The sequence below is a fragment of the Lepidochelys kempii genome, chromosome 1 (assembly GCF_965140265.1).
Source record: "Lepidochelys kempii isolate rLepKem1 chromosome 1, rLepKem1.hap2, whole genome shotgun sequence".
Classification (NCBI taxonomy): Eukaryota; Metazoa; Chordata; order Testudines; family Cheloniidae; genus Lepidochelys; species Lepidochelys kempii.
In genome coordinates this window covers 81,762,783-81,906,961 of record NC_133256.1, presented here as the reverse complement: position 1 = coordinate 81,906,961, position 144,179 = coordinate 81,762,783, and the positions used below count along the sequence as shown (strand labels likewise).

The following is a 144,179-nucleotide window of genomic DNA, read 5'->3' as shown; positions in this document are numbered from 1 at the left end:
GACACAGCTTACACTGGCAATTTTGTTCGTTTGCTGGTATAGCTTATTTCAGTTCCCTGAATGAAACAAGTTATACTGTCAAAAGGCTTTTTTTTTTGCTAGTATAACTGTGTCGACTCTGGGGCTCTTGGCAGTGCAGAAAGGCCGCCAAAAATAATCCCCCACAACCAACATTGTTATACCAACAAAAACCTCTAATGTAGACCTGGCACTAGTGTGTGGATAGGAAGACATTGTAAAGAGAAGGGTGGTTCTAAACATAGTGGAGCCAGGCTGCTGGTCCAGAACACTGACAACTTTTAGGGGGAATACTAAGACTAAGACCTGGGGAAAAGCTGACAGGTGCTGAGGAGCACACAGGTCAGACAAAGACATCTGCTAGAGATGTTGATAATACAAAGCTATCTGGTAGTAAAGGGTATGATAGAAATGACAACTGAACAGAAGGAGGGAAAGACTGAGATTACAGTGGTGCAGTCCAGAAAAGCAGCAGGAAGCAAAGCACAAATAGGCAAATGAGCAAAAATAAAAACTATGCATGTCTGTAACATACTGTGAGAAGCATAAAGCAATACACCAGGGTACTAGAATGCCCAGCAATGGAAGAGAATGGTGCCATAATCAACACTTCTGAAACACAGTGGAATGGTTAAAATGAAAGTAATAGTGTACTGCATTGAAAAAGTGTCAGTCAAGCCTGGATGTTTTGCTAAAAGATGTGCTCTAGCTCATTTAGAGACCATGGGCCTGGTGCAAGAACAAATTGGTGATGTTCTATGGCCTGTGTTACACAGCCAGTCAGCGGGAAGGATCATAATCACCTGAAAAATCTATGAATAACCCAGGTATAAATTATTCTGAAAGGATAGATTTGCTCATACAGATGAGGAAGTAGCCGTTTACCTAAAAGATTCCACAGAATCTAATGCTTTCCCAAATTTGCCTGTCAGTTTATTCAACTTTATTATAACATATTGCAACACCACCTAGTGTTAAATTTACTTATATGAGCAACTCAGAAAATATTAGAATAAGTAAAAAAAACCACCACTGGAGTCTTTGTGCAATATATTTATGCTCTAATACAAGATGTACAGAACCCTTCCAGTTAATTGCATGTTTGATCATCAATTTCCTGTCTTTCGCAAGTAAATACTCCCACACAGGAAACACAAATATAGTACTTTTGAGTATAGAAGATTTCAACCACTTTTAGTTTATTTTGTGGTCATTCTACATTCTAGTGTTAGTCTCTCTTCTCATAACAGGCCCTTAAACCAATCATGTTAATGAGCTTTAATGAAAGGCAATAAACAGTGCTAACAATATAAATTGAAAGTAAACACATAATACGAGATTTATAATACTGTTCACCGCTCTATCAAGAGCAACAATTGATTAGATTTCTGTTTACAAATTATCAATTCCTACAGTACATGTGAGTGCATAGTACATTACCAAATTTCCAGATTTCTACAGAAGTGGCTGAGGCCTATTTCATAGTGTTCTGCAAAGCATGCTATTGAGCGAGGGTCTGATCCAACTCCAATACAATTCAATAGCAAAACTCCCATTGACTTCCGTGGTGAAGGATTGAGCTCCTGAAGCTCCTGAAGATGAGTTAGATACTTAACAAAGGCTCCCTGCCTCCTCAAAAGTGTTAGAAATTTCCCGCTTAAGCAGTTTTGTCAGAACCCATCTTAATTGGATTCAATAAAAAATGGACAATAACTTGGACACAACAGAACCTCAGATATCTAGATCTTAAGCAGGAAAATTCTATAATCTATATATATGATTGGATATTTAATTTCAGGGATTTTTGCTCACAGTAATACGGTAGAATAAAATAACACCTGGGGCAGTAAGAAATTTCCCCCTGCTTGTCACAGGTCATATTGGGAGGGATTTTGGCTTCACCGAGATCACTATGACCAGGTAAGTATAAATCAGATAATTACTATGACTGCAGAGACTAGGCACCAGGGAAGCTCAAATCTACCCATGTACTGTACGTTCCAAATCAATGTTACATAAGACTCTTCAGTCACAAACAATGAATATTGGCAATCTCAAGAGCCTGTGCAATTTGGAGTCAAGCACTGACAACATTTGAAATCAAGGACAAAAATACAGCCAGTGTCCAGATTCCAAACAAAGCATGCCACAATCACAGATGGTTGTATAGGGCTCAGTTGCAGGGCTACAGGAACGTATACACATACACACACTGTTGTAGTAGCCAGGCAAGGTACTAACAAACTTCAACAGGACTTTATTTTTTAAAGTGGAAACCTCTTTTCCAAGCTGCTGCTGCACCCTCAGTACCTCTCCCTCAGCCTCTTCAACTCCTCCCCCCTCCTTCCTGTTTCCTGTCCTTTCAGACTCCCAACAGCCCGTGCTCCCAGTTCTAATAATAACAAGCAACATCTAAACACCACAACAATGAATACAATCCTTTGGTTTCATGGAAATAGCAACTGATCCACTTCAACTCATTTCCTCAAATTTCTTATAAAAATATTTTACATTCTTTCTAAATGATTTATATTATAGAGCTGGCACCAAGGAATACTACAGTTTGCACCTCAAAGGGCCTGGCTCACCAATGCATTACTCCAGTTTTATGCCATGTAACTCCACTGAATAATAAGTAACACAGTGGTGATTCAGACTTCCATTATAACCCCCATTTTCACTCACTCAGTTTTGTGAAGAATTCTCTTTTGGGGCTTAGTCTGTGACCTCTGCCCACAAGTGAATTTTTGTTTACTGCGCATGACTTGTCCATGACTTTTACTAAAAAAAACCATGACTTAAACATAGCCCTACCCATAAGTGCATGCAGGAGTTACTGACACCCATGAAAGCCCTTCTTTGAATTAGGAGATGGGAAGGTCTGAATGGAAAGTCCAACTGAACAACCAGTTGGAAAGGGCACCTCTTGAGATACCCAGACGGTTGATAGATGGCTGTGGACCTGACCCTCAAAAGACAACAAAGATGAGGATGAGGGAACAAGGGATAAAGAGGGTGCTGAGGGAAAGCAGAAATAAGGGAGATCTCATCAGAAAAAATGTGTTCTCATAAATTTTTCACCCTTTTGGTTCACATGCTAGACCTGCATTTGAAACTGGCCCACTGTCAGGATTCAGATAAAAATTAACCCTACTGAATTCTTATTTTAGTAGCACCTGGTTCCAGACATCAGCCTATCTCTGCTCTTTCAATTGAACAAAAAGGATGGAGTTTTCAAGAATGCTTAGAATTGACCTGCCTTTGCTCCTCTTGAAGTCAATGGGAGCTAAACCATTCACTTCTAAAGGACCAGAATTAGGCCAAAGCCAAGTGCTTTTGAAAACCCTGCCCAAAGACGTCTATAGTATTCACTTCTGATACACATCTTGCAGATACACATATTGTCACACCCAGTTATGTTTATTCTTGCTTTCTGAAATAATGTTGCTGAATATATTATAAACAATCCATTCTAAGTACCCTGGAGCAAATTTTGGGAAAATACTTACATCAGTACTCCTACACTAGAATCCCCTGTCAGTTCTTAACATTTACCAATACTATAAACCATCTTTTCTTTTGGAAACAGAGAATGCCAAGGAATGACCAACCAACTGAATTACACAACCGTTGCTGTTCAGAAAAGCAATGTCCTGGAAAGAGGATCGTAAACTAGATTGTCCTTGCTGGGATGGAATGTGCATGTGCATTTTCCCCTCAATTTTCTTTGTTTAAAACTATTCAAGAAAGATGAATATGTTGGTTGTTTTACAATATATTGGCGTGAAGGGGTTCACCAATGGTGGTGATATATAGATCTTTAAGTTTATTTTAGTGTGCTGTGTTCAGTTTTGGAAGGAATCCTCTAGTGTTGATAGTTTTGATGATGAAGAATCTTCTGGGGAGCTGTTGCAAGCCAGCAAGATAGTCTGCTCTCTGCCTTTCTCTCTCTAACAAGACTCAGTTCTTCCTGGGAACCAGGCATGGTATCTGGCTCTGAGTTATGAAAGGGAGGATTTGCCTGCATTCCCTTTTGGGGCCACCTGTGTTCCAGGACTGTTGTATATTTGTAAATAAAACAACTTATGCTAAGCAAAGACCCAGACTCTGTACCCCTGATTGCTCCTTGAATGGGAAGCCAACTTGCAGTGCCTTGCTACCATTCAGCAGATGGGTGACAATATTAATAAGTTCTCTTAATGCTCTCTTTTTTCCTATTTGTGTTCTTAACTTGGGCAAAACTAGAGCTGTTTGACTCAGCCTCATATCAATGGCCACACATTTTATGTACCTACCTTTCAGAGACTTTTGAGGCTTAATTACTGCTTTTGCACTGCTTTGAAAATGTAAGATGCTATGTCACTGCTAAGTATTATAATTAGGCTCTGAATTCAGTCTAACTGCAAGAGAATGAACAGTTTTGCAGGAATTCTTCACACTGAGCCACTGGTTCAACCAAGACATACAGGGTTTAAAGGGCCTGATCCCAAACCCACTGATCAGGCCTAAAGTGAATTGAGTTTTGGTGGATCACAGACTTAGGAAACATTTGTCCAATCTGAGGCAAGGCTCAAAGGGCAGCGCATGCCGCACTCGGGAGAGGAGGGGGAGGGTAGCAGAACTCCTTAAGAGCCCCAGAAGGATGGTGGTTGAGTCAATCAGCACACTTCTTGGGGCCCTTTCTGGCGAGTAGTTCCCTCTGCACTCCCTTAACTTAACTTACTGAAGAACTGCACCTTAAAGAAATAGTCCAGCCCTGGGGAAGGATTTGAGAGTCTGGCTCTGTGGAAATATGAGAAAGTTTAAAAAAATGCAGTCAAAATAAGGAGCAGACACAAATGTGTGATAAAAAAATATAAATAAATGTAAAATGAACAAAGAACAGATCTTCTAAGAAACTTGAAGCACAAAGAAATGAAGTCAGCAGAGTCTTTCACAGGGGAAGTCCTTCACTTCCCCAATCAGTTGGAACATGCACAGAAAGCAAAACAATTCCACAAGACCTACGTATATGGGTTTCTAATCCAGTGAAAGTAATACATGCTCTGTTTTCAAATCCAGAGTCAACAGTGTTTTCCCTTAACAGACACAGCACAGTTAAACTATTTGTCTAACACTGATAAGGTTATCACCCAGGAATTTTTTTCAGAAAGAGTCATGTTTCCTTTGCAGAATTAAAACGCATGTTTAAAAAAAAAACAGTATGTTGAATTGGGTTCTCTCTCTTTCAACTTAATTTACAGGATACAGTGTAGATGACACTTAACGTTAATATGCTGGCAGCCCTGAGGGACAACAAATATGATGACCCTAAATTATATCAAAAATCCTATCTGCTTTGGAATCATTGGTCACTGTAAATTACCGGAAGACAACAAGGCACATTTGCAAAACTTCCTTTATTCACTGCAGTGAAATACTAGCAGGAGCTGTATTAATTGCTAGGAACAGTTCTTGTTTTTCAGCCAATCTCTTACAAAACAAGATATACAGGATCAGACTTTCTGGATTGTCATAATTCTTCTAACAGCTCCAACCTCTTAGAAAGTATGTGGGAAATAAAAATTAATGAGCCATTGATCGTAAGCCAGAGGGCCCAGAGAAATAAATAAATAAAGCGGAAAGCTGATCTTCCCATTTGTTATAACTTCAGGTCAAGAATGAAATGATACATGCCTAGAGCCAATTTTACATTTTTTGGATGCAGGAGTATACCTGTTTGTTTTTGACAGCTGCAAATGCAGGCATATGCTGAGGAGGAGAAGAGAAAGGAGACAGGAACTACGATTCCTAATTGAACCAAAGCTGATTTTACAGCAATTGCTTTAGATGAGGGGTGTAAAGCTCATTCAGTGGAAGGAGTGGCATTCCATTTTTAATTATGGTCAGTGGCCAGTACGCATGCAGGATTGCATAGTATCTTCAATGCAAAGCTGAGCCCCCACTGGCAACAATGGGAGGTTTACACAAATATCAAGTGTTGAATCTGGCCTTTAACTAAATGTTCAATTTTTATTGTTTACACTGTACTTCATTGTCATATGATACCTTGCTGAGAAGATATGCTGACCTTTAAGACCAGCACTACTTCTGCCCTTTGTTCTGTTCCTTCCCCATCCTTCTTTGTCTGTTTCTGTCCAATTCTATGCAACTCAACACGGTCCCCTCTCAGTCCCCATTCAGCAGCTCCTGCCAACTGCAGTGGTCAGTGATTACTCAGTGCTTAATGTGCTTGCAAGAGATCTGCTTTACTCTGTTTCTGGTTTCAAGTTGCTGGCTGGGCATAACAAGTGCTTCACAGCGTCCTGCCCAAACTCTCAATCTGGGAAGCTCTGTCCTTAAAGGCACACTCCCGAATACCAGGCCCAGTACTCGGTTTGTCTGTCTACCTATTTCTAGTAACAGCAATTGCACTGGAATCTCAGCACTGTTATGCTATCTAGGCCTGCTATCTATCTCCCTCTGAGCATTCAAGAAGAAAGCCACTGATCCCATCTGACCTTCTTTCTCCTTTCTGGCCCCCAGCCCTCCCCAAGTGACTCCTGAGGCCCTGCTGGAATCCTCCAGAGCCTGGACCTTTTCCTGGTGCAGCAGCAGTGGAGAGACCCTGTGAGGGTCCCCAAATTATTATCTCATGCGCCAGATTGGAGTGAGAGCTGCTTCACATTCTATGTGCAGGGTAGAGAGTTTCGCCTGTGGTGGACGTGAGGATAGCATACTGGAATGGGAGAGGGTGAAAGCTGAATGAGTGTGGAGAATAATTCAGTTCTCAGTGTAGGTGGAAAACACCACACACAAACATACCAGAGTTTTGTAACTTGCCCCAGGAGCCACATGAGAAATGATACGTATGGCATTCTCTCCCACCCCACACACATACACCTCACTGTACATTTTACTACCTGACATAATATACAGTCCGAAAAACTACCGGAAGGAAACTCAGCAAGTATTCTTTTCTTCAGAAAGGATGTGCACATTTCTTTAAGTGGAAAAAGAAAAAGGGATCTAAGTCTCTTTTCACAGTTAGCTTCTGAAGGGTTAACATCAATGCTTTTTTAAAAAAAAAAACTAAACTAAAAGCTCTCAGCTCCCGAGATATTATCAGTCTGCTAAACATAGGTAAGACTATGAGAGAGAAAGAGAAAGGAACAGATATATATGTAAGGAAAATTAAAACTCAGCATGTTGGGTGTGGGGGGAATGTGCTTTGAAGTACAAAAGATCTATTGTTAATGTGGGACAAAACCTCCCCAGTATGGGACAGAGATAAAAAGGAGGGAGTTTCTAGCAGATCAAGGTCAACCAAGATATATGAATAACATAAATGCTATTAATCTCGTGCAGCATGAATCAGAGAATTGCAACAGGGTAGAGTTGTGTGGTGGGGTTCATGGCATGAGTGTTCTATGCCACTTTGTATTAGATAATGAATGTATTCATCACAGACTCCTACATACCATCCAAACTGGCAGAGAAGTAGCTTTAAGGAGCTTGAGAGAACAAATCAAAGAGCTGGCTCAAAAGCTCAGAAAGGTAATAGGGATGTTCAAAAACACTGCTCTATGTTTAGATATTTGCGGCTATCCATACAATCTCACTCTGCAGGAAATCGCGTGAGAAAGGAGTTCTGAGTTGGACAGCTTGAAGCTTATTATGCCTGATGCCGCCTCTGTCATTATAGCTATTTTAACAGTTAGAAAAGATGCAGAGTAATGCATGAAAAGACTGTACACTGGAAAATGTCACTTTTTTCTTCTCATGACTAATTCAAAGTACAAAACGAACCATTGCAGAGGGCTACATCTAAACATTGCAGAGCAGCAAGAGACTGAGTCAAAACGTTCATAACCAAATGTAATACTGAAATCCCAGATACAACTAATTCCCTCCCTCTAAAGTTTCCAAGGGTTTCTCAAAGTGAACCTAGATTTGTATTCAAATCTGTATTTCAGTGCTGTGCAATTAGTGGAATAGGGCACCCTCCACAATGGGCTGAACTCCCCAGCTAGGAGTACATCCACATTTTTAAAATTAGGGTTTTTCAATCTCTAGATCTTGCAGCCTGGGCTCATCTCTAAATTATTCTTTATTATTTGTATTACAGTAGCACCTAGAGGTTATGACAGATGTGGAGCTGCTCTGAAAGTGAATACCTCATATTGACCTGGTTATAGGGCTGTTTTACTATATGAATATATTGATTTAGTTTAAGGTGGGAGGGTGGTCAAGAAAAACAAGCAAGAAAGAAATAATAGCTCAAAATAAGCCACCCTCAGCAAACACTTGAGGGATGTTAAGGGACAATACCAGGACTATTAACTTTGGAGATTTTGCCTCCTGTGCAGCTAACCTACAAAACTGGTTTGAACCAGGACATGAAGAGGGCCACACTCACAGGAAATTTTAAAAAACCATGGCAGGCTTAAAAAGGAACACTCACTCCAGGGGTGGGGGGAGGGGGAGTGTTTGGGGAAAACTAGACAGACGCAGAGACCTGACATGGGTGACGGCAGAAGTTGGGATTGCCAATGTTATATCGCCAACTTCAAGATAAAAAATCATGAGTTGAAGGCCCCAAAATCATGAGATTAATAAAAACATGATTTTTTTTTTGCCAAAGACTGTATTTTTATTAGTATTTTTGAACTCCTCCGTGTGCGTGGGGGGAGGAGAGAGACTTATGCCCACTCTCCCAAATGTATTGGGTAGGGTTATTTTGGTTCCCTGCTGAAGGAGTTCTCAACCCCGCACATCTACCCATCCCCTGCTCAGCAATTAATTCTGCCTCCATCCAACCTCTGCCTCCTCCATTTAGCCCCTCATCAATTTAATCCTCCAGCAGCCCCAATTTGACCCCAACCCAGCACCCATCAGTTCAGCCCCCAAGCCTCCCCCTCTGCTCTTGCTGAGGTTCTTCAGCCTCCTTTAAGCCTGGAGTGGCTACAGCAGAATCCTTTCTTCTCCTCCCCAGGCTGGAGGAGGCACCTCCAAGGGCTCTTTGCACCTGGCTCTGCCCCTTCCCCAGACTGGATGCTGCAGGGAGTGGGGGAAGAGCAGAATCATCTTGTCCCCATTACTCCCATGAAGGGAAGGGAAGGAGGGAGTGGAAACACCTTGAGCTGCTCGGTGTCTTTAACTCTCTCCTCCCCTCCTGTGAGAATGACTGCAGGTCGCTTGCTGAGAGGTCGGAAGTGGGGAAAGAGAGCCTGGTCTCTAAGCAGCTCTGATTGGTTGCTCAGCCTAGGAGGCTGCTTAATGGGGAAGACAGCCATTCACTGGAGGGCTGGAGCTTCTTGGGTCATCCTAAGACTGGGCTCAGCCAAAATTATGTCATTTGTGAAAACAATATTGTAGCGGTCAACACTCAGGTTATCAGCAGAGAAGGACAAGCCATTAGTTAAGACAGATGTGTTTACTGTTGTTTTAAAATCCTTTTTCTCGAAATGCTTTGTTCCTACTGTTAAATAAACAAATACTTTGGTTTGAGAAGGCTGTCTGATCACTATACACACCACTGGCCACACTCCACAAAAGGGAAGAGATGCAGGTGCCTGCACTCAGTCCAATCTGCTGGGTAAGCAAGATTGATATACTTGAAGGATACTGTAGTCCAGGGATCGGTCTAGGAGTGAGAGAATTCCACATCAAGAGAGGTAAAGGCACGAGGCCTGACACCTGAGAGGATCCATTCAAAGAGACCACAAAGAAAACTTAGGCACAGCTGCCTTGTAACTGTGACAGAGGGCCCAACCAAGATCTGGGTACCATTGTTCTACAGAAGCCTAGCAAAAGGCACACCTTGCCTCAAATTACTCACAATCTAAATAGACAGGACAGAAAAAGAAAAAGATGAAGTGACTTGCCCATAATCAGACAGCAGGTTAGTGGTAGACCCAGGAATAAAACCCAGGTATTCTACTCCCAGGTGTCTTATCCACTGGTCCACACAGCCTCTCCCCAGATGAAAAGTAAAATATTGATAATATCCTAAATATAGAAAGTCAGGTTCCACAACCATTTGAGGGCTGCAGAACGAATTATTTGTGTTCATATTTTCCTGTGGCTTATGTGCAGCTTATTTCTAAATTACTCTCAATGTTTCCATACCTGTACCATAAGATGGGCCCCCAAATCAAACCTAGAGATGGTGATGCCACTATAGAAGATCTGAAAAAAAAAAATCTAATGGAGGTGTGGCCTAAGGGAAAGAGGAAGGCATGATGGGAAAACACAAGTTCTATGCAATATTTGATACCCTCTATGAAACCAACCATAATATACTATACTACAAGTTCACAAATTAAGATCACCTTAAGCACTAGCTTGCCATAGGCTACCAATGTAAGCCAAGGGTGGCCCCAATAACAGTACTACCTCCCCACAGAGAAGTTAAGAATAGAAAAGACTGTTTCTTACCTCTCTGTGCTGCAAAGAACCAGTTCAACCTACTGCTATGGGCCTTTTCTGAGTTACTTCTTAGGCATAGAGTATTGGGTTAATAGGTACCTCCAAGAATGCTTCACTTAATGGTATGGAATCCTGGGGACAATGTAGGCAGAGGCTCCACAGAGTAGGCTGAAGTTCTCCTCTGTATGTTTTGACCTCAGTTTATCTTCTTTCTGACTCATTCTGGGAAAACCTGTTTTCAGATGCAATGGAGAAAGAATATGCTTCTGAACAAAGTGGAGAAAGCACTGTAGAAAACAAGTGTGAGCAGGGAGATCTTACAGCCCTTGACACCAAACTATTAGTTGTGTCCTTGTGCCTGTCATGTGGTGAGGGAAAACTATATGGTCAAATAGCTCTCAGTAAAACAGAAAAGAAAAGAACTCAGAAGCTCTTCAGGAGCAGGTGAAAGGAAAATATCTGTACTATCCATCTCACTAATAACTTCACATAGTTAGATTACTATTTACTGCTGGATTCCCAACATTTATTACTCATTAAAGAAAAATGGAAAGAGTGGCCTACAGAGAGAAATACTCATCCCTGCTCTGACCCCTTTACATGAAGTAGAAGTGCCATGTTTTAATTCAAAGAGAACAGCTTTCCAGCAGAGAACAGCAGACAGCAGCTTCCGGTGATTAAGACACTGCTTTAGTAAGACTTGGGATAAAATTTTCAAAGGCACCTTCAAAAGTGTTACTCTCACATCTCATTTACTATAACATCCTTTTTTCTGGGCTTGACAAATGCAGTCTTGACCCACTTATATCCATTCAAAATACTGCTGCAAAGATCATTTTCCAAGCCCATCACTTTGACCACATCACCCCTCTCTTTGCATCCCTCCACTAGCTCCCTCTTCTCTAATGTATCAAACATAAGCTACTTTTCTTCACTTTCAAGCACATAAGAACAGCCATACCGGGTCAGACCAAAGCTCCATCTAGCCCAGTATCCTGTCTTCCGACAGTGGCCAATGCCAGGTGCCCCACAGGGAATGAACAGAACAGGTAATCACCAAGTGATCCATCCCCTGTTCCCCATTCCCAGCTTCTGGCAAACAGAAGTTTCATGACCTAACCCCACCTTACCTATCATCTACCATTCAGTATTGAAAGGTCAGCTCCTGCCTCCAATCAGCCCATGATATCAGATTATATTGTCCACTTGATACATTTTCAAATAAACACCTTCCTGCTTTCTTCTATGCTGCCTCTCACACCTGGGACAAGCTTCCCACAAAACTAACTCATTATCGTCCTTCTAAACCCTGCTTTGCCATGAAACCTACAAAAACACTGACAATGGCTAAACTGCTGGTATGCTGAGACCACATCCTACCATGCTGACCACATTTTCCATTTTTCCCCCTTGTACTACCCTGTTTGTCTATATCCATATGTTGTCTCTTATCTTATACTTAGGTTGGAAGCTCTTTGGGGCAAGGACAGCACCCAGCACAATGGAGTCCTAGTCCACAACTAAGGTCTTATATGCTATGCAAATAATAATAATATCCATTTGTAGTTCAATGTAACCAAACTATATACAGTCAGATGAGCTTCTTCACTGCTGCAAAGTCACTGCAGCTCTGGGTCAGCCATAGGACTGCTCCTACCCTGAATAATTCCATTCAGAGCTGTGCAGAGAATGGAAGTTCTCTTTTGAGAAGGATTCTGAGATTGAGATTTCAAAATTTGGGTTCATTCTGAACTGGATCAAAACCCTAACATTTCTAAGTTCTCTGTGAAAAAACATTTCAAACAAATTTTCATTTTGACTTTTTTATTTTGTGTTTTAATACAAACTTTAAAAAACTCAAAACACAGTCATTTAAAAAGAAACAATTAAAACATTCCCATTAAAAAAAATGTCAAAGTGAGACAATGTCAGAGGTTTCCCTACCCAGTTTTCTTCTGAAATGAAATTCCAGCAAAATCGTTCTGATTTAATGTAGTGTTTTGATTTTAACGGACTCAGGCATTCAATGGAATGTGGATCCATTGAAGTTTCTCCAGTAAGCGCTACTTACAATAAACAAACTCTCCTTTCCCCACTGTAAGAAACCACAAAGACCAAACACAGTTGTGCAACAATGCAATCTCCCTCAGTCCTCTATGGAACACTCACTGCATTGGACTTGTAACTTAAGCAGCCTTTATTCAGATAGAAAAGAATTCATAAGTGAAGGCAAACTGCAGCCTATTTGTATCACTGGCGGTGGTTAGGTAACCAGCATACAGGGAGCTATAATGATGAATTCCTATAGATCTTGGTGGGCAACCTGTGGCCCATCAGGGTAATCTGCTGGTGGGCCGCCAGACAGTTTGTTTACATTTGCACGGCCGGCCAGAGCTCCCAGTGGCTGTAGTTCGCTGTTCCCAGCCAATGGGAGCTGTGGGAAGCGGCCCACGGGTTGCCCAGCACTGCTATAGATCAGTGTTTTTCAAACCATGGGTTGCAACCCACTACTGGGTCGTGGCTTGTAAGGCTCTGGGTCACCTTGCTCTGGTCAGCACTACTGACTGGGATGTTAAAAGTCCCGTCAGCGGTGCTGCCCAGCTAAGGCAGGCTAGTGCCTCCCTTTTCCGACACTGCACTGCATCCTGGAAGTGGATAGCAGGAGGTCCAGCTTTTAGGCAGGTGGGTCATGGGGCTCCACGTGCTGCCCTCGCCCCGAGCACCGGCTCCCCACTCCCATTGGCTGGCTGGCTGCCGGCTGACGGGAACTGGCAGGGTGGTGCTTGTGTGCCTCTGCCAAGAAGCCAAACCCACTGCTGGCCACTTCAGGGGTGCAGCGTGGTCTGCGGTGCACCCCAGCTGCGCCACAGACCAGGAGCCGCTGTAAGTCCACACCCCCTCCCATACCCCAACCCCTTGCCACAGCCCAGCACCCCTCCCACACCCTGAACCCCTCACCCCAACCCTCTGCCCAAGCCCTGAGCCCCTCCCACACCTGAAACCCCTCATCCCCAGCTCCGTTGGGTTGAGGGCATCAACAATTTTCTTCAACTGGGTCCCCAGAAAAACAGTTTGAAAATTACCGCTATAGATAGCCTATCCCCAGACAAAATATGCAGCATGTATGATTACCTACCTTATGGGTGGGTGGCATGTGTGTGCATTCATTGTAAGGAGCTGCTGGCCCTCAGACTGCATACGGGCTTTGGAGACCAGAGTGGCTGAACTGGAGGATCTAAGGGTGACAGAAATACACATAGATAAGACTTTCCGGGACACAGCAGAACGGTCCCACCCTCCACCCGCATCTGACAGCTTCTGTGCTGTTGAGGAGGATGAAAGTCTCAGGGAAGAACAACATCAAACCGGAGCAGAGGGAAATGATCCCCTAACTGGGACCCTCCTTCCAGATGATGTCATGGTATCCTCTCACTCTAAGGATACATCTCTGGGGGAGGAAATTCCAGTTATTAGGAAGACAGGTGATAGGAATGGTAATAGTAATGGTGGATTTGATCATTAGAAACATAGATAGCTGGGTTTGCAATGACCAGAAAAACCACATGGTGACTTGCCTGCTGGGTGCGAAGGTTGCGGATATCTTGAGACATCTAGACAGACTTATGTGTAGTGCTGGGGAGGAGCCAGTGTTGTGGTACATGTAGGTTTATTAGGAACTGGGAAACCTTTTGGGAAAGGGGGAGCCTATATAGGAAGGATGGGATCCACTTACACCAACTGGATTGCTGGCACATAAAATTAAAACAGTCATAGAGCAGTTTTTAAATGAAGGGCTGGGGGAAAGCTGACAGGAGCAGAAGAGCACACGGTTCCGACAGAAACATCCCTTAGGGGAGAATCTATTAATGGAGTTTCTCTATATCCTAGTAAGGAGGAAAGGATGGAAGATGATAAAATACAGGTAGGATCTGTTGAGAAACAGTCAAATGAAAGAGTCCCATTCAGTTACATCACATAATGTCAAACAACTAAAAAATGACATTTTTAAGTGCGAAAATACAAATGGTTGAAGTCTAAATACTAAGATGGGTGAACTAGAGTGCCTCATATTAAATGAGGATATTCATATGTAAGCAGAGTCAGAATGAGCTCTACCCTGACATCTGGTGGTGAGCTGTGGAAAAGGACTTCAAGGGCTGATCTCGTTTGCATGAGCACACCCACCCCACCTAGCATGATGGGATTGCTTGCCAAAATGGTCACTTTGGCTGCTGTGGGATCCTCAGTCTCTTTGTTATTGGGGCAGGAGTAATAAAGTGTCATCCTGGTTATGTGAATCAAGGACAGTAGAACTGGATCTGGCATTTTATGACAGGGGACTTGCCCTCAACGAAGTAGCACTTGCTAGGCAAGGGACATGGGTTCTAGAACCCAGTGAGTTGAGAGAAGTTGGGGACAGGTATGTGTATCTGGTGGTGTTTAGGGCCCTAAACACCAATTTCACCCTCTCCACTGTGTAATATCAGAGCTAATTTTGATTCCATTAGGAGTCTGGTTACAGGCTGCTGAGCTGAATTCACTTTGGGCCAATATTGCATCAGTACTGAGACTCCCCTACTATAAGCTGAAGTCACTGAGTCCTGATAAGTAGTGGAAGGGGCTGAAGATATATTGGTGAGCGACTACCGGGATGTCTGCTGGAGATGAGCGGCTCTTGGGATGGCTGCCGGAGCAGCTCGCGATGAAGGCTGCAGCAGACCCCTGTGGAAAGGCTGGGCATTCAGCCATCAACACAAGCAGTGGAGCACGTAAGGTACCCCAATACCTCCCCCCTTTTCCACCCAGGCTGGGAGGTAAACTCTGCAGATGAACTTTTGAACTCTGGGGCTGCGCTGGACTTTTGGGACTTTGTGACTTTTGGGTTGCTGGACTCAAGAACCAAAGGGAAAGGATATAGCCCAATCTGTTTGGGGGTGGGTCTTCTGGTTCATGGTTTGTGTTTATGAACCCTAGTTGTGGTGTTTCCCTAACATAATGCCGCATTGTTTCCCTCCTTTATTAAAAGGGGTTTTTTGCTACACTCAGACTCTGTGCTTGCGAAAGGGGAAGTATTGCCTCTTAGAGGCGCCCAGGGGGGTGGTATGTAATTGACCCAGGTAACTGGGTGGGGGCTCGAGCCTGTTTTGCGTTGTGTTATTGAAACAGAACCCCTAGATACTGAACCTGGCTGCTAACTATGACGGGCAGAAGGGTTACACATATAATAAGCATCACAGAAACTTGACAGAAAGAAGATAATCAATGGGACACAGTAATACCAGGTACAAAATATATTGGAAGGACAGAATGGGATGTACTGGTGGGGGGGTGGCACTATATGTGAAAGAAAGCGTACTCAACTGAAGTAAAAATCTTAAATAAACCAAGCTGCACCATAGAATATCTATGTGTAGTAATTCCATACTTGAATAATAAGAATATAGCAGTAGGGATATACTACCATCCACCTGCCCAGGATGGTGATAGTGACTGTGAAATGCTCAGGGAGATTAGAGAGGCTATAAAAATAATAATAATGGGGGATTTTAACTCTCCACATACTGACTGGGTATGTCACCCCAGGACAGGATGCAGAGACAAAGTTTCTTGACACCTTAAATGACAGCTTCTTGGAGCAGCTAGTCCTGGAACCACAAGAGGAGATGCAATTCTTGATTTAGTCCCAAGTGGAGCGTACGATCTGGTCCAAGAGGTGAATACCACCTGGTAATAGCGATCATAACATAATAAAATTTAACATCCCTGCGGGGGACAGGACACCAAAGCAGCCCACCATGGTAACATTTAATTTCAGAAAGGGGAACTATACAAAAATGAGGGAGTTAGTTAAACAGAAATTAAAAGTTGCAGTGCCAAAAAGTGAAATCCCTACAAGCTACATGGAAACTTTTTAAAGGCACCACAGCAGAGACTCAATTTAAATGTATACACCAAATTAAAAAAACATAGTAAGAGAACCAAAAAAGTGCCATCACGGCTAAACAACAAAGTAAAAGAAGCAGTTACAGGCAAAAAGGCATCCTTTAAAAAGTGGAAGTTAAATCCTAGTGAGGAAAATAGAAAGGAGCATAAACTCTAGCAAGTGAAGTGTAAACATAAAATTTTGAAGGTCAAAAAAGAATTTGAAGAACTACTCAAAGACTTAAAAAGTAACAGATTTTTTTTTAAAGTACATCAAAACCAGGAAGCCTGCTACACAACCAGTGCAATGGACGACTGAGATGCTAAAGGAGCCCTCAAGGACAATATGGCCATTATGGAGAAACTAAATGAATTCTTTGCATCAGTCTTCATGCCTGAACATGTGAGGGAGATTTCCAAACCTGAGCCACCCTTTTTAGGTGACAAATCTGAGGAACTGTCCCAGATTGAGGTGTCATTAGAGGAAGTTTTGGAACAAACTGATAAATTAAAGAGTTATAAGTCACCAGGACCAGATGGTATTTACCCTAGAATTCTAAAGGAACTCAAATGTGAATTTGCAGAACTAATAATTGTGGTATCATTTAAATCAGCTTCTGTACCAGCTGACTGGAGGATAGCTAATGTAATGCCAATTTTTAAAAAAGTCTCTGGAAGTGATCCTGGCAATTACAGGCTGGTAAACCTAACTTAAGTACCAGTCAAATTGGTTGAAACTATAATAAAGAACAGAATTATCAGACACATATAGATTAACATGATTGTTGGGGAAGAGTCAACATGGTTTTTGTAAAGGGAAATCATGCCTCACCAAAACTACTAGAATTCTTTGAGGTGGTCAACAAGCATGTGGACAAGGGGGATCCAGTGGATATAGTGTACTTAGATTTTCAGAAAGCTTTTGACAAGGTCCCTCACCAAAGGCTCTTAAGCAAAGTTAGCTGTCATGGGATAAGAGGGAAGGTCCTCCCATGGATCAATAACTGGTTAAAAGATAGGAAACAAAGGGTAGGAATTAATGGTCAGTTTTCAAAATGGAGAGAGGTAAATAGTGATGTCCCCCAGGAATCTGTACTGGGACCAGTACGGTTCAGCGTATTCATAAATGATCTGGAAAAAGGGGTAAAACAGTGAGATAGTAAAATTTTCAGTAGTAAAAAAATACTCAATATTTAAGTCCAAAGCAGACTGTGAAGAGTTACAAAGGGATCTCACAAAACAGGGTAAGTGGGCAACAAAATGGCAGATGAATTCAGTGTTGATAAATGCAAAGTAATGCACACTGGAAAACATAATCCCAATTATACATATAAAATGATGGGGTCTAAATTAGTGGTTACCACTCAAGAAAGATATTGGAGTCACTGTGGATAGCTCTCTGAAAACATCCACTCAATGTGCTATGAATCCTTACCCAAATATATCTGTATGTCAATCTAAATAGACAAGATGGACACAAAGGGTGTGGGAAGGGGTCAAACGTACAAGCAGAGTGTTCAATGTGATGGCAGCAAACATATTTGTTCCACAATTTCTAGGTTGGGGTGGGGAGGCTAGTTAGGAAGGGATATGCTAAATGAAAAGAATAGAGAGGGGAAGGGGCTGAGCAGGGCAGGGCAGCGCAGAAAAGGGCAAAGGGGCAGGTGTGGAGTAAAGCTGAGAAGACATTGTGGCACAGAAGGGGGGCTAGAGCAAAACAGTCAATCAGCAAAAGGCAGAGAGGGTCCAGTCAAAACTGTAGAAAGTGCTCAGACTGTCAGAGGTCTCTTCTTTGGCTGCATCTGGTCCTACTGGCTGGGTCATTGCTGAAGTTTTACTCCAAGACCACATGGCTGAGGGAGGGGAGGCACCACCTGAGTCCTACTTTCCTCAGATCATGGAAGATCATCATGTCTGCATGGTAAATTTTGATCTCCATCTTGAGACAAATATTATGCTTCATCCATGCTCATTTCTTTTGTCTGATGAAAAAGACTTTTTAGCATAAACAACCAACTTCCTGGCCCGTTGTTACATGACTGGATAATTTGTTCCTGAGAAGTTCAGATACTACACTGTGGAGAGCCAAGTAAAATTGTAGATTAGACAGATACACACTGGAATCATGAGTAAGTTTGTTTATAGTAATTATTAAGTCCACTGGTGCTGGTTGGTGCAACATTTCAGTCTTCTTCTCTAAGTCCGCATCATTTTGTTGAGGCTTCAAAGTGGTGTATGCTTACTTAACTTGTGGCAGATGTAGACCAAATGAGAGCCCAGTTGTTGGCAAACAGGAGTTCTACTCAAGGCTTCGTGCATTCCATGAGTCCCCAGAATTCACCCTTTGCTGCAGAACTATGCTCCAGAACCTCAGATTACATTGAAAACAACATTATTTTTCTAGCCTTTCTGGTGCCAGAGATAAGCTTGAAAACATGAACTTGGTGCAAAAGTGCTGCAGTGATGTCTGCCCGTGTCTGCAGACAGCCTAAAACAATAGCTCTTAGACGACATATGAACTGTTCCACTCAGCTCCTTCAGGGTCACATTGGGTCTGTGATTCTACAACCACGACACTTGGCATTTTTCCAAGACCTCAAGGAATTCACCAATTTGCTGCAGCCCAGTTCACAATATTTAATTTTCAATCTCCCTTTCTCATGGAGAAATGCCTGAAGCCGCCTCTCACTCTCCAGCTTCCCCACAAGGGATTACACTGTGTGCTCACTGCATTGTTCCATGGAGCCAGGCAGTAGGGGTCTGGGGAACCAAAGCTACTCTCGTCTCCAGTTCGTAACCAGTGCGTGGAGGAAGCCAGAAGTGTAGGCTGGCCTGCTGAGGTCCAGGATGCTGGGAAGATGAGCTGCTGAAGCCAACTACAAGCTCCCTGACATGAAGGGAAAAGAGCATCTGAGCTGTTCTGTCTGGACTACATTACTGCTCCCTCCTGGGGAGTCAGAGCCACTGGAGAATGGGGGGCAGCTGGGGGGGGGTGTGGTGGGGAACCATCCACAATAGAAAGCATTGTTGCAAAAAGTCATCAAGGAATTTTATGTCCCATGAGTGTTTTCAGCTATAAGCCATATCTGTGAATGCTTCTGTGGGAGGGAGGATGGTTACAAAAAATAGGTCAAGGTGATGAACTAATGTTGTTGTATAATTTAGGAGTTCCTGCAGCGGAACGTGGTCCCATCATGTCATACAGTGCACAGGCCCCTGATCATGGTAAGTTTTGCTCTGACTTTTTGAGCCTGGAAAGTTGCCATCAGTTCTCACTTGACAAAAAGCCTCATTTTACCTTTTCCATTTATTATAAGCTGTTTTCAAGTTACATTGGATCAAAATACGGACAGGGAGCAACAGTTAATTTCTCCAGCCAGCTAATGCTAACAACATATGGAAGAAGGGTCTGCCGGGCCAGCTCTATAAACCTAGCTCTGTCCCCTCAATTTTCTCACTGAACCTCCGTTCTATTACCTCATGTTCCTGCAGAGAACTTCACAAAGGCTTTTGACAGCAAAGCTCCAGAAGACCTTACCGGAGTCCAAATACATGCACACAGCAGGACAGAAAGGGACGGAAAAGGCTGAGTCTCTCCCCCTCTAATCCCCAGATGATTGATAAACCGCATCTTGCTTTGCAGTTTCATATAAACATTTATAAAGTTGTTGAGGTTTTCTTTATTTTGTTTTTTGTTTTTTATTTGTGGGTGCAGAATTTCTTGTTCATGGAAGTAAGGGACTATTGGTACTGGCTAGAGCCAGAAACGCTGTGGGGAGGTATTGTGCAAGCTTCCTCACAGCTCTGCCAATTGACCTCGATTCTTGACCTGCAAAATCTCAGCTATTCATGACCGGTGCCAAATTATGCAGTGGTTTTGAGAGGCACACAACTAAACCAGCAAACTCTTTCTGACATGTGACCGAACTACTATTTGAACTCAAGTTTCAAGGTGACAGCTACGCAAACCCCAGCATTACATAGTGACCAAAACGTTGGCGTTTTGGGGCCAAACTTTCAAAAACAATCTAATTTTGTCTCTGAAGTCAACTGCTGAAGGAATATTCAGACACAATCAACTGTGCGTGCAAATCATCATTTCATACGCCCAGAGTAAATATTTTTATATCGTATTTACTGAACTGCTGATGTACACACAGGGCTGCTGACTGGAGGAAACTAGATACTAAGACAGTGTCTCAGTGGATAGTTAAAGCAGGCACTTTACTCTCAATTGTGTAAGTAGAACCTCAAGGCAAGTCTGGATGTCTTCTTCCCTATTTCCCACCCAGGGTATCAAAGCACTTAATTGCAAGTACTTGTGCAGTGATGCTCTTCTTGCAATATTTGCTGGAGTGCCATAGTATATGTTGGCTGTTCCATAAGAAACTACTTCTACCATGTTTTCCTGTATAGCCTGCAGCCAGGGCAACTCAACTATTTTTTAAAAGTCACTTTTTATCCATTAGTCTAATCTTTTTTTTTTTTTAATTTATGGTCCACAATACCCATTTAAGCAATTAATATAGTACACCTGAAGAATGTAAGTGTATAGTAAACAGTACCACAGGTAAAGAGCCTTTTCTTTGTTCGGACAAAGTAAAAAAAGTTTCCTATGTTTGCAGCAAGAAAAAGAAAGACGCTGTTTTTAAACATTGTTATCCCTATCAAGATGAACACTAGTGCTTTCCTTTTAAAGAACACATTCCAGCTCCAAATCCATTGCTCTTTTAGTTCCAGGAGTCATTCCACCTTTTTTTAAAAAAAGGAATAGAGCACTGAAAGAAAACACTGTACTCTATGAATGCTGCTTTATCGTTATATCAACAATTGCACAGGGCCTAGCATTTAGCAAGAGCAATTTACTTTTAGCCTAAAAACTTCCACATAGACCGAAGCAGACAGCACACACAACATCAGGATCAATACAATGTGCCTAATTTGCTGCACAGTGAGAGCAAAGTGCAGAAATGCTGTGGACAGCTGTTGTCAGCACTATATTTCATTGCTGTTAAGTTTACTTTATGCTATTCCTGCCTTGGTCATGTTCCAGCCAGAAGGGAAAGAGAGGAAAGGGAGGTTACAAAACAAAAGGCATTAGAAGTTCCATATCAACTCTTATTTGCCAATCCGGAAAAGAGTTTCGCAAATAGGTCACTCATTAAAAGTTTATATAGCTGAATTCAGGAAGGCCACCTCTAAGCTGAACAACCGTAAAGAAAAAAGGGTTTTATTGAGCCTTCTGGGTGGGCACAACCATCAGGCAGAATCCAAAGCTTACATAAAACATTACCTTTCAGATACTTATCTAGCCACTCAGTAAGCATTCAGTTATTATTTACCCTTATGCAAACAACTCAGTAATCATTTTTGTTCCTCTTTAGGGAAACCTTAAGTAGTAAAACTTGGCTACAATATTAAACAAGTCACCTTCATGCTGCTTCTTACCAATAAGGTAATGTTATCAAGCAACCTGAAAAACAAAGGAATGACCCTAACAAATTAGGCCCCAATCCTACAATTGCTTACCCTTGTGCTTAACTCTGTGCACACACTGACATCAGAAGAACTACTTGCACGTATAAAGCTAAGCATGCATGTAAGTGTTTGCAGGATGGGGGCCTTAGAATTTGTGAAACTAGCTATATAGTCTCACAGTGGAATTTGAAAACAATCAAAACAAGTTATTCTCCAAACTCCCCAAAACAAAGGCCCAAGTAATAGTGTTGCCCCATTGACTTCAATGGGACTATGACAAATTTACACCACCTAAAGTTCTACACCAAGAATACGAGTTAGAAATTGAGGCTACAGAAAAAGATTTGGGGCCTGATGGTAAATTAAACGAGAATGCCTGTCAATCTAGACTGCACAATGTGCATCTCCTGCTACCTGACTTGCATTTTGCAACCTTAATGGTTTCGAAGGTTTTAAAATATTCTATAATCCTGGATCCCATACCATACTGACCTTTGTGGAGTAGTGCTTGACATATCTCCATACTTTATTACAGTACTAGTAATTTCGGTCTTCATTCTCCTTAAACTTGTTCTCATTTCACGTAAAGGATTAAAATGTTCAGATTTAGTCATTAAAATACACAAAAGAATCTGAAGAAATACCTTAAAGAAATCTCTCTCTTATTAGTGCAGGTTGTATTCAACTTGACACTGAATTGGCTCCCAGTAGCTCAGAGAGACAGGTTTAAGAGTTTTATTGTTACCTATTTAATGCATGTATGGCCTTGCTCCAGGATTACCTGCCTGAACTTGCAATAGAGTAAATTCACAGAATAAATTTACAATAAGTAGACAAGGGTCTAAAAAACGTCCCCCAGAACACATGCAAAAACTAGTTTCACTCGTAACAGACAGAACATCTCATACCTTCCTAAACCTTGTCCATACACTGTTTGCTAATATTTCCAGAGCAATCCTTTTTCACTGGGATTCAGCAATCCCTGTATGACAAGCTGAACATTAGGACTCATCACTGGCAGAGCCCTTGCCCTTTTTTTGCAGTGAGATTAATTCAGGAATCTAAGGGACCTGCAGCATCTCAAGGACTTGAATCATTTTAGATCTTAAATTTATCCAGCAAGTGATCAACTGGTAAATTAATATATTACAAATAGGGCTGTCAAGTAATCACAGTTAACTCATGTGATTAATTCAAAAAAATTAACTGTGATTAAAAAAATTAATTGTGATTAATCGCACTATTAAACAACAGAACACCCATTGAAATTTATTAAATATTTTTGGATGTTTTTCTACATCTTCAAATATATTGATTTCTATTCCAACACAGAGTACAAAGTGTACAGTGCTCGATTTATATTATTTTTTATTACAAATATTTGCACTGTAAAATGATAAACAAAAGAAACAGTATTATTCAATTCACCTCATACAAGTACTGTAGTGCAATCTCTTTATCGTGAAAGTGTAACTTAAAAATGTAATTTTTTTTGTTACATAACTGCACTCAAAAACAAAACAATGTAAAACTTTAGAGCCTGCAAGTCCACTCAGTCCTGCTTCTTGTTCAGCCAATTGCTAAGAGAAGCAAGTTTGTTTACATTTACGGGAGATACTGCTGCCTGCTTCTTATTTACGTCACCTGAAAGTGAAAACAGGAGATCACATGACACTTTTGCAGCCAGCGTTGCAAGGTATTTATGTGCCAGATATGCTAAATATTCGTATACCCCTTCATGCTTCAACTACCATTCCAGAGGACATGCTTCCATGCTGATAATGCACGTTAATTAAAGCTGTGACTGAACTCCTTGGGGTAGAACTATATGTCTTCTGTTCTGTTTTACCCACATTCTGCCATATATTTCATGTTATAGCAGTCTCAGATGATGATCCAGTGTTCCTTTTAAGAACACTTTCACAGCAGATTTGACAAAAACGTAAAAAAAGTACCAATGTGAGATTTCTAAAAATAGCCACAGCACTCGACCAAAGGTTTAAGAATCTGAAGTGCCGTCCAAAATCTGAGAGGGATGAGGTGTGGAGCATGCTTTCAGAAATCTTAAAAGACCAACACTCAGATGCGGAAACTACAAAACCTGAACCACCAAAAAAGAAAATCAACCTTCTGCTGGTGGCATCTGACTCAGATGATGAAAATGAACATGCGTCAGTCTGCAGTCCTTTGGATTGTTATCAAGCGGAACCAGTTATTAGCATCGACTCATGTCCTCTGGAATGGTTGTTGAAGCATGAAGGGACATATGAGTCTTTAGCGCATCTGGCACGTAAATACCTTCCATTGCCAGCTACAACAGTGCCATGCGAACACCTGTTCTCACTTTCAGGTGACATTGTAAACAAGAAGCAGGCACCATTATCTCCTGCAAATTGTACCCAAACTTGTTTGTCTAAGCGATTAGCTGAAGTAGGACTGAGTGGATTTGCAGGCTCTAAAGTTTTACATTGTTTTATTTTTGAATGCAGTTATTTTTTGTACATAATTCTAAATTTGTAAGTTCAACTTTCATGATAACGAGATTGCACTACAGTATTTGTATTAGGTGAATTGAAATATACTATTTCTTTTGTTTTTTAGAGTGCAAATATTTGTAATAAATATAAATATAAAGTGAGCACTCTACACTTTGTATTCTGTGTTATAATTGAAATCAATATATTTGAAAATGTAGAAAACATACACAAATATTTAAATAAATGGTATTCTATTATTGTTAAACAGTGTGATTAATCGCACGATTAATTTTTTAAACTGCTTGACAGCCCTAATTACAAATACCGTCCAAAAATTGGGTAGGAGTCTTATGAGATGGCAAATTCTTAGTGGAATCTGAGCATCAGAGTAGTTATCAGTGGTTCACAGTCAAGTTAGTAAATGCTAGTAAATAAACACAACTATGACATAGTTGGCATCATGGAGACTTGGTGGGATAATACACATAACTGGAATACTGGTATAGAAGGGTACAGCTTGCTCAGGAAGGACAGGCAAGGGGAAAAAAGGGAGGTGGTGTTGCCTTATATATTAAAAACATCTACACTTGGACTGAGGTTGAGACCCTGCTCCTGAGCCAGCAGCAGCACACAGGACCTGCTGTTCCCCAACCCCAGCTTAGAGTCAGCGATGATCAGGAACATGGGCAGGAGGAGGGGTCAGCCTCCGCCGCCCACACACCCAGAGGAGGCAGGATCCCAGTCTGGAGCAGCTTTGCTAGGGGGTGGGGGGCAGGGGAGGAGGTGGGAGCCCAGCAACCTGGCATGCAATTAATGCTCATTAAAAAAAATGCTTTAATTTGTTTTGAGTTAATCGCCTGTGTTAACGGTGATTGGCAACCCTAATAAAAACTGAAAAATGAAGGCTCTTAGCTACAATTCTGTTTCACTGAAATTATATTGCAACCGTCAAAGTTTATGATACCAAGAGTAACATACCTAAATACTGATTTAAAATACAGTATAGGTTTACGAGGTGACCTACTGTATAAGCAAGAGAGCTTTGGCACCTCTACCCCAATATAGAGAGAAATTATACATTTTTATAGTTTCTCTAGTTCATAGAATACTTGATTTTTCTGTTGATATCATTTCCAAACAAACACACACATTAATTTTGAGTTCTTCGATTCTATTCTGCAGTTACGATCTCCTTCTCAGCCAAAATTTTCTATGCTTTGGGACAGAAAGTGGGCTTCTTTTAGTGCAATCCCCAGATCTTCACATTGAAATCAGGAAACATTTTGTGGTTGGGGTGCCCTGGAATTCAGATTCATATTTTCCAAGGCCAGAAGGGACTACTGTGATAATCTACTCTGACTTTTGTAGAACATAGGTCACAGAACTTCCCCAAAATAATTCCTAGAGCAGATCTTGTAGAAAAACCATCTAATTTTGATTTGAAAATAGCAAATGATGGAGAATCCACCATGACTAGAGCCCTACCAAATTCACGGTCCATCTTGGTCAATTTCATGGTCATAGGATTTTTAAAAACTGTAAATTTCATGATTTCAGATACTTAAACCTGAAATTTCATGGTGTTGTAACTGTAGGGGTCTTGACCCAAAAGACGGTTCGGGGGAGAGGGGGGGTCGCAAGATGATTGTGGCGGGGTTGAGGTATTGTCACCTTTACTTGTGCACTCCCTTCAGAGTTAGGCCCTTGGCCAGCAGCCGCCGCTCTCTGGCCACCCAGCTCTGAAGGCAGTGCAGAAGTAATGGTGGCAATATTGTAACGTCCCTACCCCTTGCAACTCCCATTTGGGTTAGGACCCCCACTTTGAGAAACACTGGTCTCCCTCATTAAATCTGTATAGTTTAGGTTAAAAGTACACAGAAGACCCGATTTCACAGTCCATGCCATGAATTTGGCAGGGCCCTAATCATGACCCTTGGTAAGTTTTTCCAATTGTTAATTACTTTATTAAAAATGAACACCTTATTTCCAGTCTGAATTTGTCTAGATTCAGCTTCCACCCACTGGATCCTGTTATACCTTTCCATCCTGTTATAGATGGAATAGCACATTATTATTTGTTCCCCATATAGGTATTTTACTGATTAATCAAGTCAACCCCTTATCCTTGTCTCTGTTAGGCTCATGAAGCTATTTAGCTTATCAAGATGAGGCAGGTTTTCTGAAGTCTAGAATGGTAGATATGCACTGAGTCACTTTAACTGAAGTTTAATCTTAACTACTTAAGACCTTGGAGTGTGCTTGTATTTAGAGAAGTGACTATGTAAAAGACACCTTCCTGCTCAAGAGATCTGTTCTTTATGTGTATTCAGAGTTATATTAGGGTCTTTGTGACAAAAGTTTGTCTTTTGTGTTGCATTCTTTTTTTAAAACAGCACCTTTTTACTCTATGGTGCAGTCAGCACAGCTAAAGGTGAGATAGCTGGGTTCTATTTCTTCTTCCGCATTGTCAAAAGAATTAGGGATGCTAGGTAGCATCTCGTAAGACACTCTCAGATTTGGCAGACCTGTCACACATGCCTATATTTTTAGGGATTCCACCCACTCAACCTGTCCCCTAACAAAAGCTCTCTCGAGGAATAAAAAGTAATTAAAAGAGTTTCTCAACAATTGAGAATGATGCAGAATTGTTAGTTCCTATTGCAGGGCAGAATTCTTCCCTCAGTTACAAAATTATCAGTATAGTTCTTTGGACTATAACAGGTTGTACAGGTGTTAACTGTGGGAAGAATTTGAACACAACTGAGCTGTACAAGTGTAACTGGGAGCATACATTGGCCAGCAGAACCTTTATTACTAATGATGACGTGCAAGATAAGAACTCAAGTTGCAGAACTAATGGCCTGTGATGGGATGTTAGATGGGGTGGGATCTGAGTTACCCAGGAAAGAATTTTCTGTAGTATCTGGCTGGTGAATCTTGCCCATATGCTCATGGTTTAGCTGATCGCCATATTTGGGGTCGGGTAGGAATTTTCCTCCAGGGCAGATTGGAAGAGGGCCTGCAAGTTTTTTGCCTTCCTCTGTAGCATGGGGCATGGGTCACTTACTGGAGGATTCTCTGCTCCTTGAGGTCTTTAAACCACGATTCGAGGACTTCAATAGCTCAGACATAGGTGAGAGGTTTTTCGCAGGAGTGGGTGGGTGAAATTCTGTGGCCTGCGCTGTGCAGGAGGTCAGACTAGATGATCATAATGGTCCCTTCTCACCTTAATATCTATGAAACTCAGGTGGGTTTTGCAGGGCTGGCAACTCTAGAAAAAAAGCTCTTTTTTAATGCATCATTGAGCAAATATGATTTTTAAAAATCACTGAGACTCATAATATGGACACCCCTCCCCCCTCCCTGCCATCTTTACATTCACATTTCAAAGAACTGCCACATTTTAAAACATTTAAGTGACATCACTTCAGGAGAAAAGGTGTAAATTCACCCTTCAGTATTTCTTCCCTGAAAAACCTCAGGGAAACTAAATGCAAAAAAATTAAGTTAATGCGGAGTAGACAAGCACTCAAACGTCAGGAAATTCATAAAATTGACGTATCTGCTGCAACATTATCTCAACCAAATCACACATTAGTTGGATTCCCATAGAGCCCGGAGCCCCAGTCATGGACCAGGACCCTGTTATGCTAGGCCAGGAGTGGCCAACCTATGACTCCGGAGCCACATGCAGCTCCTTATATTGGCACAGACTCCAGGGCTGGAGCTACAGGCGCTAACCTTCCATGTGCTGGGAGGTGCTCTCTGCTCAACCCCTGGCTCTGCCACAGGCCCTGCCCCCACTTCACCCCTTCCCGCCCCCTCCCCTGAGCCTGCCAGGCCCTCGCTCCTCCCCCTCCCCGGAGCCTCCTGCATGCCACAAAACAGCTGATTGGGAGATGTGGGGAGGCGCTGATGGGCAGGGCTGCCGGTGGGTGGGAGGTGCTTGGAGCAGGGGTGGGTGGAGCTAATGGGAGGGGCTGCTGACGTATTACTGTGGCTCTTTGGCAACGTACGTTGGTAAATTCTGGCTCAGGTTGGCCACCTCTGTGCTAGGCACTGTACAAACACAGAACAAATAAATGGTTCCTGCTCCAAATGTTCAAAATAAAAAAAAAAAAAAAAGTCTAGTCAGGTCCCCCCGAATCATAAAATTTTTAAAAGTAAAATAAAAAAAATTGAGGAAGGAGGAGGAAAAGTGGGGCATTCGTCTTCTGCTTTTTAAGCCTCTAGACTTCATGTTTCCATGCTTCTCTTGACAACTATGACTGGACCAGAAACATAAAAATAAAACAAACAAACCTGAGATTCTCATGTAACCACCAGACTCTGGAAATTGAGAAGAAAATCACCAGGTTGTGATATTTGTGACAGTCATAAGAAATGGCAACACTATTTAATGTAAACCTAATATTGCAAAAGTTGAAAAGGAGGACTATGGTATAATTTGCAGATTTTCTAGTTGAATATAGCACTGCAAATTACATTGCAACTGGCGGGGCTGGGAGAGGCCTGAGGCAGTGGTACAGCAACATAGTTCCCACTGGTCAAGCTAACAACTGACTGAGGCCTGGCCTACCTCTAAAACTTTTGCCAGCGTAGCTATGTTGGTTGGGGGGAAGAAAAAGAATTACACCCTACCCAACACCTATGTGAACAAAAGCTCTGGGTTAGAGAGATTATACTGGCAGAGTCCTTTTGCTACTATTTCATTCAGGAACCAGCGCGACCTATACCAGCAAAACAGTGCTTTTGGCACTACACGCTGGGTTTTCACTAGGAAAGTTTGCTAATATAGTTATACTTGTGTATCTATACTAGCAGAGGCAACGTGTAGGGGAACATGCGGGATCACGTGTGCCCCAGATTTGCTGCTTGGTTTGTACTGAGCATGCTCAGTAACACTGCTGAAGCCAGCTGCCTTCACTCTGCTGCCCCACTATCCGCAGGCCTGGGTTGTCTCTGTAACCAGCAAACGCTTTCTAGTGTATACAGAGCCTCAGAGTATTACTGGGCAACAAATGGGAGGCCTCCCTCAGCGTCCAGAATGCAGGGAAGGTTGTTGTGCTGGGCTCCGGCAAGTCAAAATTGCTAGTTATTTATTTTGCACACTTCTCTGGTACAAAATAGTGGAAAATAAACTAAACAGCAACTAATCTGGTTTGCAATACCCTACATAGTGGTCTCCAACCTTTCTGTAGGAATAGCATATTCCTATTCCCAGAAGACTGTAGCAGTTGCCAGACACCCCGCCGCTGAAATACCGGTGAGAAGCGGCAACGGCAAGAAACATCGCCGCCGAAATCCCGCCGACAAATGGCAACACTTCTCGGCGGCATTTCAGCAGGTGGTTCACCGGCGGTCGCACTCGGCAGCGGCCTTTCCGCGGCGCGGTGTCCTGCAGGCGCACACAACTCTCCGGCAAGAGCCACTGCGCCCACAGGTACCATGTTGGGGACCCCGCCATAACATATCTAGGATGTGTAATGTGGCAAACTTAACACTACATGAGAAACAATGTGCCAAATTCAGACCCGATGTAATTCCACCAGGTCTGAATTTGGTCCCTTAAGTGAGTTTCCTGAACACCTATACTTGGATTCCTCAACCATGGCATTACGTTAGCATTACAAAAGTATGTATTAAATGAAAAAGTAAGTCTAAATGTTATGGACTTCGTTAAACAATGTTACAGTGCTGAGCACCAGCTTTAGAAACATGGATAGATACTTTGAATGGATGCTCTAATCAGCAAATTTGAACACTTGACTCTCCAGCATGTTAACGGCATGAGTGACACCACTTCAAAAATGTAGGGAAATAGAAAGTTACCTAGCTAGTAAAAGACAGTTACCTTTTCCTTAACTGGTGTTCTTCGAGATGTGTTGCTCATGTCTATTCTACAATAGGTGTGCGTGTTTGCCACGTGCACCAGTGCTGGAAGTTTTTCTCCTAGCAGTACCCGTGGGAGGGCGGGGGGTGAAGTGCCCGCCACGACCCCCGGAGTGGCTCCTGCCTGGCATGGTATAAGGGGAACTACGCGCTCCCCCGACCCTCAGTTCCTTCTTGCCAGACAACTCCGACAGAGGGGAAGGAGGGTGGTAATTCCAAGCTATATCTGTTGGAGGTGGGTAGGAGTTCACAAGTTCCCAGGACAGAGGGCATCCCTGCTGAACCCGGCGTCATCCCTGGTTTTGGAGACGATTGCATAGTGCAAGGTGAACATGTGAACCAAAGACCACACGGCAGCCCTACAAATGTCCTGGATCGGGACGTGGGCCACGGAGGCAGCCAACGAGGCCTGCGGCCGAGTCGAGTGTGTCCTCACAATGGGTAGCAGGGGGACACCCGCCAGCTCATAACAGGAATGGATACATGAAATGATCCGATTGGAAAGCAACTGAGTGGAAATCGGCTGGGCCCAGCGCGCTCAGCTGAGGCGAAGAACAGTTGCGAGGACTTTCTGAACGGCTTGGTCCGCTCAAGGTAGAAAGCCAGAGCCCGCTGCACATCGAGCATGTGGAGACGGCACTCCTCACTGGACGCATGAAGCTTGGGGCAGAGGACTGGTAGAAAAATGTCCTGAGCCATGTGGTAGGCGGAGATCACCTTCAGGAGGAAAGTGGGGCATGGGTGGAGCTGGATCTTGTCTTTATGAAAGACCGTGTAAGGCAGCTCAGAGCCCTGAGCTCTGAAACTCGCCTGGCCGACATGATTGCAACCAGGAAGGGCACCTTCCATGAGAGGAGAAACCAGGAGCACGTGGCCAGTGGTACAAACGGGGGCCCCATGAGAAGAACCAACACCAGGTTTAGGTCCCACTGCAGGACCGCGGGTCTAGCATATGGAAAAAGACAGTCCAAACCCTTAAGGAACCAGCCAGTCATAGCATGGGAAAATACTGCGCGCCTTTGCACCGGCGGATGGAAGGCTGATATGGCTGCCAGGTGCACCTTGACTGATGAGGGCACCAGGCCCTGGGCCCTTAGGTGGAAGAGGTAATCAAGGATAAGCTGGATCGGGGCGGTCACCGGAGAGACACCCTGGTCTGCCACCCACTTAGAAAACCGGGACCACTTCACCAAATAAGCACGGAGAGTGGAGGGCCATCTACTTGTGAGGAAGGCATGCTGAACCTGCTCTGAGCAAGTCCTTTCCTCTCCACCTAACAACTGAGCAGCCACATCGCGACGTGAAGAGCCGCCAGGTTGGGGTGGAAGAGGTGGCCCTGGTCCTGAGAGGGAAGGGGAGCAACGGCCACGACGGAGCTACCCCGAGGCCAGTGAGGGTCCTGTACCAATGCTACCTGGGCCACGCCAGGGCAATGAGGAGGACCCGGGCCTTGTCCGTCTTTAACTTCTCCAGGACCCTGCTGATTAGAGGGAACAGGCATAGAGAAGCTGGCCAGACCAGGACAAGAAAAAGGCATCGGTGATAGCACCCCTCCTGAGCCCCTCTCCCCGGAGCAGAACTGGGCCATTGCCGGTTTGGTCGAGTCACGAACAGGTCCACCTGGGGAGTTCCCCACCTTCAGAAGAGCTGGTGGGCCACTTCCAGGTGGAAGGACCACTCGTGTTGCGAGGAAAAGTCCCTGCTCAAGCGATCCGCCCTCTCGTTCTGGGCGCCCAGTAGTTGGAAGGCTATACAGAAGTTCCACAGCCTGAGGGCTTCGCGGCAGAGGACCAGGCCCCACCTTGCCTGTTGATATAGAACATTGAGGCAGTGTTGTCTGTGAGGACCCTGACTACCTTGCCCTCCAGCTGCAAGCAGAAGGCCATTTACACATCAGCTGCACCGCCCTGAGCTCCTTGACGTTTATATGTAAGGTCAGGTCTTGAGCCGACCACAGGCCTTGGGTCTGAAAGTTCCTCACATGGGCCCCCCAACCCACGTATGACGCATCAGACACCAGCTCAAACAACAGGGCCCTGTCCCTGAATGGGACCCCTTGGAGCAGGTTGTTTGGGGCGGACCACCACCGTAAGGAGGTGATCACAGAGTCCAGCATGGTGAGGACCTTGTCCATCCTGTCTGTAGCCTGGGAGAACTTCGAGGCCAACTAGAGCTGGAGGGGCTTCATGGTGTAATGGACCACGTACGTGGACGCCGACATGTTACCTAAGAGTTGTAGGCAAACCCTGGGTGTTGTCACTGGGAACCTTGTGACCGAGTCAATGAGACCTTTCAGGGTCTCAAATCTGTCTGGCGGGAGAGAGGCCCTGGTTGACACTGCATCCAGGAGCGCCCTGATAAACTCTATGCGTTGGACGGGGACTAACATGGACTTGGTGTTGTTTACCAACAGGCCCAAGGCGGTGCAAGTGGACAGAAGGAGCGCCATGTGATCCCTCACCTGCAATCGGCAGGTGTCCTTGACAAGCCAATTGTCCAGATAGGGAAATATCTGGATCCCCCGGCTGCCGTCTGAGGTAGGCCACTAGTACCAACCTGCATTTTATAAACACCCTGGGGGCAGTGGACAGACCAAATAGGAGGATCGTGAATTGGTAATGATTCTGTCCCACCATGAAATTGAGGACATGCCTGTGCCCCTCGAATATGTGTATGTGGAAGTACGCATCCTGTAGATAGAGGGCAGTATACCAGTCCCTGAGATCCAGGGAGGGGATGATGGAAGCCAGGGAGACCATGTGGAACTTGAGATTCACCATGTACTGGTTCAGATCTCTGAGGTCTAGGATGGGCCTGAGCCCCCCTTTAGCCTTTGGGATAAGGAAATAACAGGAGTAATACCCCTTGCCCATAAACTCCTCGGGCACCACCTCTATCGCTCCTAGACCTAGGAGCCGCCCCATCTCCTGCTTGAGCAGAGCTTAGTGCGCAGGGTCCCCCAAGGGGGATGGGGGCAGGGGGTGGTTGGGCGTTGAGGAAGTAAACTGGCGGGTGCAACTCTGGGAGATAGTGTTGAGGACCCATTGGTTGGAGGTTAGCCGCGACCATTCCGGGAGGAAAGCACACCACCAGTTGGAGAAGGGAAGCTTTATTGGGGGGTGGATCCCTGATGAGGACTGGTGGGGTGCCCCCGAGCGTCCCCGCCTGCTTGCCCTTGGAGGACCCAAGCTGGAAGGCAGGCTGAGATTGCCTTGGAGGGCATCTCTTATAGTCCCACTGCTTCTTATGGGCGACCTTGTACTTCAGAAGGGCAGCTGGGGCGGGAGTCTGCTGCGGCTTGAACTTAGGGTTTGCCGGAGCCAGGACATAGAGGCCCAGAGTCTAGAGGGTCGTGCAGGTCTTTCATGCCATGCAGCCTTGTATCTGTTTCTTCCGCAAACAGAGCTTTCCTGTCAAATGAGAGATCCTGCATGGAAGACTGCGCCTCGTTGGACAGCCTAGAGAGCAGGAGCCATGACGCCCGTCTCACGGACACCACAGAGGCCATGGATCATGCGGCTGTGTCTGCAGCATCTGAGGTTGCGCGCAGGGGCGCCTTTGCAGCCGCTGCCCCTTTCTCCACTAGCACCTTGAACTCCTTCCTATTGCGCTCCTGAAGGGAGTCCTCAAACTCGGGCAGGGACTGAATTCATACCGGCCCAAGAGGGCCTGATGGTTTGCCATTCGTAACTGGAAGCTTGAAGATGAATAAACTTTCCTTCCGAAAGAGTCCAGTCTCCGAGAGTCTTTGTTCTTTGGGGTCAAGGCTGGCTGATCCTGCCGTTCCCTGTAGTTGACCAACTCGACCACCAGGGACTTGGGCGCTGGGTGGGTATACAAGTACTCATGCCCCTTAGCGGGCACAAAGTACATGCGTTCTGCCTTTTTAAAGATGGGGACCAATGAGGCCGGTGTTTGCCACAGGGTATTTGAAAGCTTAGCCACCACTTCATGGAAAGACAAGGCCACCCGACCCGGTGCCGATGGGGACAACACGTTAAACAGGGAGTCTGAGGGCTCCTCCATCTCCCCTGCCTGGAAATGGAGGCTTGCTGTCACCCTCTTTAAGAGTTCTTGGTGGGCCCTGAAGTCCTCCTGCGGCCCCGCCCCCCCCTCCGTCCCGCAATCGCCTCCTCTGGGCGGGGTGAAGAGGCCGGTGCGGTGCTCTGGGTGTCAGCCAGCACTAGAGAGGCCACCTCCTGGTCGGACTCTGGGCACAGTGCTGAGGACACACGTCCCACCGCTTCCTTTCTCAGGGGTCTGGAGAGGGAGGCCGAGACTGCCTCCAAAACTTCGGCCACAGAGCGAGCTCCCACCGGGGCTGTGCCGCAGGCCACGGTGCCCACTGGTACCATTGGGCTGGCCACGACACTCGGTACCACTGCACCTGCTGTGACACCGGCGGGGCCAGCTGTTCGGGTTGACTATGAATGGAGACCAGGCTGGAGCAAGATCTGCTGCTGTCTCTGGACTGGGAGGAGCGGCGGTGCTGGTATCTAATGACGGCCAAGGGACAGCGATCTCGACATGGAGGACTGGTACCGGCAGTAACAGCTGCTCCGTGAATGGCCTCGATGGGCAGACCCGCAACGGCGAAACGCTGGCAATTGACCCCAGGGCTGCGATGTCTTGGAGGAGACTTGGAGCGGGAGTCCGAGTGGGAACTGCGTCGACGACCATGCCGTGATTGACTGTGGTACCCTCTCCGAGACTAGGACCAATGGCGACGCCCACCACAGTCCTGCCAATATTCACTCCTTTAGGACAAGCGGTGCCGTGAATCCCGGCCAGACAGAACCCAGCCAGTCTGGTCGGCGTTGAGGGTGATCCACCTGGACTCTGCCCCGAGCAATCCATCCTCACAGTGGCCACAAACCAGGCAATGGGAGCTGCGGGGATGGTGGTTGTGGGCACGGGCCGCACACAGAGACCCGCTGCCCCCCTCCTCCTAAGGAGTGCGCAGAGACATGCCAGCAGCAGCTGGCCGCAGCCACTCCCCCAACCATGGGGCCACGGCATGCAGGGAGCCTGCCTGAGCCCCTGCTGCACCAACAGCTGGGAGCCACCTGTGGTGAGCACCTCCTGGCCAGAGCCTGCACCTCACACCCCCTCCTGCACCCCAATCACCTGTCCCAGGTCAAACCCCCTCCTGCACCCAAAATTCCCTCCCAGACCCTGCATCCCCTCCATTAATATGGTAGAAATGTGTGGCCCGTAACGACTTGCCAAATTTCCCCCCTGCAAAAATTATTGCCCATCCCGGATGTCGATTATAAAATAAATCTGCACATTAAGCTTCTAAGAAAATTGCAGGAGACATTCTCAAATGCAGAGGTAAGTAATTTAAAGAAAAAAAACTTGGAAGACAAACTAGCTGCAGACTGATCCCACAGACATTGCCATCAGTAGTCTTACAATAGTTAAGCAGTGACTTCTTCCAATAGATGCCCCAGAAAGGCCTGCCAACTTAACTCTGCAACACCCAGACACCACTGATAGAAAAATGTAATACACCCTTCCGAATGTGGATTGTGAAGCTGCCAAGAACACTACAGTGGCTGCAGCAGCAGCTGACTGATACTACAGCAGACAGAAGGAAGAAGGAGAGCACATTTAACAAAGTGAGCAACTGGGAGATGCCAAATGAGTATTGCAGATGAATGTGTACATGTGCCAATTTGCTTTATAGCTGTGTTATTTTTAAACAGAACAAATTATGCCAGCAGCAGTCTGTATTTATGACCACATCTGGACATTTGCAAATCACAGTACGATACCAATCTACAAAACTACAAGCAAAAGGGACATCCGTCTGTAGTCATGTATAATGAGGAACCAAAGAGTAACTGCTCATTTGTTTAAGAGTCCCACCCAAGAGAGAGTTTTTTAGACCACAGAAAAAGAAAAAACGAACAACAAAGACAGGCAGATAGAAGAAGAGGTATAAGGTTGGGATAATCGGATCCCATTACATTATATTTGCTATATCCAACCAAAAATACTTTAAAATGTGTTCTTTAATCAGGCGTCCATTCTCATTTTAAATAAGAGATGGATATTAACTGGGGCTGTCAAGCCATTAAAAAATTATTCACAATTAATTACACTATTAAACAATACAAATACCATTTATTTAAGTACTTTTGGAGGTTTTCTACATTTTCAAATATATTGATTTCAATTACGAAGTGTACAGTGCTCACTTTATATTTATTTTTGATTACTAGTATTTGCACTGTAAAATATAAAATAGTATTTCAATTCAACTAATACAAGTACTGTAGTGCAATCTCTATCATGAAGGTTGCACTAATGTAGAATTATGTACAAAAACAGCACTCAAAAATAAAACTATATAAAATTTTAGAGCCTCCAAGTCCACTCAGTCCTACTTCTTGTTCAGCGAATCATTCAAACGAACATGTTTGCTTACATTTGCCGCTTGTTTACACACCAAAAGTGAGAACAGGCTTTCTCATGGCACTGTTGTAGCCGGCGTTGCAAGATACTTACATGCCAGATGCACTAAAGATTCATATGTCCCTTGATGCTTCAACCACCATTCCAGAGGATGAGTCCATGCTGATGACAGGTTCTGCTTGATAACAATCCAAAGCAGTATGGACTGACATGTTCATTTTCATTACCCGAGTCAGATGCCACCAGCAGAAGGTTGATTTTCTTTTTCGGTGGTTTGGATTTTATAGTTTCTGTATTGGAGTGCTGCTCTTTTAAGACCTCTGAAAGCATGCTCCACACCTCATCCCTCTCAGATTTTGGGAGGCACTTCAGATTCTTAAACCTTGGGTCCAATACTGTAGTTATCTTTAGAAATCTCCACCGGTACGCTCCTTGCGTTTTGTCAAATCTGTAGTGAAAGCGTTCTTAAAATGAAGATGTGCTGGCTCATCATCCAAGACTGCTATAACATGAAATATATGGCAAAATATATATAGTGTCATCAGCATGATATGTCCCCTGGAATGGTGACCGAAGCACAAAGGAGCATACGAATCTTTAGTGCATCTGGCACATAAATATCTTGCAACGCCAGCTACAACAGTGCCATGCAAATGCCTGGTCTCACTTTCTAGTGATGTAAATAAGAAGAGGATAGCATTATGTCCTGTAAATGTAAACAAACTTGTTTGTCTTAGCGATTGGCTGAACAAGAAGTAGAACTGAGTAGACTTGTAGGCTCTGAAGTTTTACATTGTTTTGTTTTTGAGTGCAGTTGTGAAACAAAATTCTACATTTGTAAGTTGCACTTTCATGGCAAAGAGTTTGCACTACAGTACTTGTATGCGGTGAATTGAAAAATACTATTTCTTTTGTTTACCATTTTTACAGTGCAAATATTTGTAATCAAAAATATACACTTTGATTTCAATTACAACACAGAATACAATGTATGAAAATATAGAAAAACATCCAAACTATTTAATAAATTTCAATTGGTATTCTATTGTTTAACTGTGTGATTAAAACTGTGATTCATTTTTTTGTGATTTTCTTTTGAGTTAATCGCGTAAGTTACCTGTGATTAATCACCAGCCCTAATATTAACTAACCACTGCTGCACAGCCTTTGCTATTTGTAAAAGTTTAAATCTCACTGGTAACTAGTTTGCTAGTCTAGAAAGAGGTTACAGAGCACAAGATACAGAAAAGGAGAAGAACATTGTCACGGTTTAATTGTTCTTCCTTGTGTGATATCAGAAGGCATGAGGTTGACCATGCAGTGGAAGCAAAGAAAAACCCACCCAAACCATAATTCTCAAGCCAGTAGTGACTTACATCTGTGAGTGACCACACAACACTGCATCAATTCTAGGAGGTGGAGAATGGCAACCACATGGTGGCTATATGTAAAATTTCCACTAATTCAAAAAAGTCACTGGTTTGAGAGAGCTCCCTTTATAAATAAGGATCTACACAAAGAATAAGCAATAGCAATAATGTTAGTAAAAACTATCAAACTGGTGGAAAAATGTTTAACTTCAACCACTATACTACTCCTACCCATGTACCATCACATAAATTATGTTTGAAAATCTCTACATAGATACAAGCCTGACATTGCTAGCTGACAACTGCTTTCTGTTGGTATTATAGAACTGAGATCCGTTAGACTAGTGTCAAGCCAGGAATAGATATATTAGTGTTTGAGTAATATATTTAAAAGGGTTTAACTTTCTATAGTGAAAAATACAAAAACATGCAACAAGAACTTCCTAGATTACGTTGTGGAGTAATATAGTCTGTTACACTTCAGGTCAAAAGAAACATCCAATAAATAATAAAAAAAAAACCACACAACAGGTTGTGGACCAGAGTTCAGTTGTGTGAAGGGTTACCCCCTTAAAAGCTCAGGCAAGATTTTCAGGAGTAGAATTAAGTTAAAATTAAGCTCCCAATACATATGTAGCCCCCTAAGTAAGTAGTCTGCTTTTCAACTGTACGAGACTAACTTTAACTACCCATATTTAGTATTAGCTTAAATATGTATTAAAACCAAATCAGCTAGAAATTGATAGAAAACAAAAAAACACCAATCCAGCCATTTACAAATATCAAAACAATGCAGCAAAATGGTTGACAGTCAGTAGGGTCTTTCTGCAGTTACATTATCAGAACACCTTAAGTATTATCCAAGATAGATATGCCATATGGCTAAAATGTTCCCCACTCCAAACTTCAGGGGTGGGGAAACTGTCTGAGTCAGTAGGGAAAGAAAACACTGGTGCACCTTTAAGGATTGCTCCCTTCCCCTTCCACTCCTTGTGGGAGCTCAGCTTCATTATGGGCATCTGGGGGTTCCTAATGAACTGGCTGCATGGAAGGGAACATCAGAAGCCGACTGACTCCTATACATCCAGGAGGGTGGGTTTTTTTGTTTTTATAAGCCCTTTCCCCTGCTTGGGGACCATTCTGCAGTCAGGAGCAATAGCTACCATCCTTCCCTCTTTGAGATTAGCTGTTTCGGGTCCTTACAATGGGCATCACACTAGTTGCTTTTGGCCTGGAAAGAATACTTCCCTCACTGCCTGATTGGCCTGCAGCAACCCAGGATCCAGTGGCTAGGGTCAGTCGTAAAGTTCATGTTCTTGCAAACTGGTAGATGTCCAGAACAAGTCTGGTTCCTCAATAAACCAGAACTGGATTAGAGGACAGCATGTCCAAAAGAATGTGGAGAATGGGGCTGGGGCTCCTAATGACTGGTACAACGAGGGTTCAACCCCTCTTCCCCCACTTCATTAACTTGTATACATGGGAAGGGCAGTACAGGGTCCCAGCAACAGTGGTGGGACCAGCTTAAATGGGTTGAGAAGGATGGGTGAAGGGAGCCCTCACCAGGTGGTACAAATTACAAAAGGATGACCTGCATCAGGCAAGTTATTGCCAGATTGTTTCCCAGATGCATTAATAAACTGTGGCCTAGCTGAACCACATTCCTGGTGTCTTGGACAAAGGAAACAGGCAAGAAGAAAGCTATAAATAGGGTTTGTGCAAGTTACTTAAAAATTTAATGTTTTTTCCTCAAACTTCAAAGCTCTATTCTGCATTCAAACAAAAACTGTTTACAGTCAACCTCGTATTAGTTTGTTTTCTAACTTTAAGGCAAAAAGCAAAGCTGGCCAAATTTCTCCAAACCATGGAGGCAGCTGCTCCTATCCAAGTTCACAGGAAATAGCAAGAAAAGTACACAGCATTTGACACATCTGGAAGAGATTGCATAGTCTTTGAAAATACTGTCCTAATTCCTTTCCTCCTGCTGATGATATTTCAGGCTACTAAAGTGCTACATCAACTACAGAGGATTAGATAACATGTAGGCTTTAGCTCTACCCATTCTTTTTGTCAGAACAAAGGAGAAATTTTTCAAGCTAGCCCGGAAAAAACAAACATCCTGATTCAGAAGAAAGAATATTGTGAAATGTACTGGCGTAAACAGAGAAATGAACTGGAAGGTTGATATTTAACTTGGGAAAATTGGTATTTACTGTACTAGGTGACCAAGGTAAATTTAAAAAGGAAATCAGCATTACATGCTTTTCATGTTTGTACTAAGTAGTGAAAAGAAATGTCAATATAGTAAGTTTTAAGTAATAAAGCATGGAATGAAGGGAAGTAGTAGTACAGGAGTCTGGGATTTGTACTCATTTAGCCAGAAATTTACATGTAATTACATGCTAACTGACATGCGTGAATACTGCAAATGGGTAATTCTCTAATGTAAGGTGCAAAATCCAAAAGCAAACATCATAATTAGCAAAACAAAATGTAATGTTTTATTTTCTCTCTCTCTCATAAGGACAATGAATGAAAAAAAAACAGATGAACTTCAAAGGGAAATGCAAATCAACTATTAAACAATGAATTTTATTTTATTTTTTCAAGAAAGGCTGGAAAGAGGAGTTTTCCCCTGAAGTGTTAGTCTATGATCATTTACCTTTCTGGTAGTTTTGAAAGATTAAGAATAATGAACAATGTGACCAGTTTACATATGCATTTTTTAAAACATTCAGTATAGATACAAAATATAGCACTAAGTTAAGACAACAAATCTCATTCTTTTAATGTTAGTATTAAAGCAAAGCTCCAATAAAAAAGAGAAAGAAAATAAATGTGTTTCAAAGATGCAAAATATATCGATTACTGGTTGCAACTGAGATTCCAGTTGTAGTAAAGAATTAAGAGGTCTATTCTCCCATTGTGTCAGAATCGTAAGTCTCAGACATTAGTGGGAGTTACGTATTTTTAAGAACAGGAGAATGCACCTTCTAGAGATGATATATTTTAAAGAGTAATACTGCTACTTTTAAGTAAATACAATCAAGAACCCATTTCCTATTTTTGCTAGTAGAGCCTTAAAAAAATAAAACACCCATGAAGAAAAAAATGTTATTTCCAAAGTGACAATAAAAATGTACTCATCAGCTTCATTCTTATGTAACACTGAAGTATTTATTCTAAACAAGCGTGGTAAGACAGCTACAAAAGCCCTTTTGAGAAATTTAAATAAAACAGATTGTGTTTATATAAACACAAACCTTCTTAATTAAGATGATCAGTGTTACAAACCAAGGAACTGATCTGCAATTGCACCTATGCAGAAGCCCAGGCCCAACTACATGGATCTAATTGCAGAATCAGGGCTCAATGGCCCAGTGCTTGCTTGTGAGAGTAGCGCCATCCCTTTTAATGGGACTTTCCATATGCGTATGGGTTTCCAGGATCAAGCCCAAATTAGTTATTCAAATCATACTGCAAAGAAACTAAATTGTTCCGATGGACATTTAAAAGCTTTTGCTCTCTTTTAGAATTATATCTAAAATAAAATTATACTTTAACATCCAAATTAGCCAAAAAATAGTGTGTATATATATACTGTCCATATGAAGAGTAAACATAATTTACAGTGAATGAGAAAATACTGTGGTTACAAATATATTTTGACATAATTCCTAAGAAGCAATCTAAACAGTAATCTATGCATAGTTATTTACACAGGAGCTAGCTGGAAGGGATATTTCATTTTTAAATCAATACATATTTTGGTCAGAGAGTTTGATAAAAGCTGATCAATACAGGTTTATAATAATCAGGAGCTGCAGGTTTTAGTAAAAACTTTATAACAAAAATGTTGTATGTTGCGCAATCATTCGATGAACCTAAATGACATAAAAAACTAACTATAACCTGACCTGGTTAATCTGAATCATTTAGTATATCCCATTTTTACTATTAATTTAACTTCAGATCAACAAGACAGTGGTACATACATGCTGAGACAAACCACCATTTAAATCTTTCACAAACAACAAGCACAGATTAACCAATCTGACTGTACTTAATCTCTATCATCAGACTGTATGTATGGTTTGTTCTCAGTTCAATCCTATCCTCTAGTTAGCACATATGCAAATGTGCAAAAACAAAAAGGCAATACTTAATATAAATATTTACTAGAATGAACAGAACTGGCACTTAAGCAAAAACCACCCTGTCATTCGTTTTAGAAGCTGTATCTTTTCTTCACAAATTTGTCTTCTGTTTTTAGTAGTCTTCTATCCTATTTACTTGGAGGGTTACCGATCATCTGGAAATTTCACATTGGTAAAGGAAAGGAATGTCTGGTTGATGCAGTCTGGAGATAAAGAAAGAATCATACTTCAGTTCTTCAGACTGATTACCTGTAAGCAACACTGATAACTGAGTTAAGATTTACAGCTGGGGGGAGGAAGGGGAAAAAAAAAAAAAGTAGCTACTCCCCAAATCAGGATAACAGGATAACAGAAAGTGACAGGATTAAAAAAACAACCCTTAACTTTCAAAAATATTCTATAGTTTTTCTCTTGAACGATTTGTATGTTTCATGATATTTTAGAGCTGCTAACATTGACAAGTAAGTAACTTTCTGTTCAGTGCATTTATTCCTTGTATTAAATGAATAAAATTCATTCATTTATGCTTGTTGGCATTTGCTTTGACTGTATTATTTCAATTTAATACTTAAAACCTTTGGAACAAATATTAAGTCTCTTCAAGAGCTGGAGAGCTTTTTTTCCCCATAGCCCTCACTGTGATGAGGTCAGAAGTCTGGGGACCTACCCAGCACCCACCGAAGTCAATGAGTTGACTTTAGTGGGTGCTGCATAAATCCCGAATCTTTGATCCTATACCAGATTTCCATCTCAGATGAAAGACTCACCGACCAAACCATCACAGATTCTCTTAGGTTTTCCTTAAAGCCACTGTGTTCAGATACAATGTATGCAGTTAATTTTTAGTACCCTGAATTTTAAAAGTTTTATGCCTGCACATGTATTTTATTCATCACCATAAATTATTTAGCAAAATAGATACTAGATGTTTTCATGCAGTGTTTACTATACTTTTCCTTACTATGTAGAGGCCACTGTACTGCTCAGAAAATGAAAGATGTTATTCCTATGAAAAGAATAAAATACTGCAGTGTGGAGACCACTAACTTAGTAATATATGGCATTTAAAAATCAGCCTAAAAGTTTACCTTACTGCACAGTTTTGACAAAATGGCACAAAGTAAACACACAGTACATTGCAATTTCGCTCACTTAGATTTATTTCTTGATCAAGATCTGTAAAGCATAGCATAAGTAATTATTTTCCATATTTTAAATGAGTAGGTGTCTAAGTGGATGTCACCATCTTAAATAAGAGACCCATCATTTCTAGACTAAGTGTCTCTGGTTTTTTCCCCCCAGACTTCCAATATTGTGTTGCTGGTTACTTCATACTGATCCTGAGGCCAATCTTGAAGAAAAAAAAAAAGTTAAGAAAATCATCTTTATGAAATTAAATATAGCTTCTAAATGAAATCAGATTAAGAACCAATACCAAACATTTCAAGTTGCTCATGAAATAAGGAAAATGCTACAACAGTTACTTGTGGACATGAAGATAGTGGTTAGTAACGCTAAAAGCAACCGAGTCTCCCTGTATTAAGTTATGTAGCAAAATCCAAAAGATCTACCTAATGGATAAAAAGTCTATAGAAGCAAAAAAGTGGACATGTGCCAAACAGATTAGTCAGATAGCTTAAGGTTATACAGAGCACACTGTTAGATACATCATAAAAATCGTGGCTCACAACTGGCTTAAAAGAGTCATGTACAGAGTCAATATATGTCTGGTTTCAGAGTAGCAGCTGTGTTAGTCTGTCTTTCTTATCTCTTCAGAGCAATATCAATCAAACTTAATATTCAGATCGCCAGTGAGGAAGCACTGATCTGACTGATCAGTTCACATTTGCTAATGACTATCCTGATTGGCTGCAGATTGATTATACAAGATGAACAATTTTCACCTTAATTTCTAAGTTGGTTTTAGATTTAGAATGCTAGTTTCAAAAGAACACAATATTTTTACTTTCAGAATGTAGCGTTATAAAAAGCATCATACTTCTAAAGTACCTTCAGAATGCATGGCACAACACAATTCTTTTTTTGGTGGCCAAGATCTGAAGTTCCTTAAAATAAATCTTGATTTCAGCTCCTCTGTGCTCAGCATTTACCTCTAGAACAGTGGTTCTCAACCTATTTACCATTATGGTCCACATGCAATACTACTGTACAGCTGTGTGCTGACTAGGCTGCAGGTTGAGAACCACTGCTCTAGAGACTTAAGTTTTAATATTAAATATTTACAAAATTGCTTACCTCTAATACAAGAAGAAAAATCTTGTTCTATGAGCAGCTGCCATGCTTTCAGACATGTTTCGGACTTTAAGGTAATTGACAAATCCTCGGAAGAACAGGAGGAGACCTGAAAATATTTAAAATAGATATCATGAGAAGTGCTAAGGTAGCCAGTCATATTAATAGGTTAGATTATTAGCTGTATTAAAATAATGGAAAAAGTCAGTATTATTTGTATAACCCTGATCTTCCACAAACCAACCATGAGTTGTGAGCCTTTAGTGTCTTGTCCCATTCATATCTATATAAATTTATGTATCTAGATATATAGTTCCAACATCAGGAAAGATTTTACAATTAACTTCAGGGTTTTAGGTTACTAAACAAACATACAAAACAATTTTTTTTGAAGTACAAAAGAATGTTTGCTATACAGTTTTACAACATTGCTCCGTTTCTTCCTTTTTTTAAAAAAAATATAGCTTCTAACTCAGAACAATAAAACTGCTGTTGTGTCAGAAGACCATCTGAATTCTAAAACATAACCAGAAATATATAGATGTAGGAGAATAAAGGTACTTCCAGACAAACAAATAAAATAAAAATAAAAGCGCTAGCAGGAAGATGATAAATGGCAGTAGATGACTGCTTGATGTTTGGACTGGTGAAGTTTTTTGGCTGGCTAAAAGAAGAGGCAGAGTATTGACTGATTAACACAAGATTTGTTGAGCATTAGTTGTAAATACATGCTTTTTTTTTGGTGTAAGTCACTTAGAAAGTAACACCACACTTTCTCTAAATTATTAGAGCTGAAAGATGAGGGAGTTACTTATAACAATAGGTACAAAAACTGGTCAAATGGAAGTTATTTTTCAAGTTTCAATGTATAATTAAATGAACTCACTTTCATATGATGTTGATGACAATTTAGCAATTCAATGACAGACTGGACTTTTTTTTTTTTTTTTTTTTTTAATAAAAAGACTATCAATGAGTATAAGGCTAGTAATATGGACTAGGGCAGAAAGTATAATGGGACTCAGGAAACCTTAGTTCTATTCCCAGCTCTGCTATTCCCCTGCTGGGTGACCTTGGGCAAGTCACTTTACCTCCCTGTGCTTCAATTTCCCCATCTGTAAGATGTGGATAACGATATAAAGGAGGTAAGTAAAACATTTTGAAATCTACTGATGAAAAGGGCTATTTAAGAGCTAGGTCGTATTAATTTATTATTAATTATTATTATTATTATTATAGTAAATAGGGAAAAAAGTAGTTGTAGAAGAATCGCACTTCACGATTTATGGTTTTATAATCTCTAACTTTTAGGCATTAAGAGGACACTAATACTCCATCTGCCTATTGTGAGGTATTTTGCACTTTCTTCCATGCTGCTGGCCATTGTCAGAGACAGTATAACGGACTAGATGGATTCTCGGTCTGATCGAGCACAGCAACTCCTATGTTTGAGATGATGGTGCCCCTTTAGGATTAGCAAGCTTCTTTTAGAATACTGAAAAATTAATTTCACCAGCCCATGTATGTGTTTCTCACTACTATAGCTAAGCTTACATAGGGCAAGTCTACACTATAAAATTAAGTCAGCCTAAATTACATCAACGTACTGCCACCGCAGTAATTCCATCGCTTTTACACATCCACACTATGCCTTGTGTTAGTGGTGCACATCCCCACCAGGAACGTTTGCACCAATTTAACTGCTGGCGTAGGGCATTGCCGGAGTGTTTCTGAAAGGGAGCAGTTGATGTAAGCAACACAGTGATTACAATGACATTGAGTTGACACAAACTACATCAATTTAAGCGCTATGTCTCTCGCAGAGGTGGAGTTATTAAGTTGGTGTCGTGGGAGAATTACATCAGTCGGAGCTACGTTTTAGTGTAGATGCTTACAGAGTTAGGTAGACGTAAGCTGCCTTACATCAACCTAACTCTGAAGTGTAGACCAGGTCATAATTAGAGCTGTATGCTCATCTGAGAACTGAATATTTTACAGTTGTCTTGAAGTTTATACTAGTGGATCCCAAACTTTCTTGTGTGTTAGTCAAAACCACTTCTTGCTATGGGAATGGCACACTTTCTCCCCTCCCCTGTATCCCAACAGGCTATGTCCCAATACAGTTACTGTAATTGCCCTGCTTTTGTTCATCCCCGCCCCCACACTATGCTGGCCAAGGACTTTTGTTTTCTTTTCACTGTGATTTCTTTCCTGTGTGTTTTTTCCCCTATTGAACTCTTTTTTGCTTTTTGTTGTGTAGAAATCACCCTGCTAAAAAACTAAACTCATTCACCCAGCCACCAATAAATGGTGCCAGGGGCTAGGGAAAGTTTTGCAGATTGTTGACTTTGAGAGTAGAGTTATGTGAATAACTTGTTGTTTGGTTCATTGGCAGTTCCAAAAACTTGTGGAAAAAAATTAATGTCAGATCAACCCAAAGCAAAATTTTCGTGAGTTTTCAGCAAATGGGGGAGTTTAGGGTCAAATTAAACATTTGTTTGACCTGAAATTAAATGTGTCATTTCTGGGCATTTTTAACCTTTTAAAACAAAAACAAAGGAAATTTGAAACAAAGGGCTAGATTCACAAGGGAACTTTGGTGCCATTCACAAGACTGAGTAGACAGAGATGCTCTCCACATGCCTAATAAACCAGTGGTCAGGGCACTCACCTAAGATGTGGGAGATCCAGATTCAAATTCCCATTCTAGAGCAGGGACTTGAAACCAGGTCTCCCACCTCCCAGGTGAGTGGTGGGTTTCTCTCCCCCATTGCAGCTGTTCTGCTTTGTATAAATTAAATATTCATTTGAGCAGGGACTGGAACATTGGTGTCTCCCCACCAATCCCTAAAGTGTGTGCTTTGTTAACTGGACTAAAAAAAAACCTCTCACTTACCCTTTCTGGTCCAATGAACATTTAATTTTTTCAAGTGAAACAATTCACCAAAATCAACATGAATTCATGAAATATTTCAGTTGACCTGGTTCGGCATTTTTTGATGAAAAAAGTTTTAGCCAAACCATTTCACCCAGCTCTACCTAAGAGCAAGTCATAGGTTTTTGTGACTAAGCTGAAAGCTGTGGGAATAGAGAAGTTTAGACTGCATTCTACTGCATGAACCTGCAACCATGCACACAAACTGCTTCCATGTCCAGGTGGCTTTCAAGGACCCACAAATGAAAGCTCTTTTTTGCATAGCATGTATATTGAGCAGCAGATCCAAGGTCAATCAACTTTCTGCATTTCTCCCAGATGGGAAACTTAGCCAGCAGTGCATTTTTTTATTTAAGAAACAAAGCACCTTTTTTTAAAATTAGTATTTTCTCCCCCCCCAGTGTGTTTACTTTGTGCATTTGACAGTACTTCACGAGCAGCCAGTCTGACTCTTTTGTGGGTAGTGCACCCCTCTCTTCAGGCTCTAAAAAAGGGAAGTAAGTATGCAGTAGGCATTTAACAATGAAAAAAAGAAAAGGGAGATGATGGGTGAGCCTGAACATGTTTGATGGTGCCACTCAAAGTATTGTCCAAAAGATCCTTCTGAACATAAGCAAGACAGCAGAAAAACTTTTAGTTGTTTTTCCTTTTTTAAAAGGATTTTTTTTAAAAAAGGACAGATCATGCCCTTTAAATGGTGTTCCAACCAGAAAGTTGTGGTTTTTTTAAAGTAGTAAAAAAAATAATAATTCTGTCCCTTCAAGCTCAGAGTATTTTTTTCCACGTTCTGTTAAGTCTCTACTTAGTTAAATTCTGACACTGTGATTTTTGTCACTGAAATACATAGCCCAAGATGTTAAAGACTGTAATTTTAAAATATTCACACATAAACAAACGTTTGGACTGACAAAGCGATCTTTAGAAAGTGAGAATGATAATTATTCAATACATCTAAATGCCAGGTAGTACCTTTCATCCCAAAAGGATTCCAAAAAATATTATAAAGTTTACAAATTAAGGTCAACATTTTCAAACTTGTGAGACTGAAGTTAAGCTTCTTAATTTGTATCTGGCATCTAAACAAAAGTGGCCCGATTTTTTTTTTTTTATTTTTATTTTTTTTGGAGGTCCTGAGTACCCACAAGATGTTACTGAAATTAATGGGAGCTGCAGGTGCACAGAACCTCTGAAAAGCACCCTCCTTTTATATAGGTGGGCAAAGAGGAGTTAAGAATCCTTACTTTAGGCATCCAAGTTTGAACATTTTGATTTAAAATTATTTTATATCTATGCAGGGAATCATTTCATCCACTCCTGAAACACAGTCACCCCTGGGATGAAACATGAAAGCTATTTAAAGGCCTGGTGCTACGAGGTTTTCAGCAATTGTGATTCCCATTGATTTCTGGCCCCAACAGTACACCGCAACAGAACAAAAGCAAGTTGAGGATAAAAAGTGAAGAATACCCCTCATATCTGACTGAAAACAAAAGGGGAAATGTTAGTGTGTTCCAAGGATCTTTAATGATCATAAACAGTCAATAACTGGGTTCTACATCTCGCCCAACAGCGTAAGGCCCCTAACATACTGTTGCCAGGTCCCTTACATCTCAGAGGAAAGACTGCCATCTACTGATCCAGCAACATCACATTTTAGTGCATTTCTCGAGTTAGAAAATGGCAGGAATTAAAATAAATTAATGGTATAGGCTGAACTCTCACATAAGGAAAAAGCTACAATGGTAGTATGTTTATACATCATAATTATTTAACTAAAGCAGAGACAAGAGGAGCAAAAATTAGAAATCTATGAAAACTTCTCAAAAGTTTAGCTTCATGCTCAAAGAAAAAAACAGATTGAAAGGAAGTACTGTGATCAAAAAGCATGACGCCTTTCCCCTTGACTGAGTGAGTAATGATTAATGTAATATGCATTTCAAAGGCAAAAAAGGATACTTTCATGACTCAAATAAAGACTGATTTTGAATAGTAGTATCTGTCATATCCATTAAAATCTTCTGAGAACTTTACATGTGTAACTTGTACGTATTCAGTCATTAGATATTGAAAATTAACACCTACAGCTAACATGTGTTTTTTAATTTAAGTTTATAGCTTTAATTGTATAACGCTACACTCTTAAGTCATTTTTGTTTATTTTTGTTTTAAAACACAAATTACAAATCACAGACATCTGCATAATTATAATATTTCCAGCATACAACTCTGAACTGAAGATTAATAAAGTAATCAGAAATTCACACAGGAATAGGATGGCAACCAAGACTTTGGAAATAAAGTACAAAAGATTTTTGATAGAGAAAAAACAAACATACAGCTTTCAAGTATTTATTGCAATGTTTTGATTTTTTTAAACATATACCCAACTCATCTTTAAGAAATTCTCCATCAAAATAAAATGCGTTTTGAATTATAACTCACCAAGTACAAGAAATATCCACCAAAGCCAGTACTGTCCATTGAAATATCCAGTAAAGTAGTCTGAGAACTAGAACAGACAAGGAATAACCAAAGTCACACACAATATAAATTACATTTAATATTTTAAATGCATCTAGAACAAAAGAAAAAAAAACAGTGAAACTAGCACATTTAAATATAAAATGTACTGGAGTAGATAAGCAAATACGTCTTTCGAGAAGCTGTAAAATATACAAATAGCTTCAGTGTTGTGTTTTTTAAACAAAGAATTTCCAAGCTCTCTTGTGAAAAAATATATTACTCATTTGAATCATCTGACATTTTCTATTATAATGAATTACTGTCAGCTCTTTTTCAACGTCTGCCATCCAAAACACACTGCAGCAGCCTGCTGCTTTAGATATTAAGACTAAAAGCCACATTAGTTTAATCTTATCAGACGGGGATGTTCTGCTGACCCTTCAAAAGAAGAGCTTTTGACCTTCTGTACACCCCCAACTGTTAATCGCTGCCAAGAATACCAGTCCCATGAAGACCCCCAACTCATTAAAAAGTCTTTTCATTTTCAAACTCGATGCTCCAGCATTCAGTTCCCAGCAGTGAACCGAACACAGCTAAATGAACCTTGAAGTGGCATTTCATCTGTTCCTGTTAGTGACCATGGTAGACAGACAGTCTTGTCCTCTCTGTGATGTGGGAATATGAACAGGCAGCTGGAGGGTAGGGTGCGATGGTATTGGAGACCGGAATCTTTTCCTTTACCAGACTGCATGCTTCACTGATAAAAAAGGCTAATCAAATGCCTCCAGAGCTCACTTCAGATCTCTTGCTACTCCTACACTTTCAACTCTTTTCTAATGATTATTAGAACGAACAAAAATAGTGTGTTGTAGCAGTTCTATAATTTTCTGTACATTTCCTGTCCTACCGCTACTCAGCATGCTTGATGCATACTGTCACAGAGTTTGCCTATATCGTCATTTCCAGCACATTTTGTAAAGTAGCTAATTAATGTTTAAGTTCAGACATCACTTATATTAAAATGAAGATATGTGCTTAGATCCTCACTTGATGTAAATCAACAGAGGTCTATAAATTTAGACCAGTGATGATTTGATTTATGATCCTCATTAATTTTTTTTCCCCAGAGTGAAAATTTTCATTCTTTATTTAAAGTTAATTACAAAAGGTTTCTGTTTCTAACAGCATTCACTCACTCCAAGCAACTTCTTTAAAAAAAATAAAAAATCAAGTATTCATGTACGGAAGAGTCAGTGTTGGAATTGGGAGTGGAGACATTTTTATAATTGTTTCAGTTATCAAATCGATCTCTCATGGATTCCTAGATCGTTAGCATCAGTTGCTTCAGACACACAGAATCACAGAAATGCAGACAGGAAAGGACCTTAAGAGGTCACAAATCCAGCCCCCTGCACTGAGGCAGGACCAAGTAAACAGACCATTGCATGCAAGAAACCCCATAGTAAGCTTAGTTTGTATAATCTCAGGAGAGCCTCTTCCTAATTTCTAACAAGGGTGGGATTCTGACCCCCCCACCACCACCACCGCACCGCCACCCTCTGGCTTTGGTCCTTTTTACCTAGTGTACAAAAGTAGCACAAAGGGACTCAAACTCCCAAATCAGCCAAGAGAAAGTTCCCCTGGCATAGAAACTGAGGAAACAGCTATAGGTGGTCTTTCTAAGAAGCTGCTCACAAGTACTGGAGAAGAGGCATGGCTGGGAGGGGTGGGACATATTAGGGAGAGGCCACAGCACATAGTGCTACAGAGATTCAAGGCAGCCAAATGAGGTCACAAATTAGACAATCCTCCAGGGCTGAATTACACCAATAGCTGCTGTAGCCCCTGGAACAGCCCAGAATTGGGAGGGCACAAAAGATAGCTTAATACCTTAGCCTCCAGCTTCCTTGGATTGGGCTGAAAGTTCTGTGCTGTGCCTCTGAAGAAGTGCTGCAGTTTCACAGATTCATAGAGTTTAAGCCCAGAATTGACTGTTAGGTCATCTAGTCTGCCCTGTAGATCACCAGATATTAAATTGCTCCCAGTTAACCCTGTATCGAGCCTGGTAACTTGTGGCGTGATAAAGCATCTCCCCTAGAACGGCATCCAGAGAAGACATCAAGAGAAGGAGAATCTATCATTTCCTTTGGTAGTTTGTTCCAGTGGTGAATAATCCTCACTGTTAAAAACGTGCCTTTTTTCTAATTTAAATTATTTGTAGGGGGCTTCAGCTTCCAGATTCTTGTTATGCCTTTTCCCATTACATTAAAAAGACTTTTCATGTGTGTTATTTTCTCCCCATGAAGATATTTATACACTAATCAAGTAACCTCTCATCTTCTTTTTGATAAACTAAACAGAGTAAGCTCTTTAAGTCTCTCACTGTAAGGCATTTTCTCCAGTCCATGAATCATTTTTTGAAGCTCTTTTTTGCATACACTTGAATTTTTCAAAATCCTTTTTAAAATGTTGACAATAGAACTGGATACTGTATTCCAGAATCACTCTAGATATTCTTGTTATCCATATATATGTCCAAATCCTTTTCAAATCTTGACAAATTCTTGGCTTCAACAGCAGACTGTGGTAATGAGTTCCATAGTTTTTTTTTTTTTTTCAAGAAGTGTTTCTCTTTTTAGTTTTAAATTTTCCACTTTTCAGTTTCATTTAACGCCTTCTTGTTCTTATATTATCTCCTCTTTATTATTCATTATTTTCTATACTTCACCATATTGTCTCCTCTTAGTCTATTTTCTTCTAATATACATAATCCCTGGGGGAAATCTAAAAAGACAGACGTATAAGCAAGCATCCTACTGGGAAAACAAAGGTCTGCTGGTGGAGTCACTGTGTTGATAGATTTGGGGAATGTCACAGAAATGGAGCTATTCAGAAAGGGGACAGAGCCTTAAGATGCCTTCACCTCCCAAAAGGTCAAAGGAGGCCCTGAACCATTTTTAAAAGTCCTCTATTATATTCTACATAGGCTCTTGTACTGATAGATTTGATGGCAGATAAGAACCTAAGTTTATTATGCACCTTTACACACACACACCCAAAAATCAAATATTACAGCAGATAAAAAGTAACATTCAAGAATCTACATATTAGAAGACAGTAAAAGCTGTTAAAGGAATAAAAACAAGCAAGTTCACTGATAAAACATTGCAATTTCCACTTTAGTAAATATTTCATTAACTTAAAATATTAGAACATCTAATAAAAGTCAATACACCAGTTTAAAAAGTATTTTAAAGAAACTAGACACCATGAATCATTTTTCTAGTTTCATTCCACAGAGACACAGGAACAATATGTGCATCAAGAACCTTACCCGTACAATGAGAATCCATTTGATCAGCGATAGGCCAAATCCACAGATTGCACCATACCTTCCTGCTATGGTGTTAGTTATACAGAAGGATAAACAAAATCCAATCCAGTTGAAAATAAATGCCACTAAGACCAAGAGAAACAGTAGTTGTGTTAGTGACAGACTCTTGTTTAGCCATATAAAATAAATATAACTAATTTACTTTAATGAACTAATAAGCAAGTATATTCACAAGATTAGAGATCCCTATTGGTATTTCAGATAAAAATAGTATCCTTCAGAAATGTAGGTATTCCTAATGGTATATAAACCTTAGAAAGTACACTAGCTAACATCCATCAGCCAGCTATTTTAAACAGAGAAGAAAACCAAATAAAAGTAGATTCCCTCTTTTAAAAAAAAGTGTTATAACTGCCACAGAATTCTGACTGGAAGCTACAGAACCACAGGAATGAACATCAAATAAGCACTATGAATTGGATAAATACATGAAGTGATACATTTGTCTTAGAACTACGAAAAGCGTAGCAAGATTAACCATAAGGAAAATGCAATAACAAACACTTGACTGATTCTATGCAGAGATTTGCCTAGTCTGGATAAAAAAAAAATATATTTATTTTGCTAATCTATTGGGAGGCTGACATATTACAAGAACAGGACTCTGATGACCATGATTTGGTGTCAATGAAATCTGATACCAGGACCTGGTGGTATAATACAATCTGCAATATATTATTCAGGTAAATGGGATACATTTTCAAAATATCTCTTATTTTCATGGGAAGTCAACCAAAGTTTTCATACTGCTCTCACTAACAGACCAACCTCATTCTTCATAGAAGTTCTCAATGATTGGCCTTTAACATTTTTAGCAGCAGTCAGCAAGTGAGAATGATAATGTCTGTACTGACATCAGCTTGTACATGATGGACAAAGTGCAAGAATTCTCAATAAACTGGTCTTCAAGCAGGGGAATAACTGGAAGCTTTGTGCCTTTTTCTTTTTTTAGAGGGACCAGAACAGTTTGGAGAGAGAAGTAGGAGAAGAAAGCTTGAAGAGTTCTGGAGTAGACGAGACAGTGGGAAACTGAAGAGATCAAAAGATACTGGCTACACTGCAGCTGGGAGCATAATTTCCCAGCCTGGGTAGACAGATACATGCAACCTCTGCTCGAGATTGTGTGTGAAAAAGAACAGTGCGGATGGTGCAGCATAAGCTATTTGCCCAAATACAAACCTGCCTACCCCCTTGGGCATGTACCTGGGTGGACAGTCTGTGCCCCTTTCCCTCTCCAGTCCCCCCTTAATATTTGCTCCTCCTCCTCTCAAACAGATTCAGCGGCAACACTGGCTCTTGTCCTGCAAGGGTTAAATCAACCTCCTGCATAGGGACAACAGGAAAGGAGGATTCTGCCCTGAACAGGGCATGGTCACAAGGCAAAGCTGAGTCGCAGGTGCTATCTTTGTTAAAGACAATTCTTTCAAGTATTTGCTGACACAGATGTAAGTTACAACTGCAGTAACTTTATTGGCAGGATAGTGTAAAAGCACATCAGGGTGACTCTTCCCCACAGAACCCCCCCAGGGCAATAAAGGGATACAGCTAGAAGAGCAGGTCTGGGCCATGTGCTGGACAATGAGAAATACGGCTGCCCCATTATGCTGTGCAATGGGAGTGCCTGTTGTGGGTACTGACCAGACATATGCCAGGCCCCACTGTCAAGGGACCAGCTCTCCCCACCAGCACAACAGGCCCTATTGACACCTCCTTGCCTGCCAGTCGCACTGCTCTCTTTGGCACATCAAAGTACAGTAGTGGGTCCATGACAGTATCGAGACAGACAGGCAAAAGTTGATAGAGCAGCTGCTGTATGCTCCTTCTCACAAGGCCTTGGGCTTCAGGAACATTGCCCATGTGTTCCTGCGCTGGGTGCTCTCACTGAAAAATCAAGTAACTCTACAATACAGACCACCCCCTGTTTCAGTTAATCCAGCTACTCTCTAACTAATGCACTTATATCCTGCTTTCTTTATAGGCTGGTGCCATTCATTTTAGCACTATATCACTTCTGCAGTCAATCTCATTAGTTTGCTGCAATTTGTACTCAGAATTGTGAAACATGAAAGGTGCTTTACAAAATAAAATAAATAAATACTTTTGACACCCACTCTTACAACTACATTGATCAAAGCCCTTTTACTTTATTACTCATTCTTGAAAATAATAGGTTTTTCAATGGGAGGAATTATTCAGACAGCAAATTATTTGATATTAAGTGCAGACGCTTTCACTCAATAGTTAACAATAAATAATAAATAGCACTTCTATAGTATGGTACAATAGAGCTAGATATCAGTACATCCTGGAATTCTTAAAAGCATTTTTTTTTAAATGGTCTAAAGAAGTGTATTTTTCCTGTAGAGATTTTTATAGTTTGACAAAAAAAAACCCACTAAGTTGTGGATGTTTTACTTCAAAATATAGAGTTTACTTTCAAGCTATTACAAACTTCTCTGCACTCACTTGGGAAAATTCAAGTGAAAATTAAGTATGACAAAATTTCTTTGTGATATAGAACCGCCTAAATATCTGAGGGGAAAATGACAGAAATCCAAAGTTATTTTATCAAACATGCATCAAGGTTAAAGAATCTCCCAAGCATACCAATGAGTGGGGGGGGGGACCTTAATTTTATTATATAAAGCACTCTTGCTATCTACTATAGTGGAACCTGTATCTATCATTACATTTTGTTTACTTTATATGTGAAGCGCACACATGAAATGAAATTGAATTCAAGCCAGAAATTTGTCCTGAAAGCCCTCAAGTCTTTACCAAGCTTATAACAAGGCTGTGGAAACAGTTTTCAATGTACATGATTACCCTTTAAAAACTTGTAAGTTAAAAAAAAAACCCACCAAACCTATTTCTGCACCCAAAGCCCTCTCCTGATTAGAGACAGTGTTCAGCATACATTTACTGACTAAGTGCAATTTTCTTTTTACCTTTGTAGTCTTTACTTCTTGCCAGCTTTCATTTCTAAATGACATTCCTCCCAGACCCCAGCTAATATGAAATTTTAAAGAAAGATATAAGATGGATTTCTGAAATTCAGCAACATCTGTTGCCTTTCTTCCAATAATTCTGTAGTTTGATTTTAAAAAAAGAGTAAGTTTGTCTGGCATTACTAGTGCTATATAAAGCCCATGCTGTTTCTCACTTACAGTTTAGTTACCCTCTAGGGTTGTACCTCCCAACTGTCTTGCACAAAAAGGATTTGTGCACAGAATTAAGTTGACGGGAGGATGGAATTACTCTACCCTCTGCCAACCTGGAGACAGGCTGCAATGCAGCCCCTCTTTGGTCCTCTGTATACAATACACCATCTTGTGGGGCTAGCAGGCACCACTGTGTAAGGGACAAAAAGGAGTTCTAGATTCTTTGCTTTCAGTAGAAGGATTGTTCCAAAATACAATTGAAGCCTATTCCAGAGCAGCTGTCACTGCTGCTGCTCATACTGTACTGTACCGTACCATGGAGAGATTTCAGTCTCCAGGACTGTCCATCTAGGATCTGCCAAAAACATTACCACTTCACTCAGTATTGAAACAGCTGAATATACCGTAAGAACTCAGAGTCAGCAACATAAGTTGCCACATTTAAAAAAACCCTTACAAGTAACATCTCTGGCACTCAAGAAAAATTATGAAGACACTTTTTTGCCACCTCCTATTATGATCCTATTTGGATCAAACATGGCCTTCTGTGTCCTTAAGACATGGCCTTCTGTGTTGTAAGCCTTAAGAGCGGGGGAAACAGGATAACTTCGCTCTGAAGAACTGCATGCAACAGAGGATGCAGAAGGTTAAAAAAAAATCCTAAGTCTCAAAGAAAGTCTACGCAGTTAAAATACCATTAATATTTTCAGTGCCAAAGGCACTCTACCCTTTCCATTCTGTCCGGCACAGGTCGTTATACTGCCCCCACCACCATCTGCGTCTCTCTCAGCAGTACACTAAATGACCAGATTAACAAAATCTGATACATATTTATTCTCTCTCTCATATCCTCTTCCCAGGGGGAGAATTGTGGGTTTAGTGTTTTGATTGGTAGGGTTGTGGTTTTGGGGTTTTGTTTGTTTTAAAAACTGCACACGCTCAAATCTCATCATCATCAAAATTGACAGAAGAGAGAAGTGAGATGGATTCTGGTGGCGAAGCTGTCATTAGACTCAATGGCCGAGAAGAAGCTGGAACTTATATTTATCAATACTAACAATAAAACTCGGCTTTTGCTCTTTAAAAAAGTTTGGCTGTTGCTCTGAGAAACTGAGGCTCAGAAGCTCCTAAAAATTCATAACAAATGTAATCACATAATGTAGTCGCTCTCTCTAATATAGATTTTGAGAGAATCAAGCAAGAGTAAGATTTGCAAGCATTAGTGGTATGATTATCCCTCACATCTTTAGAACAGCTTTGACACAACTTAACTTTTGTCTACGTTTAGGGTCACATTTTGAAGACAAATCTAATATATCAAAGAAAACTAAAAATTAAAAAACAATTCAATGATTTGAACTGCAAAAACATTAACTACTTAAAGAACCAAGAGTAATATCAAGCACTTAAATGTTAAGCTTTAAAAGAATATACACAAGCACAATCTAAATGGCAATAACACTTCTAGAGTACAACACAAGAAGTGAGATTAAGTGATATACAACTGCAGAACACTTATAAATATTTATACCTTTAGTGCATATTCAGGAGCTTGTATTGAAGGCCCAAAGTCTACTTCGAAAATGATTTCTGGATTCATATTCAGATGAGTATACATAATCCAAAAGTCATGATTTATAAAGAAATGCATACTGGCTTTATGAATATTGGATGGACAAATTTTACAGTAATACAGAAATGGTAGGGATACTATGACAGTTGAAATAAGGAGACAGATCAGCCACTGAAAATGAAAGGGAGAAAAAGGTTGAAGAAAAAAAAAAGTAGTACATAAAAACTTAGTAGAAAACAAGGAAGGCCACAGACCGGGGTTCCCCCTGCCCCTCTTACTCAGATGAAGTTACTCATGTTGTGCAGGAACGATGGTTCTTTGATGCGTGTCCCTATGGGTACTCCACTGTAGGTGCATTTGCGTCCCTATGCTACTGATTGGAGAACTTCAGTAGCAGTGTCTGTTGGGCCCGCGCATGCGCTGTCTTTGTGCTGCGCTACAAGGCTAGCCAGCATGCCTAGGCTAACCCCCATCAGTTCCTTCTCTACCAGAGAGTGACAAATGAGAACCCCCAAATAGAGGGGAGGAGGGCAAATTGTGGAGCACCCATCGGGATACACAACTTGAAGAATTATTGTTACAATCTGAAATTTGTACCCCAAGTTGGGGGAAAAAAACTTGTAGGGAAAGTCTCCAGACCCAACTGGATGAATAATCACCTCAAAAAAGTTATCAGGAGTCAGCAGAAAGCCTTTAGGGAATGGAAAAAAAAGGGACCAATCAGCCAAGAAAGCTACATCATGGAGCTTAGAAAATGTATGAATGAAGTAAGAACTGCCAAAAGTCAAGTTGACTTAGCTCTTGTCAAAGAAATTAAAATGAAGTAACAAAAGTAAGATTGTTATATAAATAAAAAGGAAGGATGGATATGGCTAGGCTGCTGTGCACTGTGGACAGGGAAGAGTTTAAAAATAAATATATTGCCTCTGTTTTCAATAATTATAAGATGGAACATGGATATGAAGGCAAGACGGCTGATGGCAACATGTGTATAGAAATGGAAATTACCACATTTGAGGTAGAAGAAAAACTCAAAAAGTTTAATGCACTCAAATCCGGGTTTGGGAGTGGAGATGGGACGGGATGGAACAGGAGACACCTAATATTTTTCAACCCAGAATATTGAAAAAACTGGCACGAGATTGCTAGTTCATTAGCAAGGATTTTAAATAAATTCTATCTACTTGGGGTTAGTTATTCTCCAGTCATACTGAACTAACCTTGTATCTATATTTAAGAAAGGCAGAAAGAGTCATCCAGAGAGTTACAGACCTGTTAGTCTGACCTCAGTAGTATGCAAAGCTTTAAACAAATGATGAAAAGAAAAAACTTCATGGAGGCAAATGGAAGAGCAGATGTAATGCAACATTAGTTTCCTGAAAGTAGAGAGTACCTCTGAGAAGGTAAAACTGATTTTTTTTTTAAATTTTGAGAGAGAAATATAGCAGATTCAAAATACTTGGACTTCAGTGAAGAATTTGACAGTACCGTATGGGAAATTATTAATTAAATTAGAAAAATGGGGTTTAGTAAAAGAACAGTAAAGCTGGGTAAGTTACTGCTTAAAGAGAAGGCAAAGGTTGTGCTAAAAGGTAAACCATCCGACTGGAGGGAAGTTACTAGCAGAGTTCCTCAAGGACCAATGTGATTTAATATTTTTATTATTGTCACAAAGTTGGAATGTCCTAATGAAATTTGCTGATGGTACAAAGTTGGGAAGCATTGTCGATACGGAGCAGTATCAAAATATTAGACAGAAAGTGGATGACCATGAAGATGGGAGTAACAGAAATGGATTGAAATTCAATAGCATAAAGTGCAAGATTATGCACTTAGTGCCTAATAATTTCTGCTACGAGTGGGGGCTCATCATTTGGAAATAATGGAGTAGAGATTGGGGGTATTGGTCGATCATAGGATGTTGAGCCACCAATGGGATGCAGCTGCAAAAGAGGCAAATGTGATTTGGAACAGCCTTCCACTAGAAGCTGTGGGGACAAACAACGTAATTACTTTTAAGAGAGATGAACAAATTTATGAGCAAGGTCATATCACTGGGTTGCTTGTGAGAACGTGGCACAGGGTTCAGCGGTGCCAAAATCTTGTGCTTCAGGGCTTCAGCCAGTCAGCTGCAGGGTAAGGAAGAGATTCCTATCCCCACTGCCAGTATATTCTGTTTTAGTCTCCTTGCTCTGAGGGATCAGAGCTTGCAACAGGTGGAGACAGGACACTCTACAGAATGGATGAGTGCTCTGAAGTGATGCCAGTTCTTTTCCCCCACCCTCACACCGCTTGGGCTTAGCTGACTGGTTCTTGCCCACATGTTCAGGGTCTAGCTGATCACCATATGCAGGACTGGCAGTGACCTTGGAGGGTTTTCACCTTCTTCTTGTAGCATGGAATTTGGATTGTTTATTCCGATCATCTGGGTATATCTCAATTAATTCCTGCCATCGCAGGGAGCTCAGGCACTGGTGCACCGTGGTCCCTCCTAGTCTCTTCATTGGGCATACAATATTTTAGTCTCTTTTGAGCTGTAACACTTTGGTCTAGTTTTGTTTGTTGTGTTTAGTGAGAGGGTTCAGGATGGTTTTGGTGGCCTGTGATATACAGGAAGTCAGATTAGATGATCTGGGTTCTCTCCAGGCCTTAAAACTATTACTTTAGCTAAGGTCTCTGCAGCAGTTTTAAAGCCATTTTCCCCAAAAATAGTTTTTAGTTATTTATAAAACACGAAAAAAAAAACATTAAAGGTCTAATTGTCTACTAAACTTGCACTATAAAAAAAGGTTCAAAGAAAAAAATTTGTATTAATGTTTAAAACTTGTCTGTAAGTAGGGTAAGAACACCATTAGACTTCAGAGTAATTTGCTGAATTACCCAAATAGCAAGTGGCAAGGCAGCACTCAGCTAACTTCAAGACATAGCTGCATGTTAATATCCTCTGAACTTGCAGATATATATCCCTCACTCCTGCAGACACCCCTCTGTAACATTAAAGTTAAGTACAGATTGCCGGTCATATTTGATCAATTTCTTAGCTTTCATTAAAGTCACGCTCTCAGAATTAAACATTTTTGAATTTACTTGCAATGACAACACTGGAATCCAGTTTGTTCTTGAAACCTTAACCAAGAGCAGAAGCCTTCAAGAAGTATGATGCATCACTACCATGTACCTGTGCTTCATTCAACACTGAAGAGCTGAAGCAAATCTAAAGCTGCCTTCCTGCATATCTGACATTTAAGGTTTTCATTTAGCCAATTCACATGCTGGCATGCCCACTGTTAATACATACAAATATATTATTCCAGTATTTACATCCAGGAGTTGATACTTGGCAGGTGTATACATTAACTTTTGATATTGTTTAAATTTTTGAATGGTAGATCTTTTTATCTTTAGAACAAATAGATAAGTAACAACTAGAACTTCCACTAAAAGCTCCTACAAAATTAACATTTACCGAAGTCTTTGGATTTCAGAATGAAAACTAAAAGATACTCCACTCTACTGCCTATTGAACATATGATATAGTCACGCTTAGTTCCAAACCCAGGCTTATGAAATTGTAGTAGATAATACTGAACCATCCTGAGAAGATTCTCACAAAAAAAGATGTAAAAGATTTATATGTAAAAATATCCCAACACAGGGCAATGGGTTAAGATTGCCGTTTGTATCTGCATCTTTCTTTGAAATATTACATTAGTATACATTTACACAGGAGGTGGGCCATATGTTTAGATTAAATAGTGATGCATTAACCTATGAGCCAAGGCCCAGGCTAAAAATATCAAGGGATCACATCTGGCAGTCAAAAGAGAAAAGGGATATCAGCAATTTTTCATGAAGTTGTTTCATTTTACTCTTCTGTGTATACTTCAGTATCCTATACAAAAATCGTTGCTGTATGAAGAGACTTTACAGAATTGCTCAAGGAGAAATAATCACATGAAAATACACCATTATTCTGATTCCCAACCACTCCTTCTCATTACTACTAAACAATGTAGGGGCCCAAATTAGGACAACAATCTTCCTAAGCAACTTCAGCAGGGTTGGAGAAATGGTAAAGAAACAGATCAGACAGGTTTCCCTTGAAAAAAAAACAAAAGAGTTACTCACCCTCCCACAACAGTTGTTCTTCGAGATGTGTTACACATGTCCATTCCACTGCAAGTGTGTGCACAATCCAATTCACAGTTCTCAGGAAGTTTTTCCTTTAGCGATACCAGTTAGGGTGGCTCGAGCACTCTCTTATGCCTGAGCTCGGTGCACAAGCCACCAAGGGTGCAGCCATCTCTAACGCCCCCCGCCCCAGTTCCTTTCTAGTGGAAGACTCTGATAGAAAGGGGAAGGAGGGCAGGTTGTAGAATGGACATATGCAACACATCTCAAAAAACAGTTTCAGAAAGGTTAGTAACAGTTTCTTCTTTGAGTGACTGAACATGTCCATTCCACTATAAGGAGCTGCTCACAAGCAATCCCAACAGGAAGTGGGCTGACAGTCTATTTTAAACAGGGACTGGAGAACCATTTGTCCAAATTTAACATCATTTCTAGGTCGTTGAGAGATAGTGTAGTGAAAGCCAAAACATGACATGACGACCAATTGCCGCTTCGCTGGCCAGAAAAGCCACAGAGGTTGCTTGGGACCTAGCTGATTGACCCAATGCTAGCTGGCAGATTCAGGTTAGCCTACCGGTAACACAGACAAGTTCAACTGGATATCAAAGAAGAAATCCATTGAGTGGAAAAAGGTCTGGCCTGCATTCTGTCTGCAAATGCAATGAACAATTGAGTTGAAGACATGAAAGACAAAGCAGAATAACTCTGAGACAAAGTAATGAGGACTGGAAATCCCACCATCTGTTTACATAAAATATGACCATGGTATTGTCAGTCAGCATCAACATGTCCCTTCCACTAAAGCACAGAAGGAATGCCATGCAAACTAATCAGAGAGAGTTGAGAGACAGAAGTCTGGGAGAGACCAGAAACCTTGCATCTGCAGGGATCCCAAGTGAGCTCCCCATCCCAGGTCGGAGCCATCTGTGACTAAGGTAAAAGATATCTGAGACAGGACAAAGGGAAATTCCTCGTAGACATGGGCCAGATCCATCCTCCAATGTAAGGTGGATAGAATCCAATTTGGTATGTGCACTAACATGTCTCTGTGGTGCCTCATTGATGAATGCACCTCAGCCAACCAGCCTTGCAGAGGTCTGAAATGCAGTCCAGTGTATTGGACTACCTAAGTGCACACTGACAGGTTACTGAGTACCCTTGAACAGTTTCTCACTGCGGTGAGCGGATGACCCTTTAAGTCTAGAATGAAGCTTTGTATTGTAGGAAAGCTCTGGCTGTTGTTGAGTCCAGAACTGTGCCAAAAAATCCCATTATCTGTACTAGAGAAGAAATGGTGAAAGCATCTTACTGGCTTGAGCTCCAGAGAGTTGAGATGTAGGGAAAACTCCTTGGTGGACCACGTGCCCTGGACAGTGTGGTCCTGTAGATGAGCTCCCTATCCTAGGAGTGATGCATCCAAAACTATTGTGAAAGCAGGAGGGCGATGGATGAAGGGAACTCCTGAGCATACCTTGTTGGGATTCTTCCACTAGTTGAGAGAAATTAGCACGTGGCTGGGAATAGAGAGCAACTTGTTCAGAGTGTCTCTGTTAAGGATATAAACTATCCTGAAAGCAGAGTAAATGTAAACAGGTATGTACTGTGACAAAGACTCATGTTGCCATACACCTGAGGAGCTGCAGGCATGAATTGGCAGTGACCCATGGGCTGATTTGGACTCATGCAATAAAGTGCATCAAAGAACCCTCCCCTCCCCTCCCCTTGAAAGATGTCCCTCAGTGTCTAGACAGACCACTCGTGGTGAGAGGAGAAAGAACCAGCTAGCAGACTGCATCAGCAGGCTGAGTCCTGGGAAAGTAAGATACCCCTAGATTGATAGAGTGACTGGTACAGAGCTCCCACGGGCTTATTGCTTCCTGGTTGGGAGTGGGGGGGAGAGAACGCACACGATGCTCTGCCTGTTTTTGTAGAACATAGCAGTCATATTGTCCGTGAGGATCGAAACAGATGTGTGTGACAGGTGGGGTAGAAATGCCTGGCAGGCCCTGAACTCCCTGACATTGATGTGCAGGAAGAGCTCTTCTTGGAGTCCAAAGACCTAGAGATCTGATGAACCCCATGTGGGCTCTCCAGCCGAAGGCTGATGGGTCACATACCAGCAACAAGGATGGCTGGGGTTTTGAGAAGGGTACACCAGCACATACCATGTGGCTGTACAGCCACCATGTCAGCAACTCGAGGACCTGTACCAGAACCATGAGCACAGAGTCCAGGTGATGGCGAGAGGGGAAACAGACTGTGGCTTGTAGAGGTCTGAGTCTTGCATGTTGCACTATGTATGTGCATGACTCCATGTAACCTATGGGACTCGGGCACTTCTGCACAGTCATCATCCAATGACCCTGGAGAGATCTGATCAGGGACACAATCAAGAGGAACTATTTGTCCAGAAGTAGAGCCCTTGCTTGCACCGAGTCAAGTACTGCCCTCCCCCGTGAACTCTATGCTTTGAATAGGGATCAGGGAGGACTACTGAACACGTTTTTTCTAGGGCACTGGGAAAGATGATCAATGCCAGGAGACACAGGATTATGGAGGAGCGCTCTGCACAGAGGTCAAGGCACTTGGTGCCAACTCCAAGCACAGCTCCGAGGCCAGTCTTAAGGCTGCCTCCAAGAGGAGGACCTTCAAAATTGAGCAACTCAGTCCTTCTGGGTCCAGGGCTTGAAATCCTTGCAAATGTGGCAGTGACCTTTCCTATGAGCTTCCTCTAAGCACTTGAGGCAGGTCAAGTGCAGGTCGCTCAAAAGCATAGACTTATCACATGACGCGCAAGGCTTGAACCCCAGTGACCGAGGCAAGCCTCGGCACCGGGACAGCGGACAACTCTACCATCTAAGAGCGGAGGAGCCCAAAAAGCCCAAAAGTATATAGAACTCCTAAAACTACACTATTTACTAAAAACTACAATAACTATTTACACTAAAATTGACAGAAAAATACACTAAGAGAAGAATTGCCTAAGCAGTGAGGGTGCCAGCAACCATTATGGGCAGTAAGAAGGAACTGAAGGAGTGGGCTCAGCAGGGCTCTTTATACAGACACTGAGTGTGCGACACCAGGGGGTGCTAGAGCAGACCCAAAAGGATACCACTCAGGGAAAAATTTCCCGCAACTATGCTAGGAACACACACCCCCCTACACTGGAATGGACACATGCAAGCACTCAAAGAAGAATATTACTCCCCACGGCAAAGCTGTGTGGGGACAGTTGAGAATACAAGAGAGGAGCCTATACTGATAGTGGTCCTGAAAAATGGATGTTATAACCTCCAAAATCAATTTGCTGGAGGTAATTTGATTATCCCCAAAAGTGAGAGGATTGAGGGGGCAGGGATGTACAGCATCAGATCTGGGTAACGGAGATGTTTGTGGTCAGAATGAAAACTTTGTAGATGAAGGCTGTTACATCAATTCAGGTGCAATGATTGAGAACTTTCACCTCTACATTCTAGATTTCTTTTTAGGTGGCTCCAGCACCCTATGGTAGAGATGGGAAACTGAGCTGTCTGAAACCAAACTAAATCTCCTTGCTTACAGGCTTATATATGCCCATCAATCAAAGGGTGGCCCTACAGTCCTTCAACAAATGCAGGGAATCAGTGTGGACTCGAGTAAGTTATGACCACAACAAGGGAGGTCCTCTACAGTGTTTTAGACTTCATGTGGAAATCTTGAAGACTGCAGCCACAACACTGGACACAGAACTACAGCTGTGAAGTCAGAGTAGGCTGCTGTGTCGCAGAACCAAGAGACGCTCACAAAGATGTCCTTGCAAGAAGCTGTCCCACTGTCATGAGAGCCTGAAGATGTTCCCTCTGCTCTTGCAGGTGGTGTTCAATAAAGGAATTAAATTTTGAATAGTTAATGTGGTTATGTTTTGTCAAAATCGCCTGGCAATTAGCAATTTTGTATTGCAGGGTGGCAGACAACTAACTTTTGCAACCGAAGTCTTTGCACTTTTGATCTTTATCATTTGGGACAGCTTGCGAATGGTGTTGCCTGTTGTAGTCATTTGCTGAATCCACAGCTAAGGAATTTGGGACAGAATGGGAAGATATGGCTAGTGGTTCAGACTAATGTAGTACTGTGTCTGTTCTCTCAGCTGTTCAGGGAGTCAGTATTGGGGGGGTGGGGGTGGGGGGGCTGTCTACCAAATTGTCTTGGCAGTATCTAACAAAACTTGGTTTACTGGAAGGGCTACTTGTGCTGAAGATGGCGTGTGAAAAACACCCAGCAATTTGTGCTGAGTCTCCTGTGATCCTTCGAATGGGATATGAAGAGAATCTGCTACTCTTGATATCAACTCCTAAAATTATTATAACCAGTCTACATTAAGATGTGATCCTAAAAAGGGCTCAGCTAGAGATGCATATAATTTTGCTATATATTTTGGATGAAGAAAAAAAAAGTTATGTTCAATATTTTTTACTTTTAATCATTTAAAATATGTCCAGATTTTCTGTTCAGCTATAACACTTCTGAAACAAATATTTTACAGCATTAAAATAAGATGCTACTGAATGCCCATGTCTCATTTTTTACATGAAGCAAAGGCAGCTAACGTCAGCAGCTTCTATGAAAGATGTATTTACTTTTCATTCTACTGTAATTTTTATGAATCACTGTATTACTCCTACAATGTATCATTTCCAGCGCATGCTGTATTGATATTTCTACGAGGAAACATGTTTGCTCGTATACAACTCTAGATAAAATGACTTTTTTTTGGTACTAGCACTGAGGTTCCCCCCCCCCCGCCCCATTTGTAAAATACAGACATGGCCACTAGATGGCTTGAAAACATGACTTTCAATGCAATTTAGAATTTTACCACTAGATGGTAGCTACAGATCATAAACTGATTCTGAACACTAGCTTGACAGTAAAAGCTTATGTTTGGTTCTCGCTCAGCTGGGCTAAAACAAGCGTAGATAATGAATGATCCCTTTGCTGTTTTACACAACTAAAACTAAAAGCAGAAAGTCTGGTTTTAGGGGATCTTTGGTTTCAAAAATCACAACTTAATGCTGGAAACTACAGTCAGTCATAAGGTCTGTCTACACCGCACACTCCTTTCAGCAGCGTGAAGAGCACATGCACTACACAAACCCTACCAATAGCAGGGCAGGTAAGGACACATCTGAACCCTACTTGCTCAAGCAGCGTCTCCACATCAACACTATTTTTAGCAGTGTAGTTTCCCCTCTGCTCAAACAGCTCCCCACTGCCAAGCCTTTCCTTGCTACCACCCCTTGCCAGGGCCTTTCACAGAAGCATGTAGCTCCACAGTGCAGTGTGGACACTACCTACTTTTCACTGTGGTGTGTACCAAAACATACCCTACATACCACTGCCAGCGATGTGCAGTGTAGACATAGCAACAGAAAATGAGTTATGTCCCTGTTAGGGCAAGCCACAAGAAAATGTACTGTAGGGAATAAGTCAGAATTATCTAGTTTTACATACAGTAACTCCTCACTTAACATAGTTATGTTCCTGAAAAATGCGACTTTATGCGAAATCATGTTAAGTGAATCCAATTTCCCCATAAGAATTAATTTAAATAGGGGGGTTAGTTCCAGGGAAATTTTTTTCACCAGACAAAAGACATTATATACATATACAGTATACGTTTTAAACGAACAGTTTAATACTGTACACAGCAATGAATGATTGTAATGCTTAATTGAGGTGGTGAAGTAAGAATGTGGACTATTTCCCAGGGAATGCTTTACTGCTAAATGATGAACTAGCACTTGGCTGAGCCCTCAAGGGTTAATATGCTGCTGTTAATGTAGCCTCACAGTCTACAAGGCAGCATGGACTGAGGCAGGAGGGAGGAAACACAACAGATGCAGGGCAGTAGCTGCAAACACTTCCCTGCAAAAACTGAACATGATGATAAGCCCATGCTATCCACTCCCTCCTTCTGACAGCACGTGCAAGGCTGCACAGGTGCTGACTTTCCAAAGTGCTGGGGGGCGCATGCATATGAGAGAGAGAGAGAAAGAAAGATGTGCATTGCTCCTTTAAGTATGCTGACCCCACTTCAAGTATGTTGCTCTTTTAAGCAGATCAGCCAGTTCAGATAGGCAGCAACAGCTTCGAGCAAGCTCCCTCCTTTCTGTCCCTGAGCTCTGTCCCCCTCCTCTGGTTTGTGGAGAGGGGGTATGGAGTGGGGGGGCAGGAGCAGGGGGGACATCCTGATATCAGCACCCCTCCCCCAGCAAGCAGGAAGCTCCCGGGAACAGCTCCAAGGCAGAGGGCAGGGCAGGAGCAGCACAGCGGAAAGAGGGACAGCTGAACTGCTGCTGGGCAGCTGCCAAGCCACATACCTTACAGGGAATTTAGGGGAGCAGGTGGGGGGAGGGGCTGCTGGCCCCCTCTGGATCTAATCCCCACCAGGAGGGGCTGCTCTTCCAGAGAATTCTGCAAGCAGTGGACAAAGCAGGCAGCATTGTGCAACTTTAAACGAGCTTGTTCCCTAATAGATCAGCAATGTAACAACAAAACGACATTAACCAGGACAATGTTAAGTGAGGAGTTACTGTACCCCAAGGAATGGGGACAATCCTCCAAGCTCCTACAGATCTCACCTTCTGGAAAGTGTTTGGTTTTTATTTCCATGCTGAAGTACCCCTTTCGTTATTTCACCCCATTCCTCTTTAACATAACCACTTGCAGAACTTTAAATCATTTCCTTCTTCGGGTTGGTGTTTAAACCCAAGCGCTGGCGCCGCAGCTCCCATTGGCTGGGAACCACAGCCAGTGGGAGTTTGGGGGTGGTGCCTGCAGGCAGAAGCAGTCACAGAGCCGCCTAGCCATGCCTCTGACCTAGGAGCAGCAGGGACAGGTTGCTGCTTACGGGGAGCTGCCCAAGGTAAGCACCACCCGGATCCAACACCCTGCACCCGCTCCCGTTCCCCCTCCCACATCCAACCTCCCTCCCTCCTAGTTAACTGGAATTTTTCCACTTACCAGCACCCCCATTCCCATAACATGCCAGATAAAGCTTTTACTGTATATCTGATAGAAAAGAAATGGTGCACAGCACACAGTTTCAGTGAATGTAAGTGCTAAGGCAGTGTTGGTGGCAATCCAAAGATTATCTGGAGGCAGAGTGCTTTACGTTATTAAACTGATTTATTGTAATTTAAAAAGTTATATTTTACATACCTAAGTTAGTTCAACCTGAAAAAAATTAATACTATGTAGGTCTGAACAAATCCCTCCATAGCTATTTAATCCAGTAGGTCGCCCATATAAGTGTATTACAGGTAGATTTTCAGATAGAATCATAGAATATCAGGGTTTGAAGGGACCTCAGGAGGTCATCTTGTCCAACCCCCTGTTCAAAGCAGGGCCAATTCCCAACTAAATCATCCCAGACAGGGCTTTGTCAAGCCTGACCTTAAAAACTTCTAAGAAAGGAGATTCCACCACCTCCCTAGGTAACGCATTCCATTGTTTCACCACCCTCCTAGTGAAAAAGTTTTTCCTAATATCCAACCTAAACCTCCCCCACTGCAACTTGAGACCATCACTCCTCTTTCTGTCATCTGCTACCACTGACAACAGTCTCGATCCATCCTCTTTGGAACCCCCTCTCAGGTAGTTGAAAGCAGCTATCAAATCCCCCCTCATTCTCCTCTTCCGCAGACTAAACAATCCCAGTTCCCTCAGCCTCTCCTCATAAATCATGTGTTCCAGTCCCCTAATCATTTTTGTTGCCCTCCACTGGATGTTTTCCAATTTTTCTACATCCTTCTTGTACTGTGGGGCCCAAAATTGGACACAGTACTCCAGATGAGGCCTCACCAATGTCAAATAGAGGGGAACAATCACGTCCCTTGATCTGCTGGCAATGCCCCTACTTATACATCCCAAAATGCCATTGGCCTTTTTGGCAACAAGGGAACGGCGTTGACTCATATCCAGCTTCTCGTCCACTGTAACCCCTAGGTCCTTCTCTGCAGAACTGCTGCCAAGCCATTCGGTCCCTAGTCTATAGCGGTGCATGGGATTCTTCCGTCCTAAGCGCAGGATTCTGCACTTCTCCTTGTTGAACCTCATCAGATTTCTTTTGTCCCAATCCTCTAATTTGTCTCGGGCCCTCTGTATCCTATCCCTGCCCTCCAGCATATCTACCTCTCCTCCCAGTTTAGTGTCATCTGCAAACTTGCTGAGGGTGCAATCCACGCCATCCTCCAGATCTTTTAAGAAGAGTAATTAATCACATTTCTGCCATCCAGATTTTTTAATTCAAGTTAGCAGTTCTGCAGCTGTTAGAACTTTATGATGCGGTCCACCATATAATCTTGATATTTCTGAGGTTATCAACTGAGGATTTGTTCAGACCTATCTGCGATAGGTGTAAGTTAGTTTTAACACCATTCTCAGAAGTGACTGAAAAAAACACAACATACTTGCTTTTTCTGAGTAACAGGTACTGTTTTACATCTGTATATAAGTAAAAAGATTCCATTTGTTACAGTGTGTTCATGCAGTTTACTGTGGCTATCTTTCATAGTCTGCTGTTCCAATGGAAATCTAAATTATACACCTCAAAGATCTGGGATGTAAAAATAACTCACTGAAAAATGCCAACATGAAGATGCCATCATTGCCAACTCTAAGTTGATCTGCATCACTGAAGTCATCCCGAGGTGGATATTCTTCTTCCTGGATTTATAGGTTGGAGAAGTTTTAGTGAAGGAAAGTTAACTTTAGGCTTATGCATTGTCTTGTAGATTTAAACTGTTAATTGTGTTTTTAAAAACGTCAGACTGCCATTTGTTGACAGATCTACATAAATGAACCTCAAAAGAACAAAATACTATTAAATCTATTAAGCTACAGAAAAATGAAGTTTATTGTTTTACTATGATAAAGCCCAGTTATCAGTGAAACTCAAATGAACTTTGGAGAAAGAAACTGGAACATGTACATAGGAAATAATAATATTCAATTTAAATTGAGCTACAGACCATTATTTGAGACAAAAAATTATGTTCAACACCGAGCAGAAAAAAAATCCATCCTCAATGTAATTCCACTGTCTTCAGTAGTTAAGTTATACCATGGATGAATTTAGCCCAATGTATTTTAACATACCCTATTCATGTACTCACTATAAACAGAAGAAAATAATTTCAGTGTACTTGTCAACCAAATATGTAGACATAATAGCTAATATCCATTTTCACTGTTTGTGCCATTTATCCTCATATATCACGTAATTATTTTCTTCCAACTTGAGAGGATATCACTAAGTTGCCACGGAATTCACATTCTGTATGTTGACTAATATTTACCATATTAGAAATCCTTGACTTACTAAAGTTCAAGGGATCACCACATTTTCAGAACCACAAAATTCACTGAGGTTTCTGGTTTTGTTTGTTGGTGTTGTTTTTTGTTTAAGTAAAATGTCATCTTTCATCACAACATACTTTATAAACCATACACAAGGATGTCTACTGTAGAGACATTTTAAAATAATTCCCATAGCTGTGACCACCATTTTAGCTCCTTATTTCCAAACAGTTTTTATGTAACGACAGTTCAATCACATTTAAATACCGCAGAAGACTGGATTTTAAGGGTCTATTGGAAGCCTCAGATCCCAGCACTAGCAATAAGTTTGTATTTGTACAGGTTGTGTGACCTACAAAAATCTAAGACATAATACGTATTAAGATATTTATTTATATACTAGAAGCAAGAAACTATTTTAATTCATCTTTTTAAAGTGAAATCTTCATATAGTTTTCAGTTGTTGGGATAGAAGGGGGACAACTGACAGAACATTTTACACTACCAAAGTAGCTAAACTAAGGTAAGTTCCATCTTTTAAGCTTCTAAATTTAAGTACCTGGAAAAAGAAAAATCAGTTTAATATAGCACACAGTGAAGTACCTAGTTTCTTAAGAAGCTAAACTTTCTTTTTGCGGATATAGACTAACACAGCTGCTACTCTGAAACCTGTCAGTTTATTTTCTAACTTCTTTAAGAAGTCAAGTCACATACAAGGAGACACCTACAAGATAATGATCCACAAAATTCATGTTAAAACACTGAAATCCCTAATCCTTGCTTTGTTTTAATGATTTAAATGTCTCTTCTCAATCTTTGATTTTGATAAGAGATAAAATGTATACACAGTTTGGCATATGTCTTAGAACTGTAGGTGTAATGATACAGTAAGAAAAAAATATTCATTTAATTTGATAATTATTAATGTACATGGCAAAACTGCAAAGTTGTAACTGAATAAAAGAACAGTACACAACAGTCCTCTTTAAAGTACAGAAAATATACATATTTTAAAGTCACTTCATGTAACTTTGGGCACCCAAACACTGACCCTTTCACTGTTATTTGATCTTATTCCAGGTCCAATCTCAAATGCTAAACTAGAAACAGCAACTTTCACACAATAAAATTCTTGTCCATACACGTGAAATCTGTATTATCTGGTTAGAGGAATTTTAATAGAAGGTTTGAAAATGAGTATTTAAGATTTGTACTTAAGGCTAAGTGAATAAAAAGTGATGCAAAGCTAAAAATAATGATGCAGTTGTTTAACAGTGGCAAGACAAGCTTCCTCTAGCTGAAAATAGCATAATGGTCAGGAGAGAAAATATAAATTCCTGTAGCTTCTTAAAGAGTCTCTCCCCCCACCCATCAGCCCGAATATTATTTTAGTTCATCTACATTAAGGGGAAAACAGACATTAATACCAAACTAGCAAAATTAATTTGCTTATTTACTGTTCTTATCTACAGCAAAATATAAACTTATCAATTTTACAAATGAAGTAATATTTCAGAGGGTATGATCTCCTTCCTTTGAAGTTTTTAAGATCAGGCTTGACAAAGCCCCGGCTGGGATGATTTAGTTGGGAATTGGTGCTGCTTTGAGCAGGGGGTTGGACTAGATGACCTCTTGAGGTCCCTTCCAACCCTGATATTCTGTGATCAAAAATACTTCCCGGATGCTGTTCTAACCTTTGCTTTGTATCTTCCATGATATCTAAAACACACTTTTTTTTTTTAAAAGTGTTTTAAATTAACATTATGTGATCTATAGATGAGACATCTGACTAATGCATCTCCTGTTAACAGAGGGTTGGGTGCACTCATTTTTACCCGGTAAGTTTTATTACAAAAAGGAAGGACAGACAACTGGGACACATTTGCAAAAGGTGGTAGTCTTCAACGTGCACAATGGCCACTAAAAAGAAAAGGAGTACTTGTGGCACCTTAGAGACTAACCAATTTGAGTATGAGCTTTCGTGAGCTACAGCTCACTTCAATGGCCTCCTAATGGCCACTAAGTGCCCAAAGCCATTTTTTAAAATTCATGGTAAAAAAAACCCCTCGGCGCAGAAAAATCACTCTGCTTTGAAAACATAGCTTGGAAAATTAGGCACCCTAGAGAACTTAGGCAGAATGTAGCATCTCTGTAAATGCCAAATAGGCTCACCATTTAGGCACAAGCCCTAGGGGCCTGTGTGCATCTTTCGGCACCTATATAGCGTTGAACGTTTAGCCCAACTGCTGATATAGCTTTAAAAAAAAAAAAAAAAAGTCATGTTATTGAAGTTACATTACATAAAAGTTTTCATACAATGTGCACATTTCTCAAATTCATGTGCCAAAGTTTACTTTCTCAGTCTTTGATGGCACAAAATAGAATTCTTCTTTATTTCAATCAAAAATGTTACCCAAATCAGACGTCAAGAATTATAAAACCAGTTGGAGAACGTTTCAATCTCTCTGGTCACTTGATTACAGAACTAAATATGGCAATTCTTCAACAAAAAAACTTCAAAAACAGACTCCAACAAGAGACTGCTGAATTGGAATTAATTTGCAAACTGGACACCATTAAATTAGGCTTGAATAAAGACTGGGAGTGGATATGTCATTACACAAAGCAAAACTATTTCCCCGTGTTTATTCCCCCGACCCCTCACTATTCCTCACATGTTCTTGTCAACTGCTGGAAATGGCCAACCTTGATTATCACTACAAAAAGTTTTTTTCCCTCTCCTGCTGGTAATAGCTCACCTTACCTGATCACTCTCCTTATAGTGTGCATGGCAACACCCATTGTTTCATGTTGTCTGTGTACATAAAATCTCCCCACTGTATTTTCCACTGCATGCATCCGATGAAGTGAGCTGTAGTTCACGAAAGCTTATGCTCAAATAAATTGGTTAGTCTCTAAGGTGCCACAGGTATTCCTTTTCTTTTAATGTTGCTTTAGTTATTTATTTTTTGAAAAGGTGGAAAGAGAATCACATTCTTCATTATTTAACCATAGTGCACCATGGTGTATCTACATAGATGTTGCGATGCTGCACCCCATAACGCTTTATGGGAATATTCTTATGAATGTATATACGACATAAAACACATTCCAGTTATGCTACATATGCCACACAACATCTCTGTAAAGGTTATGAGCTACTGAATATATTCATTCTATTTGTATGCATGCATTATTTTTGTACTTGAAGTTATGAATACTGGCTATGTACTTGTTTAATTTTAAGTAGCCTCAGTGAAGCAGTTGGTCAGTTTCCTGAGAAAAGACTATTCTCAGTAAGTGCCCAATCAAGAAACACTTAAGCTAAGAATGAACTTGGAGACGCCAATCCACATCTAAACTTTCCCAGGAATGTAGCCTGGCTAATGAGGAACTCAGTCATGCATAGACATGTGACTTGCCCAGGTGACTCCAAAACTCCATCTTGGAGCTGAATTCTGGATAGGAGAGAGGAAGGGGTCTCCATCCACAAGAGAAAGTCTATTTAAGCCCCTGGGAGACCCCTCCATTTTGTCTTCAGCTGGCTCAATAGATCTTTTGGGGGTGGAGAGGCTACCTGGAAGAAACTGGAACAAAGGACAGTAACCACAGGGATGTGAGTGATTGCTGGACCCAGACTAGAAGGAGGCTAGTCAGTAAAAGAAACTTCTTGGAAATCTCACCCTCAGAGATGTTCATCTGTAGTCATTTTCTACAGTACTAAGTTTAGATTTGTGGGTTTTATTTTATTTTGCTTGGTAATTCACTTTGTTCTGTCTGTTATTACCTGGAACCACTTAAATCCTACTTTTTGTATTTAATAAAAATCACATTTTACTTATTAATTAACCCAGAGTATGTATTAAATACCTGAGGGGGCGGGGAGGGGGAGAGCACGGACACCAACAGCTGTGCATCGCTCTCTATATCACTGTTATACAGGGCAAACAATTTATGAGTTTACCCTTTATAAACTTTATACAGGGTAAAAAACTGATTTATTGGGGGTTTGGACACTTTGGGAGCTGGGTACGTGAGTGTTGGAGACAGGAACACTTCTTAAGCTGTTTTCAGTTTAGCCTGCAACTTGTGGGAGACCTGGGTCTGTGTTTGTAGCAGGCTAGCGTGTCTGGGTTGAACCAGGCAGGGTTCTCAAGTCTCAAGCTGCTAGGGAAAACGGGCTCAGAGGCAGTCCCAGCACATCAGATAGCAATTCTCAAGGGGGTTTCTGTGATCCAACCCGTCACAGATGCATTACAACTTTTTGAACAGCAAAAAGTATTTGCTAATATTTTTATATACAAACATAAGAACAGCCATACCGGGTCAGACCAAAGATCCATCTAGCCCAGTATCCTGTCTTCCGACAATGGCCAATGTCAGATGCCCCAGAGGAAATGAACGGAACAGGTAATCAGAGGTGATCTATTCCTTGTCGCTGATTCCCAGCTTCTGGCAAACAGGCTAGGAACACCATCCCTGCCCATCCTGGCTAATAGCCATTGATGGACCTATCATTCATAAAGTTATCTAGTTCTTTTTTGAACCCTGTTATAGTCTTGGCCTTCACAACATCCTTTGGCAAAAAGTTTTACAGGTTGACTGTGCGTTGTGTGAAGAAATACTTCCTTTTGTTTGTTTTAAACCTGCTGCCAATTAATTTCATTTGGTGACCCCTAGTTCTTATGTTATGAGAAGGAGTAAGTAACATTTCATTATTTACTTTCTTCACACCAGTCATGATTTTGTAGACCTCCATCATATCCCCCTTAGCCATCTCGTTTCCAAGCTGAAAAGTCCCAGTTTCATTACTCTCTCCTAATACGCAAGCCAATCCATACCCCTAATCATTTTGGTTGCTCTTTTCTGAAACTTTTCCAATTACAATATATCTTTGAGATCAGGCAACCACATCTGCATGCAGTAGTCAAGATGTGGATGTACCATGGATTTATATAAAGGCAATATGATATTTTCTATCTTAATATCTATCCCTTTCTTAATGATGCCCAACATTCCGTTAGCTTTTTTGACTGCCCTGCACACTGAGTGGATGTTTTCAGAGAACTATTCACAATGACTCCAAGGTATCTTTCTTGAGTGATAACAGCTAATTTAGACCCACCATTTTATATGTATAGTTGGGATTCTGTTTTCCAATGTGAATTACTTTTCCTTTATAAACAATGAGTTTTATCTGCCGTTTTGTTTCCCAGTCACCTAGTTTTGAGAGATCCTTTTGTAGCTCTTCGCAGTCTGCCGGGGACTTCATTATTTTGAGTAGTTTTGCATTATCTGCAAATTTTGCCACTTCACTGTTTACCCCTTTTTCCAGGTCATTTATGATTCTGTTGAATAGGACTGGTCCCAGTACAGACCCCTGTGGGACACTACTATTTGACTCTCTCCATTCTGAAAACTGACCATTTATTCCTACCCTTTGTTTCCTGTCTTTTAACCAGTTACCAATCCATGAGAGGACCTTCCCTCTTATCTTAATTAAATGATAAAGTTCTGTGTAGATCCATGGAAGCATTATAAACTCAGATTTCTGTTATCTTTACATGTCTAGGTCCCACATATGAATGGAAAGCTACACACTGAAATCAAGATCTTTCCTGGGGAATCCGAGTGCAGAAATTGACATAATTCTAATAATTTTCATCTATTTTGTAAAATTTGAGGGCTCTTATTGTATGAATAGTGCAATTCAAGAGCAGGCTGTACTAACAGTGTCATAACATTTTCATATTAAATTCTGATAACCTTGAAAATAATGCAATTGGGCACTTTTATACTAATCTTAGAACAAGATGTTATAGCTGCATGTAAAATTTAAGTAACCCCAGATTATACAAGCCATCTGGCAGCATAAGGTTTTATAATCATAGAAATGACAGATTGAAGACACCTTTCAGGCCAGTAGTCATGCCTCCACTAATACAGGTTTGCCCTGGACATAAAATCTTGGTTTGTATAGTTTTGTTTTAGATGTTTCAGTCTTTCTGCAAAAGTAAATACCCCCAGCCTCTTACTGGTGTTTTTAATGGGGTCTCTGAATTTAATTTTTTGGTCATGTGGTGACCTGAACTGAATCCCAATTATTGCTTAATATCTTTTCATAAATTTTTTTTTTCAAATACGTGGAAACTGCTATGAACGCATAATGTTGATTCAACAACATTCTATAAAAATTAAAGACATGTCTCTGCTTCCCAACTGTAAACTCCTGATGTCTTTTGCGCTCTAAACAAAAGCTTTAATTCACTTAACCCCTTTTATTGTACAGTTCATATAGTGGATTATGCCGCCCGAAAGATTCATACACATTTTTTGTAACTGTTACAGATCTTATGATATACTTGTGCCTATACAACTGATTTGGTTTCTAAGACCAGAACTAAAGGATTGCAACATTTAAGGAGGTAAAAATACATTAACTATCTGGATAAGTATCACGAATACGATAGCATATCCTCTACACAAAAAGGCACTAACTTTCCAGCATCTTCAATTTTAGTGGCACCTCTTATTGCCACTATGAATAAGGTTTTACCATCAGCTCCATTGTGAATGTTTTTCAGGGGTTTATAACTTTCTTGTACCTGAAACCTGGAAGGTAGGGTCTACCCTGAGAAAAACTGGTCAGTCAATTAAGAAAGCTGATTCTTAAGGAACCCGTTTGACAGTTAGCTGGTGCAGTTCTATACAAACGCAAATGGTTTTCACAATATTTTTTTTTTAATTGGATTTATAATCCCCTGAAAAAAGGGTTGACGTACATATTAGCAGAATTCAAATATAGATTCTAAAATGGCACGTATTTAGCAGATGCAACAATTCTGAGACTTCAATAAGATAATTCTGAAGTGGGTAAGGGAACCCATCATTATTTACCAGCAGGAAAATTCACAGCAATGTCTCAACTAAATAGAACTGTACCATACCTCTGGTGGACTGAGGAATATTTCATCAAACAGACTCCTAGACTCCCTAAACTGGCCGTGCTAAGCATGTAAAACAAACATAAGACAAAAGAACTAAAGAACAGTGTTAAGAGAACGTTATTACAGACAAACAAACCATTTAATTATTTTAAATATTCTGTTTTCACTTAAATGACTTTTAAAATGTCACTTAGATTCTAACTGCACTTTCCCGGTTTTCATTAGACATTTAAACTCTACACTTTCAAAAGGAATGAATTAGCGAGGGGAAACTTGGGGGTGGAGAGGGCGGAATACCACACATATACCAATATTACACACAAAAAACGCAACATGAAAAAACAGTAAGGTTGAAAAGTCAAGCACTCAAAAGTTAGGAAATACCATAATTAAGGTTGCCAGGGCAACATTATTACCCTTAACACTCTAAAAAGATCAAAAATATTTGTTTCAATTTATCTATTTTTTGTCAGCAATAAAAAGCAACATACTTCTGTGACTTAAGTTACCTCTTTGCTACTAACAGAAATCATTCATAATATCACAGCACTATCCCAGGAATTGGAATTGTTAACTCAGTGAATCTGCATCTTCCCCTCCCTCCAGATATGTACTAGCTATAGAGTCAAAATCTAACCAAGAATGTGGCTTTTTAAAGTGTTTAGCAAACAGCTGTACTTCAAAGAAATGCTCTACAGTTCTATAGCACTTCACATCTTCAGAATGTCTTGCAAATATCTAACTAAATTTTAAAAGCTATTTAGCATCCAAAAGACATCACTTGATAACAATGATTATTAAAAAAAGGTTGAAGTGTGGGCCTAAATGCTTTTTAAACACTACTTTAGAGTACTGTACATTATCAAAATCAACTTCGTTTACAGATTCTCCAAAAGATTTTTACAGAGATATTTCACTTACTCTTTGGGCAGCTTCTGCTGCAGCAGCTGCCATTGCTGCAGCTTTGGCTTTCTCTGCTTCATCATAAGTAGGAAGAGAGGTAGCTACACTATATGGAGGTGGTACAGGGTAAAATTCATTAGGTGTTTCTGTTAAAAACAAAAAATGAGATTCATGTTTTGTATCCCAGAAAAATATCAACAAGAACAATAGACTACAGCAATCTTAAAAAACGCACACTAAAGTAACAGCAAGCCTGGTGACATTTAAACTGTCCAGTCATAAATTTCAGTCTCTTTGTTCTAGAGCAACTTGACCTATAAGTGCTTACAGACATTGTGAGAAGTTTTTTCGTTTATTTTATTTTTTAATGAACAGGAAAGAGTGAATCACAATTTAAAGATGCCTACTGCTGCAACTCAAAACTAGTTAATTTAAAGTTTGACCTAGATACTGCAAAAGGGCGAAGAGGTTTGGAACTAAGATTACATTCTGCTGAAAAGCAAATGCAAGCATTCATCAGATACAATAATTTGCATATGAGTGGGTGAGAGAAGGGTGCAAAGAAACATCCTAAAAGAAGAGTTTCAGGTTCTTAGTGTTTAAAAAAAAAAAATGAACTGAGGCCTATCCTGGTCATGTCACATCTCATCAACTGCAGAGCGCTGTTGCAAACTGCAGCTGGTCTACTGAGGCAAGACAATTGCTTGTTCTTGGAATGGCTCAATTTTGCCAATTTAGTATGTAAAGTATTGCTTTTGAAAAAGTAACGTGAACAACAAATTTCGTTTTATGACATTTTATTTATATACCAAATGCACAAATTATTAATACATTGCAAAACCAAGCAATATTAACAAGTGTCTAGTACTTGGCTTCCCATCAGCATATAACAGGATTCTGCAGCTGATTAAATGATGCCAGCAGAGGTGCTTCTCTTGCAAATACTTCATATGCGTGAACATTTATTCATGGTAGTCACATGGGAAATGTATGCACTGTGGCCTTGATCCTACACACCCGCGGACTATTCTGAATAAGAGCCAAAGAAGGACTGTGGAATTAAAGTACACAGAACTTCAAAAAAAAAAAAAAAAAAGAAGGACTATCTTGAGCTAATAATTTGCTACTTGCAGAGTCTGGTAATTTGGGCAGTCAGCACAATTCTAAAAAGTTGCCTGGGTTTTGGTTAAAACTCACACAAAAAAGAGAAACATACATCTGTGGGTCACCTTTAATCAGATAACAGTAAGCGGGGGGGGAGGGGGGAGGGAGTTTGCATCATACGCCCCCAAATCAGTAGCTGACTCATGATCTTTGTACTTCTCCAACAGTAATACTACCTAGAGCTGTTATATAATAAAGGGAAAATACCTGAGGCTGCAGCTGCTTCTACAGCAATACTACAATAAGGTGGAGGAGAAACATCTGCTTCAGATAAAGCTGCTGGTTGAGAATTTTGTGCAGTCTCTGTCGAAGTGGATGGCTCTTCAACAGTTGACTCTGGAGGATCATCTTCATTGTGAAGCTTAAAAAAAACCCGCCAACACAAAAATTTCAAAACACATTCAGGGAATACTTTATGTACAAGTACAAGTTATTGACATTAACCTCTTCAGATGTTACCAAAGAATAGAAATTTAGCACTATTTTTAGGTTAGTGGAATAATTTAAAACTTCTGCTAATAAATTCAGGGACTAAGCTAATATACCCAACAGTTAAGATTTAATAGACACAAGAGACTTTATCCAAGTACTTCTAACAGCAACCTTTCTTAAGCAATCACTTCAAAAGCACATCAAAGTGTTCAGTACAATTCCATTCTATTTTAAAACCTCCTCTGCTATCAAACTGATTTCTGATGCTTAAAATGGGCTTCACTAAAGTGCAAAGTGTTTTCTTAAAAGAGCATTGAAGATTCTAAACCACAAGTGGGCAAACTATGGCCCGTGGGCCACATCCAGCCCATGGGACTGTCCTGCCCGGCCCTCGAGCTCCCGGCTTGGGAGGCTAGCCCCCTGCCCCTCCCCCACAGCCTCAGCTTGCCATGCCAGCTGTACTGTGGGCAGTGGGGCTGTGAGCTCCTGCTATGCAGCACCAGCATGGTTGCAAGAGCCACCAGGGTGTAGTGTATTAAATTGCTCCCCATAGGAATGTGCTACTTACTAAGCACCAGGACTGGCAGCAGTAAGTAGTACACAGTAAGCATCACATTCTTATGGGGAGCAATTTAATACACCACACCTCCCCAAACACCCTGGCCCTCCACCCCCATCCGCCCCTCCCACTTCCTGCCCCCTGACTGCTCCCCTCAGAACCCCCAACCCATCCAACCCCCCCACCCCGCTCCCTGTCCTCTGACTGCCTCCTCCCAGGACCCCCCACCCCAACCTGGACCCCACCCCCTATCCAACCCTCCCTACTCCCTGTCCCCAGACTGCCCCGACCCCTATCTACACCCCATCCCCGACAGGCCCCCCGGGATTCCCACACCTATCCAACTGCCCCTGTTCCCTGTCCCGACTGCCCCCCAGAACCCTCTGCCCCTTATCCAACCCTCCCGCTCCCCACCCCCTTACCGTGCCGCTCAGAGCACCAGGACCTGCAGCTGTAAGTAGTACACCATAAGTAGCACATTCCTCAGGGAGCAATTTAATACACTACACCCGGCCCTCCATACAGTTTCGGAACCCCGATGTGGCCTACATGCCAAAAACACCCTATTCCAGGGATTCTCAAACTTTTGTACTGGTGACCCCTTTCACATAGCAAGCCTCTGAGTGTGACCCCCGTATAAATTAAGAACACTTATATATTTAAACACCAATATAAATGCTGGAGGCAAAGTGGGGTTTGCGGTGGAGGCTGACAGCTCGCGGCTCCTGAGGGCTCCCGACCCCAAGTTTGAGAACCGCTGCCCTATTCGGTTTATCTCATTATTTGAAGCCATGCGTATTCTGTTTTATGGTCTTCTCAACTCAAATTCTGCGACAGCCTATATTAAAGCCCCTGCCTCTACCAATAATCTCTTTCCCACATACATTTACAGTAATCAGTTATGGTATTGCAGGGTTTATTTTTTAAACTTTGTGTTTTAGAGCTATTTTACAGTGAAGTATACAAGTAAACATGATCTATAGGAGAAGAATTTGGGTAGGCAAGTATACGGATTTAAAAGGAAAAACAAAACAAAAAACAAAACAAAACCTTATTTGGCCATGATGCTGTACTAACACCCTTAAGTAGAGAAAATCCTTGCGGTTATTTGAGCCAAAAACAAATATCCTTCAGAAAACGAAAATCCAATCTAACAAATTCAACAGAAAAGAGCACAAAACTATGGCAAGGAGGAAGTACTGGTATTAGGAGGGCTAAAAGATTTGAAGAGCAAAAAGCTAAAAAGATAAAACATATGAAATTAAGCATAAGACGACTAGTGGTTTCTTTGGATTAACTGAATTAAGGAAGATAAAGATAAAGATAAATTATTTCTTTACATCAACCTTCACTGTAAGAGATATTGGTGAGATACCTATCTCAATCTTACTCTGATTAAGAAAGATAAAGTGCTATTGGAGACTGGTATGCCAAAGAGGAGATTGTTGAATAAATTTGGTGAGGGATAACAAAGTCCGCAAACAGACAGCGAACATGTGGAGGAACTTTAAAAATAAAACAGATCACCTAATATGCCAGAGAGGACTGAAAAGTTGTAAATATTGTTCCAGTGCCTATCTTTTTTTCAAAAGGTACTAGGAGATATTGTGGGAATTACAGACCAATAAAACTTAGTTCCATTGCAGATACGTTGTTTGAAAAGACAGTTACCAAGTAATTATAAAACACCTTGAGAAAAATGATTTTTAGGACAAGATAGCATGGTTTCTGTAAAGAAAAAACGTTTCTCTATGATCCATTAGAAATCTTTAAATGTTTCACAAAATAGCAGATCAAATATAGTTTATTTGGACTTTCAAAAAAGTCTTGGTTAAGAATCCCGCACAAGATGTTACTCAAGGAACTATGTATGCATCAGATGACAAGTAAAAATATCATGAATTAGGAAGTGGGTAAAACAGAAAATCAGTAGGAATAAGTGATCAACTTTCATTATGACAAAGGGTTAATACTGGGGTACCACAAGGATATATTCCGGGACCAGTAGTATCTTATTACTGATCCAGACAAGTGGATGAATGAACATTAATGTGAAAAATACACAGATGACACAAAATTATTTAGCTTAGTGAAGACTACAGAAAACTCTACAGAACTTCAGGACGACCCAACAATTTAGGCATAAAAGTCAATCAGGACTATCAAGGCAAAGTGGAACAAAAAAAACAGACTGCACTAATGCAAATGGCGGGGTTCTGAATTAACTATAACTCTTCAGAAGAAACATTTGGGTGTTTTATTGGAGACAGCTCAAGTGTTGGGATGCATGAGGAATAGGGATGGGGAATACAGGAAATATGTTTTATAGAAGCTGATTGTACACCTTCATTTGGAATACTCTCTGCAGTTCTGTCTACCCTATCTCAAAAAGGAACAAAAACAGAAGAGATCCAAAGAAAGGTGGCAAAGGAGACAAGGAAAAACTCCCATATGAAGAGATTGAAAAAAGACTGCAGCCGTTCAGTGTAGTGAGGAAGCATAATAGGAGGTACACAAAATAATTCTTGTCTCATTCAACACATTTAACTTCTCTTGTATTACAAAAACAAGGGGTCATTCTAGGAAATTGAAAAACAAGTTATATAAGGCAACACTTAAATAAGCAATGCCAATGGAACTCATTGCCACAAGATATGATGGAGACCAGAGCTTAGTATGATTAAAAAGATCAGCCAGTTATACTAGACAGAAAAATCAGAAGGGATATAACTACACCCGCCCCCATGTTCCAAGACATGAACCAATCATTAACTGTTGAGGATTAGGAAGAAGTCTACAGGTTTTCCCATGATCCTTGACCACAGGATTTGTTGGGCCTTCTCTGAAGCACATGATGCTATCATTGGCAGACACAGTATCCTCCTGGACTAAATGATCTGACATGGTATATCAATTGCTCTGTCAGCTAAGTCACTACATTCTGAGAAGTTGACATTTAATAGTAACATTTTCAAAAAAATACATTGGAATACTGCTTTAAAACAGTAATCTGATTTATGCCATTCCATTAAGAGGAAACAGATTTTGTTTATTTTTGCCATCATAACAAGCGAATTGCTGCCAAGCAGTTATGAAGACTTTCTGTGCTAACCATTGTGTGTCAAGGAGTCTCCTAAGACTAACTGACCAACTTGAAGAACACTCTCAGTTACCAGTGCATTTTAAGTACAGGTTTCGAACAGTGGTATATTCCTTTTTTCATGTCTACAATCTTCTGTTAGTTAAAGGCAGCAGATAATAGAATATCTTTTTGTTTTCCTAACCTTAATTCAGTTTGCCGTCTCCAGTACAAAACAATCTGCTTGACAGCAGTTAACTGACATTCTATGGCAGGTCACACACTTATCAAGATAGCGTGCCGACTGTACAAAGATTTACTGTTAAAGCAGAGCATGCCTCTATTAGCGGGTTTAGATTCCCCTTGAATTGTTTATGCATGACTATATGCTGCCTGATTTCCCATCCCCCTATCAAAGCTGCCACACGCTGCATGCTCAGGAGGCATCAATGGTCATGTTACATGAACTAAATACTTTGGATTTCTAAACTGATCTTGAGTTAGGTATAAATGATTCTTCTGAAATCAAAGGTTCAGAGACATATGGAGATCACTGGAGAACAAAACAGTCCAAATCATTCATTTCTATCACACAATGTTTACATATAGAATAGTTTCTTTTTTCTGAAAAATTATAAGTTACGTTATAAAGAATTTGTACTTCAGACAACTTAAAATTATCAGCCATACTCAATTCCAGGACAGGCTGTTTTCAGTGGCAGAATCTGCAATTCATTCTGTTCTTTTCGATCTTTTAGGATGAAAGGCACTATATACAAAATTCATGATAGAACCATTACCTGCGATTCTCACACTTCACTTCTGATTACCATAACCATGTGCCTTCAAAAAGACAACACCACATCTCCTTCTATCGTTTATTCCCTAACTGAAGTACTCATTTTCTACTTGTGACACATCATTTCCACAGCAACCAGATGTGATGTCAAATGCTTTATGACTTCAAATATAACATTGAACACACAATATGGCATCTGCTTACTCCTGCAAAAGTCTTCAGAGTGCGGGGGGGTGAAGGAAGAAAAGGAAATGGCTGGCTGCAGGTGGCCTGCTTCCCCCCACCCCCATTATATTTCTAAATCTAAATTCAAACCAAAAATCTATATCGTATACTGTCTGTAACTTTCATTTTACCTTCAGAAGGTTTTGTGTGTTTTGCATAAATCTCATTACTTGCGTAAGCTGAGTCTGCCTCTCCTCTGTTGTAATGCTGACTGATTGCTGAAAGAACAACAACGCAGTTGAATAAGGATCTCATTCAAATATGTCAAATTCTCAACTTGTTGAGATAGGGGTGATATTTTGCAGATCTCTTTAAGCACAGTTACATCCCATGACAGCCAAAAATGCAAAGTAACTACACAAAAGAATTGGACATATCCTGTGACACATACGGCCCAGTTCATCCCTGTTGTTACTTCACTAGAGCTGGTAGTTACTACAGAGATGAATTTCCATCATTGACATTTATTGGTTTCCAGTCAGTTAACATACTTTGGCTATCTTCATAACAAATCATGCAGCCATACAGGATGTGGTTGTCACTTGTCAACCCTTTCCTCAAACTATCTGCTGCTTATGCGATTTCAAACATTTTGCTGTAGTCATAATGTAATGTTGTATTTTACCACCTTTTCTAATCTCATGGAGTAGTGGCTTAAAATTGGATTGGCCATCTGTTGGTGCATTTGGGCCATAATGAACTACTAAATACAAACAATTACAAATAAAATATCCTATTACACTAGATAAATTTTATCCTAAGGGATACTGTGCCATATACCAGTACCAATGACCTTCACATAGGAAACGCTTTATAAGAAATAATTCTCTTTCAAGACAGTCACCACAAAACAGTCTTTCCGAGAGTCTTTTTGGGATCTTTGGTCTAGCAGACAAAGGTTTAATAAGATCTAATAGCTGGAAGTTGAAGCTACATAAATTGAGACTAGAAATAAGGTGTACATTTTTAACAGTGAGGACAGTTAACCACAAACAATTTACCGATTCTCTATCACTGGCCACTTTTAAGTCAAGAATGGATTTGTTTTCTAGAGACATATTTTAGTTCAAATCGGAAGTAATTCAGGCAGTTCTATGGCCTGTGTTATACAGGAGGTTAGAGCAGATGATCATAATTCTCCCTTCTGGCCTTGAAATCCATGAAGCTCCACAGCAACAGCTGCCAACATCAACCAGACCAGCAACTACAGAACTGGGTTCATCTGTCCTGCCGTCTTCCTTGTGGACTCCCATAAGAACTTGACAGGGACTTAGATTCTTACCTCCCATCAAGCACTGCCTCCTTTTACTATGGTATCACCCAACACAGACAAATCCTTCAGCTTCATGGTTTCAAGCACTATGGGTACATCTACACAAAAACTGGGACTGACTTCCCAGCATGAGCAGACAGACACACTCAAGCTAGTGTGCTAAAAATAGCAGCGTGGTCACAGCAGCATCAGCTAACTATTTAAGTACATACCCATAACATTGGGGGAGTTTGTACCCAGATGGCTCACCTGAGCTGCCGCTTGTATCACTATGGCCACAATGCTGTACTCAGCATACTAGTTGGAGCAGAGCTAGCATGTCTGTCTACCCATGCTGGGAAACACCCTTCCAGCTGTAGCGTAGACAATCCCTGATGGACAGGAGTTAGGAAGAACCCTCCCCCCTTGACAGTTTATTTCATAACTGTCCAATGCACTTCCTTCTGAAACATCTAGTACTGTCTACTGTTAGACACCCCCAGTCTACTATGGCAAATCCTATATTCTCATAGTTGTTCTGTTACCAAACAGAACCATTCACTATCCAGGGATGTTGGTCTTGGACCTTTCCAAAGCATTAATTCCCTACTAATACACTGATCAAAGAGATATTCTATAGCTAAAGCATTTCAAAAAGTACAGAAAAAACCCTCACAAAAGCACATCGGCTCCTGCCAATGTGGTGCATTCACTGCTTTGTCCATATGTATCCTGCAACAAAATGATTACTAAATAAAAAGTTGCAAAGCGTATCAAAATGCATAAAACTGATACACAATCTTTTAGTTCTGGGAGCAGAATTACTAGCTTCAAATGGTTGATGCAAGTTTCCCCCGATCCCCTCCCCCATCATTCTACAAGTATTTGCCATAACATGTATCTGGATTTGGTATGCCTGCACTGATAGTTCGTTTTTTTTGTTTTTTAGATACCCTCCATCAGAGAAGTATCAGTAGTAGCCAGTACCATTATACCATCATAGGTTCAATGTCTACACAAGCAAGGAAACAGAACAGAAAGCCAGTGCTGGTATTCCACAGCTGTGTGTCAGCTAAGTAAGTATTAGGTACCATGGAAACCTTTCTATAGACTCCAAAGGGATATTTGATTGAATATGGTTGAAAGTATGTTGCAACAAAAGCTTTCCTGCTGAAATTAGACTTCCATTAAGTAAATTGCACACAAACAGGTGTCACATTGTGATGCACTGTCCTTAAAATCCACAGGATGTATTAGCATTTAGATAGGGACAGAGACCATTAAAATAAATTTCAAACATAGCCAAATAAGGAGACTCCAATGTCTGTGCGTCTAACAACTAAATTTATATCAGGCTTTATCCATCCATAGAAGTGGGGAGGAGGGGAGAAGAGAAAAAGTCAATATTTAGAAGTAAAGGTCATGTACACATTCCTTTCCTACCACCCTTAAGGTTACTTATCCCTCCCCACAAATACTTCTGCATATCAACATTCAAAATGGCTTTTCAGAAAACAATATTTCTAGTCTGAATGACAAGGGCAAATATCTTTAGTTACCATTATTTTTTCCTCTTTTCTAACTGTTCCCTTTTTTCTCCTTCACTTTACTCAGAATGTCTCTTCCCTAAGCATTATAGTTAGCCAATGTTAACTCTGGATTGCACCAAAAATCCAATTTTCAAGTATCAATCACCAATATGTTGCTAGATATCCAGCAGGAAATTATAAAATATAATTGTCAGACCAAAACTATTCCTTACTGCAAATTCATTCCAATGACCATATAATCAATAAATCTGTCGGAGTCAAACAGTAAACCACTCTTTTTAATCATTTATATTAAAAAAGGTTGTTTGTGCTAAAGCTTCTCATATTTTAATCTGTCTGAAGAAATATTTCTGGTAAGTTTGTGCAAGATCAAGTAGAGTTACGCTGCAAATAAAAGTTTGCAGTTAAAAACAAGCTCACTTTAAAAAAAAAAGCATTTTATGTTTGCCAGTTAACACAAAATTCATCACCTAGTCGGAACTCAATGAGAGCATATGCCTTTGACAGGCAGAAAATCTGGATAAAATTAAGAAAAATGATTCTTAATACCAACTCATTTTAGATGCAGGAGTTCCACATTAAGAATTAAATATGTTTGCCAATAAGCATCTTTATTGTGCTGGGGTTCAAAGTTTTTCTTAGGCTATTACAACAAAACTTTTGTAAAATCAAGCATCTTGGTGGGGGGGAAGGGGACAAAACTTTTGTATAATCAGGGGGATATGGTAGCTTAAGACTGGGGAACACAGATACTTTGGACTAAAAACAATTTTGAAAGAATTAATTTGGGCTGAAAGTTTCCAGTGTCTGATCTCAGCCAAAAAGTGAAATATTTATCCAGTTCTAGCAAAACATTTTAAATAATTTGAGTTACAGAAGCCAGAGATGGTGGGAAAAATACACAGGAGACTTTTTTCCACATCTTCTAGGTGACCTTTTGCTTAAGACAATGAGGGATGATGTCGATGTCAAATTTGATTTCATATTCCTCATAGGATGGAGGAAGAATCCAAGTTTGATTAAAGTTGGTTCATTATTTTAGAATTTCATGAACATTTTAAAATGTGTAAGTCTGTACATGTACATTACAGCCTCTTCCATGCATTTGGAGCAGGGACCTGGAATTGAGTCCTCCACTTCCCAAATGACAGCTTTAAGCACAGGCTACTGGCTATTCTAGAGTGGCTCAAGCTCTCAAAAATTTCATCAGAATGGAAACAAATGTAAAAATTTCAAAGTTTTTCACAAAAACAGAATGCGTGTGTTTCTAGCCAGCCCAATTTAGAACCTATTAAGGATTTCCCATCATTTGTATGCATTACCAAGGTCTGGAAATTTACCTGACTCTCCTAGTTGGCCCAAGAACTGTGCCTACTGGCCAGGATGCAAAATATCTAAGCAGTCAAGACCCTTGTAATTTAAAGGAATAAAATTGTGCACCATTTCTTCAGGGGTTCTCAAACTGGGGGTTGGGACCTCTCAGGGGGTCACAAGGTTGTTACATAGGATGGTTGTGAGATGTACACCCCAAATCCCGCTTTGCTTCCAGCATTTACAATGGTGTTACAAATTAAAAAACACTTTTTTATATAAGAAAGGGGGGTTGCACTCAGAGGCTTGCTATGTGAAAGGGGTCACCAGTACAAAAATTTGAGAATCACTGTTGTATACTGTATTTAATGCTGTCAAACTTCTAATTTATTAACTTAAAAGTGTAACTTATTTCTCATCTTTGTTATCCTCCCTTTTCCATCCTGGCTTAACTCCTCTATTCCCTTCTTTCCTGAAACAGATCTTGGAATCTCTCCCCCTCTCTTCTCCTTAGAATCTCTTTCTTCTTTTCTTTCTCTGTCTTGCCCCTCCCACCCCCCACCACCCCCATCTTCCTGTATTGTCTACTTTGGAGCTATTTTTTCCCTCCACTTTTCACTCTCAAATCTCTCAACACTTCACTTTTTAACTTGTTATAGACTCTCTCTATTCCACATGTCCCCTCACATGCCTTCACGTTCATCTACTCAAACATATGTATTGAATGTTTTACCGCACTCCAAACGAACCAGAAGATTAGACCTGTTAGTCCCAGAGAAATACAAAATATTGGGATCTGTAGTCTCCAGCATCGGTCTCCACGTAAGAAGCCAACTCCCCTCTTCTCCCCAGTTCCCTCTAAGCTGCACAGCCATATAGCAGTCTATCAAAGACTGCACAGATGCACCTCCCCCCCAGCCCCGGGCTGCTGCAATGAGAGGGGGCTAGGTGGAGTCCTCTCTCCCCACAGCAGCCCCTGGGCAGCCTGCACCCCAGAGCCCACACCCTGAGCCAGAGCCCTCATCTTCCCCCCGCTGCACACACACACACGCACACACACACACCTCAACCCTGTGGTCCCAGGACCCCTGCCACACCCCAAACCCCTCATCCCCAGCCCCACCCCAAAGCCCACACCCCCAGCCAGAGCCCTCACGCCCCACACTCCAACCCCCAGCTCTAGCACTGAGCCCCCTCCCACACACCCGAACTGCTGCTGCTGGCCCAGAGCCTGCCCAGCTCAGGCGGCCCCTGAGCCAGCACCAGCCCCTGCAGAAGTCATGGAATCTGTTACTTCCGTGACCTTCATGACAGACACACAGCCTTAGACATTTGTAAACAAATCCTCCTTATGCTCTTCAATGGATCATCTTTGCTGTCTGAAGGTTGGGTTCCCTGAGCAGAACTTCCTGCTACTCCCAACTCCAGCTTACTGCGGTCATGTGTGTTCATATATAATAGTGGTTCTCAACCTATTTACCATTGTGGACTGCATATGCAGCTCTCACTGTGTTACATGAGCGGCATCCACACAATATATATAAACACTACTTGTATGTCCATGAGGTCACATGGACTGCAGCTGTGTGCTAATTGGGCTGCAAGTGGCCCGCGGGCCACAGGTTGAGAACCAATGATATATAAGAACACTTCATACATGCATGCACACAGCTCAACTTTTTGCTAATCTTTGCATACCCAAACTAACAGGGAGGAGGCACTATTTTTATAGTTTCAGTATACAGAGTAATAAGGTAGACATTAGATGTAAATTACATATGTGATAAAAATGTACTTTTATTACTTTTAAATTTGATGTGCATATATATTAGCTTAAATCACATGCAAATTTGTAACATTTAAATCTTAAATTCTATTATTTAACATGCTAACTTAGAAATGAAAACTACTTATAGAAAAGATACCTTCCTGAAGCTGCTTTGTGTATGCTTGCTGATGTACACAGAAATAACTGTATAAAGCTATTGCTTAAAGGAAAAAAGGCAAACTGAATTAGCTTCCACCATTCAATTACCTGTGTTTCTTGGCTCAATCCCTATCAGTAATAGGTAGTTGACTGCAGTTACATTGCATGTAGCTTTGCGAGTCTGGTGTGACCTGTACAAAGTACAGCCCTTTCCTAGATCAGAATAATTATATCTAACAGTGAGTCAAAGATGAGACTCCTCCTCAAAATAAATCTGAAATGAAGTGTGATGACATGGAGATGCTTTTAAATAGTCTAAAATCAGATCTGTAACCTAGTTACTGAAATAGACTAACTTATTCTACTGCCCCAATATGTTTATTATTCACCTATAATGCTTGAATGCAATGGGGACTGTTTAGGGAGGCAAATCAATTGCTCCTCAGACAAGAATAATGAGGAGTCCTTGTGGCACCGTGGAGACTAACATTTATTTGGGCATAAGCTTTCGTGGGTTAGAACCTATTCTTTCATGTATTTTCACTCCATGCATCTGATGAAGTGGATTCTAACCCACAAAAACTTAGAGACTAACAAATTTATTTGTGCATAAGGTGCCACAAGGACTCCTCATTATTTTTGCTGATACAGATTAACACGGCTACCACTCTGAAACCTGTAAGATAAGACTGTTGCAGCACACACTTGGAAGACAACGGGTGAAACTACCAACTTCCACAATCCTATATTTTATCTCCAGCAAATAAACAAGTCTTAATATTTCCAGGCTGGTAGCCTGGAGATCAAGAGGATACTGAACAGCTAAAAGCCCTCTGACAAGAGGCGGGGTGATTGCCAGGAGCTGGCTAGGAAGTTGTCAGTGACCTCAGACAGCCACATGTCCTGCAGAAGTGTAAACTAGCCTGAGCCTTCCCCAGTTCCAGGGAATGGTAAGCCTTAGAAAGAAGCAAGCATGCACGTAGAATGTTTATTGTATTAAAATGTTTTCACAGAGATAGTTTTGTTCCAAGTAAATAATATTTTACTTTAGGAAGGCTGTTTGGTCACTAGTTACCACTGTCATTGCTGCCAGAGGCAACAGATTTTAGGTGCTGGGCCAACATCAGACCAGTCAAGGTAATCACAACTGATACCCAGAGGGCTACACCCAGAACCCAGTACAAGAGTGGGAGAAATTTCATGATTCTATCCTGAGAAATCTCATGATTCTATCCAGCCTGAGGAGGTGCACTCAAGGAGACCAAAAGCAGTCAGAGGTGCAGTTAGCCTGGGAACTGTGATAATCAGTAATGCTAGGAGTACACAGACTAATGGAGATAACTTTTGTAATGCCTATGCAATAAATGTTTGCGATGTTAACTTTAAAAGCCACATCTCACTCGACCATTCTATAAGTTCAAAAAAAAGGCTTTGTTTAAAAATATTAAATTATATTCAAGAACTGATTCCACATTCCATAACGTTAGTTTAGAAAAAAAAGTGTTGAGACACTAAAGAGCATATTAGAGACCTTTGAAATACTCACCAATTTCTTAATTTTATACTAAGAACTACAGGATTAGAGTACACAAAGCTACAGTGAGCCCACCATTCAAGACATTTGGAGAAAAATACATTAGAGAGATTGCATCTGCAAGAGTCACCAGATGTAACAACTCTTTACCAGAAAACTGAAAAAGCACTACTTTTTCCATATTAAATGCAAATGGATCAGATATGGTCTCTTCTGTCGTTTGTGAAGATTTTAGTCAGGAAACAATGTTTTCTTTATTAAAACTTGAGAGAGAAAACACTGCTTTACAACTACTACAAGATCAAGAAACTTTAAAGGCCTTCTCTTCATCAAAAATGTGCAACTGTCATGTCTTCAATGTTGCAGAAAGTGAAATTGTGTAACTATACAGCCCTAACTCAACTTGGAATGACACCCAACTATAGGAAGTCAGTTGAATGTTTTAGAGCTTGACGTGGATCCAAAAAAAGGACAGCTTTCAATAAATGTAACAGGCTGGGAAAAAAGATCAACTTGGTCAATTAAGCTCAGGAACTTTCAGAAGAGTATTATTGCTCCAAAAAAATTTCTTAAACTGTCAAAACTAGGGCTGTCAAGCGATTAAAAAAATTAATTGCACTTAAGCACGCTGTTAAACAACAACAGAATACCATTTATTTATATATTTTGGAATGTTTTCTACATATATTTTGGAATGATTTCAATTACAACAGAATACAAAGTGTACAGTGCTCTTTATATTTTTTATTACAAATACTTGCACTGTAAAAAACAATAGTATTTTTCAGTTCACTTAATACAAGTAATGTAATGCAATCTCTATCATGAAAGTTGAACTTACGAATGTACAATTATGTACAAAAAAATAATGGTATTCAAAAACAAAACAACCTAAAACTTGCGAGCCTATAAGTCCACTCAGTCTTACTTCTTGTTTAAGATCAGTACAGATTTAGGGGTAGGTTGTGAAACTCCTAATTATCTTGTCAGAAAATCATTGGAACTTGCACACCTAAACGACTTAGGCATTTCTAAAAATCTCACTTAAGGGCCTAACTTTAGACCTTTATTTTTTTAAATTCTTATCCTCAGTCCCTGGTTTCCCCCCCACCAAATCTGGAAAATACAGAGTTAATGTCAGTTTGAATTTACATTGTGTTTTTTCAATTGAGGATTTAAGTGCCTTACAACAGAGAGCACAAAGTAGCCGCCACATCTTTCAGATATCAAGGCCATGCATAGAGATGCAATCTTTTTTTTGTTTGCTATATGGGGGCATAATGGAGCAGACTTGGAACTACCACATCAGAAACCCCAGGTCTAATCTCAATTCTCACAAAAACTTCCTTTAACCTTGGGCCACCTCTATCCTCAGTTATTCATCTGCAAAGTGTAGATCAGATAATATTTGTTTTAGAGGTGTGAGGCCTTGCTAAATATGGGCTGTGAGCATTCAGGCCTTATTAAACCTAGTTACCTTTGTAACTCATGATCTAAGCTCTGAGCCAGGAGAACACCTTTCCTTATACTGCTGCAATTGCAGTTTCTTACCTCCATGCCATTTTAGTGGGGAAAGCAGCTGAGCAGAATCATTTTCCCTAGATTTGTTCTCTCAATGCTCTCTCTTTATGTAAGGCATAAATGCAAGTCTCAATACTAGTGGTGCCTCTTTCACTCAGCACAGAGAAATGCACAGGTCTGCCCATGAACTTCCTATGGTGGGCTCTGCACATGCACACATGTCCCAAGAACCTTATTGCCAACTGGCAAAGGGGTTACAGCAATCTTCTGATTTTGGTTTGTACATTCAGGTTCACCAAACAATGTCATGTGAAGTCTCAAATGAAATCCAGTGTGTCACTGGTTATTCATATTATTGTGAAATGTATGTACAGATACTATGTAAGGAATTATCTATATATACACTGAAAATATGATCTTAAAGTCTGTTTCAAGGTATTAGTCACCAAAGGTGCCAAACAGGTTCTATCAGACAAGAAATGTACATGCAAACTGAATATTGACTCATTCACAACAGGTCTCGCATTACAAACCTGAACTGAATGCAAAAGAAGAATTGTGGAGACTTCAAAAGAATCAAAAAGGAAGGGAAAAAAATAGCATGGAGAGAAAATCCTATCTGGTGGGTGCACTCCAAAAGTTTGCTTGAGTTTCTGGAGGCAAGACAACATGCTGGAACCCTTCACTTGGCGGGACGGGCTGGGCGGGGGGGTAGTACTTTTGCTTCATGAAAAAGGGATCTGAACCAGGCTTGGTTGAAAACAAGGAAGAGAACTGTGTGATATTAAGTTATTCTCGTGTCAAAAGGTGTTAAATTTAGTCTCTAGAAATCAAGTTATGATTTTATTTTTATATATAATCATTTATTTTCAATATTCTTACTTACTATTGTTTGACTCTCTCTGATAACAAAACTTATTCTTGTTTTCCCTACAAATATACCTAAGTGCTGTTGTGGTAAGCAAAGTGCTGGTCATGGGGAGAATCTTACAAGCTGGTGTATATTGTTACTTTGAGAATAGCAGGCCTGGTAATTCTGTGAGTGTTCAGGGGACAAGGGACTGGACACTGTATAGAATACTGCGACAACGCGGGGGTTGGTGCGTGCCTATCGCTACCAGTACAGAAAGAGTGAGCCTGAAAAGTAGAACTTTGTGCTGCCAGAGGCTGGTGGTTTCAGCGAGCTGATCCACAGCAGACAGAGAAAAGACTGCTTCACACTAAGTGCAGGTTGTGGTGAGGTCTTAGATTATTCAAAAGATTCTGCCACAACCTAAGAACTGTCTCCTCGCCAAATTTCAAATCTATCACCTAAAGCTGGTATAAAAATATTGTTGATTTTTTAAACTGGGAAAATAATTTTTCATCATCAAAAACATCTGATTTTGCATAAATAAAAGACCACACCCCCCCCAGGAATAAGAACATATCTGCTAAATTTTAGCCCCAAGGGTAGAATAGTGACAAAGTTTAAGCAGCTAAAAGTCATCCATTAAAATGGAAAAGCTTGTGCAACCTTAACTGGAGGTGTCATTCATGCTCTGTATATAAGATTCTTTGCTTTGACACACAATCCATGAATACTTCTAATGTAAATTTCTATTAAAGGAGTTAAAAATAAAAGGATAATAAAATGAGCCAATAATAAAAATGTTAGAGTACCTTAATTAACCATCTTACTTATAAGATGATAAAAGAAATGAAATTTGTTTCAAGCACTGAAGATTGCAAACTTCATCGGATGAAGTGAGCTGTAGCTCACGAAAGCTCATGCTCAAATAAATTGGTTAGTCTCTAAGGTGCCAAGTCTCTAAGGTGCCACAAGTACTCCTTTTCTTTTTGCGAATACAGACTAACACGGCTGTTACTCTGAAATAAGATCATTAAAGCTCAAAGATATCTCATCATGGAATTGGGAAAGTCACACCAGTGAACTGGTGGAAGTCACTTCGGAACTTGGATTCAGAGACTGTTGAAGAGATAATCTCACTTTTAACAGCAGTAGCTTCTTCTGCTGGTGTAGAAAGAATATTTTCTTTCTTTGGACTAATTCATTCCAAATGGAGAAATCATTTGGGAACCGAAAAAGCAGGAAAGCTTGTTTTTCTTTTCCAGAACAAACAGGAAAATGAAGGTGAAGACAACTGAGTTAGCTACAGAACCCAATATTTTAAGTTTCTCATGTTGACCTGGCTGACATAGTCTATTTAATTTTTTTTTTTTAATATTTCAATTAACTATTTTAGTTAATTTTAAAATCAGGTTTTTGTTAAAAAACTTGAATGTTTAACTAAATTCAAATGCTTGTTTTGTTAAATTATATATTTGCTGTTGAAGAAAAAAATCCAGAATACATAACATTGTTGTTTCAATTAAATAGAACAATTTAAATGTCTGTCTGGTGATGTTCTCCTAATACAACATGACAAGAAAATCCTCCAAATATTAATGATTAACCTGTTGAATTGGAGATAGATATTTATGAAGTAATTGGAAGGTGAACTGTGTCAATTACCTTTGGTAAATGAAATAACTAATCATTCATTTTCTGATATAGCTGTAAAACTAATCTGAAAAGTTTTCAAAATAAATCACTTTAAAAATGCATAGTGTGTACCTTCTGAAAACGAAACCTACATCTCTGAGTTGTGAAGAATGTGCGTTAAGGTTATACCAACCAACAAGAATGCACTTTTATGTAGAAATCTATGATTAAATTAAGTCTTCCTGACTAGTGATTTAAATCAAATCCATCCTGCATAGAACCATCACCTTTGAAAAGATACTAATAATTGAGAAAATATATGGTATGTCACAATGTTACACTTTATCATTTTTAGCCAACGGGTTTGCCAGTCAGTATTAAGAATACTTAATCACCAGAAAATAATTTGGAAGAAGAAGAATTCAAGCCTTTCACAATTATCGCTGGTGTTATTCTTTTAGGTGCATTCATACCTGATTGTGACATATTAGATTGTAAGCTCTTTGGGACAGGAACTGTCTTTTTGTTCTGCATTTGTACATCCAGCACAAGGGATCCCGGTCTATGACTGGGACTTCTAGGCACTACGATACCACCAAAAATAAGGTATAATGCAATCATTAGAAAGTAGTGGACCTTATCTTTCACAATGACCCAAGGCATACATTGGCTCGTTATTGAACAGACTGGTGATTCAAAAAGGAACTGGAGGTCAATGAGCACTTGCATTTCATAATAAAAATTTTGGGGAACATGAAGGTGAGAAACCCAGAACAGTGGAGGAACTCAGAATTATTTTGCTTCTTGGTTTATATTGCTCAATTTACTGGATTAGTCAAAGTAGAAGTGTACCACTCCATTTGCCTGATCTGTCAGGTGTACATGGTCAAGCTAAGACATGCATTACGTCAAGAATATAAACTAATAAGTTTACCATGCATATAAAAACGTACTTTAAATTTTAGCTTACAGATGAAATTATCCAAAAGTTAAACAGCAGGTCAAACAGAATCTGCTGTTTATATTTTAAAAAAGATTTAAAACAGCACCCTCTGCCCCATCTGAGGTTATATCAAGAGGAAATTTGATAGCTATCTTCCTCCATGCACTAATGAGAGGGTCTTTTTCAATTGTGGGGTAAAAAACTGATTAAAGTTTCTCAAAACAAAAAATGTACCTACTCAGGCCATTAAACAAAAAAGACGCTTTTACTTGCAGCTGAAAGTATTGTCCATTCATGGTTACACCAACTAATTTTCTCATTTTTAAAAAGGTACTCTAGGTATTTCAGTTTTTAGTACAGTACTAAATTCCAGACTGAGCTAGTATGAAAGAGGCCTGTTCTTTGAGGGTACAACTCATCTCACTGCATTAGTTCTTCAGTGCTATACAACATGAAACTTAAGGGGGACAACAGTCTTGCACAAGTCCACTGCACTGAAGAAAATTTCACCTTCAATGGACAGTGGATTTACACTCATTAAAAATGTCAGTATGACTGACTATCTTAGGCATTACAATGAAGACAGTAAAGGTTGTCACTGGGATGTGACAATGTTTCATTGTTTTTAAACACGCGTTTAAAAGCAAACCACTATCTTCAATTTACGGTACAGCAGACACTCAAGAGTAGCAACATATCAGTGTCCTTTCATTATGTTGCTCTTAAGTGGCTGTTGCTCCTAGGGAGGAGAGGGGATGTCAAGAACTCACAAAGAAACAGTAGGGAAAAGCTTTCCAGGAGAAATGTTGCTTGTAAGCAGTGGTTGCTCTGGCTTGTTTGCAGCAACACCTTGTATCTACTGTATCACAACTGCGTCAATGGAAAAAAAAAACCAGTGGAATATCATTATATAATTAGTTTGATCTATTCAGTTATACCAGCCATCAGAAGGGTCTCCAAGACTGACAGGATCAAAATTGCTAATGTAAAAACAACCTCAGTGTGTCTGTCTGTCTCTCTAAAATAAAGCAATAAAAATGGAAAGCCAATATCTTTCTCTGGCACTCAAATTTTAGGCTCAGTGCCATGAGGTGCTGGGGTGAGGGAGGCAAAGAAGAGGAGACTTGACTAAGCCTTCTCCCGAGTTTCTTGAGTAGGTTCACTTTCATTTCAGTGTCTGCACGCTGACAACTGAAGAAGCTGAACTAACGTTGATGTATTTTATTATTTCTAACATGTGGTATTTTAATTAGTTGCAAATATAGCCAGAGTTTGCACTGGAAGCATGTTTTAGAAACCAAAAACCCTACAAGCACTTAACATACTGTAATGATACAGAAAGATGCACAATTTCACGGAATGGAAAAGATGACCGAGAAAATTTAGCATGTGAAGAAGTTGGAAAAAAAGTTTGTTTAGATCGATATCAACTGCATGCAAAGCGAAAGAATGACATTTTTTAATCTTTTAATGCACTATGGACGGTGTTAGGTTTTCTAAATCACACCTCTCTCTACTGTAACATTAAGAGGTTCAGATGCATGTACCTTGCAGAACAGTGATCTTACATTTATTCAATGACTTTCATCAATATAGGTAAGTTATTTAGAAAATGTAGAGAGTAATGAATGTGTCTACCACTAGGGTAAAACACAGCCATCATCAGTAGCCTACACCCTGCATAGCATCCCGTACTTAGAGCCTGACATCCCACACACATGACCTAGCAGGCAGAGCATCATCCCTAATTCCCACACATGGTTTTATGTGACTCCGAGATGGCAGATTGCAACAGGTTTTATAAGCTAAATGGAACTTTCCTAATAGAGGGTTCTGCTTTGGTTAAATCTCCTGGCTTCCCACTCTGTGTTGCAAGTGGGAAGGCATGCTCATCAGGGACCACTGAACCTCATAATAACTAAGGGGTGCTCATGGGCAGGTAGGGGGGTGTAACTGTACATGAACATGGTCAATTTACTTATAGCTGAAGAGGAAGACAGAATGAACCACGTTACTTTGCCTTGGGTCCCACAATAACCTTGTTCTGGATCTGATGGCAACTCTTCAGTAGTGAAAAAACATTGCTTGCCCAAAGATAATCAAAGACCTTACTTAGTCAAGTACTATGGGTAAAATTTTTAAAGATTCCTCAAGAGACTTAAGCACTTATGTCCCACTGAGTGGACTTGCAGAGTCTAATGTTTCACATTGTTTTATTTTTGAAGGCGGTTTTTTTTATATAATTCTACATTTGTAAGTTCAACTTTCATGATAAAGAGATTGCACTACAATACTTGTATTATGTGAATTGAAAAAATACTATTTCTTTAGATTTTTTACAGTGCAAATACTTGCAATCAAAAATATAAAAAGTGAGCCCTGTACATTTCGTATTCTGTGTTGTAACTGAAATCAATATATTTAAAAAATGTAGAAAACATCCAGAAATATTTAAATGATATTCTATTATGGTTTAATCATGCCATTAATTTTTTAAATCGTGCAATTAATTTTTTTAACTGCTTGACAGCTCTAGTTTCTATATATTTGCAGTTAACTACTCTATTTCTACTGTTCTTCTGCAATAGGGACCAAAATGTCATTAAAAAAATAAAAACAAAAACAAAAAACATTTTTCTGCAGACATACTTGAATAAAAAAACTTCAAACAATGAGACACCTGGATAATAGTATCCAAATTAAAGAAGGAAACGATCATACAAATGAGAAGTTGGGGGAAAACTGAAGAAATGTCTCTCTGCTGTTACAATTCCACTAGGTTTCAGAGTAGCAGCCGTGTTAGTCTGTATTCGCAAAAAGAAAAGGAGTACTTGTGGCACCTTAGAGACTAACCAATTTATTTGAGCATAAGCTTTTGTGAGCTACAGCTCACTTCATCGGATGCATACTGTGGAAAATACAGAAGATGTTCTTATACACACAGACCATGAAAAAATGGTTCTCTCCCCCCACCCCACTCTCCTGCTGGTAATAGCTTATCTAAAGTGATCACTCTCCTTACAATGTGTATGATAATCAAAGTGGGCCATTTCCAGCACAAATCCAGGTTTTCTTCCCCCCCCACCAAAAACCCACTCTCCTGTTGGTATGTAGATTCCCTCCTCAGGCCCTGCGCTACCAGCACTCCCAACTACCTTCGAGACACCACTGACTTCCTGAGGAAACTACAATCCATCGGTGATCTTCCTGATAACACCATCCTGGCCACTATGGATGTAGAAGCCCTCTACACCAACATTCCACACAAAGATGGACTACAAGCCGTCAAGAACACTATCCCCGATAATGTCACGGCTAACCTGGTGGCTGAACTTTGTGACTTTGTCCTTACCCATAACTATTTTACATTTGGGGACAATGTATACCTTCAGATCAGCGGCACTGCTATGGGTACCCGCATGGCCCCACAGTATGCCAACATTTTTATGGCTGACTTAGAACAACGCTTCCTCAGCTCTCGTCCCCAACACCCCTACTCTACTTGCACTATATTGATGACATCTTCATCATCTGGACCCATGGAAAAGAAGCCCTTGAGGAATTCCACCATGATTTCAACAATTTCCATCCCACCATCAACCTCAGCCTGGACCAGTCCACACAAGAGATCCACTTCCTGAACACTACAGTGCTAATAAACGATGGCCATATAAACACCACCCTATACCGGAAACCTACTGACCGCTATTCCTACCTACATGCCTCCAGCTTTCAGCCTGACCACATCACACGATCCATTGTCTACAGCCAAGCTCTGCGATACAACCGCATTTGCTCCAACTCCTCAGACAGAGACAAACACCTACAAGATTTCTATCAAGCATTCTTACAACTACAATACCCACCTGCAGAAGTGAAGAAACAGATTGATAGAACCAGAAGACTTCCCAGAAGTCACCTACTACAGGACAGGCCTAACAAAGAAAATAACAGAACGCCACTAGCCGTCACCTTTAGCCCCCAACTAAAACCCCTCCAACGCATTATCAAGGATCTACAACCTATCCTGAAGGATGACCCATCACTCTCTCAAATCCTGGGACACAGGCCAGTCCTTGCCTACGGACAGCCCCGCAACCTGAAGCGAATACTCACCAGCAACCACACACCACACAACAGAACCACTAACCCAGGAACCTATCCTTGCAACAAAGCCCGTTGCCAACTGTGCCCACATATCATTCAGGCGACACCATCACAGGGCCTAAAAACATCAGCCACACTATCAGAGGCTCGTTCACCTGCACATCTACCAATGTGATATATGCCATCATGTGCCAGAAATGCCCCTCTGCCATGTACATTGGGCAAACTGGACAGTCTCTACGTAAAAGAATAAATGGACACAAATCAGATGTCAAGAATTATAACATTCATAAACCAGTTGGAGAACACTTCAATCTCTCTGGTCACTCGATTTCTGATCTTAAAGTAACTACCCTTCAAAAAAAAAAAAAAAAACCTTTGAAAACAGACTCCAACGAGAGACTGCTGAATTGGAATTAATTTGCAAATTGGATACAATTAACTTAGGTTTGAATAGAGACTGGGAATGGTTGATTCATTATAAAAAGTAACCTATTTCCCCTTGCTTATTCCTTTCCCCCCCACTGTTCCTCAGACATTCTTATTAAACCCTGGATTTGTGCTGGAAATGGCCCACCTTGATTATCATACACATTGTAAGAAGAGTGATCACTTTAGATAAGCTATTATCAGCAGGAGAGTGGGGTGCGGGGAGAGAAACACTTTTTCATGGTCTGTGTGTATAAAAACATCTTCTGTATTTTCCACAGTTTGCATCCGATGAAGTGAGCTGTAGCTCACGTAAGCTTATGCTCAAATAAATTGGTTAGTCTCTAAGGTGCCACAAATACTCCTTTTCTTTTTGTGGCACCTTAGAGACTTACAAACTTATTAGAGCATAAGCTTTTGTGGGCTACAGCCCACTTCATCGGATGCATAGAATGGAACATATAGTAAGAACACACACACACACACACACAGATAAATTGGAAGTTTCCATACAAACTGTGAGAGGCTAGTTAGTTAAGATGAGCTATTATCAGCAGGAGAAAAAACACTTTTGTAGCGATTATCAAGATGGCCCATTTAGACAGTTGACAAGAAGGTGTGAGGATACTTAACTTATAGAAATAGATTCAATATGTGTAATGACCCAGCCACTCACAGTCTCTATTCAAACCCAAGTTAATGGTATCTAGTTTGCATATTAATTCAAGCTCAGCAGTTTCTCCTTGGAGTCTGTTTTTGAAGCTTTTCTGTTGCAAAATTGCCACCCTTAAATCTTTTACTGAGTGGCCAGAGAGGTTGTAGTGTTCTCCGACCGGTTTTAGAATGTTATGATTCCTGATGTCAGATTTGTGTCCATTTATTCTTTTGCTTAGTCTGTCTGGTTTGGCCAATGTACATGGCAGAGGGGCATTGCTGGCACATGACGGCATATATCACATTGGTAGATGTGCGGGTGAACGAGCCCCTGATGGCGTGGCTAATGTGATTAGGTCCTATGATGGTGTCACTTGAATAAATATGTGGACAGAGTTGGCATCGGGCTTTGTTGCAAGGACAGGTTCCTGGGTTAGTGTTTTTGTTCTGTGGTTGCTGGAGAGTATTTGCTTCAGGTTGGGGATCTGAATAGAGACTTGGAGTGGCTGGGTCATTACACATATTGAATCTATTTCCCTAAGTTAAGTATCCTCACACCTTCTTGTGAACTGTCTAAATGGGCCATCTTGATTATCACTACAAAAGTTTCTTTCTCCTGCTGATAATAGCTCATCTTAACTAACTAGCCTCTCACAGTTTGTCTGGCAACTTATCTGTATATGTGTGTGTATATTATATATAATTACACCCACACCTATCTTCTTACTATATTTTCCATTCTATGCATCCAACGAAGTGAGCTGTAGTCCACGAAAGCTTATGGTCTAATAAATGTGTAGTCTCTAAGATGTCACAAGTACCCCTGTTCTTTTTGCGGATACAGACTAACACGACTGCTACTCCCAAACATAGGAGAGAAAGTTACATAACACTCTGATCTACTTATGGGACTTGGTTTGCAAATCTCACCCTCCCGATACATTTGCAAATACAACCATTAAAAAGCTGCATTTTTTAACATTTTTAAATATATTTGTATTTTTATCCAAAAACGGTGGAGAAAGTTTTGTTCTTTTAATATTTTGAATCTTCAATCAATTCTTCTGTCAAAGAAATAAAGCAAGGAAATGGTTGGAGTCAAAGTTCTTACACAGAACAGTGTGTGTTGACTTAAAAATTTAACGTAATGTTCATTAGACTGAACAAAAATGATCTTTTTGAAAAACTTTTTACAGGGAGTTGATGATCTACGTCCTCGAAAGCCACATAAGTATTAATTATTCAATCAACAATAGTAGCAGAATTAATTCATCATCCCAATGTATTTATCAGAAAAGGTATCCTGGAGTCACAGCAAGAGGAAAGGTGGGGGAGAAAACAGCTCAGAGTTAGAGAGGGAGAAAAGAAAAGAAATCCATGTTTACTATTCACATACCAGGAAAAAAAAAATACACACAAAGGCAGTTATGGTACTGGTTGGATTTAATGAGCTTACCAATAGGAGTGGGAGGCTCACAAAACCAAGTATTAGAAAAGCCTATTACCATCTTAAAAATAAGATAATGTGCTTTCATGGCAAGGTGCGAATATTGTACAGTGAATCTAAAACAGTTTTGGTTCTTCCACCCTTTGGAGCCATTACAGTATATACACAATTGTATGAGAATCCAGTTGATAGTGTCAGGTCTGCGTGCTGATGAACAGGATAAAATATGACTGAAACAGTCATGGTTCTTCCTAGGACACTACAATAGCACTATCAAAATAATCTCGTTAGTATATACTACAAATTAAGCATGCTATTCTCACTGTGACCTAATCCAAGTTCAGTGCACACTCTTTTAATGTAAAAAAGTTTAATGAAGTTAATAGCAAATATTGCTATAATTACAAAATTCATTTACTTAACCTTCATGTAGTCATTTTCAGATAATTTATGCCGTGAGCTATTGGAAATAAACAAGACATAGTTCAATTTCTCTCATAGAAACTCCACCCAAAAGGAGACTCATCCAAAAATCGGGGCACCTTATTCATACGCAGATCTATCAAATGAATAGTACAACTTCAAACTCCTACCACACGAATTACACTTTCAACAACTTCCGCCCTCTGCCAATTCTGTTCAGATTACAGTATGCTGAGAAGATTAAGCCTATTTCAGACCCTGGAGCAATGGGGCATTTCAAAAGGAAAAGGCCCATATGAAGAATGCTCTACCAGCAACCCTCTCTCCTTTTCATAAACGAGGTTGATCAAAATGCAAGGCCTCTGTTGAAATTCCCCCATCCCTCTTCATTCCCCTTCCATGTTTTCAACGCCAGGCAGATGTAAAAATAAATCACTAATCTGACATTCACTCCCCCTTTGGATAAACTTTTGTCGAGCAACGGTTGGAGACATCGGCCTGCAGTTTAACTTTCAGAAGCACTGGAGCCACCCTCCCAAGTCTCCAAAATCGAGGCCGTTCAGGAGCCAGGGGGAGGGTGGCCCAGCTCCGTTGGGCGAGGACGACCTACGTGCCAAGCACTCGGCCGCCGGGGCACGAGAGGGGATCAAGGTTAAGCGCTGCGGAGCCGCTCCGCTGAGGTCTCCGAGCGGCCCCACCCTCGCGGAAGCTGCGGATTACCCACCCCCGGAGCCCCATACAGCGCCCCCAACAAGCCGGGCTCCCCGGCGCCCCTCGCCGCGTCCCGCGGCAGCGCCCCGGCCGCCAGACAGCACATCAACGACACTGACCCAGGCCGGCTCCGCCGCGACAGGCACCCCTACGGGGCCGGCTCCCCCACCCCGCCCGGCCGGCTCCCAGCATGGGGCGGGAGCTCCACGTCCCTCCACACCCGGGGCAGAGAGAGGCTCGGGCAGGGGCCGAGTTCCCCGGCTCCGGCCACAGGCCCCGCAGCCGGGGAAGTGGCCGCTGCGAGCTCCCCCCGCCCCCCGCGCCGGCCCCGCAGAGCCGCCTGGGCCGCGGCGGAAGGAGCCGGGCCGCTCACTCACCACTTGGTAGCGGCTGGCGGGCTGGTGGTGATCCATCCCGGCCGCCCGCGGGGACAGAGCGGCGGCGCGGCCCAACCCGGCTCCTCCTCGCCCGCTCTCGCCTCGCGGCTACCGCCCTGGTTCCCTGCGGCCGGGCCCTGCCTTCCCCCTCCGGCTGCGGCTGCCTCTCAAGCGGAGCCGGCCCCCTCGCTCCGTCACCACCGCCCCACCCGCCTTCCGGGGGCGGGGCGCGACAGCCACTTCCCTGCGGAGGAGCACGGCGGTGAGAGCGCCGCCACCCCCCTCCGTGACGCACACAATAAAGGGGGGCGGGGAAGGACGCACGTCGGCCCCGGCCTCCTGTGTTACACACCACCTACTCTGAAAGCAACACACCTCTGCCCCTCACACCCACCCTGTGTCCCTCCCCGTCCCCTACACACCCCTGTTCCCCCCTGTCACACACACAATGCTGGGCCTTAGGCCAGCTCCCTACACACGCCTGTTCAAGCACACACAGCCCTCTGCCCCTTGCAGAGGCCAGCCCCCTCCACACAGATGCATACATCAGTGCCCCTCACAGCCCAGCCCTTTACACACACACCTGTGTCACAGGCACACAGACCAGCTCCTTACTGTGCTTCTCAGCCCAGCTCCCTACATGTACACATCTGTACCCTTCACATACAGGGTGACCAGACAGCAAGTGTGAAAAATCAGGACAGCAGGGGGTAATAGGAGCCTATATAAGAAAAAGCTCCCAAAATGGGACTGTCCCTATAAAATCAGGACATCTGGTCACCCTATTCACATACATCAGTGGCCTATATACACACAAACCCAGCCCTCTGTCACACACACACTTGCTTTGTGGTTTCTGAGCCTTTGGTTTATACTGGGATTGCTTGAATTTTTATTTCCTGCAATCATGAGGGCATACCTTTTTTAGAAAAATGAAAGCTGAGATGTTCACGTACGGGTGCTGGGGCTTTAAGAAAGACACCAGTTATTGTGACGGTCATGGCTAGAGTTGGCAAGGTTGCAAATACGTGTGCTGCACTGTGAGTCATGCGGCATGGCATGCCGAGACTCATCCTATAGCCCAGCCATCCCCAGTCCTTTTCATAACAGTCACACCCATGTGGCACCCCCTTCTTAACTAGGGTTGCTACCTTTTCCAAGGCTTTCGGGAGGAGGGGGAAGAGATGTCCTGTAAAATCTGTAAAGGTACTCAGTACATACTGCCAGCTGTCCAGTTTTATGGGCTCAGGAGCAGCATGGATGTCCTATTTTTTGGAACCTCAGAGGTGGCAACCCTACTTTTCACGGGTGCTGACTTTCTAAAGTGCTGAGGAGTACTTGAGCCACAGCTCTGCCCCAGGTCCTGCCCCTCACTCCCCTCCCCCCAAGACCCCACCCCTCTTCCCACCCCCGCCCAGCCTCTTCACTCCCAGTTCCGCCCCCTCTCCCAAGCACGGCTGCATCCTCGCTCCTCCGCCCTAGAGCCTCCTGCATGCCACAAAACAGCTGATCGTGCAGGTGGGAGGCATTGGGAGGGGGTCAGGGAAAGCTAATAGGGGGGCTGACAGTGGGTGCTCAGCACTCACCATTTTTTCACACCCCTATATCTCATGCAGATGGGCTCCTGGATCTTGTGTAGTCATTCACACCTGTACAACACCATCCTAACAGAATTTTCCATTCACAGATGCTACCTACCACATTCAAACACCTTTTCCCACAGGGGTAAATGACTACACAAAGTGTGAAACAATGGAAAATTAAGCCTTTTCCCTCTTGTAGAGAAAAGATTTCTCTTGCACATACCCGCATGCATTCACCTTGACCATGTCAACCGAGAACCATTTCTAATATCAGTTGTGGAGAAAACATGTTGGACTGACCTGGGCAAATATGATTAATTTTTATGGTGTAGGCCCAGTTGCATAAAATCATTGTTTTTAATTACAGCCACTTGCTGACCTTAATCATTAAACTTGAATTATGGAAAGCTAAATTCGTAACTACCAAATTGGAAAGTTAGATATTGGGACATTAGTGGAGAAAAATAGGGACTTCCCTTTTAATTCTAGTATTATGCACTGGTCTAAAGACTCTATAGAGGGACAGAGTTGAAAAATAATAGGGACTGTCTCTCACGAATACTTGGTGCCCATGTTAATATTTTAAGTGGGAGATTTTCACAGGCTATGTCTACACTAGAGATCTTACAGCAGCACAGCTGTATCAATGCAGCTGCACCGCTGTAAGATCTCTCATGTAGCCATTCTATGCTGACGAGCTCTCCTGTCAACATAATAAGCCACCCTGCAATGAGCGGCGATAGCTATGCCAGCAGGAGAAGCTCTCCTGCTGATATAGCACTGTGCACACTACCACTTATGCCGACGAAACTTATGTTGCTCAGGGGGGGTGTTTTTTTTCCAAACACCCCCTGCCCACCCGAGCAACAAATTTTGCCAACATAAGTGGTAGTGTAGACATGGGCAAAGACACAAAAGGACAGATACCCAACTACCATTGAGTCTTAATCAAGGCCATATCTGCCCTTCATGCCTTTAAAAAAAAAAAAATCTCACCATAAAGCAGTAGTTCTCAACTTTTTCCATACTATGACGACTGCACGTTAGAACAGAAGATATTTTGAAACAATTTTCCCATCCAGCCATAATGAAAATGGAGGGTGATCGTGATCTCCAGGCCAAGAACCTGTGCATAAATAAATTCCTCTTACATTGTCACATCAAGTTATTACCACCTATTCTATTGTTTGTGGTAGTCCTCATTCAGGAACTTTGTCATTCATCAGGGGCCTTAACAGCATGAAAATGAAGTTGAGACTAGAGTATAGTTTAGAAATTGGCTAATGAGCTTATTTTCCTATCAGGATGTTCTTCTCCTTCCTCTTGACTTCCATGCGTAACGAGGATTTCTGTGTTTAACTACTCTAGCCTAAGAGAAAGATTTAGTACTAAAGGTCATGTTATTGGCTTTATGAATAGTGTATACAGACTAGTGTTTTGAGTTTAGTGATTTGACTGTCAAATCACTGAACTACACTACCAAATGTCACAGGGAAGGGCTATTCAGTTTAGGTTTAAGGTTCAATATCTCCTGCCTCTGTGCCATTAGAAGCATGCTTTATGGAAAGGAGTTTTACGTGTTCTAATGGGAAATTTAACATGGTTGGAATTATTAATGTTTGAAATTATTAATACAAGAAATCAAACACCAATTTAACCATAAATTTATTTATTAAATCCAAATGGTATTTTATGCAATTGCTGTAAACGTGCCTTAACTAATAAGCAATTTACTACATCCAAACAGTAACAAAAAACATCTATAAACATTTGATCAAGATACTTACAAACGGCTAAACGCAGTGGTACTTAGACCCATATTGGTCAGCTCCAACATACTCAAGCAGGTATTAACAATGAGCTCTTTAAGAGTTTAATTTTTATACTCTTTAAAAAAAAAAAAGAGATATAATTGCCATTACTGTCTTCAACTAAAAACCAATTTGAGACGGTTCACCCTTATTTCTAGTCTTAATCCAGATAAGATTTACAACCTCCTTTCTTCCCAATGCCTTTCCTCCTTATTTCTTCCCCTCCCTGTTTCTGGCCAACATCTTTTTTATTGCACCTGGCTTCATATAGGAGATAACACTGGTCTGTGGGGTGGGAAGATCCATGTTGGTTCCTTTTAAGAAAGATAAAAATTTTTGTCTTATTGAAAATCATCTGCAGTCACCCCTATTAGTCAAAGGCCTTTTTTTTTTTTTTAGAAACTTCCCCTTATTTCATTAGTTATTCTTTGAACCAGACATCATCCCCAATTCATTTCTTCTGGCCTCATCACTTATTTTCAAGGCCTTCTTTCTACTTGCTGATCAGGGCCTTTCTTTACAACACATTTTTTCAACCAAACTTAAACTAACTTTAATTCTTATCTGGGCTGGAAGATATCAGACTAACTTGGTGGGTATTTATATTTAAAAATATTGTGGTTAATTTTATATGTAGTTTAAATTTATTATGGAATGTCAATAGCCACTCCATGGAGAAGATCAGAGCGAGCTTCCCATTATAGGGTTGATTTGTTTCCCTTAACTTCTCTAAAAGAAAGCACTGTTCCAGACATTTATAACTTTTACATCTTACCCCAGCATAGGATTCTTCTGGGATGTCTGATTTTAAAAATAAAAAACAGAAGAGGAGTTTTAAACTGATGTTTTGAAAATTGCATCTGAACTTGGCTTTTGACATTTTTTCTAACTCTTTTGTAAGCCTGTCAAGTGAGTAACAGTGCGATTAATCATGATTTTTTTAATAGAATACCATTTATTTAAAATATTTGTGGACGTTTTCTACATTTTCAAATATAATTATTTCAATTACAACACAGAATACAAAGTGTACAGTGCTCACTTTATATTTATTTTTGATTATAAGTATTAGCACTGTAAAAAAAAGTATTTTTCAATTCACCCAATACAACTACTGAGTACAATCTCTTTATCATGAAAGTTGAACTTACAAATGTAGACTTATGTACCAAAAAACTGCATTCAAAAATAAAACAATGTAAAATTTTAGAGCCTACACTCAGTCCTACTTCTTGTTCAGCCAATTGCTCAGACAACCAAATTTTGTTGTGTATTTGGTTGTCATGGTAATAGAATCTTGTTGCTCTGGCAACTGAGTTCGATTATTAGGGGATAGCCCAGCCAGTTTTGGCTGGTTTGATCAGTTCAATGTGTGGCAATAAATGGCTGCTTTTAAGGTTCATAGCTCTGTCTCAAGTGATTTCTTTCTAAAACTGCTGCCCCCAAGGATACAACAAAGTGGCGACAAGGGTGGGATTCCTGTGCTGCCCCAGCAACAGAAGGTAGAAGAAGTCAAGGTACAAAAAACCAAACTTTTTGCTGTTGGAAGGGGGTGAGAACTGGCTTGTTTGCATTGACTGTGCAAACTGAAACTAAAACCATGGCTACACTTACAGGGCTACTGGAACCTTTTGAGGAGACTGTAGTGCAACGGCACGTATATACACTGAACGTTTTGTTGTTGCAAGTGACATTACAGAAGAGAAGAAGGTGCCAATATTCTTAAGTGTTGTAGGGGCTAAGACCTACTCCCTGCTATGCAGCTTACTACACCCTGTTAAGCCCGAGACCAAATTTTACAGTGACATTGTGGAAATCATGGGGTCCCATTTTTCTCCAAAACCATTGGTAAATGCTGAAAGATATAGGTTCCACAAAAGAGACCAAAAAGACGACGAAACAGTTGTACAATTTGTAGCAACTTTGAAAAGGCTTGTGGAACACTGTAAATTTAAGGAGATATTAAATTATGCCCTAGGTAACAGGTTAGGGTGTGGCCTGCACAGTGAAGCTATACAGAAGCACCTATTGACAGAGGCACAGCTTACCTTACAGAAGGCTGTTGATATTGCAGTCTCCATGGAACTGGCAACAAAGGAGGCACAATCCATCAGTGCATCCCCTAGAGTGCATAAGGTGTCAGAAGAACCTACCCACAAAACTGTGTGGAGTCAGGAATGTTACCGCTGTGGTAAGCCAGGTCACCATTCATCAGAATGCTGGTGTAAGGACCTGGTGTGTCGACCCTGTGGCAAAAAGGGACACATTGAGTGTGCCTGTAAACAAAGGAAAAAGAGGCCTGTTGTCTGGCTGACCAAAAAGGGAAATCTGCATACCCTAGAGCAGACCCAGGATGAACAAGAGGAAGAGCCACTCCACATTTTGTCTTTGGCAATGAATACTGGGTAACCCTGTTGTTGGATGGCAAACCTATATGCATGGAACTGGACACTGGTGCAGCCGTCTCGCTGGTCTCCAGGATTGTGCATAAAGAAAAGCTACAGCATCTTCTGCTTCAGGCAACAAAAACTGTTCTGAAGACATATATGGGAGAAGCTGTGCCCATATTGGGCACTATTGATGTTAAGGAGCTCAATGGAAAGGCTCCTAAATTGCCACTGTTTGTGGTGAGAGGTAATTATTCAGCCTTAATGGGTAGGTCTTGGCTTAGGAAGATCCAGCTAAACTGGGCAGAAGTGCACCTAATGACTGAAGAAGAAACCAGCCTGACCGCTATACAAAGGAAACATGCTGCTGTTTTTGGAGAGGATCTGGGAAGTATGAAGGTAATCACTGTCACATTGAACATTAAACCTGACAGTCAACCAAAATATCTGAAATCCAGAACTGTGCCATATGCCATCAGGCCAAAAGTTGAAGTGGACCTGGACTGCCTGGTCACAAATGGAGTCCTAATACCAGTTACCCATAGCCCATGGGCAACTCCCATCATTCCAATAGTGAAGAAAGATGGCTCCCTATGGATTTGCGGTGATTTTAAAGTTACCGTCAACCTGGTGTTGTGTGCAGAGCAATACTCACTTCCCCGCATCCATGACTTCTTTGTGGGCCTGGCTGGGGGACAAAAGTTCAGTAAGGTTGATCTGAGTCAAGCGTATTTACAGATGCACGTCGATGAAAAGTCCCAAGAGCTGTTGACTATTGTGACGCATAAAGGTCTTTATCGATACTGTCACCTACCCTTTGGAATAATGTCTGCACCTGCCTTGTTCCAGAGGGCTATGGACTAGATCTTGTGTGACTTGCCAGGAGTCCAGTGCTATCTGGACAACATCCTGGTCACTGGAAGGAATCAGGAAGATCACCTAAAGAATTTAGAGGCTACCCTACAAAGACTGGAAGAGTATGGCCTACGAGTCCGTAAAGACAAGTGTGAATTCTTTCAGCCCTCTGTTGAACATTTGGGATACATCATTGATGCTACAGGTCTTCGTAAGACCCCTGCAAAAGTTAAGGCTATTGTGGAGGCTCCCCCTCCTCAAAATGTTAGCCAGCTTCGCTCATTGCTAGGACTATTGAACTATTATGGAAAGTTCATCTCACAGTTAGCCACACTGCTAAAATCACTTCATGAACTCCTTGGGCAGAACAAGGCCTGGAAGTGGACTGAAGCCTGTGATGTTGCATTTAACAAAGCTAAGGTGCATTGCTAAATTCTGAAGTTCTGATGCACTTTGATCCATCCTTACCTACAGTTGGCCTGCGATGCCTCCCCTTATGTAATGGAAGCGGTTGTGTCACACATCGCAAGAAGAGAGACCTATTGCTTTTTCTTCACGCACTCCAAGCAAAGCAGAAACTAACTATGCCCAAATCGAATGTGAGGTATTGGGAATGGTTTTCTTAAGTTTCATCAGTACCTGTTCAGACGGAAGTTTACTCTTCTCACAGACCATCGACCGCTGACTTCAATTTTTGGACCCCACACAGGTATTCTTCCATTAGTGGCTAATCGTATGCAACGTTAGGCATTGTTGCTTTCCATGCACACATATGAAATCAAATATCGGAAATCCACTCTGCATGGTAATGCAGATGGTCTCTCAAGGTTGCATTTGCCAGTCAAACATCAAGATATTGCCCAGAAGGATTTTTTTTTTTAATTTGAACAAGTAGAGTACTGGAGTAGCAGTGATGGATGTATAAAGAAAGCAACTCTCTTTGACCCAGTATTGTCCCAAGTTATGGACCTGGTGATGCATGGAAAAAAAAAAATCGACAAATCTCTCCGGTCTCACCCAACCTTGTTACGTACATGTCCAGGAAGATGGAGTGATCGATCCAATCTGATTGTTGTTGTTGGGGAGATGTGTCATTATCCCACCACCACTGAGATCACAGATGTTTTAAAAATAGCCAGAGCTTCGCGAACCAGCTGAGCGGCGGAGAACCAGCTGAGCAGCGGGGACAGCAGAGCAGCTCACAGCAGGAGTTTGCCTGGGACTGGTAAGTATCCGAGTCTGTGTTTGTTTGCTTGCTGAGGAAGTATCCTGGGGGGCAGTGTGAGAGCCTGAGTGAGTGTCTGATTGGCTGCTAGCCTGCAGGGGGCGGGCAGTAGGGTGTCTGTTTGCAACAGGGAAGCCTGGCTGTTTAAAAATAGCCAGAGCTTTGCGAACCAGCTGAGCAGCGGGGACAGCAGAGCAGCTCACAGCAGGAGTTTGCCTGGGAGTTCGCCTGGAGTGAGCCCAGTGACGCTTATGTCTTGCAAACTGCTCTGAGGAAGCTCGTAGTAGGAAGGTGATATGGAAGGGGTGGGGGTTCAGCTGTTGTGACCTGCACTGGATGTGCCATGTTTGTCTTTCTTCCACAGGACAGAAGCGACTTTGTCTGTACAAAGTGCAAGCTGGTCTCCATATTGGAAGAGAAGATTGAAGGTCTGAAGCAACAGATAACAACCCTGCGTGCAATACAGGAAACTGAGGATTTCCTGGACAAAACTCAGGATAGGCTTCTAGGGGCACAAAGCTCTACAGATATAGAGCAGGTTGCTCAGAGAAGCCAAGAGGCCAGTGAAGAAGCTTGGCAACATGTGACCTCCAGAAGAGGTAAGCAGAATGTCCAGGTTCCAGTAACACAGACACAGGTAACTAACCGCTTTCATGTTCTCTCCACAGGTATCGTTGCGGAGAGTGGACCAGATGATATGTCTGGGGCGAGAAAGCAGAAGGAGACTCCGCTGGTTGGAAGGCATGAGATGCGATGTCCTGAGGTTGGGAGTTCCACGACCACCACTCCCAAGAGGAGAAGGCGGGTGGTGGTGGTCGGGGACTCTCTCCTCCGGGGGACTGAGTCATCTATCTGCCGCCCTGACCGGGAAAACCGAGAAGTCTGCTGCTTGCCAGGGGCTAAGATTCGCGATGTGACGGAGAGACTGCCGAGACTCATCAAGCCCTCGGATCGCTACCCCTTCCTGCTTCTTCACGTGGGCACCAATGATACTGCCAAGAATGACCTTGAGCGGATCACTGCGGACTATGTGGCTCTAGGAAGAAGGATAAAGGAGTTGGAGGCGCAAGTGGTGTTCTCGTCCATCCTCCCCGTGGAAGGAAAAGGCCTAGGTAGGGAGCGTCGAATCGTGGAAGTCAACGAATGGCTACGCAGGTGGTGTCGGAAACAAGGCTTTGGTTTCTTTGACCATGGGATGGTGTTCCATGAAGGAGGAGTGCTGGGCAGAGACGGGCTCCATCTCACGAAGAGAGGGAAGAGCATCTTTGCCAGCAGGCTGGCTAACCTAGTGAGGAGGGCTTTAAACTAGGTTCACCGGGGGAAGGAGACCAAAGCCCTGAGGTAAGTGGGAAAGCGGGATACCGGGAGGAAGCACAGGCAGGAATGTCTGTGAGGGGAGGGCTCCTGCCTCCTACTGGGAATGAGGGGCGATCAACAGGTTATCTCAAGTGCTTATATACAAATGCACAAAGCCTTGGAAACAAGCAGGGAGAACTGGAGGTCCTGGTGGTGTCAAGGAACTATGACGTGATCGGAATAACAGAGACTTGGTGGGATAACTCACATGACTGGAGTACTGTCCTGGATGGTTATAAACTGTTCAGGAAGGACAGGCAGGGCAGAAAAGGTGGGGGAGTAGCACTGTATGTAAGGGATCAGTATGACTGCTCAGAGCTCCGGTACGAAACTGCAGAAAAACCTGAGTGTCTCTGGATTAAGTTTAGAAGTGTGTGCAACAAGAGTGATGTAGTGGTGGGAGTCTGCTATAGACCACCAGACCAGGGGGATGAGGTGGATGAGGCTTTCTGCTGGCAGCTCACAGAAGCTACTAGATCGCATGCCCTGATACTCATGGGTGACTTTAATTTTCCTGATATCTGCTGGGAGAGCAATACAGCGGTGCATAGACAATCCAGGAAGTTTTTGGAAAGCGTAGGGGACAATTTCCTGGCGCAAGTGCTAGAGGAGCCAACTGGGGGGGGCGCTTTTCTTGACCTGCTGCTCACAAACCGGGTAGGATTAGTGGGGGAAGCAAAAGTGGATGGGAATCTGGGAGGCAGTGACCATGAGTTGGTTGAGTTCAGGATCCTGACGCAGGGAAGAAAGGTAAGCAGCAGGATACGGACCCTGGACTTCAGGAAAGCAGACTTCGACTCCCTCAGGGGACGGATGGCCAGGATCCCCTGGGGGACTAACTTGAAGGGGAAAGGAGTCCAGGAGAGCTGGCTGTATTTCACGGAATCCCTGTTGAGGTTACAGGGACAAACCATCCCAATGAGTCAAAAGAATAGTAAATATGGCAGGCGACCAGCTTGGCTTAATGGTGAAATCCTAGCGGATCTTAAACATAAAAAAGAAGCTTACAAGAAGTGGAAGGTTGGACATATGACCAGGGAAGAGTATAAAAATATTGCTCGGGCATGTAGGAATGAAATCAGGAGGGCCAAATCGCACCTGGAGCTGCAGCTAGCCAGAGATGTCAAGAGTAACAAGAAGGGTTTCTTCAGGTATGTTGGCAACAAGAAGAAAGCCAAGGAATGTGTGGGCCCCTTACTGAATGAGGGAGGCAACCTAGTGACAGAGGATGTGGAAAAAGCTAATGTACTCAATGCTTTTTTTGCCTCTGTTTTCACTAACAAGGTCAGCTCCCAGACTGCTGCGCTGGGCATCACAAAATGCGGAAGAGATGGCCAGCCCTCTGTGGAGATGGAGGTGGTTAGGGACTATTTAGAAAAGCTGGACGTGCACAAGTCCATGGGGCCGGACGAGTTGCATCCGAGAGTGCTGAAGGAATTGGCGGCTGTGATTGCAGAGCCATTGGCCATTATCTTTGAAAACTCGTGGCGAACCGGGGAAGTCCCGGATTACTGGAAAAAGGCTAATGTAGTGCCAATCTTTAAAAAAGGGAAGAAGGAGGATCCTGGGAACTACAGGCCGGTCAGCCTCACTTCAGTCCCTGGAAAAATCATGGAGCAGGTCCTCAAAGAATCAATCCTGAAGCACTTGCATGAGAGGAAAGTGATCAGGAACAGCCAGCATGGATTCACCAAGGGAAGGTCATGCCTGACTAATCTAATCGCCTTTTATGATGAGATTACTGGTTCTGTGGATGTAGGGAAAGCGGTGGATGTATTGTTTCTTGACTTTAGCAAAGCTTTTGACACGGTCTCCCACAGTATTCTTGTCAGCAAGTTAAGGAAGTATGGGCTGGATGAATGCACTACAAGGTGGGTAGAAAGCTGGCTAGATTGTCGGGCTCAACGGGTAGTGATCAATGGCTCCATATCTAGTTGGCAGCCGGTATCAAGTGGAGTACCCCAAGGGTCGGTCCTGGGGCCAGTTTTGTTCAATATCTTCATAAATGATCTGGAGGATGGTGTGGATTGCACTCTCAGCAAATTTGCGGATGATACTAAACTGGGAGGAGTGGTAGATACGCTGGAGGGGAGGGATAGGATACAGAAGGACCTAGACAAATTGGAGGATTGGGCCAAAAGAAATCTGATGAGGTTCAATAAGGATAAGTGCAGGACCCTGCACTTAGGACGGAAGAACCCAATGCACAGCTACAGACTAGGGACCGAATGGCTAGGCAGCAGTTCTGCGGAAAAGGACCTAGGGGTGACAGTGGACAAGAAGCTGGATATGAGTCAGCAGTGTGCCCTTGTTGCCAAGAAGGCCAATGGCATTTTGGGATGTATAAGTAGGGGCATAGCGAGCAGATCGAGGGACGTGATCGTTCCCCTCTATTCGACATTGGTGAGGCCTCATCTGGAGTACTGTGTCCAGTTTTGGGCCCCACACTACAAGAAGGATGTGGATAAATTGGAGAGAGTCCAGCAAAGGGCAACAAAAATGATTAGGGGTCTAGAACACATGAGTTATGAGGAGAGGCTGAGGGAGCTGGGATTGTTTAGCCTGCAGAAGAGAAGAATAAGGGGGGATTTGATAGCTGCTTTCAACTACCTGAAAGGGGGTTCCAAAGAGGATGGCTCTAGACTGTTCTCAATGGTAGCAGATGACAGAACGAGGAGTAATGGTCTCAAGTTGCAGTGGGGGAGGTTTAGATTGGATATTAGGAAAAACTTTTTCACTAAGAGGGTGGTGAAACACTGGAATGCGTTACCTAGGGAGGTGGTAGAATCTCCTTCCTTAGAGGTTTTTAAGTCAGGCTTGACAAAGCCCTGGCTGGGATGATTTAACTGGGAATTGGTCCTGCTTCAAGCAGGGGGTTGGACTAGATGACCTTCTGGGGTCCCTTCCAACCCTGATATTCTATGATTCTATGTTAGAACCACCTCCCTAGGTAACGCATTCCACTAGGTTGCCTCCCTCATTCAGCAAGGGGCCCACACTTTCCTTGGCTTTCTTCTTGTTGCCAACATACCTGAAGAAACCCTTCTTGTTACTCTTGACATCTCTGGCTAGCTGCAGCTCCAGGTGCGATTTGGCCCTCCTGATATCATTCCTACATGCCCGCGCAATATTTTTATACTCTTCCCTGGTCATATGTCCAACCTTCCACTTCTTGTAAGCTTCTTTATGTTTAAGATCCGCTAGGATTTCACCATTAAGCCAAGCTGGTCGCCTGCCATATTTACTATTCTTTCGACTCATTAGGATGGTTTGTCCCTGTAACCTCAACAGGGATTCCGTGAAATACAGCCAGCTCTCCTGGACTCCTTTCCCCTTCAAGTTAGTCCCCCAGGGGATCCTGGCCATCCGTCCCCTGAGGGAGTCGAAGTCTGCTTTCCTGAAGTCCAGGGTCCGTATCCTGCTGCTTACCTTTCTTCCCTGCGTCAGGATCCTGAACTCAACCAACTCATGGTCACTGCCTCCCAGATTCCCATCTACTTTTGCTTCCCCCACTAATTCTACCCGGTTTGTGAGCGGCAGGTCAAGAAAAGCGCCCCCCCCAGTTGGCTCCTCTAGCACTTGCGCCAGGAAATTGTCCCCTACGCTTTCCAAAAACTTCCTGGATTGTCTATGCACCGCTGTATTGCTCTCCCAGCAGATATCAGGAAAATTAAAGTCACCCATGAGAATCAGGGCATGCGATATAGTAGCTTCTGTGAGCTGCCGGCAGAAAGCCTCATCCACCTCATCCCCCTGGTCTGGTGGTCTATAGCAGACTCCCACCACTACATCACTCTTGTTGCACACACTTCTAAACTTAATCCAGAGACACTCAGGTTTTTCTGCAGTTTCGTACCGGAGCTCTGAGCAGTCATACTGATCCCTTACATACAGTGCTACTCCCCCACCTTTTCTGCCCTGCCTGTCCTTCCTGAACAGTTTATAACCATCCATGACAGTACTCCAGTCATGTGAGTTATCCCACCAAGTCTCTGTTATTCCGATCACGTCATAGTTCCTTGACATCACCAGGACCTCCAGTTCTCCCTGCTTGTTTCCAAGGCTTTGTGCATTTGTATATAAGCACTTGAGATAACCTGTTGATCGCCCCTCATTCCCAGTAGGAGGCAGGAGCCCTCCCCTCACAGACATTCCTGCCTGTGCTTCCTCCCGGTATCCCGCTTTCCCACTTACCTCAGGGCTTTGGTCTCCTTCCCCCGGTGAACCTAGTTTAAAGCCCTCCTCACTAGGTTAGCCAGCCTGCTGGCAAAGATGCTCTTCCCTCTCTTCGTGAGATGGAGCCCGTCTCTGCCCAGCACTCCTCCTTCATGGAACACCATCCCATGGTCAAAGAAACCAAAGCCTTGTTTCCGACACCACCTGCGTAGCCATTCGTTGACTTCCACGATTCGACGCTCCCTACCTAGGCCTTTTCCTTCCACGGGGAGGATGGACGAGAACACCACTTGCGCCTCCAACTCCTTTATCCTTCTTCCTAGAGCCACATAGTCCACAGTGATCCGCTCAAAGTCATTCTTGGCAGTATCATTGGTGCCCATGTGGAGAAGCAGGAAGGGGTAGCGATCCGAGGGCTTGATGAGTCTCGGCAGTCTCTCCGTCACATCGCGAATCTTAGCCCCTGGCAAGCAACAGACTTCTCGGTTTTCCCGGTCAGGGCGGCAGATAGATGACTCAGTCCCCCGGAGGAGAGAGTCCCCGACCACCATCACCCGCCTTCTCCTCTTGGGAGTGGTGGTCGTGGAACCCCCAACCTCAGGACATCGCATCTCATGCCTTCCAACCAGCGGAGTCTCCTTCTGCTTTCTCGCCCCAGACATATCATCTGGTCCACTCTCCGCAACGATACCTGTGGAGAGAACATGAAAGCGGTTAGTTACCTGTGTCTGTGTTACTGGAACCCGGACATTCTGCTTACCTCTTCTGGAGGTCACATGTTGCCAAGCTTCTTCACTGGCCTCTTGGCTTCTCTGTGCAACATGCTCTATATCTGTAGAGCTTTGTGCCCCTAGAAGCCTATCCTGAGTTTTGTCCAGAAAATCCTCAGTTTCTCGTATGCAACGCAGGGTTGTTATCTGTTGCTCCAGACCTTCAATCTTCTCTTCCAATATGGAAGAGAATGGCATTACTCTTTTAGCTCTGTGCATTATTACCAAAGTTCCTGAATTCAAACCTTGCTGCTGACTCATGAGAGGTGGCTGTTACACAACAGAGCCAAATTAACCTCTGATGTAACTCCACTACATTCAAAATTAATTTAGGATGAAACAGGAGGAAATTATTCTAGAAGGGAACTGACTCAAAGAACACAGGTTTCAGAGTAGCAGCTGTGTTAGTATGTATTCGCAAAAAGAAAAGGAGTACTTGTGGCACCTATACTAACAAATTTATTTGAGGATAAGCTTTCGTGTGCTACAGCTCACTTCATTGGATGCATGCAGTGGAAAATAAGAGTTGTGACTTATGCTGTGGTATACTGAATTTTGGACTATTATTGCATCAGAAAGGGAAGAGACTATAGCCAAAGAGAGGAGAAAGAAGTACATGGCTCACATAGATAGCCTGTATATTGAGTCAGAACCAACCCTTTTCATATATACCATACCAAGTAACTCAACATATAGCTTACCTAGCTAGATGTTTCATAGTCATTAAATGAGATGGGCTAAGGAGTAACTCCAGAGAAGTATATTGAGTTATAGTAGGGATTATTTGCCCTACTAAAGTTTACACTCTGCTTAATGTTTACTGTGTTGATTTTTCTTTTTTGTTTCTACTGCCTGCCAACCCCCCCGCCCCCTCCCACACACTTTGTTTCTCTTAAAGATAACTCTATTTGGATGTGATGACTTGTGACAGAGTTATCCTTTTGGCACCCCAGAGGGAAGAAAATTGTACCTAAATTTCAGAGGATGCCGAGTCAAGAGTATGTACAAGTCATGTAACAACAAGTAATAAAAGGGCAAAAAGAATTCTCTATGATGCTGTGAGGATGTTAGCGAAGGTCACTGAGAAACAAGGAGCAGGGCTGCCAGACTAGGTTACAACATCTGTTTATTTTTATGGACGCTATGAGGAATGCAGTACAAAAGACATGCCACTCCTCTAGATTGGATCCAAATTGTAGAAGGCACCTGCTGCTCATAGAAACCAAACAGACAACTGAGTATTATTATAAAGGATTTATGTTCTCAAAGTAGTATCTCTTAAAGCTTTTTAATTAAGGCTCCGTCACCATTTGTAGTACAAGCCATGTTTGTTAGGTGACAGAATTTTTTCAGGCAAGTTATCTATAACATGGAAGGTGTTTTTCCCCTGAGACTTCTTTTGTTTTGATTATTTAAAAAGTATTATTCAACTTGTTTTTAGTGAAGCTACAAAAGCAAGGAAAATTCAGAGTCAAAGCTTCAACTCCAGGCTGTTTCTTGGTAAATCACTTAACCTTTTGTATCCAACTACTGTAACATACTGTGTGGGTTTTTCCACTGCAAGAAGCAAGTTGCCCGGACATATATTAAATGGCTTTTCAGTGTTTTCGCAGATCCACAGAGCTATTTCTGCCCCTTCCAGAATGATTTTGTTGCTTCCCTACATAGTACGTCTTACAACCATAGTTATACTGGCACATTCTGAGACTCCTGACACAGCTATGCCATAGAGTCCGAGTGTTGTTTGGAGCATGGATTTTTCAAAAAATTGCCAGAGGAGAGGGACTGAATTATGGGATGGAACCAGAAGGACCCGTGGAACCAGTGATGCTGTAATGCTGATGTTTCCTAGCACCACTGAGAAGTCATCACATATTGCAATGGTTCAGCCCAACTTGTTCTTAAAAGAACTTCAGCCAGATCCTCACCTAATGTAAACCAGGATAGCACCACTGAAGTTAACATCACTACAATCATCTATACCATCTGAGGATCTGGTCCATAGGCCCAGGTACTGCTGCCAACCAGCACAATTAACTGTTATCAAAACCTCTCCAGAGCTGATGTGGACGGATGCAAAGTGTTGCAAACATCTGTAACGCCTTTGAATAGATAGGGGTTCTGAACCTAATCCTAGTGAAATTAATTGCCACGTCTAAAAACAGCTAATTCATCCTTTTGTCCATTAAGAAGAACAATGTATTTATGTGATTGATCCTTAATCAATGCACTGTGCTTTTAAAGACTTCCAAACTGTTAGGCCTGGTCTACACTAGACAATTATATCTGTTTAAACAACGTGTCAGGGGGTTGAAAAATCCCCGGCCCTCAGTGGTACAATTAAGAGGACTACATCCCCATTTAGACAGCACTAAATCAACGGAAGAATTCATCCATTGAGCTAGCCACTACCGCTCAGGAAGGTGGATTACAGGAGAACCCTTCTTGTCAGCATAGGTGAAGCACAGCACAGCTGTGCCACTGCAGCATTTTAATCACAGACAGGTTCTTAAAAAACAAAAAGCAAAACTTCCTTTTCAGCCCTTGGTCCTTCTGACATACTGAGCTCTTCCATTTTAAGGCTGTACAGCTGGCTAGCCCTTTTAGTGCACTGATATCCTAAAGGGTAAAAGGAAGTGTCATGTGATTCTGCCAAGTTAGCTTTTATTTTCAAAATATTTTTGTGTCTATACATATGAGCACCACTGTCTGGTTTATATGTCCCTTTGCTTTTGCTTTTTACCCTTCCATACATTTTTACAGCATGTAATGGGCTAGTCCCCTGCTAAGTCTTGTCATGCCTTAACTGCAGACCACACCACTTCAGGTCTCCTTCACCACCACCATGTTTTATGTTGTTATTGCAGCAGGCCTCCACCTGCAGTGCTATTTACAAGGCCCTACCACATCCTCCAATTATGGCGTGGAGGAGTGAGCCCATCCCCCTACCCCCTCCATTCTGACTCTTGGCTTCCCCCCAATTAACCCCTCAGTTGTAGCTCCACTTGTGAATAGGTCTTCCAATAGGTCCAAATTAAGCTCTATTAGTGGGGATTTGACTGACAATGTAGAGTCCCACAGTAATGTTAGTGCTAGAGCTGGTTGGAAAGTACTGATCTTAAGCGCATTGGGGGTATGTATAATTGGTAAGCACTAATGATAATATTAATGTATAATTAGTTGAGTAGATGCTGAAGGTGAGAGGACTATCATGCTTCAATTCTTAAACAAATGAAATAATTGTTAGTGGTTTGTTTTTGTTTTTCTCTCTCCTAGAATAATTTATCATGTTTGTTCAATTTTTTTAAAGTCACTTTGTTTTCAAGGCTTAACTATTTGTGTGTGACTTAATATGCCAGGTGCCCAGGGCAAAAGAGATTCCTTTTTCCCCCCACCATGTTAATCCACATACCTGTTGCATCTCAGTCAAACAATTGCAGTGGACATCAGAGTAATAGTTACTTGCATTGATTTTCCAATCTTCTGACACAATTTGATGTTGCAATTGGAAATTTTTTACTGTATTAAACAGACAAATCATTGCTAAATGTAGGTGTAGATGAGGTGGCACATTTCGATCGGTTGCTATTATGGTTAGGGACATTGAGGAATTATTGTTTTCTACATGATGATCTCTGTGATTCCACACCAGCTGATTGTCACAAACTCCTGAATCAGGGGCCTACACTACCAGCATGAGTTACCATTGTCTTTTTGATCATATTAGTGTTTACTTTAAGCAGACATCTGTTTGTGTTCAGCGTAAAATTAAAACAAAGTGTCAACAATATATTTTAATGAGAGTCATATTAGTTTTCAAGTACATAAAAGGTTGTTACAAGGAGGGGGGAGAAAAAAAATGGTCTCCTTAACCTCTTAGGATAGGAGAAGAAGCAATGGACTTAAATTGCAGCAAGGGTAGTTTAGGTTGGACATTAGGAAAAACTTCTTAACTGTCATGGTAATTAAGCACTGGAATAATTTGTGTAGGGAGGCTGTGGAATCTCCATCACTGGAGATTTTTAAGAGCAGGTTAGACAAACACCCACCAGGGATTGTCTAGATAATACTTAGTCCTGCCGTAAGTGCAGGGGACTGGACTACATAACCTTTTGAGGTCCCTTCCAGTCCTATGATTGTTTTAGGACAGAATAAGGAGATTTTACTTTGCTTTTTGCTGGCAAGATTATTACTTTTGAACTTAGCTCTTACTCATTGGTTGGCATGTTTTTCTGACTATTGATAGAAATAGTTATTGCAAATTCAGTATTACTGTTAAGAGGGGTGTGTGTTCTAAATGCAGTTGACTTATGGACACCATTCTGGTGCCTTGCATATTGCTGTAGCAACAGAAATATATAGTGGAAAATTTTATAAGTGATGTCATTGATTCTGCAGAGAAACTGGATTGTAACAGGAAGTCACCTCTAAGGAGAATTGTTGTTTGCAGATTGGAAGTGCACTGAAACAATCTGGGGCTTTCATTCTATTTCACTATTACTTTAAAAAAAACACCTCACCTACATTAAAAGAAAGTTATAGTACCCAACTGACTCACTCAAAAGTTAGGAAATTCCAGTATTAAGGTTGCCTGTGCAACCTTAATTCCTCCCCCTTGTGCAAATGCAGTATGATACAGTCTTTAATTCCATTATCCACATACTTTTCTTTCCCAACAGCAAACATGTCTTTGGTCTCTACTGCTATGTCAATGGTGAGTAAAGAAAGACATGCTAACCTTAAAATCATGGAAGATCAGGGTTGGAAGAGACTTCAGGAGGTTATCTAGTCCAACCCCCTGCTCAAAGCCTTAGGTCTACATTTCCTTGTCTGTGTAAATTTAATTCAGATCTTTAATGCTGTTTTATCACAGCTCTTCTGAAATGGCTGGAGAGCAGAACTAAATCAGTTCTCTTCCAATAAAGAAAGAATACTATACTTTTTTACCATCTCAATATAAGTACCTAGAGAGAGCAAAAAGCAACACACATTTCTTCTTCCATCCCCAAACACTGAACGATCACAAAAATAAAGGTGAAAAAACATTCCATTCTTCATAGCTTCATTTTGCATCCTAAGTATGTTGCTATTCAGACTTATTATTGAAATATGTAATACAACTGAGAAATAAATAATTTGCTAGATCTATTTAACTAATTTACCCATGGAATGTTTTAAAGCAGGTCATGATTTCTCTGAAAGTACTTATTTGAATGTATTTGTAAAAATATTTTAACTTGAAATTTGAGCTGTGGTAGCTACTTGCCATTGGTTATGCAAGTCTTGTATTGGTTCTGGTATCTGATTTGAACATCAGAACTACTGTTATCAGGAAGGGGACTTGAAGAAGCAACTGCGGCTTTGAATTTCTCAGGAAGAGATTAAACAAATAAAGACTAGACTGTTTTAGAAAGTTTTATATTTATTTCCCCCCTAGGCCATACAGACCTTGCCAGAGCCATCATTGCTAGGAAGCTGGGCTACTGTAAGATTTACTAGCAGGGTTTCAATTTAATTTATGAAAAGATAAATGTTCATAAATTTATGAAATGATGATTTCTTTAAACTGTGTGCTGATGGTATATGGCTAGGGTCTCTCTCTCTTTTCATAAATAAAAATTATAAATTTTTATTTATGAAAAGAGAGAGAGACCCTAGCCATATACCATCAGCACACAGTTTAAAGAAATCATCATAGAAGAACAGGAAGGAGAAATGTGTCTGCCAACAGATATGGCTGGGTTTCAGGAAAATGCAAGGAGCCAGTCCTCACATTAGCACCAGTTACATTACAGTCTGGCATTTCTGCAAGAAACAGCATAGCAAGGTCCCATGGGGAATTCAATGTTTTGACAATTTCAGGGACTAGGCACCATTTTTGAATCCACAGGACATAGTCCAGTTTGTCTAATTAAAGTCTGAGGCAGATAATGTCAGTCTGGAGAAGAGGGTTGATCTGAGGATGGCATATTTCAGGGTTATTATGCATGAGAAGGAAGAGCAAGTTGCTGTTGATGCAGAGTATCACAGAATGTTCTAGAAGTGGACAAGAAAAAGGGCTTAACAGTAGTACAGTGCCTAGCATCTTGCTTCGACAGTGCAAAAAAAATGTAGTATGCATTCCATTGTAGAGATGGGAGAAGTTAGTACTGAATTAATTGCTACTGCAGATATGTATAAATACATGGATGGGCAAGTTTTAAATTTGCTATCCTTAAGACTAACATCTGGGTTTAAAACTTCTTTCTGCAAGCATTCATGTCAGTAAAACATGATTGCTCAGATGTTTGTGTCAAGCAAATACAAAAGGCGCACAAGCATGGACAAAGCAAATGTATTTTTAAATTTGAATAAATACAAATGGAATATTTTTGAAGTGTTTTCCCAAATGTAGAATAGGGGGGTGTAGCAGGGCAGTGACTTACCCTGCAGCGCCTCCTGCTGGTCATCCAAGGAATTAGCTTTTCCAGCCTTGGGGCACCCTCTGTAGGCTGGTGTCCGCTCACTGCTGGCCCCCCGTGTCCCTCCCAGACCCCAGTGCCCCTTTACCTAGGGGGCTGCCCCCGGCAACACCCCCACAGTCTCTGGGTCTCCCCTCTGCAGGGAACCCCCACCCACTATCCCTACCTCACCTCAGTCTGGCTACTGCCAGTCACCATTGAGCCCTGGCACACTGGGGCAGACTGCAGTATATAAGCCACTCATCACAGACAAGGGGGGCTTTGGACCTGCTGCCTCTGCCTACCTTTGGGCAGCCCCCTGCAACTCCAGTACCTATCCAGCCTTACACTAGGCCTGCAGCCTTGGGGGTTTCCAGGCCGGAGCTTCCCAGCTCCTCTAGCCTTCCCCCAACCCTACTCTACCTCAGGTACTCTGGTATGCTCCCCAGCAGCCAGGCCTGTCTCCCTCCAAAGCTAGAGGAGACTCTCTACCCTTGGCCCACTGCCCTCTTATAAGGGCCAGCTGACCCCTGATTGGGGCATGGCCACAGCTGAGCCTACTTCCCTCCCAGTCAGCCTGAGAACTGCTTGCTCCCAGCCATAGCCCTCTCCTGGGCTGTTTTAAGCGGTTTAAGGCCCGAGCGGGTGACCACCCCGCTACATGGCAGAAAAACCTCACCTGTATCAAAACGTAACCCGTCCACTTCTCCCGCATGTAGCATCGTAGGAATAACATTAATATACACTAGATTACTGTAGATCCCTGCACATACACTTCAGTTTAGCTGACTACCTTTCTGCAATGAAATGTACAAGTCAGGCAGACAGTCAGATACAAACAAACCACCCCTGTCCCCCAGTGAAAACGGTTACTAACCGGTTCTGTAACTGTTGTTTGAGATTTGTTGCACATGTCCATTTCATTCTTGGTGTTGGTGTGCCCACTGCATGGCCATTGGAAACTTTTCCCCTCAGTGGTACCTGTTGGGCAGCTAGAGTTCCCTCAGCTATTGCTTGCTACTGTGCATGGGTATAAAGGGCAGAGCAGAGCTGCCTCTATCCCCCATTCAGTTCCTTCTTGCTGTAACTCTGATAGAGAGGGGAAGGAGGATGAGTTGTTGAATGGACATGTGCAACACACCTCAAAAAACAACCATTATGGAACAGGCTAGTAACAGTTTTTTTCTTCAAGTGATTGCACATGTGCATTCCACTCTTGGTGATTCACAAGCCACAAGACGGGAGGCAGGATTGGAGTCCATTTCAATAAAGATTGGAAAACAACTCATCCCACTCTGGCATCATCTCTGCAATCTTGAGCCACAACATAATGGGAGGCAAATGTGTGGATAGAGGACCAGGGTGCCACTCAACAAATGTCTGCAATTGGAACTTGTGCCAGAAAGGCTGGAAGGCCGATTGTGACCTAGTTGAATGAGCTGTGACTCAGCTGGATGGAGTGACATTAACCAAGTCATAGCACATATACATGCAGGAATGAGATCCAAGAAGACATTCTCTGGGTGGAGACTCATTCACCTCTGTCTATCACTGCTACCAACTGCTGGGAGGACTTACAAAAGTGACTGATTCTGTCCATGTAAAACATGAAGGCTATTCTGGTGTCCAAGGTATGCAAACGTTCTTCCTTCCTGGTTGTATGTGGGTTTGTCTAGAATACAGGAAAATAAGGTGGCTGATTGATGTGGAAAGAGGAAACCATGAGAATGGCCATACTGGGTCAGACCAAAGGTCCATCTAGCCCAGTATCCTGTCTTCCGACAATGGCCAATGCCAGGTACCCCACAGGGAATGAACAGAACAGGTAATCATCAAGTGATCCATTCCCTGTTGCCCATTCCCATCTTCTGGCAAACAGAGGCTAGGGACACCATCCCTGCCCATCCTGGCTCATAGCCATTGATGGACCTATCCTCCATGAACTTAGCTAGTTGTTTTTTTTGAATCCTGTTATAGTCTTGGCCTTCACAACATCCCCTGGCAAAGAGTTCCACAGGTTGACTGTGCATTGTGTGAAAAAAATACTTCCTTTTGTTTGTTTTAAACCTGCTGCCTATTAATTTCATTTGGTGACCCCTAGTTCTTATGTTATGAGAAGAAGTAAATAACACTTCTTTATTTACTTTCTCCAAAACAGTCATGATTTTATAGACCGCTATCATATCCCCCCTTAGTCGTTTCTTTTCCAAGCTGAAAAGTCCCAGTCTTATTAATCTCTCCCTGTTCGGAAGCCGTCCCACACCCCTAATAATTTTTGTTGCCCTTTTCTGAACCTTTTCCAATTTCAATATATCTTTTCTGAGATGGGGCGACCACATCTGCAGGCAGTATTCAAGATATGGGCATACCATGGATTTATATAGAGGCAATGTGATATTTTCTGTCTTATTATCTATCCCTGTCTTAATGATTCCCAACATTCTGTTCGCTTTTTTGACTGCTGCTGCACACTGAGTGGATGTTTTCAGAGAACTATCCACAATGACTCCTAAGATGTCTTTTTTGAGTGGTAACAGCTAATTTAGACCCCATCATTTTATATGTATAGTTGGGATTGTGTTTTCCAAAGTGCATTACCTTTCATTTATCAACATTGAATTTCATCTGCCATTTTGTTCCCCAGTCACCCAGTTTTGTGAGAAACTTTGGGATGAACTACAGATGGGGACACAGGTAAACCTTGTCCTTAAAGAAGATTGCACATGGAGGTCCCAACATTAATGCTCACATTAATGCTCCGTGACTTTTCTGGCTGAGGTAATGGATGCTGAAAATGTCACTTTCACTGATAGATGCACAAGCAGGTAGCCAACGGTTCAAATAGGGGACCCATAAGTCTTGGCAATACTAAGTTTAGATCCATGGGGATCTTGCACTTGAAGGTATAATTTGACTGAGCCCTTTAAAAACCTTGTGGACATGTCACTGGAGAAAACAGTGATTGTCCAATTTAGGATGGAACACTGAAATAGTAGCCAGATGTACTTTGATGGAACTAACTGTAAAGTGTTTCAGGTTTAATAAGTTGTGCAAAATATGAAGAACTGGTTGGTGATACTCCATATTGGCAAGATGACCAGATGAAGAAACACCTCCATTTAGTAATGTAAGTAGCTTTCATAGAAGGCTTTCTACAGTTTAGCTGGACTTCTTGAATGTCTTTCAAGCAAAGCTGCTCTCTAGTTTCTAGCCATGGAATATCCATGTAGTTAAGTGAAGGGTAGAATAGGTGACTATGATTGTAGGAGATTAGGGCTAAATCCAGTGAAAGTTAAATTGGAGGTTTCACCATCATTGATAGGAGAGTGGAGATCCAGTGCTGATGGGCCCTTGCTTGGGCTATAAGTATGACTCTGGCTTGGTCCTGTCTCATCTTTTGCAATACCTTGTAAATAAATGGGATTGGTGAAAAAGCAGAGGAGCCTGCCTGATCACATCAGTAGAAATGTATGTTATGGAATCTGGGCTGTCACCCTGCAGGGAGCAGAACTGCTGATACTTTATTGGACTTTATTGCAAGTGGGTCCACTTGAGAAACACCACCACCACCTTGGAAGACCCCATATATGGTGATTTGGAAATTATCTGCTCACATGGTCTACTGGTCATTCCATACACCTGGCAGCTAAGATACTTTTAGATCTATTGAGTTAGCAATACAGAGTTTCCAGAACAGAGTCGCTTCTTGAAAAAGTGAAGAAAGAGCAGACTTCCCCCTGCTTGGTGAGGTAAAACACTGCCATCATGTTGTCTGTGAGGACTAGCTGGCTGTTTCTTCTCATCGCAGTAGAAATACTTGGCACACCAGTCTAACTGCTTTCAGTTCTCTGACATTGATATGAAAGACCTCTGAGGACCACAGACCTGCATTTGTAGAGAACCCAGGTGGGCTCCCCATCCCAGAGCTGAAGCATCTGTCACTAGCATGAGAGTCAGTAGTGGGTGGGCAAACAAGAATGCTTACACATACCTGGCTGGAGCTGTCCACCATTTAGGGAGGTGAAGACATGGGAGGGCACTCTTACTACTGGGAGTAACTGATGCCAGTCAGCCCTGCAGAGTTCTGAGGTGCAGTCTGGGGTTTTTAATCACATAGGTGCAAGAGGCCATGTGACTCATAAACCTCAAACTGTTGTGTTCCGTTGTGATTGGGTGAGCCTTCCAATCTATAATAATTAATTGAATTGCCCACGTCAAGCTGTCCTACAGTGGCTCAAAAGCATGAGTACCAACCTCAGGGCAGACTTAATAAGCAAGGCACAGACCCTGAATTGGCTGAGAGTTCTATAGTTAGATTTCACCAACCAAGTATCAACTGTAAATTCCTCAAGCACTGTAACAACCTACATGGAGTCACAGCCACTCTCCTTGGATACTCTGATCTATCTTGCCACCTAGGCAAACTTGCCTTTATGATACATGGCCCCTTACACCAAAAATCACAACTATATTCAGGTTACTCCCAGTCCCAAAGAACCAGTCACTTACTCCAGGTCAGTTACTCCATAGATCTCACACCAAAGACAATGCTTGAAGCCAATCCTATAATAATAAATCTTTAGATAGTTTAACTAGGAAAAGGAAATGAGAGTTATTATTTACAAGGTTAAAGCAAGTAAGTGTATGTACACACATAACTCAGTTCCAGTCTTAAGTCTGAAAAGGTAATCCAAGCTTCTATAAACAAACTCTATATATCCTTTAGGGCTAACCCAGGCCAAACCCTTGCAATCTTTTCCTTATGCTTAGTAATCCTTGCCCCTCAGAGTCCATGCAGCATAAAAGATTGTTTCTCCTTGTTAAGGCCTTTTATTTCTTCCCCTCTTCTGCTTCATGTTGCAAGTTCAGCTGTTGAGATGTCCAACTGAATTCCTCCCCTCTTCATGGGGGAGTGGAAGGGGAAAACAAAGTCTCTTGTCCTCTGATGGCTTGTCTGGTGTTGATGGGCCTTCTTTTGTTGGGCAGGAGATAACACTATCTGTGTCAAACCATATTTCACACTTGGTAATTCTTCTCTCCTGACTGATGATTTACAGTTACAGAGCAAACAATGAACTATTACCTTATAACATGGAATACAGATATTATAAATCTTCTTCTTTCTTATGTCTTGGGTAGGAAGCAACGACGGCACATTTATATCTAGATTTGATAGCCAGTACATTGCTACAGCAGTGAGCTGGTGAATGTCCTTCAGACCCCCGGTTAAAGAATGAAGGAGACAATCAGATAGCTGATGAATCAGATGATCCATTGTTTGTGCCTGGTGACTACAGTTGCATACAGGTGTTTGCCTCATTTTCCATTTAAAGAGGGTTTGTCCACATCTCCCATGAGATGTCCGAATGTGATTCAATCTGCACCAGTCTTTCTGATGTGAATCAAAATGCAGTGGTTCCTTGATAGGGTCAATGAAGGGCTGTTTGTTTCGAGTGGTCAAAACACTCCATCTGATTCTCCATTGAGTCTTTGTCATAAACATACTGCTAAGGGTAGCATAAAATCCCTCCTTTACTAGTAAAGGGTTAAGAAGCTCAGATAACCTGGTTGACACCTGAGCAAAAGGACCAGTAAGGAGAGAAGATACTTTCAAATCTGTGGGGAAGGGTTTTATTTTTGTGCTTTTGTTGTTCTTTCCAGAGACAAAGACAGAGACCGAGCAAGTAATCCAGCTCCTACTGAATGATACATCTACAATTACAGAAAAATAGTAAGTAATAGCAAGGAAATGTTAGAGTATCTTTTGTTTTAGCTTGTGAATTTTCCCTATGCTAAGAGGAAGGTTTATTCCTGTTTTTTTCTAACTTTAAAGTTTTGTCCAGAGGGTAATCCTCTGTGTTTTAAATCTTATTACCCTGTAAAATTATCTTCCATCCTGATTTTACAGAGGTGTTTCTTTTACTTTTTTTTCTTTATAATAAAAGTTCTGTTTTTAAAAATCTGATTGGGGTTTTTAGTGTCCTAAAAACCCAAGGGTCTGGTCTGTGCTCACCTTGTTTACTCTCAAGCCTCCCCAGGAAATGGGCTGAAGAGGTTTGGGGGGATATTTGGGGGAAACAGGAACTCCAAGTGGTCATTTTCCTAAATATTGGTCTAACTCACTTGGTGGTGGAGGCGACACCGTTCCAAGGACAAGGAAGAATTTGCTCCTTGGGGAAGCTTTTAACCTAAGCTGGTAGAAATAAGCTTACAGGGTCTTTCATGCGGGTCCCCACATCTGTACCCTAGAGTTCAGAGTGGGGAGGGAACCCTGACAGCCTCAATGTCAAAGTTGGGTGTAAGGGTCTTCATACGGTTCCATAGAGGGTTGCGAGATTTTTATCTTGTGTTTGGTGGGTTCTGCAGGTCATCGTGCACTCAAATCCTTGCATTTGCATTGACATGGTTAAGAAAGCGAGATATCTGAGTTGCTCTTCTAATTGTGAAGGCTGGATGTGCGATAGGACCAGGAGCCAGTTGACTGGAGTCGGTTTAAGCATTCCTGACAATATGCGCATAATGTTACTGAGTTGAGTGTCAAGGAATTTAGTGTGACTGCTGTGAGACCACACTGGTGCACAATATTCAGCTGCAGAATATACCAAGCCAATTGTTGCAGTTTGTAAGGTCTGTGGACTGGAGCCCCATGATGTTGCAGCCTGTTTTCCAATAAGCGGGACAGGAGACCTGACCTTATCATGGGTGTTCTCAAGGTATTGTCGAAAAGTCAAACTCCAGTTCAGTGTGATGAAGATACTTTGGGTTAGCCTTGTGGCTGACGCTCTCGCCACAGAACTGCACATCAAGTATGGTATTAGCTATTTTATGGTTACCATGGTTTTTTTCCCGGTTAGGCTTAAGTTTCCAGCTTTGGAACTAATCAGCCATTGTGCTAAGATCTCGGGTTAGGGTGCAGCTGATGGTATGAAGGCTTGTATGCTGAACAGCTAAGGCAATATCATCTGCATACATGAATTTCTTTGACTCCGTCGCTGGTATAATCGTGGTATATAGATTAAAAAGTATCGGGGCCAGGACAGGAGGTCTGTGGGATGCCTGAATTAAGAGATCTTGTTGACTGATTTGGCTATTAAGGTGTACCTTAAAGCAGCAGTCCCCGGTAATTGCTGCCAAGAGGTGGATTGTTCACTGGCAGTGAATGACACGGGAGACCTTGAGGAGGAGGCCCTGTCTCTAGACAGTGTCGTATGCCGAGGACAGGTAAACAAAGGCAATCGTTGTCTTTCACTTACGTTGGAATCCTGCCTCAGTGTGGCTGGAAAGTGAAGCTACGTGGTCACAGCATGAAATCCTGTCTGTTCTGCTGTGAGAATGTCTTTGATAATATCAGACAGATGATGGAGCAGCATCCATTCCATGACCTTGCTGGTGGTTGAGAGGAGAGAGATGGGGCAGTAGCTGGCTGCATCCTCTGGGGATTCCCCAGGCTTCAGTAGCACATCCACTGTTGCCTGTTGCCAGCTTGTTGGCACTTCTCCATTTAAAAAAAATATTATACGTGAGATTAATGCATGCAGCAAATTTACAAGCAATCCATTAAGTCAAGACACTAAACACATTTTAACAGTATTAACGCACATAAGAGCCAGACTGGCTCCAGCTGTGCATTTGTCAGTGTTAAGCTGAGGTCTATGGACCTTGGCATGAGCCTGGTATGCCAGCATCACAATGTGGAACCTGGAGTGTGGAAGAAGGGCCCTGTCTTGAGATGAATCCAGTACAGCCCCTATAAACTCTAGCCTCTTGATTGGGGAGAGGAGAGATTTTTCTGTATTGATTAACAATCCCAGAGCATTGAAGGTTGACTGGATCAGGGCAGCATTGCTCTACACTAGCCATTTGGCCGGGCCTTTGAGAAGTCAGTTGTTTAGGTAGGGGTAAACGTGCACTTCTCATCTTCAGACGAATGCAGCTACTACTGCCATGACCTTTGTAAAGACCATGGGAGCTGATGACAGCCTGAAAAATAGTACCATGAACTAGTGATGATTTTGATGTACCAGAAATTGAAGATATTTCACGTGAGCTTGATTGCCATATCAAAGTAGGACTTTTTAAAGTCAAGGGCAGCATATCAGTCACCAGGATACAGGGAAGGGATAATAAAAGGTAGGGTGATCATGCAAAACGTTATCCTTTTTAAGAATTTTGTTGAAATGGCACAGGTCTAAAATTGATCTGAGGTCTCCCTTTGCTTTTGGAATTAGGAAGTATCACGGATAAAACACTTTCCTTCTGAGTCTACATGGAACCTCCTCTATGGCTCCTGAGTGAAGGAGCAATTGAGCTTCCTGGATAAGGAATTTCTCATGAGAATGGTCTCTGGAGAGGCTGGGGATGGAGGAGTAGAAGCAAACAGGATACTATCCGATTTCCACAGTGCTCAAGACCCACTGGTCCAAAGCAATCCCAAACAAAGCACTGCAAAAGTGGAACAGATGACTTGTGAGGGTGAAGGGGTTCGAGTCTGGACACTGGTATGTCGACCCTCAGTTGGCCCGTCAAAATCCCTATTTTGTGGTTCCTTGGTGTCTTGAAGGGCCCAGACCCAGAGACAAAGCAACAGGAGGACTATGCCTATAATCCTTGGAACCTCTTTTTTTGCTAGGTCCTTCTGAGGAGAAGAGGGATATCTGCATGTCTGCTGTGGCCAATAGTGCTTCCAGACTGGAGCAGGTGTGTGCAGAAATTCAATGTTGATAAATACAAAGTAATGCACATTAGAAAACAGTCCCAACTATACATACAAAATGATGGGGTCTAATGTAGGATTCATACAGGGTTCATGCGCTTGGCAACATTCAGGGCACACCCGGAGTGTTGTGCAGGAGCTGTGCACACACAGCTCTTCTCAAGGGCATGATCCTTGGAATCTCGCCCAGATGACATGAACCATGGGAAGCCTCCCAGGACTGGGCTCAAGGCCCGAGAGCAAGGAATGCGGTAGATAGAAATTGGTAAATAAGAATGCTAAACAAAGCCAGTGTATTCCTTTTATCTGTTGGAGAATGTAATGCACGGGGGGAGAGAAAAGAATAAAGGAGAGGGTGGAAAGCTGACAGGCAGAAGCCTGTTAGCAGACCAGCTTGCTTGCTTGCTTAAAGCTCTGTGCTGTCTTGTCATTGAACCGCAACAGTCTAAGTTAACTGTTATCAAGAAAGATATCCGAGTTAGTATGGATAGTTCTCTGAAACAACTGCTCAATGTGAAGCAGCAGTCAAAAAAAGCTAACAGAATGGTAGAAATCATTGGGAAAGAGAGAGATAATAAAACAGAAAATATCATAATGCCACTACATAAATCCAAGGTACCCCCATCCATTGCAGACCTTATGGAATACTGTGTATGGAAAGCCTGCCATGAGTACTTGTAATTTAATGGATAAGTAATGAGCAGTCTGCTATTGGGCTCAAATGGGGGTCCCATTAAACCTAGTAGGACCACATTTGGTCCCAAGAAGGAGGTGGGCTCCCTGACTGGGGGCAAAAAAACGTGTAAGACACTTTAGAAACCTAGCCACAGTCAGGTGGTGGTTGAGGAACTGTAGCCTCAGATGGGGCGAGGGGGGAGGGTGATGTTCTGAGTTGGCTAACAAGTGAACTTGAACTGAGCTAATGGACAGTCCTGAGCATTTTCACGTCAGCAGAAAAACAGAATAGGTGGAATTTGGGAGTCAGTGTTGCTCAGCCCAACTAAGAAATCTCTTACACTTGGCAGCATGTGCTAGTCTGATGGAATCCTTTCTGTTTTGTTCTGGATGTGCAGAGAGCAGGATCTTTCTATGTCTGTCATCCATCCAGTGCCCATGCTGTCAGATGTAAGGAAACTGGATCTGGATATTTTCATTGTCCTGAGATATTAAGAGGTAAGGGTTCTAGAGTGCAACCTGAAAAAACCATCAAATCTGGATACCAAGCTGTCTTGGCCACGTAGGTGTTATCATGATGATAGTCACCAAATCCTGTCTTATATCTCTTAAGACAGATGAGAGTGATGGGAGAGTAAACGTACATCATCCCTGGAGACTGTGGAGTGAGGAATGCATCTGACAGGAATCCTGGGCTTAACCTCCCCTCAGGCAGAACTGGAGGTATTTCTTGTTAGTGTCTCTTGCAAACAGGCCTATTGATGGTTGATTTCACTCCTGAAAGATGTTTTGGATAACGGAATCTTTGATTGCCCACCTGTAGTCCATAGAGAATTGCCTGCCTAAATCAGGGGTTCTCAAACTGGGGGTCAGGACCCCTCGGGGGTCACAAGGTTATTATATGGGGGGTCGCGAGCTGTCAACCTCCACCCCAAATCCCACTTTGCCTCCAGCATTTATAATGGTGTTAAATATATAAAAAAGTGTTTTTAATTTATAAGGGGGGTCGCACTCAGAGGCTTGCTATGTGAAAGGGGTCACCAGTACAAAAGTTTGAGAGCCACTGGCCTAAATGATCTGCTAGGACATTTTGCAGCCCTGAGAGTATAGTACTATGGGGGAAGACTCACTGGCTGATGCACCAATTCCAGAATCGAACTGCATCCTGGCATGGGAGGTGGGGGAGGGAGGAGACTGGACTCCTCCCTGTCTGTTTATATAAAACATGGTCATTATGTTGTCAGTCATGATTTGTCTGGCAGAAATGCAATGTAGGCTCAGTGTATTGCTGTGAGATTTAATACACTTATGTGCTGTCAATTCTCGATGCAGATCCATAGACCTTGCACCTGGGGGCATCATAAGCATGTGCCCCCCATCATAAGAAGGGTGCATCCGTCACTAACTTCTTGCTGGGAAAAGGTTAGGAGAATGATACACCCCTGCACTCTTGATTGGGATCCTTCCACCATTTCAATGACAAGAGAACCTCAGAGGGAACTTGCACTGACATGCCGACATGGTATTTGTTTAGCAGGTACACAGACTTCAGCTAGCTCTGCATATAGTGATGGTGACATCTGGCTTTTTATGTGACACATATGCTGCAGCAGACTCAGGCATGTTCTTATCATGGTGCATGGTTGTTTCTGTAAGGGTCTGTCTTGGGGCAGGTAGGTCCTGGCTGTGGTGGAGTCCAAAATGGCTCCCATGAATTCTGTTCTCTGTGTGAGTGTGAAGGAGGATTTCTTTCTGAGTTTTAGGCTGAAGTCAAAGAGTTGGAGAAATCAATGGATGGTATCCTGAACCTGATCTGGTGACTTCCCTCAAACCAACCAGTGCATGGATAAATTATTCTTTGTTTTCAAGGGTAAGCTGTTACTATGCCACAATTAATAGAAGGTACAAAATAAAAAAAAACAACCAAGGAGATGAATGAACTTTTCCTAACGCCCCATTTCCTTCCTGTGAATTTCTGCAGAACGTAAGCAGATTTCCTGCAAAGCCCCCATCAACTTCAGTGGGAATAAAAAAAGTGTCCTTAATTACAGAGAAAAATGATAAAAAACAATAATAGTACTTTACAGCTCCCTTAAGGGGTGGCCTATTTTCCCTGGCTCCTGCACCACAGCTACCACACTGTGTAGCAGTTTCCTGATCAGTGTCCTTGTCTACCTAGAGACCGGACTAGACAGATTCCATTTAATCAAAAAGAGGCACAATTTCTAAGGACATAGTAGTATTTGATTTTTCTTTTTTAAAAAATACCCTTCTGTCTGAAGTTTGGAAACGAACAGAAATGTACATTTTCCTGTTTCCTGGTACAAAAACACATTGACTTTCACTCTTAATTCATTCCCCAAGTCATGCTATTACTTCTATCTGTTTCAGAAAGGTGTTTGATGTACAGTAGAATAATAGCATCATTTGTAGAGATAGTTACTTTCACAACAGCTGGATTTCCTACAGTTAATATATGTATTTGATCTTCAAGGATCAGATCATCAAACCTGCTCCAATTGCTTTGAGATGCATTAGTGGCACAAAATCATAAAGCCAGTGGCCACGGTCCCATGAGGATTTCCCCTATTTAGGGAAGTCCTTGAGTGGCATAGAGTTACCATAGCACCAAATCCTCTCCCAGGACACAGGGCATTTCCAGGATAAAGTGGGCATGGTTATCCGTATGTCCTGGCTGCCTGAATGGCCCCTCTGCATCACTGGCATCCAGGAGTAAATTAATCAGAAAGCTGTGCTATTTTATGCTGGGATCCAGCCTTGCCTCGGACTTATGGGAGAGTAAAGACGGCATAATGTGATTCTCCCCTTCTTCTCGCCCCTGTCATCTCAGTAATTGCACTGCACACAGCTCAGCCAAATCACAGGACCAGGGGCCAAGCAAAGTCAGTCATAACAGTTGTTCTCCCCCCAATCTCCATATTCCAGACCACGTACATTTTCTATTTAACTGTCTGTAATCCATGTAACACCTTTCTGGTGATATAAATGAAAAGTTCATATTAGCAACTACCTCATTTGTGTACTGATAAATATAATCGTTCACAGATTAGTAGACAATTTTAAAAGTACAGATCTCAGAAACTGAAGAGGTTGGTTATAACTGTCACTGAAAACAAGTAAATCAAAGATGAAATGTAGGTACCATGACACCCATCACTCAGGGCATAAATAAAGAACTAAATGGTGCCATGATTGCTTCTTGCATTGAATAATCTGCCATTGCAAGAGTGCTTTAGCAAATCAGTTATGTGTATAGCATCTTTTTAAGTAGGTTTCAACCCCACTTTACTAAAGGGTAGGCACAGACCAGATGCAACATAATAACAAGCACAGGCACGGCTACTGCTCCAGAATGCTCTCTGCCCCCACCAGTTCTGTCCCCAATAGAAAAGCCTCTTGCTCAGACATTGTGGGGGGACCAAGATTTGGGCTTAAGGCCTATGATATGCTTCCAGCAATACCGTATACTGTATTCTAATGAGGTCCAAACAAGTCTTAATACAAACTAATAATTCATATGGAAAATAATTACACATGCATGGCAATAAAAGCTCCCCATTTTAAGGGCCATCTCGAATAATTTATAGCCATCTTATGGGGTCATTTCATACACTTAGGCATTGGCAGGATGACCCGTATGTACGTTAAACATTTCAAGAAGATTATATACCAGCTGCGTCCAGTTAATTTTTGTCTGTCAAAATACAAATATTATCTGCCAGATTTAGAAACTGTTAAGGCTTTTTCCCCTTTAAATCTTATAATGAAGTTTGTGGTTTTCTTCATGGTGGATAACACTGCCTTGATTGCTGAAATAGTTTTTCCTTAGCAGACCACCAATTCAGAACCAGTAGCAGTATCCAGTATCCAGAGTAACATACTGACATGGAAGATTACATGAGCTTTGGGATGTCAGGGGACAAGAGGGAAGGTTCTCTCATGGATTGGTAACTGGTTAAAAGATAGGAAACAAAGGATAGGAATAAATGGCCATTTTTCAGAATGGAGAGAGGTAAATAGTGATGTCCTTCAGGGTATGTACTGGTACCAGTCCTATTCAATATATTCATAAATGATCTGAGAAAAAAGGATAAACAGTGAGGTGGCAAAATTTGCTGATGACACAACTACTCAAGATAGTTAAGTCCCAGGCAGACTGCGAAGAGCTACAAAAGAATCTCTCAAAACTAGGTGACTGGGCAACAAAATGGCAGATGAAATTCAGTGTTGATAAATGAAAGGTAATGCACATTGGAAAACATAATCCCAACTATACATATAAAATGGTGGGTCTAAATTAGCTGTTACCACTCAAGAAAGACATCTTGGGAGTCATTGTGGATAGTTCTCTGAAAACATCCACTCAGTGTGCAGCAGCAGTCAAAAAAGTGAACAGAATGTTGGGAATCATTAAGAAAGGAATAGATAATAAGACAGAAAATATCACATTGCCTCTGTATAAATCCATGGTATGCCCATATCTTGAATACTGCCTGCAGATGTGGTCGCCCCATCTCAAAAAAGATATACTGGAATTGGAAAAGGTTCAGAAAAGGGCAACAAAAATGATTAGGGGTATGGAACAGCTTCCGAACAGGGAGAGATTAATAAGACTGGGACTTTTCAGGTTGGAAAAGAAACGACTAACGGGGGTATGATAGAGGACTATAAAATCATGACTGTTTTGGAGAAAGTAAATAAAGAAGTGTTATTTACTCCTTTTCATAACACAAGAAGTAGGGGTCACCAAATGAAATTAATAAGCAGCAGGTTTAAAACAAACAAAAGGAAGTACGCTCACAATGCACAGTCAACCTGTGGAACTCTTTGCCAGGGGATGTTGTGAAGGTCAAGACTATAATAGGGTTAAAAAAGAACTAGATAAATTCATGGAGGATAGGTCCATCAATGGCTATTAGCCAGGATGGGCAGGGATGGTGTTCCTAGCCTGTTTGCCAGAAGCTGGGAATGGATCACTTGATGATTACCCGTTCTGTTCTGTTCTCTCAGGCACCTGACATTGGCCACTGTCAGAAGACAGGATACTGGGCTAGGTGGAATTTTGGACTGACCCAGTATGGCTGTTCTTATGTTCTTATCCAACTGATACAATAAGTGCATGACTTTTTTATATTAAAGTATTCTGGAGATTTAAGACTGCGAAAGATCAGCACGTAGGCCCAAATTCTACCCACAGAAAACCTATTCAAATCAATAGACGTATCTAAGTATCAAAAGGCAAAATATGGTCCATGCTGTTTACCAGTTGCAAATATTTAAAATGGAAGAAAAAAAGTAAGCAATTGTAGGCTGAAAGCTGATATTTCATCAAACATAGTTACACATATAAACTCTGAAAAAATACAGTACTGTACACTGGGGCTGACAACCATAAGCAGAATGTTACTGTATTTATCAAAATGCACTAATTATGTAATAATGACCAATAGGAAGAGCATTTATTGGAATTTAGTGATCAGCTGAAGGCCCAAGGTGATGCCAAGAGCTCTTAACCCCAAAGATCTTAAACTGCCTTTGAAGAGGAGCAGCATACACCATCAGCTAGAATGTGCTACAGTTAGTTACAAGCATATTAACTGGATGAGGACTGGCCACATTCCCTATCTTTCTCAAATGCAGCCACTATAGTTGCATGCGGCCACCAGAGGCTTTTTATGCAGCCACAGCCTCCTTGGCAGTGACTGGTGGGGGCAAAGCTGCGGCCCCTCTTCTGGAGCCACAAACACCAGAGAAGCAGTCAGCTGGTATAAGTTCCCCACCTTCCTGGGGATAGTGGGGCTCAGGCTTCCAGCTTCACCCCTGGGATGGTGGGCAGTAGCCTCTGTCCCTTGGCCGTGGAGATTTGGGCTTTGTGAATAATGTAGCTGAAGTCAATGTACTTAGATCTACTTATCGCAGTATCTTCACTGCAGTGTGTGAATGGGAAATGCTCTCCTGTCGATTCCCATTGCACTTCTTGTTGAGATGGGGTACCAGAGTTGATGCTAGAGCGATCAGGGGTCGATTTATCCTGTCTATACTAGACACGATAAATCGACCCCCGCTAGATTGATCGCTGCCCATCGATCTGGCCGGTAGTATTGACAAGCCGTAAGTCTGTTGTGAAAAGTGATATTTGTATGTTTGTTAATATCACTTTTCGTTGCCTCCCAGCTAGCTAACAAGTCTGCTGCTATGAAAAGTGATATTAACAAACATACAAATATCACTTTTCAGAGAAGCACACTTACTAGCTAACAAGTCTGAAAAAAAAAGCAACCAAAAAAGCAAAAGAAACAACAACAACAAAAGACAAGAACATGCAGTGTTGGATCATATTAAAGAAGTTCTGTATTAAAATCACAAATGAGTTTGATTCCCCATAGTTTAAATTCCAGGGTATTACTAATTAAGAGGTCTCTTGGTTTTTGGTACTGTTTCTCTCCCACCATGTGTGAAACTTGCAAGCTGCTAATTGTGTTAGTACATTCTAAGACAGTCTGTTCTCAAAGCAATTCTTTATAACAACAACTACTCACACAGAGAGAGACTCAAAGCAATAGTCTGTAACAATAGAAACAGCACCCAGAGACTCCCCGCCCTTTTGTTGTATTCATCTCGTTTTGTTAACAATTGTGATTAAAATAGAGGATGTATGTGGATGGATGCTTGGTGTGGATAACAACTGAATGATCAGGGAAGTGCCAGCCTAAGAATCCAGTGTCCATCGGCTGAAGAAGGCCTCTAGTGGAAATAACCATAGGACCCCCGGAGGGCAGACTGGAATCCACCCAACAGCCTCAAGAATGGGAGAACCAAAGAACAAGATAACATCTGGCAGCACGGAGCTGTCAGGAATGTGCCATCTGCTGATTGATTCAGCAACAGCATGATGAAGCAATTTCCATAGACTGGCGTAGGAAGAAATTCCTATAAAAATGGACTCTAGAAAGTGAGAACTTTGGGGTCTGATTCTGCAAACCAACTTCCAGGAGCATCAGATGTGCATCTGACAAGGCCCTGCTACCTCCTCATGTCCAGGCCACCTGGCCAGTGGCTTGGCATGAGCAACTCTAAGGCTGGTAACTATGATAACAACCTTGCAGAACCTCTGTGTGTGTCTGTGTGTGTATGAATGAATGTGTGATTAAATATGAGATTGAATGGAATGTTATAGCTATAACTAACTGCTTACTATGATTCTTTCTGTATTCACAATAAATGTGGTATTTTGCCTTTTCCCCTTTCATAAGATTCTGCTGGTTTTTATTTTATTGGTATAACAAAAGCACCTTCTTTGTTTCTATTCTATTCAGGTCCAGTAAAGAATAGAGACAGCCATACATTATTTTTATTATTGAATCTGCAAAAATAACCCTACATAAATAAATTACAATGATTTGGACATGTATATATGCATATTTATTTGTTTTTTCTAAAGTTAATTATGTATTTTAGGAAAAATTGTCAGAGCAGCCACCGGCAAGAGTTGGTAGCCACACTCTGAGGCCACCAAAAATTTTCTTGTGAGACCCCCAGTGAGCAGATCCCCCTCTGCATCCTAGGGTGGTAATAGATCTCCCTGCCTAGTACTTTCCAAATATTTAGGCCCAGGTTTTCAAAAGTAAGAACCTAAAGTTAGGCACTGAATCTATATTTTGTCTCCTAAGTGGCCAGATTTTTAGAAGAGCTGAACACCCAGAAATTTCCATTTACCTTATCACAGGGCAAGGCTTCTCCCGGGCTTTCAAGCACACACTGTCACACCCACTCTATGTTTACTGTGCAAACATAGGCGAATAAAAACAAACAGAAACAGTCCCTCAGTTCACCCTTTGTCCTTGGGTTTCATGACCTCCCCATCCACGGGCAAGTGATCCTGCTTTTTGCAGTATGTCTACACTACAAAATTAGGTCGAATTTATAGAAGTTGGTTTTGTAGAAAGCGTTTTTATGCAGTTGATTGTGTGTGTCCCCACACAAATGCTCTAAGTG

At 41.6% G+C, this 144,179-nt stretch overlaps 1 protein-coding gene and 1 long non-coding RNA gene across 8 annotated transcripts; one reads left to right on the top strand and one right to left on the bottom strand.

The window, feature by feature from the left end:
• Positions 1-40,465: 40,465 nt before the first annotated feature.
• NDFIP2 (Nedd4 family interacting protein 2) lies at positions 40,466-106,421 on the bottom strand. Of its 5 annotated transcripts, XR_012159337.1 has the most exons (11): positions 106,173-106,421; positions 85,633-85,719; positions 80,615-80,768; positions 79,262-79,389; positions 78,341-78,400; positions 70,673-70,760; positions 53,130-53,254; positions 49,775-49,841; positions 44,401-44,506; positions 43,297-43,495; positions 40,466-42,347 (listed from the first exon to the last, which is right to left on the bottom strand). XR_012159337.1 is itself a non-coding variant. In XM_073347439.1 (10 exons), the coding sequence occupies exons 1-9, from the start codon at positions 106,206-106,208 to the stop codon at positions 44,403-44,405; spliced, it is 849 nt and encodes a 282-aa protein (XP_073203540.1). In that variant the 5' UTR covers positions 106,209-106,421; the 3' UTR covers positions 40,466-42,393; positions 44,401-44,402. The 5 variants fall into 5 exon arrangements, 4 of the variants coding, with proteins under 4 accessions (XP_073203540.1, XP_073203529.1, XP_073203552.1 ...); XM_073347439.1 differs by lacking the exon at positions 43,297-43,495 and having other exon boundaries at positions 40,466-42,393; XM_073347428.1 differs by lacking the exon at positions 43,297-43,495 and having other exon boundaries at positions 106,173-106,419.
• A 22,931-nt stretch (positions 106,422-129,352) lies between these two features.
• LOC140904443 (uncharacterized) lies at positions 129,353-141,695 on the top strand. Of its 3 annotated transcripts, XR_012156531.1 has the most exons (10): positions 129,353-129,902; positions 132,437-132,506; positions 134,699-134,905; positions 135,004-135,273; positions 135,405-135,472; positions 136,562-136,661; positions 136,777-136,886; positions 137,496-137,700; positions 137,927-138,033; positions 141,195-141,695. It is a non-coding gene; the product is annotated as an uncharacterized lncRNA (long non-coding RNA). The 3 variants fall into 3 exon arrangements; XR_012156538.1 differs by lacking the exon at positions 134,699-134,905; XR_012156544.1 differs by lacking the exon at positions 137,496-137,700.
• The last annotated feature ends 2,484 nt before the right edge of the window (positions 141,696-144,179 follow it).

Bases quoted from the DNA above. Each gene is read 5' to 3' on its own strand.
- NDFIP2 (XM_073347439.1), bottom strand. From the start codon at position 106,208: ATGGATCACCACCAGCCCGCCAGCCGCTACCAAGTG. The intron at 78,401-79,261 runs GTAAGTGAAATA...TTACATGCTTAG, and splicing joins CAGCAGAAGCTGCCCAAAGA to CACGGCCAGTTTAGGGAGTC. The intron at 70,761-78,340 runs GTATGGTACAGT...CTATAAATCCAG, and splicing joins TATTCCTCAGTCCACCAGAG to GAAGAAGAATATCCACCTCG.